The sequence below is a fragment of the Narcine bancroftii genome, chromosome 7 (genome assembly GCF_036971445.1).
Source record: "Narcine bancroftii isolate sNarBan1 chromosome 7, sNarBan1.hap1, whole genome shotgun sequence".
Lineage (NCBI taxonomy): Eukaryota > Metazoa > Chordata > Chondrichthyes > Torpediniformes > Narcinidae > Narcine > Narcine bancroftii.
The window spans coordinates 168,878,227-169,022,405 of NC_091475.1; the positions used below are offsets into that span (position 1 = coordinate 168,878,227).

Below are 144,179 nucleotides of genomic sequence, written 5' to 3' on the forward strand. Positions count from 1 at the left end.
CCGAGGCGCTGACGCCAACCCTCCTCTGGGAGGGATAATTGGCGGAGCATGGCGCTCCGCTGATGCACCAGAATGTGCAGCCACTATAAGCAGTTACTTGGGGGGAGGGCTGATGACTACATCAGCCGGTGACAACTACCTGCTGCCTGACAGCCTCCAGCCACCCTGCTACCTGACAGACCCCACCTCACTGAGCAGGGGAGGTCAGTGGGGGCCGTTAGGGCAGGGGTGGTTGGCAGGGGATGTTGGGGCAGGAGCAGCCAGTGTCAGGTCAGGGACGGCCACCGGGGCAGCTCTGCGCAGCTCAAAATGCAGCATAGCAATAGTGGTCTTCCCTACCCATAATCTCCCACGCAGCTGGAACTGTTGTGGGAAACAGAGCAGTTTCACCTGCATGGGGGATTATGAGTAGGGAAGATGGCCATTGCTATGCAGCATATTTATGACTGGTGGCTCTGTGACACCAGTCGCCCCACCTCCATCAGGTTCGGAGGCACTATGAGGCACCTCTGGATACGAATAGGCCCTTTCAGGTGGACCAGGCAACGCTACAAGCAGCCTTTTTGGGCTGCCACCTGAAAGGTGAGACTGCAAATTAAGATCTGCTCCTGCCACTGCCCACAAGGCAGAGGGTCCACCTGAAAGGGCCTATTTATTCTGCAATCCAAATCATTGACGTACAGGTGCCTAACCTTTTATCTGGAATTTTCAGGACAAGACACCTGCCAATTCTCAGAATCTTCCAAATTTCGGAATCATTTTGATTTTGGTCCCTTTAAGCAAATGCCTCGCATCTAACCCCCGCCATCTGTTTCTCCTCCCCCCCCCCCCAACTCTGGTTGGCCATCCTCTCCTCAGCCATCCATCCATCCATCAGCGCCCCCACACACCAGGGCAGGTGCCAGACTATTTTGCGCCCTCAGCCAGGCTGAGCGCGAAGACAGGGTTCAATGTGCACCATACAAGAGACTCTAGACCAGTATGTCGGTCAGGTGGAGGTCAGAGGCGATGGGGCAGTCAGTGTCGGCTGCCCAGAGCCAACAGTCAAGCGGAGCAGAAGGCTGGAGATGAGGTGTAGAGCTACAAGAGGAGCAGGAAGTTTGGGCAGTGGTGCTGAGGGCCAGCAGCTTTCAGGCGTTCCACCAGCTTGTCAGGCCAGCCCTCAGGCACACCCCAGCAGCGCAGTGTCATTCGTTGCCTTCCCCCATCTAACTCCCAACACAACAGCAGGGGTGTATGCTGCCAAGCCCAGAGTTTATGGAGTGCCGCACCGGACTGTAGCGACGGCTCCATGCAGGAGCAATGGCCATCTTCCTTACCCATAATCCTCCATGCAGCTGAAACAGCTCTGCCAGCTGCGTGGGGGATTATGGGTAAGAAAGATGGCCATTGCTTTGCATCGAGTCAGCTGCCACCTGCTTCTCTCCAACCAGGTGCTTGAGGCTGAGAGTCAACTTTTCACCAAAGGTAAGAGAGAGTGCCCACTGGGGGCCGTGGGGGGTGGGGACATGGACGACAGGGACGATGGGTGGGGGGTCTTCCTCTGAAAACGGAGAATTTATTTCAGGAAATTAACATTACATGTGTAATGTCATCTACCGAAAAAGTGCTGGTTTTTGGAGGTTGCCTTTTTTTGGAATTCCGGATAAAAGGTTAGGCACCTGTATAACATTAGAAGAAGTAGCTCCAACACTGCGATACACCACTGGTAACCAGTAGCCAATAGGATCTCTTTATTCCTACTCTCTGTTTCCCGCAAATCAGTCAATGCTCAATCCATCTAAATATCTTTCCTGCAATTCCATGGGCTCTCATTGTGTGAAACAGCCTCATGTGTGGCACCTTGTCAAAGGCCTTTTAAAAGTCCAAATATACAACATTCACTGCTTCTCCTTTGTCTAGCCTGCTTGTGGATTCCTCTAAAAATTGCAGTAGGTTTATCAGGCAAGATTTTCTCTGAAGGAAACCATGCTGACTTTGGCCCATCTTTTCATGCACTTCCAGATACTCCATGACCTCATCCTTGGCAATCAACTCTAACAAGTTCCCAACTACCAATGTTAGGCTAGCAAGACTGTAATTACCTTCTTGCTGCCTCCCTCTCTTTTTAAATAGCAGAATGACCTTTGCAATTTTCCAGTCCTCTGGAACCATGCCAGAATCTATTGATTCTTGGAAGATCATTAGTTCCACAATCTCTATTTCTACTTATTTCAGAAGCCAAGGGTTTATTCCATCTGGACTGGAAGACATCAATCCTTAGACCTTTGAGCTTCCCAGCACTTTCTCTCTGGTAATCGTGACTGTACTTACCTCTCTTCCCTGACACCCTGGAAAGTCTGATATACTACAAATGTTTTCCACAGTGAAGACTGATGTAAAATCCTCATCCAGTTCAGCTGCCATCTCTTTGTCTCCTATTATCATTTCCCAATCTACTTGCAAAGAGGATTGAATCTTTGGGATTCTCTACCAAGGAAAGTTTTGAATCTCACTCTTTTTACATTTAGAACAGAGATCAAGAGATATGGGGGTATTAAGGGAATTAGAGAATAAAGAGTTTGTAGAGAAAATTGGCACAGAGGTGCAAGATCAGCCATAATCCAGCTGAAGCAGGCAAAAGGGGCCAAATAAGGGGCCAAATAGCCATCTCCTTCTTGTGCTCTTATATTTCATAAAATGCTTTTTCAACTCATCAGTATCATTTGGTTGAAGGTTCACTGAATTATACCTTGCAAGTGACACATTTCAGAAGGGAAATTGCCCAATGAAATTAGTCAGAAATGCAAATTGGAAAGAAAAAAAATCTAAAAAAGATGCAGATGCTCTCAGTGTCTGACCTGAAACACTAACTCTATTACTCTTTCTGTGAGTGCTACCTGACCTGATTCATAGTTCCAGTATTTATGTTTTTATTTCTTGTTCTTTGGGTTTTCATTGGAAATCTGGGACAATTAGGAACATATTGGAAACAAATAACAGAATTAAATATGAAGGGACATAATTTCTAAGGATCATATAATGAGAAGAACAGTATACTTACTTCTAAAATCAAACTATCTCAGTTGATAATTTTCATTATTCAAGAATAGATAGCAATGAATTAAATTAAATGTTGTTATTTAGTCTGTAGTTTGAATCTATGTGCATTTTTTAAAATATTTTTCTTGTCTTTTTCCTAATATATCCTGAAATGAGTGTGTCCCCAGCAATTCAGTTCACAATTGACAAAACTATGTGTCGTTTCCAAAGCCAGTAATATAGATTGGAATGGTTATTGGACACTGGAAAACCTCCAACCATTCTATGCTTTTCAAGGCAATCCTATATTCTGAAAATAACATGGCTAAAAGCTGTGTTTTAGAACACATCTCTTGTGATTGGATTGTTTCTTTATTCTCCACCTTGATCTTACTCTTGACTCCAATAATTCTATTTTGCTACAATGTGTTCTCCATTAGTTCAGGAGGATAGATGAAGGGACTAAATCTGGCATTGGCCTGAGAAAGGGTACCTCTTTGATGCTTCTTTCAAGGTCATCCTGCCTGAACCAGTTCACTAAATAATGAGGAGAAAACACATGGGTCGAAAAGTGCCCAGAAATCCCTATTCTTCATTCTTATCTCATATGGTGTTTCAGAGAGAAATAACTGAACCCCACTGGTCAAATGAATTAAAGGAAAATCTTCTGGACCTGTGAGCCATGCCAATAGGCAGCTAAAGATCTTCACCTACTCCAAATGTTCACGTTATGTTTCAGCCAACTGGCAATAGGAACTGTTAAAGATATCCATGGAATAGGTATGTTTTGCAAAGAAATGCAGGCATTATAGGGAGAAAAAAAAAAGATCATTCATGGCCAGGCAAATGAGAAAGAGTAAATAACAGAAAATCAATGTAAGTGAAGCAGTATTGAGTTTGGACATTATTTAACACCTTGGTCTTCCAACTAGAGTTGATAGAAAAGGGCATGATGTGCCACTAGGATGTTGATTAAAACAAAGCCAATCTGCCTACATGCATTCAACATCCCTTCAGTTCCTTCCCATTCACATACCTGTCTAAATGCCCTTTAAACCTTGTTATTGTACTCAAGTACTTCCATCACTTGGTCAAGCAACCCATTGTCTATTCCCCAGTCCACTTGGAGCTCACTCTTTCTTTAATGTTTATTATTGGAGTGAAAATAAGGTGGAGGAGGTTAGGCAAAACAATCTTTCTGAAGTGGAGCACAACTAAAGTAAGTTTGGGAATCTTTGATTTAGTTCAATAAATAGGATAGGGAGCATTTTTCCTGACCAAGTAGTTTATTTTGTTCAAAAGCAAATAATTGCCAAATCACAAAATAAACTAACAAATAGGACAAGGTCACAATACAGAACCAAATTTAGCTTTCTTTAAATACTCATCCAGTTTCACTAATTTGTCTTCTAAACTTTTCATTCAAACTTCCAGTACTATACAACAATGAGAACTGCTGCTTCTTCGATCCAGGGACCTTGGATGCTGCTTGCATGATGTTTGCACGTTCTTCCTGCTGTTGCATAGTTCTCTGCCTCGACCTTCAGTTTCTGTCCACATCCTGGTAAGTTCATTGACTACTGTAAATTACCACATAATAAAGGTTAATGGCAAAATGAATCAAAGTGGAGTTAATGGAAAAGATTGCAGGAGGAAAAAGAAATAATCAGACATGGCAATAGGATGATTGCGAATGCTCTCCTCGAAGCTGCCATCGTTCTGAAAAGTTCAAAGTTCAGATTTGTCGTTAAGAGTACATACATGACATCACATACAATGGTGAGATTCTTTTTCCTGCAGGCCATGCAGACTTTCCACTTTAGTGCAAAAATTATACTCAAGAAAATATATAAATATGCAATAATAAATAATGTGCAAAGTAAGACACCTTAAATGAGTTTGATTGTTGTATAGGTGTGCTTTGAACTGGAATTCACTGTGTGTAGATTAGACAGCCAACCCCTTCTCTTGTCTCCGCCCCATCAGTCCTGATATAAACCTGGTTTTCCTGCCTTACCTCAGATTTACCTGAAGACTTCTGTAAATACTGGCCATTAGTTGATAGCTAATAAAAGCGTGTTTTTGCTCCTCTCAAGTCTCCGAGTACTATCGATCACATTACAATTTTATTAGCTTGCTTTTGAAGACGGGGTGGAAGCCCTCTTGAAGCCTGGCCTACTCTAAGTCGACCCTCTGTCCCCAGAGGCCCCAGAGAAATTTGCCTACTGGTTGGAGTGCTTCCAGTCTTGCACAGTGGCCACCCACGAAGTCTTCCACTCTGATGGCCCCCGAAGATCAGCCCTCCTCTCACAAGTCAGCCCCAAGGGATACGCAGTCATTAGAGATGGCGCAACTACGAGACGGCCATCGAAAGCCTGAAGGTCCACTGCACAAGGCCCCAGAACTACATGCTGGTAAGACACTGACTCTCACATAGTCAGCAATGACTATGTCCTGAAACTATGGACACTGACAGGAAAGTGCCACTACAAGGTGGTCTCAGCCGGGGTGAGGGAAGAAGAACAAGTCCAGGATACTCTCGTGGATGGAGTGAGTTCGAGGTACATGAAGCAGCGATTAGAGGAGTTGGGGAAGAAGCACTTTGCCAGTACCCTCAATCTAGTGAAATCCCTCAAACAGGCCCAACTGGGAGCAGTGCCTTCTTAGAAAGCCAGTCCTGTAGTGCACAGCTGCCCCAGATACTGACTACCAAGGCCACACTTGACCGGGAGTGGTACTTCTGTGGAGGACAGGCCAAAAACCCCCACGCCAAATGCACAAGAGACTCTTTGTGTGCAGGATGCGGTAAGAAGGGACACTGGGCAAAAGTCTGTCAGCCAAAGAGGAACCCTGGAAGGCTTCCGTGTGAGCTTTATAAACTCTACGACTGCTCGTTGGTACAAATTAAAGGTTTACCCCATGGACTACCATATCTATCGTAGTCAGGGGTATTGTACTGTGCACTTAACTGTAAAAGTGGGGGGGGGGGGGGGGGAATTTTGCAAGTTCCAACTGTATATATTGAAATGTTTGGGTGCTTCTATGTTGTTTGGCCTAGACTTCCCGTGTCACCTTAAAGTGTAACCATAGAGTATTCAGGCCCACTTCCCCTAATCACGGTACAGAACGGAAGGTCCCAAAACCCAGAGACTACATGCGGTCTCTCCACTCTGAGTATCAAACCCTCTCCCCCGTTTCAGAACATAACCCCCGAGTGTAAGCCAATAGCCAAAAAGAGCAGACAATACAATGCAGGGGACCAAGAATTTATTAGAGCCGAAACACAGTGGCTGCTTAAGGAAAAAAAATCATTGAATCCAGCAACAGCCCATGAAGAGCCATGCAAGGGAGAGTCATACAAGGGGGAGAAAAGCCCAGGCTAGTGATTGACAATAGCCAAACTATTAATCACTTCACACTCCTGGATGCGTACCCCCTTCCCGAATCTCAGACATGGTGAATGAAATTGTGTAGTACTGGGTCTATTTGACCATCGACCTGAAAGCTGCATATCACCAAGAACCAATCTGTTCTGAGGATCGCTCCTACACCGCACTCGAGGACGATGGGCAGCTTTATCAGTCCCTTATGGTCCCTTTCAGCATTATGAATGGGGTCTTGATCTTCCAGAGGCAGATGAATGAAATGGTAGACAAGTAAGGGCTACCTTCCCCTATCTCGACAACATCACCATTTGTGGAAATAACCTGGAGGACCATGATGCCAATCTTCAGAATTTTCTCCACACAGCCAAATCCCTGAACCTCACATACAATGCCAGTAAGTGTGTGTTCAGGACCAAATGTCTACCTATCCTGGGCTACGAGGTGGAGAACGGCATCATTGGCTCAGACCCCGAGCATATGCTCTGCCTCTTACAGCTCCCTAACCCATGGATCATGAAGGCACTAAGGAGGTGCCTGGGCTTCTTCTCATACTATGCCCAGTGGCTACCTTGTTACACTGACAAGGTCTGCTCGCTCTTAAAATCCACCTCCTTCCCATTGTCGTCCAAAGCCCAGGCAGCTTTTAACTACATCAGGAGCTACATCACAAAAGCCATCATGCATATGGTGGACGAAAACACACTATTCCATGTGGAGATTGATGCTTCCAACATAGCTCTGCCCACGACCCTTAACCAGGTAGGCAGGCCGTAAGCTTTCTTTTCCCGAACTCTGCAAGGCCACGAGCTCGGAAACCCATCTGTGGAGAAGGAGGCCATTGTGGAGGCCATCAGGCACTGGAGGCACCACCTGGCTGGCAGGAAATTCACTCTACTCACTGATCAGCAATCTGTAGCATTCATGTACAATAATATGAACAGGAGCAAAATAAAAAATGACAAGATCGTGAGGTGGAGGATTGAACTCTCCACCCATAACTATAAGATAGTGTATAGGCCTGGTCCACTCAACGAGCCGCCAGATGCCCTATCCTGAGGAAACTGTGCTGCTGCACACACCAGCCCATTGTGGTCACTTCACGACGAGCTCTGCCATCTGGGCATCACCCACATGGCCCACTTAGTCAAGGCACACACCTGCCCTTCTCTATCGAGGATATCATGACTGGGTCATGCCAGATCTAGGCAAAGTGCAAACTGCATTTCTACCACCCCGACAAAGTGCACTTGATAAAAGCTTCCCACCCCTTCAAATGACTCAGTGGAAACATGTACCTTCTTAATGTTATCAATGAGTACTCGTGTTTTCCATTCGCTATCCCCTGCCCAGTCACCTCCACCGCCATCAGAGTTTTGCACTCCATTTTCACCATGTTCGGGTATCCCAGCTATATTCATAGCAACTGGGGCTCATTGTTTATGAGCGAAGAGCTACACCAGTACCTGCTCACAAATGACATTGCCTCAAGCAGGACAACTAGCTACAACCCCCAGGGGAACAGAAAAGTTGAAAAGGAGAAGGCTATAAACTGGCCCTCCTGTCTACGGCCTTCCAGACTTGTGCTGGCAAGAGTTTCTGCCCACTGCGCTCCACTCTGTAAGATCGCTTTTCTGCTCCGCGACCAATGCAACTCCTCATGAACTAATGCTTGCATTCCCAAGGAAATCCACTTGGGGATCACTCTTCCAGCACGGCTAACAACGCCAGGACAGGTCCTGCTGAAAAAGCATGTGAGGAGATGCAAAAAGAACCCACTGGTTGAGAAACTGTATCTACTGCACACAAATCCGATGTATGCCTATGTGGCATACCCAGATGGGAGGGTCAAGGTATTGGGAAATGTCTCGATCAGACATCTAGGCACCTTCGGGAACTGAGATCCCGACACCCACAATAGGCCTACGCAGGGTTCTGGATGACGTGGTTCTAATGCAGCTACCATTGGATCCAGCTCCCAGAGTCCCCCTTCGAGTCCCATTACCCAAGAACTGCAGGAGGCACAGAAAGTTCTGGATGTGGTCTCTGTTTTCGCCCACAAGTTATTTTCTGAAGGAATGGGTGAATGCAGTGAACTGGAATTCACTGTCTGTGTGTAGATTATTCAGCCAACCCATCCTCTTGGCCCCACCCCCATCGATCCCAATATAAACCCTGTTTTCCTGCCTTCCCTCAGATTTATCTGAAGACCTCTGGTAATACTGGCCGTTAGTTGCAAGCTAATAAAAGCTTGTTTGTACTCCTCACAAGTCTCTGAGTACTATCAATCACTTCACAAGATGTCTGATGGTGGAGAGGTAGCAACTGTACCTCAAACTGGTGATTCAGGTCTTGTGGGCATCAAGACTTCTTTCATGACGGCAGCAGCAAGGATGTAGCATATCCTGGGAAGTATGGATCCCTGATAAAGCCTGCTGCTCTCTGACAACAGTGTTCCATGAAGATTTCCTAAAGGTGGGGAGTTTTGCTTGTGATGCCCAGGGCTTTCTGCTCAGAGATATTGGTGCCCCCATACCAGACCATTATTCAGCCAGTCAGCACATTTTCCACTCCACATCTGTAGAAGTTTGCCAAGATTTTCAATGTCGTATATCAAACCTCTGCAATGTGCTTGGTTTATAATGATATTCATGTTTCAGGTCTAGGAAAGTTCCTCTGAGATAATGACACACGGGAATTTAAATTTGCTCATGTTCTCCACCTCTGATCCCCCAATACTCTCTGAATCGTACACCTCAGGTTATTCTTAAAGTCCACAATCAGCTCCTTGGTTTTGGTGACATCGAGTTCAATGTTGTTGTTAGTACACCATTCAGCCAAGTTTTCAATCTCCTGCCTTTATGTACACACCAGCCTGTGACAAGACTCATCATCCCCTTTTATACAACCCTCTACTGTGGTGTCATCAGCTAATTTGTAGATGGTGTTATTGTCATACTGAGCCACAGGTGTAAAGCGAGTAGAGAATGAAGCTAAGAATGAAGCCATGTGGGGCTCCGGTACTGATGGAGATTGTGGAGGAGGCATTCTTACCAATCCTCACTGATTGTGGTTTGGAGATGAGGAAATCAAGGATCCAATTACACAGTGATACATGACTTTCTTATTGTTCATCATTCTATAGCTGTTGTTGTATCTTTTAATATTAATTGTGAAGTTTCCTTTCTCTTGTTTAAAATATTTTGATCATGTTAATGCTACTAATCTTCCTTTTTTAGTTTGCATAATGCTGTCACTTTCAATTGAGAAATGGCCCATTTCACATCTTGCTTATCTTTTGTGTTGGTAATGTGTACAGATGGCATCATAAAACAGAAGTCAAACGGGTTATAAAATAATGAAAGACCTGTATAATATTTCATTTTCTAGAATACAGCTAAAAAGACAGCCATCACAAATAGACAATTGAGAAAACATGCAAATAAATAATGATGCTTCTGAACATATCTAATCATCTATTATTAAATCACAGTGATAGATCTTTGTCCTTATAGACTCTACAGATCCCTTACTGATGACACCATAAATTAAGCATACAAGCTTCCTTGCATATATAATGAATGATGGATATTATCGATTGTGAGGGTTTAGTGTAGGTCACAAACAGACACAAACACTTCACAAAACAGATCTCATTTAAAATGCCAGAGCTTTGCTCAAGCCAGACAGCCCAGGCTCGAAGAGCCTTTGCAAAAAACTTTGAAAAATGCCTATAAAGACTCCACAAGTAGGTGTTAATTGGACATGTTATTGAGTAATGGATTATTGTTTTGAAGGCAACTGATGAATGGACTCAGAAGTTTGGGGCCGGTGCCGCAATCTGTCTGGCTGCTGTTTGCTGTTTTAAGGTCATGTGGTTTTTCAAGCAGAGAGAGAGAGGAGACCAAACAGGCTTTCTCTAAGAGAGAGAGAGAGAAAGAGAGAGAGAGAGAGAGAGAACTGGTTTCTGTAGTCATGGCAAGCTGGCAGCTTGTGGAAACCCGATTTTGAGTTCTGAGTTCAGCCTGTTGAAAACTCTTGTGGTCCATACAAGAGGAAATGGCTGGCTCGAGTGTTGCACCTGAAAAAAGTGAAACAAAGGAAACTCTGTGGTGATCTGCAGAAGGAGAGGTTATCATTTGTAAAAACTCGATGGGCCAAGTTTCTTCGGCAAGACACTGAAGTGGCTGATCGGAGGGAATCAGTTTGTGTGTGTCCAATGAGCAACAAATCTCTCTCTGAAACTGACAAGAACCTTCCTGAGCGGTAACCATTTAAGCACCAGAGCTTGGTGAAAATTCATAAATGTTAAATTCTGTGCATAGTATAAGAATTGCCTGATACTGATGAACTTGGAGGAGTGAGAAGTGAGATTGGACTGTGAATCAAAGAACTTTTCTGAACTTACGCACACATTACATACACGGGCACTTAGAATTAGAAGGGGGTAAAGTTAGGTTAAGTTAATAATAAGAAGTTGAAATTTGATCCTGATTTTATGTTTAAAGAAAATTAAAACTGACTTTCATTTAAGTAACCATTCGTCTTGGTGAATTTCTATTGCTGCTGGGTTTTGGGGTCCTCTGGGCCCATAACGAAAGCTAAATACTTTGAATGCCTGGCGTCAGCAGTTCAACATTAATACGTATTTAATAGCAGTGAAATTTTCAAAAGCTCGGCCACATTGTGATATGATACTACCAGTTTATTTAATGTTGTTGCGAGAATGTTAATATTTAAATTACTTCTTACATTTTGAGGAAAATTTCACAATTGGTTGGACTTTTTTGCCTGTGTCCTTTTGGAGACAAAACTTTTCTGTGTTGTAGAAATAGAAATTCTATGTGATATTATCCACTCAGAAGCATAAGATTGGGAGAATGTTTTTTAAAATAACCATCTGAAATCAACATTCTTCTCAACTAACAAACTGTAGCACAAAGTAACTTTTCAGAAAAGCTTCAAATCCCTCTGCAACTCATTTAGACAACAGGAATTCTGATGGAGTATGTCTCAAGGAAAAGTAAATAAGAGCATTTTAATGACTCATCATATTCCGTTGCTCGGTAAAAATGTATGAAACTGTGCTTGGAATAGATTTTTTAATCTTAGTTTCTTGTTTCCAGTACCGTTGTCCAGGAATTATTTAGACTCTGATCATTTCAGTATCCTAACCAAATATCTAGGATTTATTTATAGCATAAACAATGAGAGACTGGCACAGCTGAACCCCATTGTGTTGTCCCACATTTATCCATGCACAGTGATCCCCATTCTCCAACAGATTTTCTGAAAATGCTGCCTCTCAAATCTGGAATTTCTGATTGAGCAGACAAGACTAGAATTGTGCACACCTTGTATTATGAAACCAATTTCAGAATCTCTTACTAAATACTTTATTGATCTAACAAACCAAATTCAAAAGTTTCTGACACAAGTTAAATAGCACCAAATGTACATACCACTAATGAAAATGTACTATCCTGTTTTGCACCAACTGCTCAGGGATCTAAACAGAGTTTTATAGAAAGGATGTGTTGCTCATTGTGCCCAATTTAGCCCTTTGAAAGAGTTTTCTAGTAGATTGTAATGCACTGCCCTTTCCCAATACCTTGACTGAGGTGCTTATTCAATTACAATTGAATGCAAGTCTATCACTGTTTCAGTTGAGTTTAAGTTTATTTGTGAGCAGTCTAACCAGTTAACACTAACATTCATATAGCCATATAAAGTAGAAATGCAAGAGCACAATTTCAGAGAGTGGAGCTACATTGAAAATAATCAATTTGTATCAAGCAAGGGGAGCAAGAGAATACTGTTGTGGGAATCATTCAGGAGCTGCAGGGAAGAAACTCTTTAAGCCTGTTGGTGCACAATTTCACACTCTTGAACCTTCTCCCTGCTTGATTGATTCTCCTGTCAATGTTAAGAATACCACATGTCCCTTCAAGCTTCCTCTGCTGTTCAATTAAACCATGACTAATCTTTTACCTCCCAGCTTCTTATTGCCTCCCCCATCAAGCATTATCATTCACCTAAACTCCAGGGATTACATTCTCATTTTGATACAGATTTCTTCATGTGCCCTGGTCAACTGTAATCCTTTACCTAGCAGCCCAAATCTTGTTATCTGACCATCACCAAATTGTTGTTGTGTGATCTTGCTGTCCACAACTACTGCATTATAGTAATGGCTATATTTTTTAAAGCATCTCATCAGTATAAACTACTTTGGCTCATCCTATGATCAAAACAAGTTATTTATTAATACAAACTATTTTCTTTTTCAAACATTAAGACTTTTACCCCAGAACAAAACCTTCTTTTCACCTCCTCGAAGGCAAGATGACCAATGCCACATAGACTGAATGGAATTTTTTTTACAAGTTCAGCAAACATTGTTTTTATATTTTTTTCAATAAAAAACATAACATTCATCTTACAATTTGCTTGTTAACTTTGTGATTCCAAATCACAGATTTTTTTTTAATTCTGAAATTCTATTCTTCCTAGAGTTCTTCATTAATCAGCTTCCAGTCTATACAAAAATCTATTTCAGTTTACCATCTATTTACATCTTGACTGCTACTTACTTAGCACCCAGCATTGTATCTTCAGCAAACTTGGGATTAATTATACACATTCTCTTCACCCAAGCCATTAATACCAATTATGAATAGTGCAATAAATGTAGCTTTGAGAGACTTATTTCCCACTCTGATTAATCTGTTGTCTTACAAAAACATCTAATCATCTGAACGGACTGAAGCAAATCACCTTGCATACATTTTTTCTTGAGGCTCATTGTATTGAGGTCAACACATTGGTACCATAGGTTCAACTGCAAGAAGGCTAACCCTGTTGGTTATTTTAGATTTTATCAGGGGTCTGTTTACTTTTGTGCTAATTACCCCTGAAGTAAGAAGTTTGCAAAACTTTAATTTATTTATCTTTGCTGTTTCAATTATAAGCCTTCTCATTACTTTTATGGTTGAGGAGTGTGCACATATATTGTAACATCCTTGGAAGGATTAGGAAAGAATGGAAATAAAGTTCTTAGCACCCTATTTTCCAACAGGAATTGATATTGGGTTAGATCTGGTTCAGGATCACTTGGATAGAGAGTAATGGAAGCAAGGGAGAAAAGTAAGTGACTCATTCAAATTAATAAATCAATTATGTTCATTTTAATTAAATAAAAGTGCTTCAATTTGTAATTATTTGTATTTTATTTAATTTTTTTTTAATTTTTAAATTTAAATTTTAAATGTAGACATTTCGGCCCACGTGTCCATGCTGCCCAAATTACACCCAATTAACCTACACCCCCAGTACATTTTGAATGGTGAGAGGAATCCAGAGCCCCGGGGGAAAACCCACGTAGACATGGGGAGAAGGTACAAACTCTTTACAGATAGCACGGGATTCACATCACTGGTGCTGTAAAGGTGTTGCGCTAACTGTTATGTTAATCATGTCGCCCATTTTTATGGCTAAATTGATTTTTAATTGTTTTTGTTTCTTTCCGAATACTTGAAGTGGGTATTCTATAGCACGGAAAGTCCGTGAGAGCAAAATGAAATTAGGCCATCCAAAATAGTGGAATGTGAGTTCCTCCTATTTCAATGATAAACTGGCCCATCAGAATTTATTGTCACGAACAAGTCATGAAATTCAGTGTTTTGTGGCAGCGTCATAGTGAAAACATTCATATATAACTTTTTTTACAACATTATATAAATAAAAAAATTAAAATAATAGTGCACGAAAAGTAAGACAGTGACTTTGATTCATTGATTATTCAGAAATCTGATAGCAGTGGGGAAGAAGTTGTCCTTGTGCCACTGAGTGCTCACCTTTAGGCTCCTGTACCTTTTTTTGATGGGTAGCAGACTGAAGAGGGCATAGCCTGGGTGGTAGGGGTCTTTGAGGATAGAGGCTGCTTTTTTAAGACACCACCTCATGTAAATATCCTTGATGGAGTGATGTCTGGTGCCAGTGATGTCGCAGGGCAAGTTAACAACCCTCTGGAGTTTATTCTTGTCCTGAGAGTGGCACCTCCATACCAGTCAGTGATTCAACCAGCCAGAATGCTCTCCATGGTACACCTGTAGAAGTTTGAGAGTTTTCAGTGATATACTGAATCTCCTCAGATACCTTACAAAGTATAGCAGCCGATGAGCCTTCTCTGTGATTGCATCAATGTGGAGGCTCCAGGACAGATCCTCGGAGATGTTGACACTCAGGAATTTGAAGTTCTTGACCCTCTCTACTACAGAGCGCTTGATGAGAACTGGGTTGTATTCCTCCATCTTGGTTTGGCTAACATTAAGCGTAAGGTTGTTATCATTACACCATTCAATGAGCGGATCCATCTCCCTCCTGTGCATTTCCTCATTGCCATTTGTGATTTTGCCGACAACTTTAAGTGCTACCAGATCCCTCTTGAAAGACCCCAGATTTTTTCTTACTTCTGCTGCAAGACAAACCAAGGCCATGACATTCCTCTTAAAAACAGCATCCAGAAATGGATATAATTCTCTAACTGAGGCTTAAGCTGATTTTTAACTGATTTAGATTGAGTCAGCAGGCTAAAATATTTATATTATTTTTATGGATTTCTTTTGTCTATAACAACTGATGGCATAACGTCCGAGGTTCTAGTAGTCAGAAGGGTTGTTCCTCGCAGTTGGAAGCTCGCATGCTTATACATTCACCTGGCCTGATTTGTTTTCCTTTGAAATCAGAAAAGATTACAAAAAGAATCCTACTAACACTGAAGATTATTCTGCCACTAACACAAGGGTTTTTTATATATATTTTGCTCAATAGCTTTGTCACTTGTAAAAATTGATTATCTTTCCTATTGTTCTTATGATCTTTTCCTCAATTTCTACCTCTAGTTTTTGCAAATATTGATACAATGAGGATGTATGTGGTTCCTGCTAGATGTGTAAAATGGGTGTAGTCCAATAAAATTTTCAACCAAAGTGTTTTGGAAATATTCCCTCATGTATTACCTGACTTGTTGAGTATTTCCATCATTTCGTCTTGCTCTAACCTACCGATATAATCCTATAATTGAAAATTACAGTTAAAGTACAACAGCAGTTATTGCTGCAATGTTAGTACAGTGTAGTTTTATCATAGAAAAGAGAAAACATATCAATCCCTAAATGCTCTCAGATATTCATTGCAGAATATCAAGACACTTCACATGTTGTAAATGTTCAGAACTTCACATTCCACGCTTAGATATGCTGATATTCTCAGCCTTTTTGTAACATTTTAAAAGTATCTTTCATTTACCTATCAAATTATATCCATCAATAATTTTGCCATAAACATCAGCTGGTTTGTTAAATTATAAACTGGAATAAAGAACTCTATAAACTTTCCTCCACAAAAAGGTTCCATTACCTGACTAAATCCAGACTTGGTGAAATTATCTAGGAACCTTACCCCTTTAGTATTACAGAATGCCAATAGCATGAGAAAATGTTAGAATAATATAAAATCTGAGACCCTGCTGTTGAAATACTAATCTGAGTTAGTATTTCAACAGCAGGGAAAACCATTCAGTGTGTGGTGACATTCTTGATCAGCATGATAAACTTGAAAAGGTGTAATATAGTAACTTTTGTTTTTCATGCAATAATTAAGCATCTTTTTAAATGATGCCATTTCTCTGCTATTACCTCCTATCTTTCTTGGCAAATTCAGAGTCCACCTCATTCTGGCAAAATAAACCATCCTGGTAATACACTGACTGCTCTCCATGTAGATACAAGTGTTTAGGAAACACTTCATTCTATTACATTCCAAAATACAGGTTAATTTTGGGAGGTAATTTATTGGTATTAGTTACATTTTGCCTAATTTCAATGGAAACAAATTGCACAAAGAGTAAAATATGCATAAGTATTTACATTGAACTAGTGTGTGTGACACTGAAAGCAGTACAAGCCAGGAAGACCCAGTTGAAGAAGAAAAGCTCCAGAGCAGTGGATGGCTAAAAGTGCTATCTGTCTGATGTTTCTCTTGGAATAAGTGGAACAGAAAGGAACTCTGTTATAGCCTGAAAGAAAGAGGTTGCCATCTGGAGAATCCTGATGGGGCAAGTTTCATCAGCGAGACATTGAGGTGACTAATGGTAGTACCTCATTTGTGGAAATTGAAGTGCCAGTTGATGAAGTAGACAAAGACGATGTGGTCAAACAATAATCATGGCTTTTATTAGCAGAAACTCATGGTACAATAATGAAACACAATAGATGCATATACAGTTATACCCAAGGGGAGTGTCCATAACAGTAGAGATAATGCACAGCCAATGTTAGTTCAGCAAGGCTCGCCAGAGGGGAGACAGGCAGCTTGGCAGACATCCTGCCAAGTAATCCTGGAACAACAAATCTCTCTCTGCAAACCCTACAAGAACCTTCCTGAACAGTAAACATTTACCTTTCGAGCACCAAAGCCTGGTGAACTTTATACCTGTTAAATTCTGTGCACAGTATAAGAATTGCCTGCATCCAGAGAACTTGGAAGAATGAGAAGTGAGATTGAACTGTGAACCAAAGAACTTTTTTTAAATTTACACACATCGTCCACGTGTGCTTAGAATTAGAAGGGAGTTAACTTAAGTTAGTTAAGTATAGAGGTAAGTTAAAGTTTGATTCTATTTTCATGTTTAAAATTGATTAAAAACAACTTTTGTTTAAATAATTACTTATCTTGGTGAATGTCTATTGCTGCTGGGTTTTGGGGTCCTTTGGGCTCATAAGAAAGGAGATAACTTTTCACTTAACAAACTATTGGGTTTTGACCCATTAATCTTGAAGAGATATAGGTTTGTTTCTAAGTTAGGATGGTGTTTTAGAGAACTTGCTGGTGGTGGCTTTCTGCCTGCTTTCCATATCCTTCTTGGTGAGCAGATATAAAAGCTTTTGTAATATCCTAGTAGATATAAAAGGTATTGTATATCCTTAAAAAAACACACAAATGCTGGAGAAAATCAGCAGGTCAAACAGTGCCTTTATGTAGCAAAAGTAAAGATACATCACTAATGTTTTGGGATTGAGCTCTTCATCAAGGTGTGGGGGAACATGAGAGATGGTACATCTTGCAGACATTTTATGCTGGTAGTAGAATCAATTAATATTTTCAATGGTAGTTTTGTCCTGGATGGGGTTAACGTTATTGAGTGTAGTTGGAGCTATACATATCCAGGCATTCTATCATTCTCCTGACTTTTGCTTATAAAAGGTGTAAAGCCTTTTGGGAGGCAGGAGCTGAGTCATAATAGAGAATACCCATCCTATGACAGTCCAGTAGCCAAAGTTGTTATACAGTGAATCCAGTTAGTATTCTGGTCGGTGGTTGACCAAGGAAAGTAGAGGGATATGGCAATGATAATGCCATTGATTGACAAAGAGAGGAAGTTAAATCCTTTCTTGTTGGAGGTTGTTATTCCCTCATGTGACACAAGATCAGATGTTGTTTTAATCCTGTTGCATTAACGAAGGTAAACATGAAACTGAACACTGTGGAGTCATTTACATACATTCCCAGTTCTATTTTCAGTATGTCATTGCCTTGCTGTTAATAGGTAGGTGAAATTATGCTACTTCGTGCTGCATAAAATGAGAACATAACCATGTGGTACTTAATTCTACATTATTTACAGCCTGTAGATCCTGAGGCAGTTTACCTTGGTCCCAACAAAGCTTGAAAAACTCATGCAGTTTGGCATGCAGAGTTTTGCCGCCAGCCTTCCAGACTTCTGGGGGGATTCCATCCATACCTGCTGCTTTGCCACTTTTCAGTTGTTCGATTGCCTTATATGTCTCATCCAGGGTGGGAACCTCATCCAGCTCTAGCCTTAGGGGCTGTTGAGGGAGCTGGAGCAGGGCGGAATCTTGGACTGAGCGGTTGGTACTGAAAAGAGATTGGAAGTGTTCTGACCATCGGTTGAGGATAGAGATCTTGTCGCTGAGGAGGACTTTGCCGTCTGAGCTGCGCAGCGGGCTTTGGACTTGGGGTGAGGGGTAAACTGCCTCAGGATCTTCGTGATGCCACCATCATCACCCTGTACAAAAACAAAGGCGAGAAATCAGACTGCTCAAACTACAGGGGAATCACGTTGCTCTCCATTGCAGGCAAAATCTTCGCTAGGATTCTACTAAATAGAATAATACCTAGTGTCGCTGAGAATATTCTCCCAGAATCACAGTGCGGCTTTCGCGCAAACAGAGGAACCACTGACATGGTCTTTGCCCTCAGACAGCTCCAAGAAAAGTGCAGAGAACAAAACAAAGGACTCTACATCACCTTTGTTGACCTCACCAAAGCCTTCGACACCGTGAGCAGGAAAGGGCTTTGGCAAATACTAGAGCGCATCGGATGTCCCCCAAAGTTCCTCAACATGATTATCCAACTGCACGAAAACCAACAAGGTCGGGTCAGATACAGCAATGAGCTCTCTGAACCCTTCTCCATTAACAATGGCGTGAAGCAAGGCTGTGTTCTCGCACCAACCCTCTTTTCAATCTTCTTCAGCATGATGCTGAACCAAGCCATGAAAGACCCCAACAATGAAGACGCTGTTTACATCCGGTACCGCACGGATGGCAGTCTCTTCAATCTGAGGCGCCTGCAAGCTCACACCAAGACACAAGAGAAACTTGTCCGTGAACTACTCTTTGCAGATGATGCCGCTTTAGTTGCCCATTCAGAGCCAGCTCTTCAGCGCTTGACGTCCTGCTTTGCGGAAACTGCCAAAATGTTTGGCCTGGAAGTCAGCCTGAAGAAAACTGAGGTCCTCCATCAGCCAGCTCCCCACCATGACTACCAGCCCCCCCACATCTCCATCGGGCACACAAAACTCAAAACGATCAACCAGTTTACCTATCTCGGCTGCACCATTTCATCAGATGCAAGGATCGACAATGAGATAGACAACAGACTCGCCAAGGCAAATAGCGCCTTTGGAAGACTACACAAAAGAGTCTGGAAAAACAGCCAACTGAAAAACCTCACAAAGATAAGCGTATACAGAGCCGTTGTCATACCCACACTCCTGTTCGGCTCCGAATCATGGGTCCTCTACCGGCACCACCTACAGCTCCTAGAACGCTTCCACCAGCGTTGTCTCCGCTCCATCCTCAACATCCATTGGAGCGCTCACACCCCTAACGTCGAGGTACTCGAGATGGCAGAGGTCGACAGCATCGAGTCCACGCTGCTGAAGATCCAGCTGCGCTGGATGGGTCACGTCTCCAGAATGGAGGACCATCGCCTTCCCAAGATCGTATTATATGGCGAGCTCTCCACTGGCCACCGTGACAGAGGTGCACCAAAGAAAAGGTACAAGGACTGCCTAAAGAAATCTCTTGGTGCCTGCCACATTGACCACCGCCAGTGGGCTGATAACGCCTCAAACCGTGCATCTTGGCGCCTCACAGTTTGGCGGGCAGCAGCCTCCTTTGAAGAAGACCGCAGAGCCCACCTCACTGACAAAAGGCAAAGGAGGAAAAACCCAACACCCAACCCCAACCAACCAATTTTCCCTTGCAACCGCTGCAATCGTGTCTGCCTGTCCCGCATCGGACTGGTCAGCCACAAACGAGCCTGCAGCTGACGTGGACTTTTTACCCCCTCCATAAATCTTCGTCCGCGAAGCCAAGCCAAAGAAATTTACAGCCTGTTTAATTGAATAAAAAAGATACATACATTTTGGATTTACCACACTTTGAAAAATACACATTATTATGATTTAAAATTCATGTATGATCACTGAACATGTTCCTAATATATTCCATTTTGCACTATTTTCACATTTACATGTAAATGGGTAGCTTTGAGGCCATTTGCAATTGCAGTAAATTCAGACATTTTTCTTCTTATCCCTTTCATTATTTTGAGTTATCTATCAATCACAAAGTTAACGTTTTATAATGCCAAGATCCCTAGAATTGATCAGGCCATAATCACCTGAGTAAATTCTATAGTAATAGTGGGGCCAAAGTAATATACCAATCAACCAGAGTTGTAAATACATGCTGATAAATCAAGTTATCAAGTTTCTGATTGCAGTTATTCTCCCCATGTGCTCTGAGAAGGCAGTTACAATAGAAGAACTGCATCCTGGCAATTTTAACTTCCTCTTGTTTCCAGGATGTGGGCAAACTTAAAGTTGCACCCATTTCCCATCCTCATCAAGGGATCAGTAGTGGAGAGGGTCAAGAACTTCAAATTCCTGGGTGTCATCATCTCTGAGGATCTATCCTTGAACTTCCATGTCAATAGAATCATGAAGAAGGCTCACCAGCAGCTGGACTTTCTGAGGAGTTTAAGAAGTTTCAGAATGTCACCAAAAAAATTCGAAAACTTCTACAGGCTACCATGGAGAGCATTCTGGCTGGTGCATCACTATCTGCTAAGGAGTTGCCAATGCTCAGAACAGGAAAAATCTCCAGCGGGTTGGTAATTCAGCCTGCAACATTATGGGCACCAGTTTTCACTCCATCGAGGACATCTACAAAAGATGGTGTCTTAATCTTTAAAACACCACCCAGGCCATGACCTCTTCCCTGCTACCATCTGATAAAAGGTACGGGAGCCTGAAAATAAGGACTCAGAAGCACAAGGATAGCTTTTCCCCCTGGTTCCAACAGATTTCTGAATGAATCAATGTGGTTAATAGAAATGCTTGCCCTGCCACAAAAACAATGAATTTTGTAACATGTCAATAACAATAAATTCTTGATTTTTATTTTGATATTCCATTAGATTAAAGGACAGCTTCCTTCTCAATGTTATCAAACTTTTGAATGGTCTGCCAAAGTTTGGGGATGATTTAAGGGAGATTAATGAAGCAAGCCTAGAGAGGTAACTAGAACAAGCTGCCAAAAGTGCTGGTGGAAAGATATACAAAAGTTATGTTTAAGAGGTTTGAGAAAGACATGAATATGTAATTAAAAGAGGGATAAGTATCATGAAATTAGCAGAGTTTTACTTTCACTTGGGCATTATGTTCAGTGCAGACATGTAGATAAATGGGCCAATTCCTGCTCTCTACTGTTCTGTATTATTTTGAAATCAGAACAAAGATAGGTTCCCAAGAGGATGTCAATTAACAAAAATTCAAATTCAACAACCTATACCTTCTGGTAAGCAGAGCTGGATCTAATAAACAGGTTTGCAAGTGTTTATATTGGGGTTCTTTTTAATGAAACCAAGTCAAACTGCTATAGACATAAATATGGAGCAAAATGTTTTTGTGGCTTTTTGGCAGCATATGTAATTGCAGTGGCGAACTTGTCATGCGCAATCAGTGGAGCAGCCACAGAAAAGATGGCATCGTAGGTCCTTCTGACACAGACCGGAAGTACATGTAAGCACTTACATCAGCGTGTGGTGAGTCTCCACATTCTGAAGACAGCATAATGGACCCTGCAGCTGTAGGCACCATTGCATTAAAGCTGCCCGCTTTCTGGACCAACAGGCCCCAAACTTGGTTGGGCCAAGAAGTGATCCAATTCTAGATCAAGCAATTTACCTCAGATTTGACTAAATACTTCTACATCATCAGCTCGCTAGGCCAGCAAGCCGCTACGAGTCACTTATGGGCTATCATGGCGCCTTCACTTGGATGGCCAGCTCCTTCACTTGGATGGCCTAGGGGACAGGATGCTGTCTGCCCTTATGGATGAGATGTTCACCTTGGCAGAGGTACACAAGCCCTGCCTTATGTTGGAGCAGGGGTTCCTCGAGCAAATGCCCAAGACATTAGGCTGCTACTGGCCGATGTGAATTTCAGTGACTCACATAAAGTAATAGCATGGGCAGACATCCTCTACCTCTCCAAACATGAGTCTGCAGTCATAGTCAACCGCATTACAATGCTGCCATCCAACCCAATGCCCAAGGTCAGTCCAAACATGAGCAGGAAACTCCTCACCTATGAAATGAAAGGCCTGACCCAAAATGGTGCTTCTACCATCAACAACGGGGGGCAGAAGCACGCAGGTTCCGCCAGCCATGCTTGTTTCAGGAAAATAACAGGGTCTGCCACCGTTAGTGGTCACAGTGGCTGGCCATCCGAAAAGCCTACTCCACGTCTGGGTAAGGATCTCAGGGTGAAGATTCCTCACAGACACAGGTGCAAAGATAAACGTCATTCCCTCTATGTCGCTCGAGACATGCACGAGACCTCACAGCCCCACCCTTCACACAGCAAATAACACCGCCATTAAAACTTTGCAAGAGGCACATCCCTCTACATTTCGGGAAGACCACTTTTGATTGGTCATTCACACTGGCATCTGTGGACAAGACTCTTCTAGGCACAGATTTCCTGCACGCACACTGTCTATTGGTAGACCTTCAGGGCAAATGACTGGTCTACTCATAGACCTTCCAGACAGTACCCCTCAGCACATCCAATGAGCCAGCCACCCAACTCGCCTCTTTGGATACTTTGCACAGCCAATACAGCCACCTCTTTGCCAGCTATCCCTCCATCCTGCACCCACAGCTCATTGTCACCATGCTGAAGGACAGCATGCAGCACCACACAGTGACCACAGGCCCATCAGGTCATTCCCGAGCTCAACGTCTGGCCCCTGACAAATTCAACCTCACCAAGGAAGTGTTTAAGGGCAATGGAAGAACTCTGTATTGTCCATCAGTCCACAGTCCATGGGCCTCTTCCCTCCACTAGGTGCCCAAGTCCAACAACAGCTGGAAACCCTGCAGATTTTACAGGCGCCTCAATGATGTGACGACGCCAGACCTCTACCCAATTCTCCACATCCAAGACTTCACAGCAAACCTCCATGGTGCATACTTCTTCTCTATGGTCAACCTGATCCAGGGATACCATCAAATCCACGTTCACCTGGACAATGTCCAAAAGACCACTATCATTACCTCTTTTGGAATTTTTGAATTTCTTTGCATGTCATTCAACCTAAAAAACACAACCTAGACCTTCTAGCACCTCAAAGACTTGCCTTTCCTCTTTATCAACCTAGACGATATCCTGGTAGTGAGCAAGACTCTTGAGGAGCACATCTCACACCTTCACCAGCTTTTCGACCGACTGGCTGATTTCAGAATCACCATCAACCTAGCGAAGTGCCAGTTCGGCCTCAAGGTAATCTTGGACCACAGGATCACCAAGGATGGCACCACTCCTTTACCTGACAAGGTGAAGGCCATCTGACAGTTTACCAGACCAATAACTCTGAAGGGACTGCAAGAATTCATAGACATGGTGAACTTCTACAACAGGTTAATCTCTGCAGCTGCCAACATCATGCGCCCACTATTCGCATTAATGTCGAACTCAAGAGAGACCTCAAGTGGATCGATGAGGTGCAGGCTGCTTTTCAGAGGACCAAAGAGGCACTGGTTACCCATGCATGGACGTGTCCATATCCCTCATGGTTGATGCATCCAACACATCAGTGAGCGGTGTCCTGGGACAGTTCGTGGACAACACTTGGAGGCCCCCTTGCCTTTTTCAGCCGTCACCTACAAGCACTTGAACTGCAGTACAGCATGTTCGACAGAGAGCTGCTAGCCCTCTACCTCGCTGTCTGCCATTTCTGCTACTTCCTGTAGGGGCGGCCTTTCACAGTCCACACTAACCACAAGCCATTGATGTTTGCATTCTTCAAATCCTCTGACCTGTGGTCCGCCCACCTGTAGCACCACTTATTTTACTTCTCAGAATTCACTACCTCCATCTGCCACCTCTCAGGCAAAGAGAACATTGTCACCGGTGCACTCTCCAGGCCGACTGTTCACGCCCTGTAAAAAGGCATCAACTATGACCTGGCTCGAGCCCAACAGCTCAATTCAGAGACCCAGTTTCAGGACAGCAATCATGAGTCTGCAGCTCCAAGAACTCCCACTGGACACCAATGACGTGACTTTACTCTGCGACATCTCCACTGGCCAACTCTGACCGCTTGTCCTCGCCCAATGGAGACAAACGGTTTTCAACATGCTACGTGGCCTTTGCTGTCCCTCCATTTGAATGAGAATACGGATGATATCCTCTCGCTTTGTCTGGCATGGGTTGCAAAAGCAAGAAGCGAATAGGTGAAAACCTGCATGCACTGCCAAACTGCGAAGGCTCAGCAACACACCAAACCCCACCTCCAACAATTTGACACACCAACTCGCAGGTTCCAGCATATCCACCCCTTGCCAGTCTCCAGAGGGTCGCGCTACCTGTTCACAATAGTGGATAGATTCACCCGATGGCCAGAGGCCGTCCCCATCCTGGACGCCACCACTGATATTTGCACCAGAGCTTTCCTCTCCTCCTGCATCTCCCACTTTGGGTTCCCAGTACACTTAACCACCGACCAGTGGGCCCAATTCACTTCCACCCTTTGGAACTCTCCAAACTCATGGGCACCCAGCTACACCGCACCACTGCCTACCATCTCCAGTCCAACGGACTAGTCAAGCCAAACTGGGTAGACAAACTGCCGTGGTCCTTCTTCGTACCCGCACAGCACCTAAGGATGACCTTAAAACCTCCTCAGCAGAGTTAGCCCCTTGCAGTCCCAGGCCAATTACTCCCTTCACTGTCAAGCCAGGCCTCTGACACCACCATCGTACAGGAAAGGCTGAGAGACAAATTGGGATCACTCACACCACCACCATCACGATACTATCACCCACCCTCCAATTACCCTGTGAGCTTAAACTCCTGTGACTATGTGTTTGTTCACAGGGGCAGACACAGGCCACCCCTCTAGTGTCCCTGTAAGGGACCCTACAAGGTGCTCGAGAAAAATGTATCTACTTTCACCCTTGCCGTCGGGGGCAAAGAGGAACTTTTCACGCTGGACCACCTCAAACAAGTACACTTGGACTTGTCAGAGCCGGTAATAGTCCTGCCGCCAGTACGTAGGGGTCGGTTGGCCACTGAAGCAGCATATCTCATCCATGATGCAACATGAGACCACCAGTGTCGGTTCTGGGGTCGGGGGGGGGGGAAGATGCGTGGGGCACGCATAAGTGTAGCGGCGAACCGGCCCCATTTGTCATACATGGTCAGCAGAGCAGCCGCAGCAAAGATGGCGTCGCGGGTCCTTCTCTTCTGGCAGAGACCGGAAGTTCGTGTATGCGCTTATGTCAGTGTAATGCAAGTTCTGGGATGCAAGGGCAGTGCTCAGTTCAGCCTTAAAGGGGTGAACTTCAAAGTAAATCAGTTGTACTAAACGAGCTCACAGCCTGCTGTCTCAGTTCTTCTTGCTGTGCTCATGCACAACCCCCTATAGCCTCATTTTTTTCCTTTTTCCTATCACGTCCAATTTAATATTTTCATCAATGTGTTATTGTGCTAAGGTTAAGTTTCAATGAAATCAGAATTTATTTCATGAACACATCACGAAGTTTGTGGTTTTGTGGTAATGTCACAATGAAAACATTTCTATAAACCACATTTAAAAAAAAAGACAAAATGAGGTAGTCCTTGTGGTTCATTGTTCATTCAAAAATCCATTGGCAGTGGGGAAGAAGCTGTACTTGTGCTTCTAGCCATTTTCACACCACAGACGAGCAGTGAACTTCTGGGACCTTTCACACCATGGTCTATATTCCCAGAAATTTGACCTCCTTGGCAATTTAGGGATCAACTGATGATGCGTTATGCACTCACAGGAGTGAGAATAAGTTCACCCCCACTTCTCACCCGCTCGCTAGCTCCTCCCCTCCACTGGTCGCTGGCCCACACCTCCCACCACACTTCGGCACAATGCTGGGTGAATGGACAACTTCATTTCCCATAATCCCTCAGGCAGCTGGAATTGCTATGGGAAATCCAGCTGTGTAAGGGATTATGGTTTACGAGGGCAGCCATTCATCCCGCATCGTGCTGCTTAATTTTAATCGCCCACGTAATGTAGCACGCAGGCGCTGACATCACGAGGCTTCCCCTGCGTGGCCATTAGCCTTTTCATTTCGCAAGGAGAGGGTGGTCGCCTATGTAATGCAGCACGCAAGTGCTTTCGTCATGAGGCTTCCTCTGCATGACCATTTGCCTTTTCATTTCGCAAGGAGAGGATGGTCTGGGAACCCATTTAAAGTTCCCGGGTTGACTCCGCAGGTTCACGGGAGGGTTCCCGGTGAAATTTGCTGAGAATTTTCATTTTACACTGCAGTGTGAAAAGGCCTACTAAGTGCTCATCATCAGGCTCCTGTACCTTTTTCCTGATGATAGCAGAGTGAAGAGGGTTCCAAGGAGCTGGGAGTCCTTGAGGATAGAAGCTGCTTTCTTAAGACACCGCCTCTTGGAGATGTCCTCGATGGAGTGGAGTCAGGTGCTAGTAATATCGCATGTGGAATTAACAACCCTCTAGGATTTTTTCCTGCCCTGACCATTGGTCCCTCTGTACCAGACCCCAGGCTGAGAAACTGTTTCTTCCCACAGGCAGTGAGGATGCAGAATAACCAAAGGAACTGCTCACACCAACCATCTGAGACTCTCACATTCATGAAACAATATTTATTTATTTTTTTTGTATAGATGAATACTTGTCCTTCATATGCATTATTTTGTAGCTACCTGCTACGAGCTATGACTCTGCAGAGTCTAAAGCGCAGGAGAGGTTATAGCTATATGCAGGCTAGCTCAGAAAGAACACGCAGTTCTCGGAAAGAACGATACGAATCCTAGTTGAGTGTAGTTAATGTTGAGCATTATTGGGCTCACAGCTGTTTTTATTCTCAAGCTGAGGAGCCCCCTCAACACTGATTGGTGCATTTGCAATCCACACTCCTTGATAGACCAGTTAGGCTCCTTTAGTTGTGACCAATTGGAGGGCAATGCTGCAGGCCTCGTGCAGCCTACTGGATCATAACGTTCATCCTTTATTTGGTGAGGCGCCCCAAGACCTTCCCTCCCCTAAAGAACCAGCGATCAGAATGCTGTTATTCTTAGGAGGCTAGCCTCTTTTGCAGGGGGGAATAGTGCCAGTACCATGTTCCTATGTCTGAATTGTTGGCGGCCTTTAGTTGCTGGGCTGTTGAGATGACAGCCGGCTTTTGGCATTTGCTGGGAATGTGCAGGAGGAGAGACATCGATGGACCTCTGCACCCCACCACGGAGGATAATGACAGGATATCTCACCGGGGATGTCCGCTGTCATCGTGGCTGGTCGTTCAGTTGGTTGGCAGTTGGGTCTTTGCTGCCATTGCCTGCCCACAAGCTGCATTGTTGGGGCAGCGTCTTGTGTGATGGGCGTGGATGTCTCATAGAGTGTGAAGGCTGTTTCCTTCTCGACGAGCAGGGAGTCCACTTTCTCCGCTACCTTTCGTGGGTCGGCAGCTTCAATGACAGCATATAGATTGAAGTGTCTGCCTCCATTGCTGGGTCCAAAGTGCTGTCTGGACGGTCGGGGTCACCACTGTTGCTAGCTGCTACAAGCTATGGCTCTGCGGAGCCTAAGGCACAGGAGAGGTTATAGTTGTCTGCAGGTTAGCTCAACAAGAACACGCTGTTCCCAGAAAGGACACAAACCCCAGTTGAGTGTAGTTAACAGAGCTTTATTTGGCTTACAGCCCTGCTTTTATTCTCAAGCTGAGGGGCATGGTCAAAACCTCTTCATCACTGATTGATGCATTTGTGATCTACTTTCCTTGATAGGCCAGTTAGGCTCCTTTCGTTGTGGCCAATTGGAGGGAAGCGTTGTGGGCTTCATGGAGCCTGCTAGATCGTCACGTTCATCCTTAATTATGTGAGACGCCCTGAAGGGATGCGAGGGGCCTCCCCAGATTATCTGTACATGTGTTATGTCTGGTTGTGTATCTGCGTGTTTTGCATCAAGGACCGTAGAATGTTGTGTCATGTTGTAATTGTACACTCAGATGACAATAAACTTGATTTTACTTTGATGTTACTATGGGCTGTCTGAGGTTCCAGGATGCAGTTTGTTTTGGGGACATTTGCATTCTCAAGGCCTTAAATCTTCCAATAACTATAAATTAATTGAATAATACATGTTAAACCTTCCAATTACAGCATCCTATTATAAATATTTAATCATTATTTTAATTTCTCAGAGAAGTTAGAGGAATATCTGTTACACAGTGATTTTGACAGACTATTGATAAAACTGAAGAGTAGAACAGAAGTAGGAGTACACTCAAGAAGGAAATTAGGAATCAGATATCTCTGGCAGATGATAAAGAATTCTAAAGGATTCTCTGAATAAAAGATAGGTGGGGAGAAAAATTTCCTTCAGGATCAAAGTGATAAATTGAAGTGAAATGGTAATACTTGTCTGTATTTACTGTGGAAAAGGACATGGAAGCTTGTGAGTTCAGGGGAGAGAACAGTGGTATTCTGGGGCATATCAACATTACAAAGGAGCTGGTGTTGGAGGTCCTGACAACCATCATTGCAGATAAGTCCTTGGGGCCTGAACAAAGTGTGATGAGATGCAGTAGAGGAGATAGCTGAGGCCCTGAGAGAGGTACTGAGAGGCCATAAAAACTAAAGGAAGGCTAATGTACTTTTCTTTCAGGTGAGCAACAGGATAAGCCAGAGAAATCCAGCAGTGATAGGAAAGTTATTCAAAGGATTTATAAATAAACAATTTATTTGCAAGGGCTGATTAGGGATAGACAGCATGTGTGGGAAATCATGTTTCACAAATTGGATTATGTTTTTTTAAAAAGGTGACCAAAAGAGGATTGATAAAGACAGAGCAGTAGACATAATTGACAGTGATGAGGTCCCACATGGTAGGCTTCAATGGAATGCCTTTATATATATACACACACACACACATATACACACATATACACACATACATACATATACATACATATACATACATACACACACACACATATATATATATATATCACTGCCAAAAGGCAAAGGAGGAAAAACCCAACACCCAACCCCAACCAACCAATTTTCCCCTGCAACCGTGTCTGCCTGTCCCGCATCGGACTTGTCAGCCACAAACGAGCCTGCAGCTGACGTGGACATTTACCCCCTCCATAAATCTTCGTCCGCGAAGCCAAGCCAAAGATATATATAATATATACATTATACATATATTAATTATACACACACATATATATATATGTGGAAACACAGGCAGATGAGGTGGTGAAGAAAGTGCATCAGCCAAGACACCAAGTACAGGAGTAAAAACACAAAATGCTGGAGAAGCTCAGCTGGTCAAACCGTGTCCTTTATGTAGCAAAGAGAAAGATACATCACTGACGTTTCAGGCTTGAACCCTTCATCAAGGTATGAGAGAATGCCAGCAGGCATCTGAACAAAAAAAAATAGGGAGGGAGCAGGGGTGGCAAAGGCAGGAGATGATAGGTGGAGAGAGGAAGGAGTGGGACAGCAGCAATGAGGGGGAGGAGAACTGGAGAGAAAAGGCAAGCAGGTTTAGCAGAAAACAGAGAAGTCAATGTTAGGCCCATCTGGCTGGAGAGTGCCCAGTCGGAAAATAAGGTGTTGTTCCTCCAATCTGCGGGTGGGGTAGTACACAAGGCCATGGACACACACGCAAGTGCTGGAGTGTGACTCAGAATTGAAATGGTTGGCTACTAGGAGGTCGCTGTTGTTGCAGACGGAGAAGAAATGCTCAGCAAAGCAAACTCCCAATCTGTAACTGGTCTCTCCGATGTAAAGAAGGCCACAAAGGGAGAACTGGATGCAGAAAACAAGTCTTATGGATATACAAGAGAAGTGTTACTTCTTTTGAAAGGCCTGTTCGGGGGCCCCTCACTGTGGTGAAGGAGGAGGTATGGGCGCAAGTCTTGCAGCTCCTGCAGCCACAGGGGAAGGTGCTGGAGGGTTGGGGGGAGGTGGGGAGGGATGAGTACATGAGGGAATCACAGAGGTAGTGGTTCTTGCGTAAGGCAGAGAGGGGAGAAGGAAAAATATGTCTGATGGTGGGATCCTGTAGTAAGTGTCGGATAACGTGTTGGATGAAGAGGATAGTAGGGTGATATGTGAAGATGAGTGGGATTCTATGTTTGTTGTATCTGGGGCAAACCCAACCATTTGGGTTTGCCAACCCACTGTTTCTACCTGCTCTTACCCCATCAAACTAGTTTCATCTTACCTTGACTCTCTTTTTTCCCCCTGGTCCAATCTTTCCCCACCTACATCTCCTTAATAATTTCAGATCCCACAACTGGAACACCTCATCTTCACGATGGATGTCCAATCCCTTTATCCTCTACCCCCCATACAAAATGTTTTAAAGCACCATTTCTTTCTGGACCAGACACCCGACTAGTCACCACCACACTTCTCTGCCTGGCAGAACTTGTCCTCACTCTAAATAATTTCTCTCAACTCATCTCACTTCTTTCAAATTAAAGGAGGATCTATGGGTACCCTCATGAGTACCAGCTAAGCCTGCCTGTTTGTGGCTTTGTGGAGCAATCCATGCTACAAACCTACACAGGCAAGACCCCTCAACTCTTCTTCTGGTATCGACGACTACATCAGGGCTGCCTCATCCACCCACAATGTGCTTCATCCACTTCGCGGTCAACTTCCACTCTGATCTGAAACTCAACTGGTCCATCTCTGAAAACATTCTCCCTTTCCTGGATCTCTCTGTTTCCATCTCTGGAGACAAGCTTTCCACCAACAAATACTACAAACCCACCAACTCCCAAAATTACCTGGGTTATACTTCCTCACATCCTATCCCCTGCAAGGATGCCATCTCCTTCTCTTAATTTCTCCTTCTCTACCGCATCTGTTCCCAAGATTATGTCTTCCAGTCTAGATCTTCAAAAATGTCTGCCTTTTTCCTCTCCACCATTATTAACTCAGCCCTCACTCGCATCTCCTCTATGTCCCACTCATTTGCCCTGACCCCTTGCACTCAGGCACAACAAACATAGAATCCTGGAGTGAGTTGTCCCTACATGTGATAACTTCTGCTTTGATAAAGGACCACTTGACAACTTCCAGCTCAAAAGAATAGCTTTGGGATATCTGGGACAGCAAAACCATATATATGCAGAGGCTTGTTTTTTTTTTCCCTCTGCAATACACAGCATGGTCTTGGAGCTATAACAAGGCACACTGGGTGTAAAAGAAATCTGGAAGTAAAAGCCCTCCTTTAGAACCAGCCTCACTTTCAAAACAGCTCACATTACAACACTACAGAAAGGATGGAGAGGCCAAGATATGACTGGTGTGGTTGATCATGTGGTAGCTGGTGGAAATGTCAAAGAATGACAGAGGTTGATTATGATGGAAATAGCCTGACGTGATAAGTAACTGAAAGGGTAGATTGAAAGTTTTTTTAAAAAAAACTTTAAAGCAATTACTTATATATCATGAATATAAGAGTGCTAAACCATGATATGTTGCAATTTTGTCTTACTAAGCAATAGTAATGCTAAATTAAAGATACCTTGAATTTCAGAAAAAAGGCCACAACAAGCCTTGAAGTGCAAACAGGGATTGAATCAAGATTCAATTTATTGTCATATAATAGTGTCATATTACATGAAACTGCTTCTGTCTTCTGTAAGGCAGACAGATTCGCCATCAACAGAAATTGCTTGAAGAACTTCATACAGTCAAAGAGAAGCAAAAGAGAGTTCACCCGAGAGTCCCCATGTGACTGTGGATTTACCTCCAGCACTCCCTCAGCCTCCGCAGCCACACAGAGTCCAGTCCAAACCATCTGCAACCCGAGCTCCAGCTTCAAACCGGTCATGCCATTAGGAATCAGTGAACACCCTCAGCACCCTCTCATTACCAGTTTCGGTACCTGGTACCATTTCAGCCAATTTTGAGCCATCCTCCAGCCGTCCGCAGCCTGGTACAAGTCCCTTGACCGCAGTCTCCAGTGGCCCGCAGCCTGTGGGTTCCTCGCCTCAAGTCACCAGCAGCCCGCCACCTGTGTGGGTCCTTTAGCTGCAGAACCCTTCACTGGTCTGCTGCCACGGTCACCAACCTGTGGGACGTCTCTTCTGCTTCTCCTCAGACAGGGGATGGACTCCCATTTTCTTGTGCCCTGCGCCAGTCCTCCGCTTCCCTGGAGTCTAGAACACCTCATGGCTGCCGCCAATGATAGGCCGCATCGTCTTAGGTCCAGATCCCACGGTCACTAAATTTTAAATAAAACTACCGTTGGCTCCTTTAACAGGCCGTTCAAAGCCTGGTCAAAGCTGATTGTAGTCAAACTGGGCAGTTGGACACCAATGGGAGTATTGTGTCTCCGCTCTCTGTGGGTCCGCAGCAGTGCTGCCTTTACAGCAGGCAGCACCATTTTCTTTTAATCAATTATAGGAATTACTGCAAAGTGGGTGATCACAAATTATAGGTTTATTTTACTATTTGCTATTTTTGTATCCTCTCATTTCAATTTCAAAAGCAATTAAATTGAAAGTAAATCGGACTGCCACTGTTGATTGCTTTGTGCTCCTATTGCAGGCCAATTTCACCCTGCATATTCCATAGCAAGGGTTGAAAGAGGGCAAAGATAAAATGGGATGAAGTTTTTTTTAAAATGTACATTCCAGAAATTACATTTTAGGTTGTGAAATTTCTTTCTCTACTCTGTAGCCTCCAGTAAAATACCACAAACAAAAATGCAAGTGGATTTACAGATAAATGTATTAATCATTTGTCTATATTGATTCAAACCGTGAACCCCATATTCTAATATCATCTGTCAAGACTCTGTTCAATAGAATTGTTTAAGAAATGTTCCCTTTTACTTTACACATAATTTTGAAAAAAGTCCACTTTACGAACTCATTTTGTAACTAGCTCATTCTAATAATAAACCATTTATGCTAAATGTATTTCAAATATGCAGAAAATGAAATGTGTTCTTTACAATTTTCCAGAAATAAACTACAATTTCAAGTAGATATGACCTTTATGAGAAACATTCAATCTACTTTTTCAGCTCATCTATTCCTCCACCTTTTCCACTGCCTCTGCCTGATTTCACACCTCTCGCTGAAAATCACATCACTTAAAACACCACAATGTGATGAGCACATCATTACAATTCTTCCTCAGGATGATCTGTCCTTCTTTACCTAACAGCAGAACATAAACATTATTAATATGAGGAAACAACACAGAAAGGAGCCTCTAAAGATTCACCAAATGCCAGAGAGAGGTGGAGTGGGGGTGGAGACCACAGGTTTGTGGAAGTAGGTGAAAATCAGGACTAATGGACCGAGAGAAATGGGAACAGGTGAAGGACAGGTGGAAACAGTCTTCTTCCATCTTTCACCAATTTCCATTTTCCTATCCCATTCAAGTTCTGCTTTTCACTCACCCTCCTGGCATGACTGTGAAAACTAGGGTAGGGTTCTTACAGGAAATGGTGCTGAAACTGCTGTTGGAATTGGCCATGAGATTGACCCCTGCAGCTAGTTCTGAGCCAGTCTTGAGTTGGAGATTGATCTGCTGATTCTACTGCTGGGATTAGTTTTTGTATTGCTTCTGTGCTGGTGGGAAAACTGTGCAATCTGAGGCTCCTTTCTTCTTCTTGAGATTCAGAAAAGTTCCAAAATGTACAAAGCTCTCAATAAAAGTAGCACAAACAAAGAAGAACCCATTAACAAGTAGTCAGAGCCGAACAATCATTGCCAACAAGTTTGAGTCTGTCGAGTTTCAGAATCCTCCAGAGTCATTGGAATTTAAAGGTAATTTGAAATACAGTTCAACTTGACTAATTATCTCATGTTAATAAACAACCCCTCCCCTCTCATGAGAAGGAGTCTAATGAGCTTGAATTAAACATGGTTTGTGCCCACCTCCCAAAACACCCATATTTTAAAATTTAAACCCCAATTTGGACCTAATCCTGTGTATTTCAGCTTATTAAAATTTCCCATTTAATGTCCTAGTTATTCAAGAATTCCCTCTTAAACCATAAACAACTCAGTTAAGCCATTCCTAAGACAATATTGCATTAGGCCTGGATTTCCTGCTTTTAATTCTTCTCATCCTGGATTTGTAATGAGTGCTTGGCTGCCAGGGAAGTGATGAATAGATTCAATCAATGGGAAGGATTGATAATCAGACAGCTAGTTCTGCTGGAATGCTCTTGCATGTCACCACAGATGGTCATTACAAAGAATTGCCAGAAATTAATGTGCACGTCAACTGTATTCCCTCTTGAAGAATAATGCAAGGTGCATGAATAATCCAGTGTTAAATGCACACATATAGTTACTGCTTGTGGGAATTCAATTTTTAAACAATCCATATTATAACTAAAATAGATCTTAAATACTATATATCCTTATACTATGCAGGGAAATTAGCACTTAAATATGCAGGTTGGCATATGATAGCTGATTACTTAGTTCTAAACAACCAATCATCCTATTTTATTAAAAAATTATGAGCATCTTCCAGCCAAATGATACAAGGATTAACATCCAAGAAATGTTGGGCAATGTACAGTTAATTTTAATCCTGGAAGACATCCATAAAACATAAAAACTGGTGAAAAGATTGGCACCCGTCAACAACTCCAAGGAACTGATAGGAGGCCCAGACAGTCCACACAAGTCTCAGATTATTTCAGATTTCAGAATTATTGTCAGAGTGAATACATATTACATTCAACCCTGAGATTCTTTTACCTGCAGGTGTAGCAGAATTACATCTTACTGGTAGTGCAAAATAAACAAACTGACAGTACAATAGAGATAGAAAATAATCAATAAGACTCCTAAAATTAGTCCCTGATTGAGTTTGTTGTTGAGGAATCGGATGGTGGAGGGGTAGCAACCGTTCCTGAACCTGGTGGTGTGAGTCTTGTGGCACCTAGACCTTTTTCCTGATGGTAGCAGCGAGAACAAAAGTGTGCGCTGGGTGGTGTGGATCCTTGAGGATTGCTGCTGAATGCCAATGTTCTCTGTAGATGTTCTCCTTAGTGGGGAGGATTTTACCACCACTACCTTTTGGAGGGTTTTATCATCAGGAGTATTAATATTTGCAATAGCAGACCATGATGCAGCTGGTCACACACTTTCCAGCACACAGTTATAGAAATTTGCTAGTTTCCAAAGTCATACCAAATCTCCACAAACTTCTGAGGAACTAGTGGTGCTGATGTGTTTTCTTCACAATGCCATTGGTGTGTTGGGTCCAAGAAAGATCCTCCAGGATAGTGATTCCCAAGAACTTAAATTTGCCCCTCTCTCCACCGCCAATCCCCAATGATCACTGGATTGTATATCTCTGGTTTTCCCTTCATGAAGACAACAATCAGCTCCTTGGTTTTGGTGACATTGAGTATGAGATTGTTGTTGGTGCACCATTCAGCCAAGTTTTCAATCTCCTTCCTGTATGCTGACTCATCGCCCCTTTTTATACGACCGACTACTGTGGTATCGTCAGCAAATTTGTAGATGGTGTTGTCATACCAAGCTAATGAGGGAATCAATGATCCAATTGCAAAGGGGGATCAGAGGCCCAGGGTTTGGAGCTTCTAGACCACTATTATAATGTATCACTGTTCAATACTTTATCCCTAAGCTCCAGTTGTTCCACTAATAGATTTTCTCATGGGAATTCCTACATAGAGTCATTGTTATACTGCAAGTTAACAGCTCCTTTGCCCTAAAGGTGCATGCTGACCATAATGTCTATCTGAACTGATCCCATACACTTAGCCACTCTAAACCTTTCCTATCCATTGACCTTTTCAAAATGTTTTCAATGTGTAATGACTGTACCCATTTCTACAACTTACTCTGGCTGCTTGTTTCATATACCAACTACCCTCTCTGTAGACAAAGATGCTCCTCAGGTTGATTTTAAATCCTTTCCTTCTTGCTTTAAACCTATTCTCTGATTTTAGAGTCCTGAGCTCGGGAAAAAGATTTTAGCTCATTCATCTAATCTATGCCCCTCAATTTTATACACCTCTGTAAGGTCACCCACAAGCTCCTCTGCTCCAGGTAAAAAGTTCCAACCTAAAAACTCTCTCCAGTCCCAGTAACATCCATATGAATTATTTCCAGAAATCTTTCCAGTTTCATGGCATCCTTCCGATAGCTGGGCGAGTAGAACTGCACACAATGCCTCAAGAATTGTCAACCACCTAAAATGACAGAAGGAGAAGATGACGAAATGAACTGACCCAGTATGTAAAAGTAGAAGACACAAATTTCTTGTTTATCTTCATTGTGAGATGACATTAAACCCATTAAACAATGTATCATATATGTTGAACGTTGAGTGGGTGGGGAGGGGGTGAAGGAGGGACGAAAGGGAGGGGGAGAAAAGGGGAGAAAATGACACTGTATATTCAAGAGGGAAATGTTTGTGTGTATTTTGGTCAGTACGAGGTCCCAACTTATGTGAGGTCAATCCACAGGACCATAAGAGTGGCAGAGATTATCACTGGAGTCACCCTCCCCACCATTGATGTTATCTACCCAGAATGAAGAGAGCATGCAAAATCTTTGAGGACTCCTTCCACCCTACCCCATCTTTCAGCTGCTACCATCAGGAAGAGATACAGGAGTATCAAAACCAGCACCACCAGGCTGAGGAACAGCATCTTCTCATAGGCAGTAATAATGCTGAATGACCAAAGGAACCACTCGCACTAACCACCTGAGACTCTCACATGCACAAAGCAATATTTCTTTATTAGTATAGATAAAATACTCGTCCTGCATTTGTATGGTTTGTCTGTATGTGTGTTATATCTGGTTGTGTAGCTGTGTTTTACATCGAGGACAAGAGTACACTGTTCATCGGGTTGTACTTGTACAATCAGATGATAATAAATTTGACTTGATGTATTCAATAACTTGACCAATGTACATGACATGGTCAATATCGAGAACAATGAAGCCAAGCAAACTATAATATGAGCAATTTCAAGGAGTAGGTTCAGAGATGGATGTTGTGCAGGTCAAGATCTACAAGCAATGTTCTATGTGAATCCACTAGTGCTTCCACACCTATGAATACACCTTAGTTTGGAAAAAATAATTTCATGTCCAGGCTTCAATTCTCAAAACAGAAGTTCAATCCTGTATTGATTTTTGATAAAAATACATATTTAAATTTCTCACATATTTAAATCTTTTCATGATCTCCTTCTCTCAGTCACCTCCTCCATCCAAATAACCATCTAAAACTGGATTTTTCCAATCCTTGTGCACCCTTGGTCCTTTCACCTTACCATAACCAGCCATCCCTTCAAGCACATTTCCCAGGTACTGAAACTTCCTACCTAAACTCTGCTTCTCCACTACACATTCCTAATTAAGGCCATTCTTATCATCTTAAGCCAAACTGATTATTTCCCTTAATATTTAATTACCACAGTAGGACATCAATATTATCTAATTAAGAAAAGCTAATTTGTCAAGGTTTTTGACATTAATGGTATTATATGAATTCAAATTAATGTTGTTATTTTTATTGGCAATTAAGTAGGAAAGGTTAAAGGCAACAGCCAAAAATAATGAGTTAAAAAAAACAAGTGCATGCACTGATCAGCAGGGAGGATGCAGAACAACGTCACACTGGTTTAATGGTAAATAGAAAAAAATAACATTACGTGAGACATTGCACTGTTTGGTACTCCTATATATTCCCATATAAACAAAAGGAAGTGAAGTGGCATTGGCACCATAGTTGGTCATTACTGCCAATGCATACTCCATCTAGGACATATTCCAGAATCTGATCATAGGATTCCTTAAGATCATCGAACTCCAAATGCAACCATGGTTAATGGTATCTTGATAGGTGAAAGTAAATGGGCCACTTTTCTTTAAAAAAAAATCTGTGGTGTGCCTACTCACATGCAGTAAGTTGTGGAATTAATAAAAAAGGCAATTTTATCTTCATGTGTGTCAAATGAGATTCACATCCAAATAATAAATTTTGAACTGCAATTGAGTATAGCCAAATATGTTAAAATATTTAGCAAATAACCAGCAAATCTTGCTTTGGTAATATTGGTTAAGAGATGAATATTTCTTCACTGAACAGTATCTCTGAATATATGAGAAAAACTTGGTCTGGATTCAATGTCTCAATCAAAAGATAACTCATTGGACAATGCACCCTCTTGCCCAGTTCCTTACACTTCTCCTGAAATCTTACATTGTGTGAGTAATGAGTAAAGATTAAGATTTCCCAAACTATTTTGATGCTGTTTCTGTGAGCTGTCATTCATGCTACCAATGGCTACAAGCTTGAGCATTATTCTGTACAAGTTACAAAGCTTGATTGAGTATCCATGCACCAGGATTTTAAGTAGACTGCTTCTGAAACTAATGAATTACTGCAACTCTAGAGATGACCTTCCATGTCAGTTAGAAGGTAGTTAATTAACTACGTCACCACTGGTTCACCTCTTGGTTAGACTGACATACAACAGGAACATTTCAAGATTTAATTTATTGTCATTGTAATAAAACAGTTTCATATTACATGAAGTTGCTTTTGCCTGCTCTAAGGCATACAGATTCACCATCGACAGAAGTTGCCTGAAGCGACCCTTACTGTCAGGGAAAGAAGCAAAGGGGAGCTCCCTCTATAGAAGGTAGAAAAAGCAAGGAAATAGCTAAAATGTTCTTTGTGTAAAATGGCGCATGAAAAAGTAGACAAGGTAACAGAGGAATTTAAGGAGATATAGAAATATGCACGTACACACAAAGCGCTTGTTTAATAGGGGGTGGGGAAAGGAGGTGTGAGTACGGGATAGGAGAAAGTCGGAGTCAGTCAAGAGTCAGGCGAATAGGGAAAAGTGCCAAACCAATCCAAGAAGGATAAATGTATGAAAAATGTAAGGGGAGGTGAATTGAAAAATGTATAAAAACAAAGAAGCTTCTTGCCCTCGGTGTACTTTCCCAAGGTAGGGGGAGAGTACCCAACCTTGCAATGTTGTAAATGTAAATAAATGTTCTTTGTTCTCAACTTTTGTCTCGAGCATATTTTGTGAACGTGAAGGCACTTCTCACACCCCCAGAATCACCGAGTGTTCATAGATTTGCCTCCAGTGCTTCCACTGCTTTGACTGCCACAAAGACCAGTCCAAACCATTGGAAACTTGAGCTCCAAATCCAAACCTACTATACGGTCAGGAACCTCCCAACACCTTTGGCACCCCCTCGCATCCTGGTTCCGATACCAGGTACCCCTTCAGCCGGTCTCCAGCAGTCTGCAGCCTGGCTTGAGTCTCCCGACAATAATCTCCATCAGCCTTCACTACATGGATTCCTCGCCTCGAGTCGCCAGCAGCCTGCCACATGTGTGGGTCTTTCAGCCACAGAGCCCCCTCACTGGTCCGCCACCATGGTCACTGTCCCATGGGTCATCTCCTCAGCTTCTTCTCAGACAGGGGATGGTCTCCCCGTTTTCTGGTACCCTGCACCCCTGGAGTCTGGAACCCCTCATGGCTGCTGCCAATGATAGGTACTGCCATCTTGGCTCCAGATCCCGCTGTGACAGGGTATTTAGTGGTGGTTTGGGAGGAATTGTTAGAGCAGCTTGCACATGCACATTTTAAAACACAGAATATTTGCAGGACTTCTGCAGAGTGCTTTTTGCAGGAGGCAACAAAGTATCGACAGCAGCTTGCCTGGGAGAGCAGGCAGCAGAGAACTGTTTTCTCAGAGAGGGAGGATGTGAAACAGAGAGAGAAGATGTGAAACAGAGAGAGGAGTCACAGAAATTATTTCCAGAAGGACAAAGCAGGCAAACTTTGGAAGGCTGTCTGGTCAAAGGTGAAGACTGGCGATCTGAAAGGTGACCTGAAAGAAAGAGGATCATCTGGAGAACCCTGAAGGGGGCACGTTTTGACAGCAAGACTGATTGAGAAGGAATCAGTTGTGGATGTCCTGGAAAAGGAATCACTCTGAAAAACAGCAAGAACCCTCCTGAGTGGTAACCATTTGCCCGTTAAGCACCAAAGACTGGTGAACTTTGTTAATGCTAACTTCTGTGCACAGTACAAGAATTGCCTGCAACCAGTGAGATTGGACTGTAATCCAAAGAAATTTTCTAATCTTAAATGTACATTACACACACCTGCGCTTAGTGTTGGGGGATTAAGTAGGTTAGGTAGGTTAAGTAATAAGTTAAAGTTTAATTCTGTTTTCTTGTTCAAATATAATTAAAAACTACTTTTATTTAAGTACCCCTGTGTTGTGGTGCATATCTAATGCTGCTGGTGTTTGGGGTCCTTTGGACTCTAACACCGCAGTCTCAGGAATTTAAATAAAACTACTTTTGGCTCCTTTAAGGGGCCATTAGAAGCCTGTACAGAGCTGATGGTAGCCAAACTGGGCGGTTGGACCCCATGGGAGCACTGTGTCTCCACTCCCCACTCTCTGCAGGTCTGCACCAGTGGCAGCGCTGCCATTACAGTGGCTCTGGCAGCACCACCATCTTACGTAAATAAATTTGGCTCCAGTAATGCCTGATATCCCAGCAGAGAATGTCTCATGGAGAGAACAAGGAACAGTTACCACACTATACCAAACATTGTTTCCATCGCACTTTTCATATTGATATTGCATAATACACCGTCTTCAAAGAAGGTTTTGATCCTTAGAGTCTGGGTTTATAAAATATTGCTTCATATTGCTCATGTATGACCACAACTTAATTATTGATGATCCTTCCAAATGTTTGATGGATCATTCAGTTAATGAAATAAATTAAAATTCCATGTTCTGGTTCAGAAAGCACCTGATATAATGAAAAAGATTTGACTTTGTAGAGCACTTTGAATATATTTCAGTCTCCAGACATCATAAAGCACTTTACACAAGAAAGCATAGGAAATATTAATGCCATTCAATTTATCCAAGGACGAATCCTCTTGCTCTATTTCTATTAACAGGCAATTGTTTTTTTTTTAAATTTGTTTCTAACATGTACATTAGGGAAGTTATGTGGTGCTATTCATATGCCTTTTGGCATAAAGGCAATAAAGATTTCAAATACTTCTACATTCAGTTAGATGCTAAAAGCAGTTGCATATTTTTTTCTTCTGGCAAGTGTTTGATTGTTTCTGAAATGACTGAGACAACCCATCAGCTCTCTGTACCATAGCAGTGATCAGCAGACAGTTGGGCTGAGACACAAACTAAAATTTAGATTGATGAGCACTTTTTTTCTATACTCAGACTGCAAAAAATGATTTAATCTAATTGTTCTATTACAATTTCTGAGGGAAATTGTACTCATGGTAAAATTGGTTGATGTTTCTGTGTTCTACCCTTGTCAGTGAGCCTCATTTCTTTCCAACTTCTGATGAACACTTAATGATCCCATTGGCACTAGATCCTACCCTTCTCAATACAAATTGGAGCTCAAAGATCCAACCGATGACTGTTCTGAAACAGGTTCAGTGGAGTTTATCAAGCCAGCTTGCTGCTTTTATCATTATTTACAGAAAATATGCTGTTATCAGAAGACCTGAATGGGTGGCTTCATAATTCACTGCACTCTGCTGAATCAACCTTCAAAGTCCAAAGGCTGTGCTTTGACTAAAAGGGAATGTATTCTCCAACATTTAGTCACTGACAAAGTCATATTCAGTTGGTACCCCAGTGGTTACAGCACTGGTGATGCTCCAACCCTCCTGGGTGAGAATGTACTGAGTGTCCTGCATTGTCAGCAGATGCCAGGTCTTGTGTACTAGAAAGGATATGATTTGGCCAAAGTAAGGTTGCATTTTAATACTGATGGTGCTGTCAGCTTTGTTTCAACATTAGAAAAAGCAAATAATACTGATGTGTAAAATTAGCACATTTGAATCTGAACTGGTGGTCCTATTCACAACCATCCACCTGGGATTTGATGCTTTAGCCCTAAATAACAGGATCACCTCTCTGACTGTTCCCTTCTTCAGCACATGCCTCATGGTTGCAGGATTTGACTGACAAACACCATCAGCTCCTTTCTTTCTTTGGCTTGGCTTCACGGACGAAGATTTATGGAGGGGTAAATGTCCACGTCAGCTGCAGGCTCGTTTGTGGCTGACAAGTCCGATGCGGGACAGGCAGACACGGTTGCAGCGGTTGCAGGGGAAAATTGGTTGGTTGGGGTTGGGTGTTGGGTTTTTCCTCCTTTGCCTTTTGTCAGTGAGGTGGGCTCTGCGGTCTTCTTCAAAGGAGGTTGCTGCCCGCCAAACTGTGAGGCGCCAAGATGCACAGTTTGAGGCGTTATCAGCCCACTGGCGATGGTCAAAGTGGCAGGCACCAAGAGATTTCTTTAGGCAGTCCTTGTACCTTTTCTTTGGTGCACCTCTGTCACGGTGGCCAGTGGAGAGCTCGCCATATAACACGATCTTGGGAAGGCGATGGTCCTCCATTCTGGAGACGTGACCCACCCAGCGCAGCTGGATCTTCAGCAGCGTGGACTCGATGCTGTCGACCTCTGCCATCTCGAGTACTTCGACGTTAGGGATGAAAGCGCTCCAATGGATGTTGAGGATGGAGCGGAGACAACGCTGGTGGAAGCGTTCTAGGAGCCGTAGGTGGTGCCGGTAGAGGACCCATGATTCGGAGCCGAACAGGAGTGTGGGTATGACAACGGCTCTGTATACGCTTATCTTTGTGAGGTTTTTCAGTTGGTTGTTTTTCCAGACTCTTTTGTGTAGTCTTCCAAAGGCGCTATTTGCCTTGGCGAGTCTGTTGTCTATCTCATTGTCGATCCTTGCATCTGATGAAATGGTGCAGCCGAGATAGGTAAACTGGTTGACCGTTTTGAGTTTTGTGTGCCCGATGGAGATGTGGGGGGGCTGGTAGTCATGGTGGGGAGCTGGCTGATGGAGGACCTCAGTTTTCTTCAGGCTGACTTCCAGGCCAAACATTTTGGCAGTTTCCGCAAAGCAGCTCCTTTAACAAGCCATTTAAAGCCTATGCGGAGCCACCAGCATTAGGTCCAGTTTGTTGAACCCTTCAGATTAGCACCATGTCTCCGCTCACCTGGGTCTGCAGCAACTCCATCTGTACCACTGTTTTTTTAGTAATGTGGCAATATGCAGTATTTCTTAGTTCTTGAGGAACAGCGAGATGCTAGCATACAATCGCTTTTGCTTCTGGGCAATCCTGAGCGGTTCTTGGGGTGTAGCTCTGACATAGAAAACAGTACAAGTTTATGATTGTCATCTTGCTGCTGTATTCTATTCATGGGCACCAACAATCTATTTAATATGAGGAAAGCTGCTTACCTGGAGTGTATTACTGTTGTTCTCAAGCTTTATGCTGCTGCAAGGTGGCATTCAGCTGGACCATGCTGAGTTCATGAGAGTTTGTGTGGCCTCCAACTGTGTCCCAAAGCAATAGGTGTTGAATAACAAGATTATTGCCAAGTCTTAGCAAAGAAGGGTGCATCATCTCCTAAATAGGATCATGGTCTCCAAACTTGGTACAAACATCTGCAAGACTACAATGCACCCGTGCACCTCTGTCTCCTGCACACTTCCTGTCTCCTGCATCAGCCCGGCAGCCCTGATAAATGATGATGAACTCCTGCACACCACCTGTCTCCTGCACTCAGCCAGACAGCCCTGAATGTGGCTTTTATATTCATTTAAAGAATGTGGAATTTTCCAGTATTTAAATATCCATCCCCAACTACCTTTAGAAGATGATGGTGAGCTGGTGAAAGTTCCAGGATTGTGACCAGCAACAGAGGAATGGCAATATTTTTACAAGTCGGATGGTGTGTGGCTTTGATGACAACTTCCAGCCGCCAGTGTTGAAGCTGTGTCCATGTGCCACCGATTATGATCTGTATGAAATTTTTAACAACTTTGTTCCATACTCTGAGGATTCTCACCCCTGGCCAACTCCTGCCAGGCTCTTATAACATCTTTGGAGGATCTCCTTTCCTCCCTCTCTTGGAGTCCAGTGCATACACCTTTCTGGCCAGAATCTTCTACTGGATCATATTGTGAGAGTTGGATCTCTTGATCTTCTCTTTTCTCAGTGGCCTCTTCTCCCTGGCAGTATTGTGTCTTGCTACTACCTGGGGAGTGTGCATTCAAGAGCTTCCTGCAATTGGTGAAAACCATGAAGCAGCAGCAGCTGAACTGAATCATGGTCCCTGTGGGAATCCTGTTGGTCATAACTTAATGCTTATTTATGTATAAAAACCATCATACTAATGCTAGAACATTCTTATTCCTATTGTCACTGAAACCAAGTTGCTTACTGTTGATTTTAGAAAGGAAAGGCCAAGGAACCACACACCTGTTCACATTGATGGGAAGGAAGTAGAGAGAGTCAGAACCTTCAAGTTCCTGGGAGTCCATATTTAAGAAGACCTTTTCAGAATCTGTGTATGGGTTCAAAGGATATAAAGGGTAAATAGAAGAGCAGGAAGAGAAATGGGGTCTATGCATGTAGATGTAGTGTACATATGCAGAAATTGTTGCTGACATTATACAGGGCTTTAAAGAAGCACATTTTTTCCAATGGAATACATTTATTCATTTCTATGTACCATTGCTGTATTCTCAGGCTATCTTCTGATTTCGAGGTTGACATTATATATTTTTTTGCTACAGCTAAGGATATCATAATAAATCTTTTTTGTGCTTCATCCAAATCGAGGCCAAGTTCTTTACTTCTTATATTACTTAGAAGAAAGATCTTTGGATTTTTTGAAATGTTGCTCTTTGTGATTTTATTTAATACCTGATTTAGATCTTCCCAAAACTTTTCCACTTTCTCACATGCCCAAATTGCATGTACTGTTGTTCCCATTTCCTTCTTACAGCGAAAACATCTATCTGATACTCTTAGGTCCCATTTAAGAAATAACATCACAGTATTCAAACAAATTTGGGAACCGTACATGGAACACAACAGAGAAGTCCTACTGCAGACCTCCACCATCTAAAATGACAGAATGAGAAGATGACGAAATGAACTGATTCAGTGTGTAAAAGTAAAACAAAAATCTTCTTGTTTATTTTCATTGTGTGATGATATTGTTTAATGGGTTTAATTTATCGTATATGTTGAACATTTAGTGGGTGGGGAGGGGGTTGGGAAGGAGGGAGGGAAGGGAGGGGGGAAAAGGGGAGAAAATGACACTGTATATTCAAGAGGGAAATGTTTATGTGTATTTTGGTCAATATGGTTCATAGTGTGAAAAATAAAAATTAAAAAGCAGCACATTAGGAATTTTGCGTGCAATTTTGGTCTTTGTACTTAAGAATATACTAGGTTTGATGAATACCATAAAAATTCACCAGGTTGATTCCTAAGGGAAGGAAGGAGAAATTGGTGAGTGGGTTTTGAAGAATGAAAAGTGTTCTTTTTGATGCATACAAGATTGTGAGAAGGTAGATGCCCAAAAGGCTACTTTCTCTCACTGGAAATGCAAACACAGGAACACGTTTCTAGATGAGCAATTTGCTACTTATCACTGAGATGAGGTTTTTTTTAAAGAAAATGGAGTTAACTGTAAATCATAGAACCATAGAGCACTACAGCACAGAAACAGGCCCTTCAAGTCCATGCCGAACTATTATTTCAGACTTCAGCACATCAAGGCAACCAAGAAGAAGGCACACTAACACCTCTATTTTACAAGGAGTCTGAGGAGATTTGGCGTGTTGTTGGATACTGTATCAAACTTCTATAGGTGCACTCCAAAAAGTATACTGACGGGATGCGTTACATCATAGTTTGAAATTGCAATTCCTCGGGAAAGCAGAAGGATGCAGAAGTTAGAAAGTGGATTTCCCATCCACTGCAGATATCTATGTGAGGCACTACCTCAAACAGCCAACATCATAAAAGACCCTCATCAACCTGGTCACAACCTCTTCTCACTTACCTTCAGGCAGAAAATAAAGCAGCCTGATAACCAGTGCCTCCAAGTTCAAGAACAGTTTCTTTCCAACAGCTAGTGTTACGATCCCAGAGGACCCCAAAACCAGCAGCAATAGATATTCACCAAGACAAATGGTTACTTTAATTATCTTTAAACATGAAAACAGAATCACACTTTAACTTAATCACTTTTGACTTAACTAACCTAACTTAACTCCCTTCTAATTTTAAGGGCCTAAGTATGTGAAGTGTGTGTAAGTTCAGAAAAGTTCTTTGATTCACAGTCCAATCTTCTCCTCCAAGTTCGCTGGTTGCAGGCAATTTTTATAATGTGCATAGAATTTAACATCTATAAAGTTCACCAGACTTTGGTGCTTGAAAGATAAATGTTCACTGCTCAGGAAGTTTCTTGTCGGTTTTAACCAGCCACTTCAATGTCTTGCCGAAGACTTTCCCCACCCCCCCCCCCCACTACCCCCCTCAGGGTTCTCCAGATGATAACCTCTTTCTTTCAGGTCACCACAGAGTTCCTTTTTGTTTCTCTATTTCAAGTGAAACTTTAGGCAGCCAGTCCTCTCCTCTTGCATGAACCACAAGGGCTTTGACCAGACTGAAATAAGAACTCACAACCCATCTTCCAAATGTGGTTTTCCACAAGCTTGCCAGCTTGTCCTGTTCCAGTCCCAGTTACTGCTGCCTACTGTAAAACTGATCTCTGTGACACACACACACACACACACACACACACACACACACACACACACACACACACACAGAGTGAGAAGGCCTGTTTGACACACTCTGCTTGCAAAACCACATGACCCTCCTAGAACAGCAAGTACCTCTCCAGACAATGCGGCTCCGACAAGTTCTTTCATCTGTTGCCTGTTTGTAAACAACAATCCATTAGTGAAGTCCCTTGGGCACTCTCCAAAGCTTTTGCAAAGGCTGTTGGCCCTGACACGTCTAGCATTAGCAGAGCTCCAGTATTTTAAATAAGATCTGTTTTAAAGTGTTCGTGTGTGACCTACACTAACAACCCTGCCCCAATTTATCTCCCAAAAACATATCTATATTCTGTCACACTTTCAAATTCTTGAACCACTCCTCATTACACTAATCACAAGACTGCTTAAACAACACTGGGATTGCTGTGGGATTACTGTGAATTTGTATTATCTATTTGATCTATTTATTGCCCTTTTAAATCCAATTATACTATTATAGCTTTTTTATTTTTACAAGTACCCTTTCAGCTGTGCAAGCATGAATTTCTCTGTACATGTACATTGGACAATGTATACGACAATAAACTAATTTTCATTAGATCTATTTTTGGTCAGTTTAGTGATTTACCATCAAGGATCTCATTCAACATTCATACAAGTGCTGTGATCATTTTACTTGCCAGCAAAAAATGTGGATGAATGTTAGTAATAAGGCCTTCTAACCTTTGTTGAGTTGCTGCTAACATGGAGTAGACATTCTCTTGGGTGGCCAGTGGCCCCAATATTTATTTCCAGCTATAATAAAGAGGCAAATGTATTGCCACATCAGTATTTAATTTGGAGGGGACCTTGAAGATGGTTTGTTCCCATGAGACAACATAAAGGCAAGCTTCAAGCTAGTAGATGTTGTGGGTTTGGAAGGTACTGCATTAATTCAGTGTACAGTATAGCAATGATTGTGGACCCACATTATGCAGAGTGGATTTTGTCCATTGCCAAAAGGTCACAACTGCACTCACTTATATCACCAGAATGGTTCTGGCAGCAGCAAATAACGGACCAACAAACTTTGTAGCACTAAACTTTTCACTGCTAATTTTCTTGTGCTTCTTGCATATTTCACTAAGGACTTGCAAATTCTGGTATAGCAGCTGCTCATAAGTGGCAACTTGGCAAACACATGGAACAGCTGCAACGGAAGAACCATCAAGTGCTTCAAAATAGTCTGTACTTTATCAAAAAAAACTTTTGGAAATAGACTGTTGGTTTCAGGGAAGTCTTTCAATATTGATTGCAGGAGGTGAGGCAAATGAGGGAATGTATCATAGCACATGTGATTTATTTAATCTTGGGTGTCTTCCCCTTTAAGAATTATATCATATGAACCATGTCACCAACTGCTATATTTTTATCTTGACAATATTGAGCAGGCTGACATTGGTTCCCTGAGAGGAAGCAGGCCCACAGGAAAGAAATGCTTTGAATCCTCTGAAACTACATTTAGTTAATAAGTTATCAGCCATCCTCCGGTATCTTAGAAACGGATATTGCTTTTCTTCATAAAATGAAGTCTACCCACCAATTAAAACAGAGGTTCAATGTACATAGCTGCAGATTCTTCAACTTCAGCTCGCTGTAAGCATCAGAGAATATTCCGAAGGGTATGATCAAACATCACTAAACATGGAGCTACACAAGTTTTTCTGAGCACAGACTGACAAAGCATTGTTCAAAGACATAGGTTTTGATCAGCACTTAAGAGAATTCTAGTATTTACTTAAATACTAGAATACTTAAATTCTAGTATTTCAGGCCTTGATAGATGAAGGAAAATTAAGCTCTTAAAATTGAATTATGCAAAGAAGAAGTGAAGGAAAATAGATGTGTGTAATCAGGAATCACACAACACAACTCCAATCTCCCAGCCTGAATATCAAGCCTCCTCTTTCTGTCACCAAACAATTCAGTCCACTCCAGTTTCACTCACATTTGGATCCCCAATTAAACAATCTTTCTAATAATTAGTTAGAAGGGGTTGGTTAGACAAAACAACAAGAACCAGAGCAAAAACAGGCTATATACATCCATGAGCTTCTTCCAGTATTCATTCAACATAGGAAATCCTCAGTCTCAAGTACACTTTCCATTCCAGTTTCAAAATCATCTGATTTCCTTCAGACTCCATTGATTTTAGCTTTGAATATACAGCATTGGAGATGACCCTGTTAGCTCATAACACTGAGGAAGAAAATACCAAAGATTTCCAAGGATTGAGATACAAACAAGAGGATATGGGTTAAGGGTGAAAGGCAAAAGATTTAGGGGGAACTTTAGGAGGCACTTCTTCACACTGAGAGTGGTGGCAGTGTGGAACTAGCTGCCAGCTGAAGTGGTGAATGTTGGCTCAGTTATAACATTTAAGAGTTTGGACAGGTACATGGGTGGGAGAGGTATGAAGGACTATGGTTGAGGGTGCAGATCAGTGGGTCTAGATTCCCCACACACCAAAATTTATTCTTTTCTCACAGTTTTAGTAGTATTATTTTTCCTTTCTTCTTACTAAAGTATAAATCCTCTTGTTTCCCCACATTGTCCTCCATTGCACCCTCCTGCTCACTTACTCAACACATCTTTGTCTTTGCAAACTACTTTTATTCTCCACACAGTTGAGTTTTTTTTACCCAGCCATAGAGGCTGTTCGACATCATCCTACTCAAGTGTTCCAAGGAACTGACCTGTAACTATAGCATCTTAAACAGTAATTCAGTTTGTGAGATGGATCTCATCAATTAACTATTGCACAGGGGTTCTAAATGGGATTACTAGGCACCTCTGCCAAAACAGTTCTACTATCCTACAGGCATCAGGTCAATTTCTCAGGACCTTTCAGTAATATTCCTGCCGCAAGCAGTAGCACAATAAATATATCGTGTGAGCTTCCCATAAACCTATTTTGTGGAATGCAATTATCATGATTGAATAATGTAAGATTGTGATGTTTTGTTAAAATAATAGAGCTTTTGCTTAATGATCTCAGGGGCAAAGGGCAGGTTTCACAGAATACTTATTATAACTATTCACTTCTGTTAGTTATTAAATAAAAGTTGGAAGTAACCCATGCATCCTTCGTTATGGCCCATGCAAATAACTGTGCTCAGCAGCTGAATATTCTTTGCCTTAAACCTTTTTATTCTAAAACTAATTTGCCATTCTTTCATTTTCTCAAGGCTACAATGTCAACTACCTAATCAATAGGAGAAAGTAATATGTAGTTGGTTCACTTATACATGGCGAGTATACTATTAAAATAAAGAAGCCATCTGACTAATAAAAATAGCTAGTTTATTTCATAAGCACCAACTTCCAGTCTTCATTTATGTTATCAATCCAAATTGAATAGCTTGATGTCATTTATATCTGCATACATTTCATTAGTCCAAGGATTTGAACTGCTAAAGAGGTCAATGGAGTTGTGGATGGAGAGAGTAAACATTTCAAACAAATCCGTCCTGGACCAACCATGTCAATGTGATGCCTAGGAAAGTGAACTAGAGCCACTTTTCCCTCAGAAGCATGAAGAAATTTGACGTCACCTGTGTCTCCCAAAAACTTCCACAAATGTACCATGCTTATCACTGTGGTTGGGGACTGCAAGAAAATGCAAGGAGTTAATAAAGCAGCTCAGACCATCACACAAATCCCCTTCCCTTCCACTGACTCCATCTTCATGTCCTGCTCCCTCAGAAAAGCAGCCATCATATGAACAGATTGGTCATTGGAAAGAAGATTCACACCTGTAAGATCATAGCACCAGATTCAAGGACAGTTTCTTCCATGTCATCATTAGACTCCTGAACAATCCACACACTCATAAAATAATGTTGCTTTTATCTCTATAACTCAGTGCTCGGTGTTGTGTTCTTATTGCTGTTTGGGTTTATCAACTGGATTGCTTGCAAACCGTGGGAGAGAGCGAATAGAATGCAATTCAGATTTCTTTTATTCTTTGTATGAAGAAGTGATTTTTAATATCTTCTTAACGGCCAGCCTCTAATTTAAAGGAGATGCTTGCTACCATGCCTTGGATTCCACCACAGGTGAAATAGCAAATACTTTAAGCACCTTAAACACCTAATGACATCACTAATTTATATCCAAGGAAAACTAATCTAAACTGTGCAATTTATCCTCCAAATTTAATGCTCTTAGCTCCATATCATTTCAGTTTATTTACATTGTTCCTGCTTAGAGGTAGGTGAGTGGCGTGCTTCAGATGGAGATCTAACCAGACTTCCATGCAGCTGAAGTTCAAATTCCACTAAGTGTATTAGCCCATGGAGATGAAGGCCAATGTAACAGTGATTTTTCAAATTACCTGTCTGTAAACTTAGCAATTTACCATACTAAGACACCCAGTTTTTTTTCTCCTTAATCATAATTCACAACGGCTCACCATTTAGAAAATCCTCTTCCCTAACTTTCTTAGTTCATTTGGGTGTCCTCCTATTTTCCAGATTCAGCCCACATATTTTATTTATTTGGTGAGATAATATGATCACTGTCTCTTTTGTTGCACGTTAAACATTGAAGTTGGACATACAGGTCATAAATAAAGATTGCAGATGATGCAAGACTGAGCAAGGAATGGGGATTGTAGTAGCTTTCAAGAAGATATGTTCTGGGAAGAAACATGGCTGAAAATATTTAAGTGGAAAAATGTAAAGTCATGCATTTCAAAGAGAAAATGAAAGTATGATTTAACCAATGCAGAAACAAAGGGACCTTGAGGGTTTACAAAAAGCCATGCAATATGGCTATCACTGGCAAGGGCAATAATTAGAGGATGCTTTAAGTTTCTAGGTGGTGTTGGTCCAGAGACCTGGACTGAAAAAAAAACAGAAGTCTGAGCTCAAATCAGACCAGCAACAATGGAATTTCAATTTAGATAATCAGGATTATTTTCAAATAACTCATTTTAGTAATGATCACCACCACATAACTGGATCGTCATTAAAACCCATCTGGCTGACTAATGACTTTGAAAGGCGGAAATCTACCAGAGTGTACTAGATCTTACTCCAGACAGACAGGAGTGTAGTTGAATAGCAAACAAGCTACTCAATCACTCTACAACTATTATGACTGCCATGCTAAAGCAGAAAAGGAATAAAATTAGATGCATCTCAGCACTTCATTAATTCATGACAAAAAATTGCTCTAAATTGTGTTAATCTTTCCTCAACTGGGGACTGGTGTCTAAATTGGAAAAACTGCCCCACTGCCTAGTCAAGCATCATCCTGAGATAGTCAAACACACAGAACCATATCTTCTTGGCAATGTGCTGCATTCCTCCATCAGAATTCTTTGACTATATCCTTTCTACTGGCAGGACAGACCTACCAGAGGAGGTACAACATATAGGTTCAAAGAACTAGACCTTAAGATTGACTCTTGATTACCACATACTCATCCCTTACCTGATGAATCAACACTCCTCTGTGTTAATACAGTATTTGAAAGAAGTGCCAAAATTAGCAAATGAAAGGACTCTGCGTGGAAGTCTTCATAGCCCAGATAGAACATAGAACTTGTGATTTTTTCCATTCTTAAGTGGCCATTCACACAGGAGTGACCAAAACTCCAAATATCCATATCACACCACAGGTTTAAACAGGATACCTGAAGTGCAATATTTAAGGAGGCTGGACATCCTATTCATTAGCCTGTTGTTCATGGATCGCCTGCAGTTCAGTTTAGACTGCAGGGAATCTGTGAAGTTAACTAGGGGTTGAGGTAAAATGTTGGAACAGGAACAATCTCATGTTTGGCCATAAAACTCCAATTGCATGAGCCTGAACAAATTATTTCCTTCCTTTCTATAATCACAAAATATATTTAATGGATAGGTTTCCATATTTTCTACCCTAGTCTTTGCTTGGATTGCTGGCCTGCAGTAGGCACTTGCTGACACAGCCTTCATGATAAATGTGTCAGCTGTCTTTGATTTCTCTTTCTCCATCAGAAACTCCCAGATCGCTCACGTCTCCGTGGTGCAAAGAAGTCAGTCTGTGTTCCAGGACTCTTCAAACTGCAGGAGCAGCAGCTCTCTTCCATTGTCTCAATGAACTTCTCATTTTCTGTCTGCTGTTCAGTTGGTTTCTCCTGGTCTCTGGTTATCCATTGAGGAAGAAAGAGGGCATAACAATGAGCATGTTTTATCTACCTATCTGTTCTGAATAGATTTGCAATTAGGTCTCCCTGGAAAGGGAATACATAGGGTCCATGAAATGCTTGAAACCATCCACTGGAGGAATAGGTGCACATGATTAATACTCAGGGGAATATCTGTCCATCTTCTGATGAGATTATGAAGAAGTACAGTTTTAATGGAAGGATCAAGATTAAACTTTTCAGCAAATAATCTGTTCTTTGTTGGAAAGTATCAATGAGGATTTTGCAGTTTCCTAACAAATTTCTGTCCTGCTTTAAAATTATCTCTTTCATGTAGATCAGTGGTTTTCAAACTGCCCTCCTAAATTCACGTACCATCTTAAGCAATCCCTTACTAATCACAGAGCTCTTATGACATAGGGATTGCACAAGGTGGAGTGTGAGCCTAGCGGGCAGTTTGAAAACAACTGATGTGAATGATCTGCGAATATACACTATCCCCAGGCTACAAAGTGTTAGTTAATAATCTATTGTGTTCATATTGTTTACTAACTAATGTAAAATGCATTCAGCATTCTTGTTCATGATTACCAAATCTAACTGGAATACATTGAGTGTGCATTATCCAGCCAGAATTTATTCAGTCTTGTTTTTGATTCTTTAAATGTTTTGAAATGCAATACGATTTGTATTTCTAAACAGAGCTGCCTGGATACAGAGCTCAAAGGAATTGCTAATTATAGAATCAGGAAAAAATAGGTGCAGGAGTAATGCATTCAGCCCTTCAAGCCTGCACCATCACTCAATACGATCAGGGTTGACCATACAACTCTAGTAGCCCTTTCTTGATTTCTCTCCATACCCCTTGATCTTTTAACCATAAGGGCCACATCCAAGTCCTTTTTGAATACATCTAAAAAGCTGGCCTCAACAACTTTCTGTTGTAGAAAATTCTACAAGTTCACAACTCTGAGTGAAGTAGTTTCTCCTCATCTCATTTATAAAGACCTTACCCCTTATCCTTGGTCCCTTGTTCTGGGCTTTCCCAATATCAGAAACGTTTGACCAACTGTCTCATCCTTTCAGAATTTTATATATCTCAGTGAGATTCTTCCCCCCCATTCTAATTTGCAATGGGTACTGTTATATATGGATTATGGAGAAATGCATGGACTCCCTCCCTGTCTAGAATATTGTGGATTGTGTGTGGTTATGTGACCTCCATGTCTGAAACTTAATTGGAAGTCACATCACCTGTCAATCAAAGTTGGATTCTGGCCACCCATTAGTGCACACCTTACCTTTGGCCAATTTAAATCACCTAGGGTCGTTATTGGCTAGATAGCCAGATCAGAACTGTATAAAACATTGATGCATGGCACATTTCTTGCTCTCTGCCTCGTGGTGCAAGTTCCGGACATTGTTCCATGCCAGGTCGCTACTGTCCACATGATTGAAAGTGTCGTGGGGAAGATGTGCACTATACTGAAGCTGAGCCATAGTTCTGTGATAGATAAATACTTGCAGAGAGAAGTGTGTGTGTGTGTATAGCTGTGGTTAGCAAGAGATTACTTAAGGTGGTATGGGAGTAGAAAAAAGATGGAGAACCACGGTGTAGAGCATAGGTGGCCACTGTTTTCAGATTCCATGATCTGAATATCTATATCATTGTTTAATATAGTAATTGAGTACCATTTGACCTTCTCCCTTTTTTTTCCCTGTGTTAATTAAAGTTAAGTGTGATTGAAAAACGTGTCTAGACATGTCTCTCAGTGAACCCACGGAACTTGATATTCTTCCCAACACAGCAACTGGTGCTGCGAGCAGGGTTTAAAGAGTTTCTGCTGGACACGTGGAGTATTAACCATGAGAGATGGTACTAAAAAGAATGTGTGGCGAAGTCCTGTCGGGTACATGTGTGATGGTGTACCCTGCTCACCAATGAGGGCAGCTGGAGGCAACCCACAGATCTCTGGGGTTGTAATACAAAATCCCCAGTTGGTTGATGACCATCAAGGGTTCAGCCATTCAGCAACATGGCTGGAAAGTCACGCAATGCCGGCCAATTGGATTGACAGGCTGGATCCGCAAGGAGAGAAAATAGGGCACCACATTTTCTCCCTCCTGGAGGAGCCAGGGTTTACTGAGGATAGAGGGAGTCATGGGGGAGCCCTTTGGTTACTGATATCTATATTTAGGTGCCAGTGGGGTATCGCATCTGATTTAAGTAATTAAGGCACCCAGAAAGATTGGATGATAGATTCCTTGCAGCAGCACTGTTATGCACAGGAGGCAGTGCAGTCAGCCCAAGTGGGAGTGACCAACCTAGAAATGAAAATTATGGAGGCAGCTTCCAAGCTGATTGAAATATAGCAGATGGAAGCAGCTTACTGGTCTGGCTAGCAGCTTGACCCAGGCAAAGTACAAGCCATTGTTCAGCAATGGGTGGGGGGGGGGGGGAAGAAGTTCAGCACATAGTTGGGGGTTAGGTAGGTGTGGATGGATGGTGATGACCATGAGGAAACTGAATCTATGACGCACATATTTTCCCCCATGTTCCTCAACCTATGCAAGCCCTACCATTGACCACATGGTCCCAAGACTGCCATGAGGGCACCCCACCAAGCCCCCCCCCAAAAAAAACTGGGAGGTATCTGAAAATGGGGGGGTGGGGATCTCAGGTGGGCATGTTTGTGATCACTGAGAAATTACAGAGTCCTGGGACTACTCTGCTAAGGAACTAACTGGGTGAGGGGACTGGGGGACTGATACCAGCAGTGGCCACAGCTGTGGGACAAGGTGGCCCCCAATGTCCACTTATTTCATCAGGATTGGCAATGCCTTGCAGGCACCACCAGAAGGGGTCAATGACATCACCACCCTATACAAATGGGAGGTGATAGCTGTCCAGGCCAGGTTCCCTGCCCTCCTAGAGTGGAACCTACACAGCTAGCCACAGAGGCACACTGTTGGCGAGGGGAGTGGCCATCGATAGTCATCACAAGGCCCAGGATAGAGCATCTGATCAATGTAGACTCGAGTGGTGAGGACAAAAGGAATCTTGTCCTTGTGTCTGGAGGCAGAAGGGGCCAGGGTAGATGTGCAGAAAATAGAGGAGATGTGGGCAACAGCTAAGTTGATAGTGGTAGATGAGAAGCCACATTTTTTTTGGATATGATAATACTGTTGTGTGCTTCATTCAGGAGCCTGATTGCTACAGGGAAGAAACTGTCTTTAAGCCTGTCAATTTTTATTTTAAAATCAGCTATTTGGGTCTTGAATCTTCCCTTATTTCTTAAACTATAAACTATTTTGGGACAACAAAATGATCCCTGTCTGCACTTTTGAAAAGCCACTTTTTTCTTTCACTAACTCATTATTTATTTATTATTCTTTATTTTCCCTTTCCATGCTAGAGTATTTTAATGTAATTATACTATTGTGATTGGTGTCTTATTTACCTGTTCGGCTGCAGTGAGTAAGAATTTTGTCACATACATATATGTGCATGACAATTAACTCATTATCGTAAATTTCACAATTATTGACCTTTTCTGAGATAGGAGGAGAGAAAACAGAGTGCAACTGGCAGAGTAGACCAGAATGTTTGGAGAATTCTTCACCAAACACATCATGTTGGCCCAACCAGCTTTCACACACATTTCCTACTAATAATGAGGTGTTCTAGATCCATGTCACGGCAAGATTTTTGTTCTGCTTCGACAGAAACTGTAGAATAATGTTGTTAATTCTAAATGTAATAATCTGGGGATGTAAAGAAATCTAAAAAGGAAGCTGATAGAAACTATTCTTTAACCTAAGGGTCAAATCCACTCTAGCCTGAAGAGCCTTCTGGCTTTTAATCTGTTACATGATTTAGTTACGTCTGAGCACAGACCTACAGAGGTCATGTGTGTGTGTGTGTGTGTGTGTGTGTGTGTGTGTGTGTGTGTGTGTGTGTGTGTGTGTGTGTGTGTGTGTGTGTGTGTGTACACGCACACACACAGCTACCACTCTGAGTTAAGAAGTTCCCCCTCATGTTACCTCTAAACCTCTGCCCCTTAATTCTTAACTCATATCCTCTTGTTTTAATCTTTCCTCCTCTTAACAGAAATAGTCTATCCACATCCACTCTGTCTATCCCTTTCTAATCTTAAATACTTCTATCAAATCCCCTCTCAACCTTCTACGCTCCAAAGAATAAAGACCTAATCTGTCCAATCTCTCCCTATACTCTAGATGCTTAAACCCAGGTAACATTCTGGTAAACCTTCTCTGCACTCTCTCCACTCTGTTTATATCCTTCCTATAATTAGGCGACCAGAACTGCACACAGAACTCCAAATTAGGCCGCACCAACGTCTTATACAATCTCAACATCACCTCCCAACTCCTATATTCCATGCAATGATTGAGAAGGGCCGGCATACTAAAAGCCTTCTTCACCACCCTATTCACGTGAGTTTCTACCTTCAGGGAACGATGTACCGTTACTCCTAAATCTTTCTGCTCTTCTGTATTCCTCAATGCTCTCCCATTTACCACATATGTCCTATTCTGATTCTTCTTACCAAAATGAAGCACCTCACACTTATCAGCATTAAATTCCATCTGCCATTTTTCAGCCCACTTTTCTAAGCAGCCCAAATCCCTCTGCAATCCTTGAAAACCTTCATTATCCACTATTCCACCTATCTTAGTATCGTCTGCATATTTACTAATCCAATTCACCACCCCATCATCTAGATCATTAATGTATATAACGAACAACAATGGGCCCAATACAGATCCTTGAGGCACACCACTGGTCACCGGCCTCCAACCTGACAGACAATTATCCACTACCACTCTCTGGCCTCTCCCATTCAGCCAATGTTCAATCCATTTGACTATCTCAAGCTGCTCCTGATCAGACCCTGTCTATCCAGATGTTTATAAGTACTATCTCTAAGAATTTTCTCCATTAATTTACCTACCACAGACGTCAAACTTACAGGCCGATAGTTGCCAGGCTTCCTCCTTGAACACTTTTTAAATAACGGAACCACATGCGCAATGCGTCTCTCTCTCTCTCTCTCTCTCTCTCTCTCTCTCTCTCTCTCTCTCTCTCTCTCTCTCTCTCTCTCTCTCTCTCTCTCTCTCTCTCTCTCTCTCTCTCTCTCTCTCTCTCTCTCTCGATATAGATATCTCGATATATCTATATAGAGATATATATATCTCTATATCGATATATCTATATAGATATATCTCTCTATATATATCTCTATATCGATATATCTATATAGATATATCGATATAGAGATATATATATCTATATATATCTCTATATCGATATATCTATATAGATATATCGATATATCTATATATATAGAGAGATATATATAGATATATATATCTATATAGATTATATATATATATCTATATAGATTATATATATATATAGATTATATATATATATAGATTATATATATAGATTATATATTGTTTTTGTACAGGGTGATGATGGTGGCATCACGAAGATCCTGAGGCAGTTTACCTTGGTCCCAACAAAGCTTGAAAAACTCATGCAGTTTGGCATGCAGAGTTTTGCCGCCAGCCTTCCAGACTTCTGGGGGGATTCCATCCATACCTGCTGCTTTGCCACTTTTCAGTTGTTCGATTGCCTTATATGTCTCATCCAGGGTGGGAACCTCATCCAGCTCTAGCCTTAGGGGCTGTTGAGGGAGCTGGAGCAGGGCGGAATCTTGGACTGAGCGGTTGGTACTGAAAAGAGATTGGAAGTGTTCTGACCATCGGTTGAGGATGGAGATCTTGTCGCTGAGGAGGACTTTGCCGTCTGAGCTGCGCAGCGGGCTTTGGACTTGGGGTGAGGGGCCGTACACAGCCTTTAGAGCCTCGTAGAAACCCCTGAAGTCGCCAATGTCCGCGCTGAGCTGTGTTCGTTTGGCGAGGCTAGTCCACCACTCATTTTGGATCTCCCGGAGGTTGCGCTGAAGATGGCTGCATGCGCGACGGAAGGCTTGTTTCTTCTCTGGACAGGACGGCTTTGTAAGGTGAGCCTGGTGGGCAGCTCGCTTCTTTGCCAGCAGCTCCTGGATTTCCTGGCTGTTTTCGTCAAACCAGTCCTTGTTTTTCCTGGAGGAGAAGCCCAGTACCTCTTCAGTGGATTGCAGTATGGTAGTCTTCAGAAAACTGAGGTCCTCCATCAGCCAGCTCCCCACCATGACTACCAGCCCCCCCACATCTCCATCGGGCACACAAAACTCAAAACGGTCAACCTGTTTACCTATCTCGGCTGCACCATTTCATCAGATGCAAGGATCGACAATGAGATAGAAAACAGACTCGCCAAGGCAAATAGCGCCTTTGGAAGACTACACAAAAGAGTCTGGAAAAACAACCAACTGAAAAACCTCACAAAGATAAGCGTATACAGAGCCGTTGTCATACCCACACTCCTGTTCGGCTCCGAATCATGGGTCCTCTACCGGCACCACCTACGGCTCCTAGAACGCTTCCACCAGCGTTGTCTCCGCTCCATCCTCAACATCCATTGGAGCGCTCACACCCCTAACGTCGAGGTACTCGAGATGGCAGAGGTCGACAGCATCGAGTCCACGCTGCTGAAGATCCAGCTGCGCTGGATGGGTCACGTCTCCAGAATGGAGGACCATCGCCTTCCCAAGATCGTATTATATGGCGAGCTCTCCACTGGCCACCGTGACAGAGGTGCACCAAAGAAAAGGTACAAGGACTGCCTAAAGAAATCTCTTGGTGCCTGCCACATTGACCACCGCCAGTGGGCTGATAACGCCTCAAACCGTGCATCTTGGCGCCTCACAGTTTGGCGGGCAGCAGCCTCCTTTGAAGAAGACCGCAGAGCCCACCTCACTGACAAAAGGCAAAGGAGGAAAAACCCAACACCCAACCCCAACCAACCAATTTTCCCTTGCAACCGCTGCAATCGTGTCTGCCTGTCCCGCATCGGACTGGTCAGCCACAAACGAGCCTGCAGCTGATGTGGACTTTTTACCCCCTCCATAAATCTTCGTCCGCGAAGCCAAGCCAAAGAAGATAGATTATATATCTATATCGATTATATATCTATATCGATTATATATCTATATCGATTATATATCTATATCGATTATATATCTATATCGATTATATATCTATATCGATTATATATCTATATCGATTATATATCTATATCGATTATATATCTATATCGATTATATATCTATATCGATTATATATCTATATCGATTATATATCTATATCGATTATATATCTATATCGATTATATATCTATATCGATTATATATCTATATCGATTATATATCTATATCGATTATATATCTATATCGATTATATATCTATATCGATTATATATCTATATCGATTATATATCTATATCGATTATATATCTATATCGATTATATATCTATATCGATTATATATCTATATCGATTATATATCTATATCGATTATATATCTATATCGATTATATATCTATATCGATTATATATCTATATCGATTATATATCTATATCGATTATATATCTATATCGATTATATATCTATATCGATTATATATCTATATAGATTATATATCTATATAGATTATATATCTATATAGATTATATATCTATATAGATTATATATCTATATAGATTATATATCTATATAGATTATATATCTATATAGATTATATATCTATATAGATTATATATCTATATAGATTATATATCTATATAGATTATATATCTATATAGATTATATATCTATATAGATTATATATCTATATAGATTATATATCTATATATCTATATAGATTATATATCTATATCTATATAGATTATATATCTATATCTATATAGATTATATATATATCTATATCTATATAGATTATATATATATATATCTATATCTATATAGATTATATATATATATCTATATCTATATAGATTATATATCTATATCTATATAGATTATATATCTATATCTATATAGATTATATATCTATATCTATATCTATATAGATTATATATCTATATCTATATCTATATAGATTATATATCTATATCTATATCTATATAGATTATATATCTATATCTATATAGATTATATATCTATATCTATATAGATTATATATCTATATCTATATCTATATAGATTATATATCTATATCTATATCTATATAGATTATATATATCTATATCTATATAGATTATATATATCTATATCTATATAGATTATATATATCTATATCTATATAGATTATATATATCTATATCTATATAGATTATATATATCTATATCTATATAGATTATATATATCTATATCTATATAGATTATATATATCTATATCTATATAGATTATATATATCTATATCTATATCTATATAGATTATATATATCTATATATATAGATTATATATATATCTATATATAGATTATATATATATCTATATATAGATTATATATATATATATATAGATTATATATATATATATAGATTATATATATATATATATAGATTATATATATATATATAGATTATATATATAGATTATATATCTATATATATATAGATTATATATATATATCTATATATATATAGATTATATATATATATCTATATATATATATAGATTATATATATATCTATATAGATATAGATATATATATCAATATATCTATATATATATCAATATATATATCTATATAGATATAGATATATATATCAATATATCTATATATATATCAATATATATATATCTATATCTATATATATATATATATCAAAAATTGCTGATGAATGAATGAGACTAAAATTTGAAAATATTAATTGTGCAAGCATATCCATCTTGTAAAGATAGTACCTGTATATTCTTCTCCATACAGCTCAATTGAATGTTGGTAATATCAATTGCAAGTTATCAATTACAAGCTGGAAAGTGACAGTAAGGCCAAACCGGTTTAAAGCAACATTTCCTTCCCTGAAGAACATGAATGAACTGATAGCAATAATTTCAAAAATTTTTGGGATTACATTAACCATTAATGGATTTTATTTTCAATGTTCTAAGCAAAAGCATTTAAACTCAGATGGCCATTCTGTCAACTAAACTGACATTTAATGGAACATCAGTGCAGCAACATAATCCAACTACCAAATGCAATAAGTAATCCCTGATGTAGGATTGCTCAAAATTTTCACTAATTTTCATAGTTGACAGAGCAGTTTGCACAACACTATTACAGCACCATCAACCCTAAATATCGATAAGGAGTTTGCACATTCTCATGGGCACGAGGCTTTTCTCTGGGTGCTTTGGTTTCCTCCCATCCTCCAAATACATATGGGGTTTGTAGGTTAATTGGTATATTTGTAATCACAGGCTCAAGTAACAGACGGCCCTGTTACTATGCTGCATCTCTAGGTTGTTAAAAAAAATTAAAAATTCAAGGTAATGTCATCAGATAGATTTTCTGTAGGTCTCCACATCTGGATGTTATTTTGTAATGGAGAAAGGTGCAGCAAAAGAAAATATCATAAGAACAGTTTTTAATAAAACACTTAAAAATCAGAAGAATTTCCAATGAATTTTTGCTATTTTTTCCCCCAAAAAATGATCACAAATACTTTATAGAATCTAATGCACAAAAGAGATTTTCCAAATTATTCTTGGAAGGGGAGGGGGAAAGGAGGAGAGGGGGAAAGATGCCAGAAATATCCTTCAGAACCACTAAAGCCACACCCAACACCATACAGACCTTACCAGAAGGTTCGCTCTGACCTATTCAAAAGTCAAGGGTAGACTATCTTGTAGTCACAGACTATTACTCCCTGTATCCAGAGGTGTGAAAACTGAACACCACCACTGCAGATGCTGTAATAACAAGTATGAAACCCATATTCTCCAGACATGGCATGGCAAGCAAGGTCTTCACAGACAATGGACCCCAGTTTTGCAAATTAAAGTTCCAACATTTGCCAAAAAAGTGGGACTTTGTACACATCACATCCTCATTTTCCGCAGTCCAATGGTCTAGTGGTTAAATAAATTGATACAGACAGTGAAAAGACTGATGTACAAGGCAAAAGATATTGGAACAGACTTCTACCAGAGCATGCTAGTATACCACCCAATGCCGCTCGAGTGTGGTAATGTCACCAGCACAACTCCTTATGGGACATAGGCTAAGATCAAACCTACCCATTCAGGAGAACCTCCTAAAAACAAAAGAGGGGGAGAAAATGAGGAAATTCAAAGAACAGAAAGAAAAGTAAAAGTATTACAAAAAACCTACTGGAACTCTACACTGATGACCAAGTAAGTCTAAAAGACAAAACAAACTTATGGACTAAGAAGGGAACTGTCCTTAGTGAAGTCCAACCAAGATCATACACCATTCAGACGGATGAAGTTGCTGTCCTGCAAAGAAATCGTCGAGATCTTCAAATGGGACAAAACACAGTAGATGGAAAGACATACTGTTGAACAAACTGAATACACATCTGAGAAGACATCATCTGAGGCAACAACTCAAATTCAAGGACAATCAATTAGGAGATCATCAAGACACCCGAATCCTCCTAAGAGGCTCATTGAGCAAATGTAAAGACTTTTGTTATAGAATGAAGTAGTGTTATTTTATTTGCTCTTCAAGTTTTAGTGAATGTAAATGAAATGTGAACACAAAACAAGTTTAAAAAATGTTAACAACGTTGATAATAATGAAAATGCAAGTTCTTAGTGTTAAAGTTAAAATCGCAGAGTTATAGAAAGAAAACATGTTAGTTAAAAGTAAGCTACTTTTGTTTTAAGAACAGGAGATGTAATGTTAGTGATCATGAATGCAATACAACTAGCAATGCCTTACTGTTTGATTAGACTGGCTGCCAACAGGAGACTGACACACAGTATGTTAGGTTTGTAATGGAGGCTTGCAGCCTCATGTGCTGTTTACATCAACTTTAAATAACTTTTCTTTCATCCTTGTGTTGTCCAAGAACTCACACATACAAATACAAGATGAAACAGTTGATTTGTCTAACTGGTGCATGGATTAATTTAACTTTCCTCTTAAAAATTATCTGCTGCATTTATATTTGTACAATTAATATTAAAACACATTTTAAAATATGACATTAAACAGAAAATGCTGTAAAATGTCAGCATTCAGGCAATATCTGAGGAAAGAGAAGCATTTCATATTGACAACCATTTATCAGAACTTCATTTACTTACCTACAACCTTCCAGTAACCTACCCACAACCAAAGTTCACCAGCCTATAATTCCCTTGTAACTTTCCTTTAAGTAGAAGCACATTAGCCACATTTTAGTCATCCATCATCTCACCCATGAAAAACAACTATGCAAATATCTCTGCCAGGGCCCTACAATTTCTTCCTTCACTTTCCACAATGTCCCAGGATACACGTCGTCAGGCCCCAGGAATCCTCCTTCTATCATTATGTTTGTTTTTTTTTAATTTTATTTTAAAAAGATCGACAACAACTTCCCCTCTATAATATGAACTCTCAAGATATTATTACTTACTTCCCCGAGGTGTGGGGAGAAGCTATAGCGCAATCCCAACAATACGATTACTCCTTTCGTATTCCTCAGTTCCATCAACAAAGCCTCATTAGACGATCCTAGGGCCATTCTCTCCAGGTACTACTGTGATATACCCACTAATTAAACTAATCTCCTACTTATTATGGAAAATTTTTAAAAATTTAAAAACATTCTAATCCTATCCCTCCCACTAATCACAGTCACCAGCAAATAATTCATGAAGTATCGAGTCTCAGTTCCCAGACATCAGACAGGAAACCCCCAGACCATCCCCACCTATGTATTCAAATTGTGATAATAGTCCATGAATGGGTCCCATATCCAGTAAAATTCAATCTTTATCTCTAATGTTATATCTAATTTTCTCCAAACTCAAGCAAGACGTAATGTACTGTACCCATTGCATACGAGTTGGTGCTAAGCTCTCTTTCCATTTCACCAAAATAGCCAAAATTGTCTATCAATGAAGTAAAAGATTCTTTTATTTTAAATTAAATTCAAGGAAATATTTTCCTCTGGAGAATAAGCAAAAAAAGTAATAAAAGGGCATAGTTCCTATTTAATCCTAAGAATCACTGATAAAGTTTGGAAAAAATGTTCGTTTTGGACATTCCCAAAACATACGAATCAGAGAGTCCTCAAAGATTTTACACTTATCACAATGGATCAGCATCAAAATAAAAAGTAGATGGAATACACATGTCTAAAGTTAAACTACGCATCACTTTAAATTGTATTAATGTTGTGCACAGAATAATTAAGCATGATATCCCAGTCTTGGTCTGGAAATGATAATATTCAAATCTCACTCACATTCATTCTTAATTCCCCTCCTTGAACATGTTCTTAGATCAATCAAATTATATAAATAATTGTTCTTAGATCAATCACATTATATAAATTATTGCTATCAATCCACCATGAGAACATTTAAATGAAAGTAAATCAAGGATATTGGTTTTGGGAATCTGAGGAAAATTAGAAAGTTGAGACTGAGCAAAATGCCTAATTTGTAGACATCGTCAAACGTAAGGTACTTATTGAATCTACAATGTCAGGTTCACTGTCAAGACCAGAGGTTAACAAAAGTGTTGATTTTGCACTTTGACAATCAATGGTGAAAGTAGTTTCCTTGCTGTACTATTTGTCAGTTCTGTTTCTGCAAGTTTCTATTCCAGTGACTGACCAAGTGTTGTACTACTTATCATAAAGCTGGTGACTGGAATGAATAAATGGACTGTCATTTTACAGTGGTGATTTCAAAAAGTTTGCAGATTACTTGAGTGTTACACATTGCAATACACTGCTGGCTATGAGCAATGCAGAAGTGGAGAGATTTATTCAAACACCAAAGAAGGCATCCTACTGGTCATACTGAAGAAAAACCATGAAAGCAAGGGTCAGAGGCTCCAAGAGAATTACAGAGAGACACAACATTCAATGGCATGAAAACTACTCACTTTACTTGTTTTGCATGGCATTTATGCACAGATATTCCAGAGTTGCTCTGAGTGATGATCAACATATTGAAATGTGTGACAAACAAAATAGTGCAAGTCAAGAGAAAAGAAACAAATTCTAATCAACAATTCTTGTGAAATACAATTACAAAAAATATAGGCCACTGACTCCTTTTAACACACTGCCATTTGTGAATACAGCATCATATGGTTAATAAAGCATTATGCAAAATGTATCATGTTTCTCGTTACTCAGAACACCATCTAGTACAGAGAATCGAAATAAACAATTTCAAAAATCAAGGATCAACACAATGTCAGTGGATGGAACAGACAATGCCCTGAAATCTAGAAATCACTTGATAGTGGCCATTCTGTAAGTAGAATTATTCCTCATATCTAAAAGAGTTTGGAATAACATGATTTAGCAATCCAATTGATTTGCTAGGAGAGTTACACACAGGTTGGGCAGGAGAGATTAAAAAGGTGGATTTTTGGGGCCTGGCATTTTAATGGACCAATCAAATTGCCATTTATTAGGAGGAACAAATAAAAATAAAGCAGGCACAAGTAGAGCACCTATTATTGGAGCAACCAGTGTGAGTGGCCCAGTGTAGGAGTGGAGAGTTAGAGGTTTTGGCTTGAGAGGCTTCAGTGAATAGAGGCCGAGGACATGCAACAGGTACAGGCAAGGTCAGATAAGATAGTTTGTAATAACCCAGAGTAGGTAGTAAAGATGGCAATTATCGATGTTGCAGATTATACTTTTGAATTTACAGCATTTGACCTATTATTGATAGAAATGCAGATTATTTTGGTATGTACTTGTCACCTCAATTCATTACATATTTTACATTGCTCTATATATTTCCCTTACATTTATTGCTCATAGAATAAATGCACACTGAAACTAATTAACATTCATAATTTTAAAACAATGGTATCAAATAAACAAGAATATGGATCCCAGTTTTCATTTCTTACCCTGATAAAGTATAAAAGAACTCAATTTTTATAACCAGCAATGTGAAAAATAAGGTGAGCTGAAACAAAATGATGAAATAGGTTAAACTTGGATATTGGTGTATTTATATTATTTGTTAAATCTTCTTTCTTTTTAAAATATCTTTATTGAGTTTAATAAAAAATGCACACATATAGATCCAAACACAAGCTGGAATATAAAAGGCAGATAACTTGTTGTTTTCAATTTTTTTGTTAAATCTTAAAATAGTAATTCAAAGAAAATTGTCAACAAGCAGCAATTTTCAGAAATAGTGCCAAAGAATATTTTTAACATCTATACTTTCATGTCTTTTTATATTCAAAATAATATTATTTAAATGTTAGCGAAATGCACTAACTGGGTGACTTTAGAATTAAGGTCAGAGGAAAGGGAAATTACTGCACAAAGATGATGTTGCTAGTATGATGCTTGATTTGTAGTTGTAAAGTAGGCCCCCAGGGAGGTCATCATGAAGATTTGATTGCTCTTTTACATTGACCAAAAGAATAAAACTCATCTCAGCAGTATTATTTTAAGCTACAAGGTTCTAAAATAGCAACTCAATATCACCAAAATTTAAAAAATATAGCCAAGAAATATGAAAACTCATCTTCAATGTATTAATGAGAACCAAAGTTGAAATGTTCTTTACACATTCAGTAGATGTATTGAAAAAAAAAGTTGGAATTAAAATAATTTTTTTTAAAAATTGGAAATACCATTGTGATGGTTCACATTTTCTCCCTAATTTTATTTCACTTCCTGCAAAATTGCACGTTTAAAAGCAATCTACCTTTATATGCAATTTTATTGACAGCTGCCCTTTATATTTTCTGTGGTTCTGCTCTTGTGAAGTAGGTCAATAACATTTGCCTTAAGCAATATTTAAATTTGGTTCTGTAATTTCAAAACTGGTTTTGGTTCTTTTCAAAAGGTTTTGATATAATCTCAAGAAAAATCCAAAGGCGACTGGTGACCTTCTACTGTAAAGCTGGATGCTTTTGTTATCTGCTTGTTGTTGATGGCTGTTGGTCTTTAAAGCTTCCATTCCATGTTTCAATGCTTTCGAACAATGAACAAAATACAACACAAATTCCTCTATGAACAAATCTGTCTGGATGGTTATGCCTTTTAAAATGTAATAGGCTGCAATTTCAAATAATTATTTGGCTCTCTTAATCCCAATGGTATTCTTGCTGAAACTAAACCTATGTCTCTGTTCAAATCACAAATCCCAATGATATTTGGCCTTATTATAACTGACATTACAACTGACAAATAATATTTGCAATAACTAGTATAAAAGGTCAAAATCTCCAACATGCCCACAGGATAAGAAATGTGTGAAGTTAGTCATATTTAGGATCAAATCAGTTTCTTTATCACTATTTCTTTACCACTAAATATTAAAATACAACAAAAGTAATTTCTTATTTTGTTTTCAATATCACACTCAGCAATACAAAACTATTTGTTCACAGTCAAATGCATATATGAATAGATAATATTTCAGAACCTCACTGTCAGCATCAATTAAGGAGTACACAGTAATACAGAACAGTACAGCTCAGGTCCAGACCTTTCCACCCATGGGGTTTGCATAAAACATGATGCCCAAATTAAACCAAAACTCTGCTGTTTGCATGATACATATCCCTTTCTATTTGTTGCCTATTATCATCTTAAACACTACCATCATATCTGCTTCCCCACTCCCCATGCCAGGCCATTCCAGAAAGCCACTGCACTCTGGGGGAAAAAACCTGCCCCACACAGCTCCTTTAAATTTCCTCCCCCCACTCCTCCCAACCTTCAATGCATGTCCTCTGGAATGTAACAATTTTATAATGAGGAAAAAGATTCTGGGTCTTTCATAATTTTACAAATTTTTAATCAATTCACCTTTCTGCCTCCAAAGTTTCAGAGAAAAAAAATTGTCCAACCCATTCCCATAGCAAAGCAGCATGCTTGTAAACCTCTATACCCTTTCCAAAGCCTTCACATCCTACCTGTAATGCAGAATCCAGAAGCGTACACACTCTCAAGTGCTGTCTAATCAAAGTTTTATGTAGCTGCAAAGTAACATTTTTATACTCAATGTCTTGACCAATGAGAGTAGGCATGCCATGTGCCTTCTTTACCAACCTCTGTACTTATATAGTCATCTTCAACAAATGATATATGATGAACCATAATTCTAGATTCAAAGCAGCTTGAATTTGAAATTGTTCTGCCAGATTATCTTCAGTTACCCTCATTAATAATCACCAGCCTTTCACCATCTGGACGGCAGCAACTTCAAGAGCACTTCTTCACAAAGACGAGGTATCTAGAAGACAAGCTTGAAGGCGATCAATTGACGTTTGTCATTCGTGATGGTGGTGAAACAAATGCTACGGTTGTTAGCAACAGAGATATAAAGCATAGAAACGATCATTTGGGGAAATTCTTATCAGTGATGAGTGACCTTATTGATCAACATAACAACCCAAAGATTATAAAAGTAACTAAAAAGGGTCCCCACAGGGTTTGAAAATTTATATTCAAATCAGAAATTGTGCATCTAATCTTCTATAAATTTAAACATGATACGACACCACGTAGCCATCGAGAGTGATTAGGCAGGGTAACCTCCCTCCATCTGAGCAACACCGCCCACCTGGCCATGAGAAATAAAAGCTAATACATGGAGCTCAGATGTTGTTAACATTACGTCACTCTCTCCAACAATACCAAATAAAGCAGTTAAGGAATTAGGTTTAAAATTATCTTTAAATGTGCAGAGAAACCTTGAATTAACTCTCCCTCTCATCTCCATAGGCTTGTTCTGTTTTGACCTCACCTTGATCAAGGTACTTTTCTCTGGTGAATAGTGAAGCAAAGTTCATTTAGAACTGCGTCCACATCAAGACATGTTGCTTGATCTTTAAAAGGACCTAGCTTCACTCTCATCATCCTTCTGTTCTACATGCAAGTATAGAACACCTTAGGGATTTTCTGTAATCCTATTTGCAAGGCCTTCTCATGCTCCCTTCTCACTCCCAAATCGTTTCTCAAGTTTCTTCCAGGCTACCATACATTTCTCATGAGCCCTTCCTGTTTTTTGCTTCCTACATCTAATGTAGACTTCCTTCTTCCTCTTAACTTGCTGCCTCACCAATTTTGTCAACCACGGTTACCTTTTCCTCTCATCTTTCCTGTCTCAGTGGGACAAATCTATCCATGACACCATGCAAGTGGTCCCTAAACATCCTCCAAATTACTTCTGTACTTTCCCCCAAGAGCATCTGTTACTAATTTACTCTCCCTATTTCCTGCCTTGTCCCATTATAATGAGCCCTTCCCCAATTAAACACCACCATTTTGTCTGCTTTTATCCTTGTCCATAGCCAAGCTAAAGCTCACGGAGCTGTGGTCACTATCCCTGAAATGCTCCCTCATCAAGAGGTCTGTCGTCTGACCAGGTTCATTACCCAGTACAAGATCCAGTATGGCCTCTCCTCAAGTCAGTTGGACCACATACTGTTTCAAGAATCTGCCTTGGGCACTCCTGACAAATTCAGCCCTATCTATCCCTCTTGCAAGAGATGTCAGTCAATGTGAGTAGTTGAAGTCTCCCAAAACAACCACCCTGTTATTTCTACACCATTCCAAAATCTGCCTACTTATCTGTTCTTCTATATCCCAGGAGCTACCTGTATTTGAAGGCTTCTGAATTACTCAGGATACAGTAATTTCTCCCTTCCCATTTCTGACTACCTCCCAAACCTCCACAATGTCCTCCCTTTCTGCAGCTGTGATACTTTCCCCACGCAGTGATGCTACTCCTTCCTCCCTCTTTTATCCCTATCCTTTTAAAACATCTAAACCTTGGTACCTTGGTGTAGCCTCAGCTACACCACAATATTGTAATTTCTCATACTGATCTCGTTTATTCCCAATACTCCTTACATTTAATAACCAAACCCTCCAACTGAATACATTAATGCTTTCTCCCCTTCCTGTCCTTCCTCACAAACCCACAACACATTGCATCATCCTTTCCACGTTCTGCTCTATTCTCTACCCTCACATTCTGGTACCCTTCCCCCCTGCCAATCTAGCTTAAACTCTTCCCAACAGTTCTAGCAAACCTGCCTCACAGGATATTAGTCAATCTCCAATTGCACTCCTTTTTGTACAGTCATACCTTCCCAAGAATAGATCCCAATGATCCACAAGTATGAACCCCTACCCCTTGCACCAACTCTTCAGCTATGCATTCATCTGCTACAATTTCCTATTCCTACCCTCACTGGCATGTAGTACAAGCAGCAATCCCAAGATTACCAACCTTGAGAACCAGCTTTTCAGCATCCTTCCTAATTCTTTATATTCCCTCTTCAGAACCTCATCCCTACTCCTAGCTAGTCATTGGTACCAATGTTGGCCATGACATCTGGCAGCTCACCCTCCCACTTAATGCTGTGAACTCTATCTCAGATGTTCTTGACACTGGCACCTGGGAGGCAACATACCATCTGGGAATTTCGATCTTGATTTCAGAACTTCCTATCTGTTCGCCTATAGAATTACCAATGACTATATGTCTCCTCCTCCCCTTCTTAGTTGAAAGGGCAGACTCTTTGCCAGGGGCCTTTCCACTGCAACGTCCCAGGTCGATCATTTCCTTCCCACCTCAACCCCCCCCCCCCTTCCTAGCAGTCCAAAATAGTATACTTATTGTTGAGGGGAACAGCCACAGGCTGCTCTGCACTGACCGCCTATTCCCCTTCCCTCTCCTAGCAGTCACCCAGCTACCTGCCTCTCGTCTTCTGAGTGTGACTGTCTCTCTAAAAACAGTAGCTTCTGTCGGACTCCCTCTGCCTCCTGAAAGATCCAGAAGTCAAGCTCCAGTTCCCTAACACAATCTGTAAGGAATTGCAGTTGGATTTCTACTGCCCTAGTTGCCATCCCTCTATCAACTCTGTTACTATGCAAAGATCTTACCTGACCTGTTGTAGGTGTATGACAACAAATTCATTATTATCATAGTTATTTTGAATCTCACAATCATTAGATGCATGCATTACCTGAGGAAAAAGTTTTACAAAGCCATATTTTATGACAAATGATTTTCCATCATGCATTTCATTTTGTACTCAAATTCCAATTCATTCTCAAGTCTTATAAATAAACATTTGCTGATCACACTTAACATTTTAGTTTTATTTATCCTTCTCACTCTTGATTGTTCAAGCTTCTGTTTCACATTCAAGTATAGAACAGGTATACTCCTCTTCAGATCAATGTCATGGCTGGGCCCTGCCAATTCACTTCATTCTGATTGCTTTTTACCTTCTTTACTTAGCCCTTTTCCCCCACAAGACGTTTTCCTTACCCCTTCCCAGGATCAAAGTATCATTATTGGCAAAACAGAACCCCAAGTTTACACTACTCACATTATTTAGTCATTAGCTATAGTTACATGGTAGAACCATCAGATACTTAGAGTTAATGCCCAGCATTGGACTGATTGCCAGCACAGTATGATGCACTTGGCTGCCCAAGTACTTCACAAGAATCTTGGAAATGTGCCATCATTAGAAATTATGCATCAAATAACCAGTTAAATGTAGGTGGTCATGAAAGTCTGAAAATGATGATGATAGTTCCTTTCAGTCAGTTTGTGGGGTTTGATACAAGGATATCTCACTCCTCAGAAAGGAACAGCATGTGTTTGAATGGATTGAGGTGAATAGGGGTTTCACAGTCCACACCCACCCTCACGACATCCCCTCCCAGATCCAGTGGCATGGTGAGGTCAAAGACAGCTGGGGGGTGGGAGTTCCATTGCAGTGAATGGCCAGACTAAGCTTCGATGCAAGGGATTCTCTTTCCGCGTTTCATGGCATGTGTTTGCTAGATGGCCGTTGACCCTACAAAAAGGTTCACCTGCCTTTTGACAGGTCTTGTTTCTTTTTTATTCTGCAGGGTGTCTAGCCACACTCCTCAACAGGCAAGCCTGGTGGCAAGCTAGTTTAGTCACCAATCACCCAACCATGCGACAAGTAGTACTGGATTACATGATACCAGTAGCACTCAGGCAAGTGGCCTGACCAGCAAAATTATACCAATAGAATGCAATGAAAAACAAAAATTTCCAATATCATGTCTACTTCAGAAATGAGAGTGAAATGCATATTCAGTTGATCATTCTCCTTTCCAAATATATTGTTTTGCCTCTGAGAAAAATAGCCATCTCATTCAATGCAGAGGTTTTATTTGCAAAATCTGTCATTCATTATACTTGCCTTTGCATTTTCAGATCCCTTAAAGTTAATTGTCAGCCAATACTCCATGGATGACCAAACAAATCTCACCAGCAAGTCCAGAAAAAAAGATGGGGATAATGTAGTTAATGTATTTTTTGTTGCAATGGAACAATAAAAAAAATTACAATATCAATGGTATAAATGTTTCTCTACAATTCACTTAACTGTACAAATGCAAAATAAAATTCAGCATTTGCTGTAATATGTGTGATCAATTTAACAAGGAATTGCTAAAGCCTGCACACTGTGCCTGGAGTCAGAAGGGGGAATATTACTTGCCGAACAGAAAGAGAAGTTACTAATTTAAGATGTATGAATGTTCTCAACAAACAAGATTTTAAAAAAACAACCAAAAATCAGTGTGGGCACCAAGTCAGTCACAAGAAGCAAAAGAAAATTTGAGCTAAACTAGTGATGTCAGATCTAATATTGCAGCAAAATGCTTCTTTGCCTGAAGAAAAGATCACTGGAGAAAACATTGGGGCTGCTCTTGGAGTGTGCCAGGTCTTACAAATGAATTGAAAATTAGACAAGTAAATACAACGATTTATCACCTGAATGAGAAAGAACAAGATATTCCTGTATCATTCATCCTGCCAGATGATGGAAGTAAAAACTATTAAGGAGCATAGAGGAAAAAAAAATTGTGGTCAGTTCACCATTGGTGCAAGTTTGATTGATGAAAGAACTAAATTAAAGCAGCAAATACTATTGCTCAAAGGAGCTAATCTAGCACAAGATACAGAGTCCATTCATGCAATCAAGCTCAAAAATGAGAAAGTCCTCAAGTTCAAGCACTAGAAAAATAGTGGTAATCCAGCAGACATAATGGAGGGTGTGATTTCAGAATTGTCCAACTATAAATTCACCAGGGTCAGAGAGACGAGCAGTTTGAAGTTCTGTAATTTAACTGAAGAAAACTGAAAGGAATCTGGAACATTACAAATGAGCTGTAAATTTGCCCTCCTTTGGAATTGGGATAATGGTCATAGTTGGCAATAGCTGCACACAAACTTAATGACTCATTGCAAAAAAAAATAACTTAGGAATGTAATTGAAACTATAGCCTATCCAGTTGGTATCATATGCCAAACATAAAATATCAAATACCCAGTATTGCACATGGAATTTTCTTGTCATTTGTAGGTTTTAGCTATTGAGAAAGGGAATTTCAAATGGACAAATGAGTATTGCGATCGTTACGTAAAAATTGATCTTTTATGTGGATTTTTCATTGAAATTCCAACATTCAGAAAGTGTAAACTTACGACTCAGGAAATTCAGTGGAGTCATGGGAAAGCTCAAAAGTCATCAAGTGCTTCATAAATGAATCAGCTAATGTTAAAGATCAATCCAACCCGGTCTACCTTGAAAACTATTCTTTACCAAAATCAGAGGTCTGGAGCCAAATCCAGAAGATAAAATCCCTAACATTGTCATTGACACAGAATGATAACAATTAGTCAATATCCTAGACTCCTGCTGTTGCCATGTGGAAATTTGCCTGCATATAAGAATAACAGAAAATTAGAGCAGGACTAAGCATTCAGCCTTTCAAGCCAGCTCCACTATTCAATACCATGAAAGTTGATCCTCTATTTAAACACCACATTTCCCACTTTAAACCTACTCTCCCACCCACCCCCCCCGCCCCACAAAACCATGGTCACGCATTAGCTCGACTATGAGACGGATTGACAACATCTGATACTCCATGATAAGAATGAAATGTTAAGAGCTCTTTGAATAGCGTGTCCCTGAGCTCTGTCAGACAACAATGAGTGGTATGTGCAAAACATTGCACATCGCCAGCCCCAGACTGGAAGCAACATAAAGCAAAAGTTCATGGTCCTGATGACATTTGCAACCAATAACACAGCCATCTTCAACTGCTCGGAGGTTGTTGTTGGGGCCAGTGCAGGTGAACTATTGATGTAAGCACGTCCCAATTCATGTCTGCATGCTGAACACACTCTTTTGCACAGAAATTCAGTTAAAGATACTTCCCAAGTTTATTGTCATGTGATCATACATGTTTTTCTTTGGCTTGGCTTCGCGGACGAAGATTTATGGAGGGGGTAAAAAAGGGGTAAAAAAGTCCACGTCAGCTGCAGGCTCGTTTGTGGCTGACCAGTCCGATGCGGGACAGGCAGACACGATTGCAGCGGTTGCAAGGGAAAATTGGTTGGTTGGGGTTGGGTGTTGGGTTTTTCCTCCTTTGCCTTTTGTCAGTGAGGTGGGCTCTGCGGTCTTCTTCAAAGGAGGCTGCTGCCCGCCAAACTGTGAGGCGCCAAGATGCACGGTTTGAGGCGTTATCAGCCCACTGGCGGTGGTCAATGTGGCAGGCACCAAGAGATTTCTTTAGGCAGTCCTTGTACCTTTTCTTTGGTGCACCTCTGTCACGGTGGCCAGTGGAGAGCTCGCCATATAATACGATCTTGGGAAGGCGATGGTCCTCCATTCTGGAGACATGACCCATCCAGCGCAGCTGGATCTTCAGCAGCGTGGACTCGATGCTGTCGACCTCTGCCATCTCGAGTACCTCGACGTTAGGGGTGTGAGCGCTCCAATGGATGTTGAGGATGGAGCGGAGACAACGCTGGTGGAAGCGTTCTAGGAGCCGTAGGTGGTGCCGGTAGAGGACCCATGATTCGGAGCCGAACAGGAGTGTGGGTATGACAACGGCTCTGTATACGCTTATCTTTGTGAGGTATTTCAGTTGGTTGTTTTTCCAGACTCTTTTGTGTAGTCTTCCAAAGGCGCTATTTGCCTTGGCGAGTCTGTTGTCTATCTCATTGTCGATCCTTGCATCTGATGAAATGGTGCAGCCGAGATAGGTAAACTGGTTGACCGTTTTGAGTTTTGTGTGCCCGATGGAGATGTGGGGGGGCTGGTAGTCATGGTGGGGAGCTGGCTGATGGAGGACCTCAGTTTTCTTCAGGCTGACTTCCAGGCCAAACATTTTGGCAGTTTCCGCAAAGCAGGATGTCAAGCGCTGAAGAGCTGGCTCTGAATGGGCAACTAAAGCGGCATCATCTGCAAAGAGTAGTTCACGGACAAGTTTCTCTTGTGTCTTGGTGTGAGCTTGCAGGCGCCTCAGATTGAAGAGACTGCCATCTGTGCGGTACCGGATGTAAACAGCGTCTTCATTGTTGGGGTCTTTCATGGCTTGGTTCAGCATCATGCTGAAGAAGATTGAAAAGAGGGTTGGTGCGAGAACACAGCCTTGCTTCACGCCATTGTTAATGGAGAAGGGTTCAGAGAGCTCATTGCTGTATCTGACCCGACCTTGTTGGTTTTCGTGCAGTTGGATAATCATGTTGAGGAACTTTGGGGGACATCCGATGCGCTCTAGTATTTGCCAAAGCCCTTTCCTGCTCACGGTGTCGAAGGCTTTGGTGAGGTCAACAAAGGTGATGTAGAGTCCTTTGTTTTGTTCTCTGCACTTTTCTTGGAGCTGTCTGAGGGCAAAGACCATGTCAGTGGTTCCTCTGTTTGTACAACCCGACAAAACAGCATTCTTCGGTCCTTGGTGCGTAACATGCAGGCAAAACCAGACTTAACACACATACAAATACATATGCAGGACAAGTATTTCATCTACATAAATAAATAAATATTGCTTTGTGCATGGAAAAGTCTCCAAAGATGAGTGAGAGCAGTTCCTTCGGTTGTTCAGCATTCTCACAGCCTGGTCGTGCTGGCTCTAATACACCTACATCTCTTCTCTGATGGGAGCAGATGAAAGACACTGTGCAGGTCGGAAGAGGTCTGCAGTGATTTTGTGTGCCAACTTCAGACAATGATTCTGGAAGATCACGGGGGAGGGAGAAGAAGAGGGAGACTCCAGCAATCCTCTCTGCCCCACTTGTGGTCCTGTGGATTAACCTCTGATCCATTTCTCTGCAGCAACTGTACCACACTGTGATGCTCTTTATAGAACTCCTATTGAAGGTTGACAATGGTGGCTGGTAGCCTTGCCCACTTCAATCTTCTCAGGAAGTACAGATGCTATTGCACTTTCCTGACAAGTGAGGAGATGTTGAGTGTCCATAATAGGTCACTAGTTAAGTGAACTCCAAGGAACTTCGTGCTCTCCTCTCTGTCTGTACACCAGAGTTATTGATGTGTAGGGTAGTCATTCCTGGTCCTCCTGAAGTGCACAATCATCTCCTTTGTCTTGTCTACATTGAGACTCAGGTTGTTACTCTTCCACCATTTCACAAAATGTTCCAACTCTTTTCTGTAGTGTGACAGATTATGTTGTGTTTGTATTGTATATAGATATGTTTTTTGGGAGATAAATTGGGCCAGGGTTGTTAGTGTAGATCACATACAAACACTTTAAAACAGATCTTTAAAATACTGCAGCTCTTCTCATGCTCGACAGGCCAGAGCCAAGAGCCTTTGCAAAATCTTTGGAGAGTGCCCAAGAGACTTCACCAATGGATTGTTGTTTACTAAAAGGCAACAGGTGAAAGAACCCGTCGGAGCCGCAGGCTGTCTGAAATGGAACTTGCTGTTCTAAGAGGGTCATGCGGTTTGGCAAGCAGAGAGAGTAAAACAGGCTGAGAGAGAGAAAAAAAATTCAGTTCTGCAGTTTTACAGTCAGCAGCAGCAGCTGGGACTGGAACAGGATAAGCTGGCAAGCTTGTGAAAATCCCATTTGGAAGACAGGTTGTGAGTGCTTATTCAGTCTGGTCAAATCCCTTGTGGTCCATACAAGGACTGGCTGCCTAATGTTTCACTGTGGTGACCTGAAAGAAAGTGGTAGTGACCTGGAGAACCTTGATGGGGCCAGTTTCTTCGGCAAGACTCTGAAGTGGCTGGTTACAAGGAATCAATTGTGGGTGTCCAGCAAACAAGAAATCTCTCTGAAAACAGACAAGAAACTTCCTGAGCAATAACCATTTACCTTTCAAGCACCAAAGCCTGGTGAACTTTATAAATGTTAAATTGTGTACACAGTACAAGAATTGCCTGCAATCAGTAAACTTGGAGGAATGAGAAGTGAGATTGGACTGTGAATCAAGAACTTTTCTAAACTTATACACTCATTACATACATGTGTGCTTAGAATTAAAACGGGACTAAGTTAGATTAGTTAATAGTGATAAGTTAAACTGTGATCCTGTTTTCATGTTTAAAGACAATTAAAAGCAACTTTTGTTTAAGTAACCATTTGTCTTGGTGAATATCTATTGCTGCTGGGTTTTGGGGTCCTCTGGGCTCGTAACAATAGTGTGACTCATCATTATTGCTGATTAGGCTAACTATTGTTGGGTCAACTGGAAACCATGATACCATTGGAGCTGGATCTGGCATTGCAGTCACAGGAGCAGGCTAAGTACACAGTCCAGAGGTGTACCAGTGCTCAGCCTGAAGATGCTCGACATTCTGCTACTGACCAGACAGACTGTGGTCTTTCCATTAGAAGTCCAGGATTCAGTAACAAAGAGGAGTGTTCAATCCCAGCAAAGTCAACTTGTACACCAGCTTCTGAGGAATGTCCATATTAAATACCCAAGGGCATTTCATCCATTCTCTCTTTCCCCTTTCTGCTCTGTGTCCTTTGTCCTTTAAGCTCATCCTGCACTACAACGGATTACCTATTAATGCATTTACATCTAGTGGACTTTCCAGAAGCTTACTTCAACAAAGGTTTTTAACATCCAACAAACCATTCCCATGTTGACTTTAGCAATTATTAGACACTAGAAAGCAACAAATGAGTACTTGTAGAATCCTTGGGATAGCTATAGAAACCATTCCTATACTAATCTGCATGTGAGTGATGATATTCTACAATTGCACTGATGCTGCTTCTTCCTACATCTGAAAGCATGTTAAGAGGAGCTGTTATCTGAAACATGGACCGCTAATTTGGTAATAATGACCTCAAGGGAACATTGAACACTGATTGACCATGAGCTGCCTATACAGCATAATTAAAGTTGTATTAGTGTCAAATGAGCACACATTTTCACAAATATTTGTAGGGTTCTTTTGTATTGTTGATTACAAAGATAAACTACAGTTAGAGCTATTGACATCTCCATTTAAGACAGCACATTCTTCATTCAGCATCAGTGACTGGAACAACAATGTGGAAAACTGATCTGTCATAGTGCACTCAATTCTTTAAACTATATCCACTGCACTTACAAATATGCAGCCATCAGTACAGGTTCCACAGATGGATTGCTGCCATTTATTACAATTCAAAAATTGTATCACCCAAATGATGGCCAGTTTGGAGAGAAAATTTCCAGCCAATATCTCCAATAAATTAAGAATGTAAGAATCAGGAGATAAAAGCATTTTGCTGGAAGGATCATTTCTGCCAGTTGACATGGACAATAAAAATGTTAAGTAGTAGTGATTAGAAATCTACTGAGAAATCCATAGAGTAGAAATTATCATCATTATCTGATCAAATTGACATTCCATTTTTTGAGGCATATATATTAAAATATAGATTTAAAACATTTACCATGTCATCAAATCTCTATTGAATGTCTACAGGTTTACTGTGGAAGGTATACTAACTGGTTAGAATCTTGAATGCAGAAGGCTGTCAAAAAATGGCAGACAGCCAAGCATATCAGTCTCCCATCCATTCAAGACATCAATACGAGGTGCTGACTGAAGAAGGGAGCCAACATCATAAAAGACGCCATTCACCCAGGTCATGCTCTCTTCTCACTGTTACCTTCAGGCAGAAGATTTGAGAAACCTGAAGTCCTGCACCTCGAAGTTCAAGAGCAGATTTTGCCGCCCCCTTCCCCAATCAATTATCAGGCTCTTGAATCTCCCAGTTCTCCATCAAACATAACCTTCTTTAACAGCCACAAAGATTTGGCACAGCACAATTTTTGAACAAATGGAAAATTTTGAATATTCGTTTTTTTCTTCTCTTTGTATTTATTACTTTTTTTCTCTTTTTATATGTTAATTATGCTTAAATTGCTTATGTGCTATACATAACTGGGACATTGCAGCAAGTAAGACTTTCTTTGCATTACATTACACTTGCATTTGTGACAATAAGCTTCAATCATTTCTTGTAGTGGTAGCGTGAAAATTATCAGTCAATCAGATTCAGATTTAAGGAAGAAAAATTAGCTATTAATTCCCTAATATTTAACACACACAAGTTAACTGACTCACAAACCAACAATCCTAAAACCATGCAATGAAAACCTCTGAACATAAAAAGCAGGAAATTGCTGTAAAGCTTTTGTAACAATTGAAAATTATAGCATCATGTATACTGAATAATATGTTGTTTGTTTTCAGTTCAATAACTGGTGAACAGTTAGATTCAACACTCTGAAAATAAGACTGAGATTCAATGCTTAATGGAAAATAACTCACATGCAATAACTGTTTGACTGACAGACCTTCCAGAGGAGGTAGAGCTTTATATGCACGTCATCCAACCTGATCTACTGCATTCAAAGTACCTGGTGTGGCCTCCTCTACATTGGTGAGACCAAACGCACATTGGGCAACAGCTTCAGTAAATACCTACACTCTGTACGTGGGTCTAAACTGGAGGTTCCTAAAGTCCTTAACGCCCCCAACCATTCCTTCAGTGACTTGGCCTCATCCATTGTCAGGGTGAGGCACAGCATAAACTTTGTTTTCTATTCTCTTTTGCATTTCCACTTTTAGATTTCTATCCTTGCTCTGTTTAATAAAGCACTGCAAAAGTTTTGAGAAGCAAAATTGTTTCAATAAGAGACCTTATGCATACAAATTTTACAGAGGTATTCAGTCAAACATTCACCTAATATGCATTTGGCTCCCTCGGTGAAGAGAACACCATAATTTGAGCAGTGAATACATGGCATTAAATTAGAAAAAAAAAACAAGCAAATTGCTATGCTCAGGTAATCAACACTGTAAATGCTCTGATCATAACTGTTTTTGCTATTTTTCTCAGTCAGAGAATGATTTACTTTTAACAGTCTTTCTTGGATTCCTGTCATAAACCTTTTTTCTTACCCATTTTTCCTTGCTTCAATGCTTAAAACCATCTCTAACATTCAACTCTGGCAATAGATTATGACCTAGAAATATTGCCTAAGGTCCTGTCTCTGTAGATGGAGCATGGACTGCTGGACACCAAACTCTGATTTTAGATCAGTGCTCACCACCAGGTGAGTAGAACTGTTCAGCTAAAAAGGAGGTAGAACCTGAATCCCCAGAGTTATAGTCAAAATACAAATTCTCACCAGCTGCAAGTCCTCAGTGCACATAATGATTAACTTTAATTTCTGGACAAGCAATAATTCCATAGTACAGTCATTGGCTGTTTCAATAACAAATTAGTTAAGGGACAATTGGCTGATTCCCTATTGAAATAGAGTTTATGATTGGATGAGTAACCATTGGAATGCTGGGAAATAAGATGGCTGTTCATTTTTGAGCTCTTAAATGTAAATATAAAAACTTGTAAAGCCATATTGTTGAGCTTTTCATTTTTCCTGCTGCTTTAGACTGGCTGCAACTTGTACAAAGTGATTGAAGCCTTTTTTTCCTTGCTGGTTAAGTACATCTTTGGGACAAGCTTCAACATCAGTATTAAAGTGTCCAATCACAGCCATGTGGTCTGCATCAATTTGTTGTTCTGTATGTGAAGAAGTGCAAGGGACCCCTTTCAATGGAGAGAAAAACAGGCAAGTTGGATTTTTGAACCTTGTGCTTCTGGCAGTCACTGATGGGTGGTCCAGGAAGTCTACTATCTGGCATAGAATCGTAGAATCAATCAGTGCAGAACAGTGCCTTCGGTCTAACTAGTCTATGCTGACTGATATGGTATTCTGGACTAATCCCATTTGCCTGCTGTTGTATCCTTCCAAGCCTGAATTTATCTATAACTGTCTAAATGTCATAATTATGTCCACTTCTATGGTGTCCTCTGGCAGCTCATTCCAAATCCAGACTACCCTCTGAGTGGGGAAAAAAAATCCTCTCTGGGTCCCTGATAAAGTTTTTCCCTTTCACCTTAAACCTATACCCTCTAGTTCTAGAATTGTCTATGCTAGGAAAACTATTGTGAGCATTCACTTTATCTGTGCTCCACACAAGCCAGCTATGGTAGTCGTATGGCATATGATCTGTCAAAGCTCTTCTGGAGTCTGCATGCACTCCACACAAGCACAGCTCTCATTGCCTTCGAAGTCACTAATGTATTGAATGTTTATTGCACTAGATTATTTGTAAGCACCATGGTGATATTTGCTTGAGCAGTTCTTTCATTATTGTATCAAAACACTGGCTGATTATTTGCTTTTCCTCTGGGAGAGCAGAAAACACTATTGGACACAGTACATCCAGTTATAGGCTGGCTTCCCTGAAGTATGGAGTCATATTGATTTCAAACATTACCCCATTAACATTGCCAACAATAAAATGTGTGAATTATTTAATTCCATCTGCAAGATATGCTCCATTACTCCTTCCCCCTCCCACATAGCAGTTACTGTTTTCCCTTCCAATCATTCACATTTCCACAACCCTACACTGAAAGAATCAATGTAGGGAACCTTCATGAAGGAACATCCCTTTGTGACCCATTGAGCAATATTCTCATTGAAACAGAAGAAGAGTGATAATATATCGCAACGCTGTTACAGCACCAGTGACCGTGGTTTGAATCTGGCATTGTCTGTAAGAAGTTGGTCTGTCCTCCCCGTGTCTGCCTAGGTTTTCTCCAGCTTCCTCTCGCCTTTCAAAAATGTACAGGGGTTGTAGATTAATTAGAGTATTTGGAAGTCACTGGCTTGTGGGCTGGAAGGGTCAGTTTGTTACCATGCTGTGTCTGTATGTATGTAGAGTGAAGTGCATGCCTTTAGTGGTGTTCTGACAGAGCAATGTATCACGTTCACTGCCAGAGGGTAACTGTGCAGATAGATGAATGGAAGTTGAATCTGCAGCATTAGGAAGGAGTGGATGAAATGCAAAGATGGTGCATGGTCAGGCAGAATGTGTGATTAGCAGGACTTCAATTAAAACCATAAATTCCAACATAATGGCCTTGTAACATTGGTCACCATGAATAAGTGTCTCGCTGCCCTCTCAGTTGATCAATATTAATATTCCCAATCTAAAGCACTTTAAGTGCAGTTAATTTATTCATTTGCTCATGTGTAACTTGTTCTCAACAATATTTGTTTCCCGGATTGGTGATAATATAAGGAATCAATTGTCAATTTACTTGCCAGAGAGGTTGCTCTGTATTAGTCTGTTGCTGCACCTCAAGGGATCTTAAACTAAAGACTTTTGTCACAAAATACTTCTTACAGTAAAGACACTTTGTGAACAGACTAACAGGTTTTCTCTAACATTCATGTCTGTGTGAAGAACTGTGGTGCACTGTCAGTCAGAAGCAAACACACAAAACCAAAAGACTACAACAGACTTTATTCGACATAAACTTCCACAGAGCCAACTGTGAGGAGAGCTGCTGTAAACTCTGAGAGTGTCTTCAAAGGGCCAGCTCAGGCTTGTATCCCGGAGGGTGATTGACACCCCACCAGGTGGCGCATGGCCTATTCAGGTCAGCTGATTGACAGCCGGCCAGGTGTTGTCTTGTCCACATGCTCTTCTGCAGATACAGAGGCTGCCCCCTGCAGTAGGCCAGTGGTGTACCACCACAAGAACACAATTACAGTATGCAGGATTGCAACAAAACAAAAAAAAAATCATTCAGTACCAAGCAAGGACGTTAGCATTAGCATGGGGTTCATTCTGGAACCTGATGGCTGTGGGGAAGAAGCTGTCCTTAAACCCACTCTTGTGTATTTTCACATTCTTAAGCCTTCTCCTTGATGGGAGGAAGAAAGTATATCTGGAGTGTGATGGGTCCTTCAGTATGTTGGTTGCCTTTCCTAGGTAGCAGGAGTCCATGGAGGGGAGGGAAGTTTGTATTGAGTTGCATTCACAACCTTCTGTAGCTTTCATCAACATGTATAATCCTGGGTTTATGTGACCTTCTTCAACTTGTAGGTTTTTCTTTCAGCCCTTCCCTAGCTCCAGCTGCCCTCCAAGACATCTTCCTACTATTAAAGTTCTATCCTCTCCAACAAAAGAGCATAGAAGGATTGCAAATTTTTCCACATTCTCAGCCCATGGGTTCACCTATCTGCACTGCTTGGATTCTCATCACAATTAACTAATTCAATGCTGATCAGCAATTCAGTTTAGAACACTGCAGACTAATAGGTGCAGTACCACAACACAACTAGCTATTTGTAGCAAAGCCAATGAGGGAGCTAATACTAAAAGTGATCTTCTTCCACTTGGACAGAACTGAGCTGGATTCAGCAATGCTAAGGTTGCACACTGGTTATGATTCCTCAACTGTAGCAGCATTGAAGTGGCTTTTTTCAGATATCTGAATCCCACAGTATCAAATAGCTTATCTGATGGCATATAAGACCCACTTTTTCCCCAAAAAAATGCCTCAAAAATATCCCTGGGTCCTGTATGTGAAGTTGAAATTAGGGTGATAATGGTGAATAACACTGACAGTGGTCATCATCACTGCGTGGCTCACCAACACATCACCGTCATCTAACGTTGGGGACTGAAGGGGGAGGCGTGGGAGCGGACTGGTGGGATCTGTGAGGTGGCTGGTGGTGGGCTATTGGGAGACTCTCCCGGTGGCCCGCTGTCTGTCACCGCACTGATCCAACTCCCTGCTGTCTCCCAACAGCCTGCCACCAGTCCGTTTCTCTTCCCCCCCCCCTCCCCCCCCACAACGGGAGAGAGTGAGGCAGTGGGACTTGGGTGGAGACTGGCAGCAGCATCTTGTTTTTATAAAATGTTTTCTGCTATAGCGAAGCTGCTTTTGTTTTCTCTTGTAAATTAGAGCAGTATTATTATTAAAAAGATTTTTCCTATTGTCATAGTTGCAGATTTTGTCCAATTTTTTTCTGTTATACTGTAGCTAAATATTTCAATAATATTAAATGCTTACCTGTAAATACACTGACAAAAAAGGTTCTTAATATTCCCTGCTGAGTTGTGGGGGAGGGGGTCTTATAAACCTTGGGCTTGTGAGTCTTCTAGGCCGTCAAATACAGTAGTTAATTCCAGATTGCCACATATTTTTAGTCTTATCCACAATTTACAAGCATGTAATTTGATTTTTTTTTATAAGCAATAACTATCCAGCTGAATTTGTTACAGATAGTTACTGCATGTTTACAACTATTTATCAACCATTCCAGCATTGGAACTTAATGAAATAATGAGGAACCATGAAGAACAGGTGCACTAGATTCAATCTTTCTCCAAGCATGCCACCATAGACGAGAAGCATAATGAATCAAATACCAATACATTTTTAAATTAATCCTTGCTGCAGCATATCATTCTGAATCATTAGTTACTTTTCCAGGTGTTTGATGATTCCGATACTGGCTTTTTAGGACACATGTCCTTTCTAATTCCATATAAAGGAAAAGCACCACTGAAATGGATAAGGAAAACTGAAAATACTCTGCAGGTCAGGCCTTTGCCAAGTTCCATATCTTCTGATCAGAATTGTAAAATGTTAGATTTACAGCACAAAAACTTGTCAGCACCTGTTTGGGTGCTTAATTTGGTCATAGCATCAACTGCCAATAACTGTTTGGGTTGTTGTACCACTGCTTGAAAAACCAATAGCACAAGGTGCCAGTGCACAGAAGGAGAAGAAAACTGGTAATCCTGCAGAAGGATGAGGGGAAAGAGGCCAAGGGCTGGGAGAGAGGATCATGGATCGGAAAGGGTATTGGGCCAAGATTTAAATAACCTGTTCAGTAGTCTTATCCACAATTTACAAGCATGTAATTTGATTTTTTTTATAAGCAATAACTATCCAGCTGAATTTGTTACAGATAGTTACTGCATGTTTACAACTATTTATCAACCATTCCAGCATGTGGCTCTTTCTCTGCCACCTGCACCTCATTCACTTTGCTATGGGTTCCATCACTCCCTCCCATCACTTGCTTTCTCCCACAGTGCTTTGAGTGGAGCGCTGGACCTCAATGATCAGGCTCGTTGAACAAGGCCCAGCGCTGTTGGAGAGAGTGAGCAATGGGAGGGAGGGAGCAAGTGACTGTAGGAAGGGAGTGAGTGATGGGATCCCCTGAGCAAATTGAATGAGGTCAATACACTAAAACAAATTTTTCCTGAAATCTCATGTTAAAAATGGGGGTGGGGGGGGCATCCTATATACCGTCAAATATAGTAATTGAAGAACTGAACAGGGTATTGTTAGAGCAGACACAGGAATCCTGCTGTAAAGGAAAGAGGGATGATGATCTGATTGATGGTGATATCCTACATTTGAATCACCTTTCATCAGCAAGCTCTCATTCCATATCAGTGGTGAAGACAGCACAGTAGCTCAAGTGTTTTCACTTGTTCCACATTTTTAATCATAGTAGATATTGAGGCAAGCTTTCTCTGTCAGTGGTGATATAAACTTTCTCTTTATTTGACAGCTTTTTACCACTGAAGGCAATGATACATTCATATTCAAATTTCTTTCTTTAAATGTCTTTGTTTATTAACATGATTCAATTGCTATTGAAAAATGTACATGCTGAGGATAATTTTCTGAAGCAGTCTCCTAGTATAGAGTCTCTTGGGCTGTCTCCTGAATTCTGGCACCAATCTTTTCTGTTTATTTGTTGAACAGACTCCAACACTGGGGAAGTACAAGTTCAACCTCGTGCAATATGTTGCAAAATGTTAGATTCTGTGGCGGAACTGTGATTTTTTTTTTATTATTATTTCACAATTATATGTTGTATTTTGTGTCTTAAAGTTGAAATTTCTGCAACTGTCCATGGCCAGAGAAGTGGTTGAAGTGCTCGCATTTGTTCTTTCTCTTAAGCCTCTGCTATTCCTTTCCCGAAATGATGATGGTGATCCTCTTTAACTTGCATCTCCAAATATTTTTGTCCACAATGCTGGTTGTAAGCAATAGTGAAAAACTTTTGCCAGTAAAATCTTTATTTACTTATATTTCCTAATTTTGCTGTTCAGTTAATGATTGGATGGATATAACAGACTGGATTTTGCACTGAGTGTTGGTGTTTTTTTCGTAAAGATAAAAGATCTTCACTTACCAGGTTATACTGGCCATTTCCCAGCTCTACGCTGCGGCAGAACACCAATCTGCCCTTGGATCTTGCATAAATTAGATCTGTTTATTTGAATCAGTGGGGAACAGAGGAAGCACTGCATTTTGCAAAATTTGTTTAATATTTTTATTTTTAAAGTTATCACACAGAAATTTCATTAAAAAAAAAATATATCTTTACAACTTTTAGTTCTTTCAAATTATTTATTTATTCATAAACAGTGGGGAAAATCTTGCATTGAGATCCAGGCTGGATTTGCCAGTGGATATGTCCATAACTGAGCAATTCCCAGAGGAAGCTGGAGCACCACCTCCCTCACAACAGAGGGCCAGACTTGGGATACATGGACTGCCAGGATAAATGGCTCATGGATTCCCCAACCAATTTCCAGATTGCTGTTTTTCATTCTGGTAAGTCTGCCCACTGAATCTTTGCCAGGTTAGTCTGGCATAAGTACACGTGGCACATTCAGTGTATGGGTGAATTCAGCTGCTCAAAAATAGGTAAGTTGCAGGTTTTGACTTAATTAGTTTAAAATTATTCCCTGAACATAGATTAACAATTCAGTGAATTGTTGTAGGGGAGTTCAATCAGGCCAACCTGAAGAAGATGCATGTGAAACCAGAGGAGCCAACACATTCAACCACTGATATACCACCATGAAGAATGCCTACCGAGCAATACCACAACTGCACTTTGGCAGGTCTGATCACCTTCTACTCCCGGCGCACAAGCAGAGACTGAAGACCACAGCATCAGTAATGAAGATGGCAAAAGTATGGTCGAGAGAAGTAGAGGAAGAGTCTGCAAGACTGCTTTGAACCAATGACCTGGACCATATTCAAGAACTCATACTTAGAATTAAATGAATATGTAACGTGTCACTGACTTCATCAAAACCTGAGTGGATGAGTGTGTGCCCACGCGCACATACCAGGTGCTCCCCACACAGAAGCCTTGGATGAATCAGAGGAATTCATAACCTGCTGAGGGTGGGATCAAGGGTGTTTAAGGCCAGGGATCCAGATTTCTACAAGAAGAACAGAGACACCTCGCAGAAGACTATTCTGCAACGAAGTGGCAATTGCGGAGAAAGCTAGAGACATACGCAAAATAATAGAATCAGCATTTACTATCATGAATAAGTCACGAGATTCATTGTTTTGTGGCAGCATCACATCGAAAAAGTTCATATAAACCATCTTACAAAAATAAATAAAAATAGTACACAAAAAGTCAAAGTGAGGCAGGAATCTGATGGCAGCAGGGAAGAAGCTGTCCTTGTGCCGTTGAGTGCTCATCTTCAGGCTCATGTTCCTTTTTCCTGATGGTAGCAGAGGGAAGAGGGCATGGCCTGGTGGTGGGGGTCTTTGAGGATAGAGGCTGCTTTCTTAAGACAATGTCTCTTGTAGATGTCCTAAATAGAGTGAAGGGTGGTGCCTGTGATGTTGCAGGCTGAGTTAACAATCCCCTGGAGTTTTTTCTCATCCTGAGCATTGGCACCTCCATACATGATGGTGATGAAACCAGCCAGAATGCTCTCCAATGTACTCCTGTTGAAGTTTTTGAGAGTCTTGGGTGATACCAAATATCCTCAAACAAAGTATACCGCTAGGAAGACTTCTTGATTTCATCAACATAAGGCTTGTTAGGTAAAAACATCATGAGCTGGGAATGTAGAAGGAGTCACCCAGTGCTGGGCCGTAACAAGATGCAGTTGTGACCTTGTACTCTCAAGATAAGAGTGGGGATGACAAATTGATGTGCAGGAAACTAGCAGAGAAGGATAGCAACAGTTTATTCATTGGACAATGTCATGGTATGATAATTTACTAAGTACGTATCCTAAGGTATATAAAAAACACCACTTGCTGATAACGGCAGAATGCGCCTTCTCCAACTAACACTGTTAGTTGCAAGTGTTACAATCCGGCAATAAAGAACAAAGAACCTTGATTTCGACTCAGCCTGGTGTTTGACTCACTCATTCATGAACAAAGCAGACCTAACAGGCTCCAGTACAGATCGTTGAATATGTAGACAAGCAAGAATTTGAAGTTCTTAACCCTCTCCACTACTGAGCCCTTGATGAGGACTGGGTCATATTCTCCTGACTCCTGCCTGAAGTCCACAATCATTTAGTTGGTTTTGATAACATTGAGTGCAAGGTTATTGGTGTGACAACACTCCACAACTGATCTATCTCCCTCCTGTACACTCCCTCATTGCTATTTGTGATTCTGCCAACAACCGTTGTGACAGATTGTGTTGCATAAAGAAGTATTTTAAATTAGATAAATTGTGGCAGGTTTTTAGTGTAGGTCACATGCAAACACTTCAGAACACATCTCATTTAAAATACTAGAGCTCTGTTCAAACCAGACAGGCCTGGCTCCTGGGAGCCTTTGCAAACACTTTGTAGAGTGCCCAAGGACTTCACTAATGGATTGTTGATTTGAAAAGCAACAGATGATGAAAGAACTCAGAGGATTAGGTTTGGAGCCACAGGCTGTCTGAGTGCAGTTTACTGTTCTAAGAGGGTCAGGTGGTTTTGCAAGCAGAGAGAGTAAAACAGGTTTTTTCTCTGAGTGTGAGAAAGAGAGAATTCAGTGCTACAGTTCAGCAGCACTAGCTGGGACTGGAAAATGATAAGCTGGCAAGCTTGTGGAAAAACCCCATTTTGAAAATAGGTTGTGAGTGCTTAGTTCTCCCTGTTCAAAGCCCTTGTGGTCCATACAAGAGGAGAGGACTGGCTACCTAATGTTTCACTTGAAATAAGTGAAACGAAAAGAAACTCTGTGGTAACCTGAAAGAAAGAGGTTATCATCTGGAAAACCCTGATGGGGCAAGTTTCTTTGGCAAGACACTGACGTGGCTGATTAGAAGAATTCAATTTGTGTCCAGCAAAGAACTAATCTCTCTCTGAAAACCGACAGGAACCTTCCTGAGCGGTAACCATTTACCTTTCAAGCAGCAAAGCCTGGTGAAATTCATAAATGTTAAATTCTGTGCACAGTATAAGAATTGCCTGCAACCAGTGAACTTGGAGGAATGAGAAGTGAGATTGGTCTGTGAATCAAAGAACTTTTCTAAACTTAAATACACATTACATTTATGTGCGCTTAGAATTAGAAGGGGGTTAAGTTAATAGTAATGTTACAGTCTGATCCTCTTATGTTGAAAGGTAATTAAAAGCAACTTTTGTTTAAATAACCATTTATCTTGGTGCTGGGGTTATGGGTCCTCTAAGCTCATAACACCATGGTGTCATCGGCAAATTTGTAGATAGCACTGAAATTATGCCTGGCAACACTAAACTTTGAATATCTGAACTAAATCTGTGTTACAACTTTCAATTATTTCATTTCAGCCATTGTCCTCTAACAACTCCTAATTGTAGCACACCTTCTCCAAACTATTAACCTGCAATTTCAGAAATTATCAGTACACCCACTCATTCATTACAACACCATGATGAATGAGTCGAAGCCTGATCACAGAGATTCTCCGACATCCCACCAAAGGAACATGAAAGGAATCTTTGGACAATTTGTTTAAACAGTGTCATGACCTATGTAAGTTTTATCCTGATGAGTCCTGCCTCAGATTTCCATAGGCAGCCCTCTGAAAATATTAGCCAATGTTCACTCATCTCTGTGAAACAGTGGCAGCCTTGTGGGGAATCCACAATAATCTAATTGAGACAAATCTTTGTATATAACTTTCCCTCTTCTGTGATGGGCACTAGGGAAAAGCTTTGACTTTGTATGAGCAAATGATGCAGGTACTGGTTAAGTGCTCTCTTGCTAAAATAATCAGTCACTTTTGGAATTCAAATTGGGGCACATCTACATTAATCACCTTAAGCTATTGCAATACAGTGAAAAATTACTAATGCTGACAGAGGACTGGTGGAAGAATTAATGCTCTTCCTGAAATACTGACATGGATTCAACACTTCAATACACAAGAAAAGCTAAGAAAAATACAAGTAAGCATTTATTTTTAAAACACTTTCACTATTATCAGATAGAAATACAAAATGTAACAAATCCAGATTCACTGTGGTTTTGAAAGTGGTGCTCACCTGCACTTTGAACATTTGATGAAATTATATCAAAATGAAAGGGCAAAATTTAATGTTATTCCTTCTACTTTTTGAAAGCACTGCAGTCACTAACAAGTGAGCTCATGCTGTCAAAAATAAATTCCACATGCAGCATTATGGTCTATTAAATAAATATTAAGTAGCTTAGAGGTTTTTTTTTAAAAGTAGACCTTCACACCTTCCCATCAGGGAGTAAACATTTCTTACTAACCACTGTCATTTCATATTTACCTGTGAATCCAGAGGGATTCACAAATAAATGTAAGAGAAAAATGTTAGGGAGCTTGTTGCAGTGATCATAATTCAAAAAATCTTTAAGCTATTTGCCTGCAATAGATGATTAAATTAACTATTATTACATCCCGGTGATGTGCCTCTAGCACATTGTACCTCAGCAACGGACCCTGATCCATCGGCACTTGACATAATGTTATGCAATGAAAGAAATACATCAACCTTTACCTTATCCCAGTATTGTACAATGAGACATTCAACTACCTATAATGTATCCTAATGTTAAAACAGTAACACTGTGTTATTGCCAGTACCTGTACTGCACTCTATTTTAATGCATTGGCCATCCTATAACTGCAATAGCTTACGTTTGTAAGTGTCAGACTAGTGTCTGCTGGTATGGTATCCAGGGATCACAACTGTTGATAGTTTCCTAGATAACCAAAACTAAGGTCAGGAACGTGCCTCGATAACAGGGAGGAGGAGCCTACAAGCAATAAGTCATTAATAGCTCCACTTTGATGGGAGAACTTCCAAAGGACCTAATGCTGAGCACTGGGACACCTCAGGGCTGTGGGCTCAGCCCACTACTGTTCATGCTGCTGACTGCACTGTATTTCAAACAGATCCAAGAAGTTTGGGGATGACACCACAGTAGTTGGATTCATTCGCATCCGCAATGTCTGCTTTCAGAGAGGAGGTTGGGTTGTTCGTAAAATGGTGCAAGAACAACAATCTGTCTCAATGTGGTGAAGACAAAGGAGATGATTGTGGATTTCAGGAGGATGATGGTTGACTCTTTTTCAATTTTTTTTTGGTTTTTATAGGAAATACAATGAAGAAAAGGGAACAAAACTGAAAAATCAGTATCACATATGTATATAAATATAAAACTTCAAACAGTATGAACTCAATCCCCCTCCACTGCAATGGGTGAAAATTTAAAATAAAATCAAAAATATTGTATATTTTAAAAAAAACAACTAACCTACTCTAATTTTTTTTTTAAAACTAACAAAAAACAGCAAGCAGCTTATCCTGAGGGTTACATATATTTTGTGATTTTTGGTTCCTACCATAAATCAAAAACAAAGGTAAGAATAATGTCTCACATGGAAGAGTAAGCACATCTAATCATATTGGAAACATTTATGAAAATAAGACACTAAAGGTGGTCATATATAGGTTGACCACCATCCCTTGCACATTCATGGTTCCCTCGTGGAGAGCACAAAATCCCTTTGTGTGCATATAAAGGATGACCCATCCTGGACCCACAACATCTCATTCATCAGGAAGACACAGTAGTGCCTACACCTTCGTAGGAAGTGAGGAAGGCAAGGCTACTGGCCCCCATCTTGACAAAACTTTACAGGTTAACTATATAATATCCCGACTATATAATATCCCGACTATATAATATCCCGACTATATAATATCCCGACTATATAATATCCCGACTATATAATATCCCGACTATATAATATCCCGACTATATAATATCCCGACTATATAATATCCCGACTATATAATATCCCGACTATATAATATCCCGACTATATAATATCCCGACTATATAATATCCCGACTATATAATATCCCGACTATATAATATCCCGACTATATAATATCCCGACTATATAATATCCCGACTATATAATATCCCGACTATATAATATCCCGACTATATAACATCCCTCCTTCTCAAGATGAAGAAAGATTTAATGTTTTTACTTTCCTTTCAGTGCAACTTGTAATTGAAGTTATTACAATAACTTATTTAAGAACTATTTAAAAATAGTTGTGTATTGATATTGCACTGGAGGTGGTATATTACTTTGCCATCTTGTGGATTTGGCTGTGCCCGTTGGGCTCCGTGTTGCTGGTACACGAGTAGGTGATATAGCTTGTTGTGCTTCACCTGACAACTGCTGTGTTGATGTTTCGATATTAGTGGTTGTGGTCTCTTCACTTGATACCTCAATTGATACTGGTGTTGCAGACTTTTCTGGTATTAAAGCTTTCTGCTTTATCACATTTTTTGTCAGCCAGATGTGAATTCTGTTCCTCCTCAGCTGATTGCCAGAGTCTGTCTTGACAATGTGTGATCTTGATGTCTCAGCCTCTCTGATGACCTGCTAGGGTCCATGTTTTCAACATCAGCTCTTAAACATGCACATGCTGCCCGCTGAAGAGTTCTGGCAATGCTTGTCCATGTTTGCTATAATGCTGGCGTCCTTGTGTGTCATTCAGTCTTCTTCTGGTTTCCTCATGGTCTTCTGGAGGGTTTAATTTGCTTGGCAGAGTTGTTTTATTTTTCCTGCCATTTAGAAGTTCTGCCAGGTACTTCATGTCCGCCCTTAAAGGTGTTGCTCGTAAGAGTAGAAGAGCCAGGGATGGGTCTTTTGTTTTGCGACACTTAACTGTGTGCTTCACAGTTTGCACTCATCTTTCAATGAACCCATGATCTTTGGGGGAGTATGCGGATGATGTAGTGATAACAACCCAAATGCTGCAGCCAGCTTTCTGAATTCTTGGGACGTGAACTGTGTTCCATTGTCACAAATTGTTTGCTCAGGTGTTCCTTGTTCAGCAAAGAGTGCTCTCATTTCTTAGGTGATGGTTGATGCTCTCAGGTCTTTCACCTTTTTGACAGGTGGAAACTTAAGAGTAGTAACAGGCTACTATTAAATACCATTCTTGATTCACGGTGAACAAGTCCGCTCCCACTGTGTGACATGGCCAAACGGGTACTTCTGCGTAAATCATTTCCTCTTTTTGTTGTATGTTTCTGTTGAGCCTTTTGGCATATCTTCTTCATCTGGATCATATGACAGAGATCAGTTGCAGCTATCCAGAGCTAGAATTGCTAGTCTGTCTCCATCTATCACTAAGAGGTACAGAGGATGTTCTTTCCTTTATGGCAGCCATTGATCTTAGCTCTCCCTAGCTGCTTGATCATGGGTTCGCCATAGGCCGTTAATGTGACATTTGCCGTTTCCAATGCACTGTCTTTTGGATACCCTTTTATTATGTCCTCTGGGAGCATCTGGTGGTAGAGTCTAAGTGGAAGGCTGTTTCGTGATCCAGATTCCAGCTTCATTTTTAGGTTAAATATCATAGGCTTGTTCTGGATTGTCCTCTGCATTTGGATCCTTGTGTGTGACTCGCTTCCTTCTTTCATCTCATCTGGTAGCTCATGAAAGTGTATAGATTCTATGTCCAGTATCTGGGTGTTGGAGTCCTCATTGTTGTTTCCTTTTATGTGGTGGATCATCTTGTCTTTTTTCTTCACTGGTATCACTGCTTTCTTCTTACCACATCTTCCCCCAGTGGTTTGATTTATCACAGGTTCTACGTTCAGAACCATATGCCACACTTCCTGCAGCTCTTGGGGATTTGCACTTTTCTGATTGTGTTCTTTATAACATCAACCCTTCCTTCTCTTTACTGTGGGTGTGTCTGTATACATAGGGATTTCATTTGCATCCTCGTGGCTTCAAAGACTCTAGCTGTGTCTATAGTTTCAGCCAGCTTCATGCTATCCTTCCCTATAAGAGACTTTTGCACTTTGGGATGGGCACTCCAACATATTAGTTGATCAACTAATCTTTGCTCTATATCCTTAAATCTGCAGACTAGTGAGGAAGTTATCAACAGTTTAATCAGTCTCTTGCTTTAAGTCTTGAAATTCATAGTGTTTAATTCTCTGATTAGACCTGGGTTCAAGGTGAGAATCAAACTTTGCAAATATCAGTTCTGGATATTTTTTCTTCACCTCTGTAAGCTCCAAGCCATTAAATAAGTCAAGGCTCACTCCCCCACCTCTGTGAAGTCCCAGTTGATGAAGTAGACAAAAACAATGTGGTCAAACAATAATCATGGCTTTTATTACCAGAAACTCATAGCACAATAATGAAAGACAATAGGTACATACACAGTTATACCCAAGGGGAGTGTCCTTAACAGTAGAGATAATACACAGCCAATGTTAGTACAGCAAGATGGGAGACAGGCAGCTTGGCAGACATTCACCACACTCTGCTGTTGCATTTTTAAAATACTTTTGAGAGCTAAATTGCACTTCTGCTGAAACTTTTTAAATGATTCAACAATGTCTTCAGCCTCCCCGTCCATCACTGGGTGAACTCCTGTTGCTCCAGCCTTTTTTTTCCAGCAAATTTTGTCTCTTTTTCCTCTTCCTATTGCAATGCGAGATTTCATTAACAGAAAAGACTTTACTTATTAATGCCTTCCATAATCTAAGGAACATTTCACATACCCTCTTGTACATATACATACACCACACAGTGGTGCACTACAGTGGGAAGGGTGTATTCTTACACAGTTACAAAATATTTCACATTATCCTGACTATATAACATCACCTACTCAAAGTTCATTGTCAGTAATTCAGGAGATGTTTCTTCACCTAGAGGGTAGTGAGTCTTTAGAATCTCAACTTGAGGGTTTGGATTATAGCAAACATGCCCAAATAAGTCAGTCATTGGATTTTGTATATTAAGGGAATCAAGGGAAATGGGATTAGATCCAGAAAATGATTGAGGGAGTGCAACCTTGAATTTACTGAATGGCGAATCAGGTGCAAAGGACGCTAATGGCTTTCTCCTGCTTTTCTTTCAGTTGTTCATAATTTATGTTGTTATTTAGACCATGCACTCCATCCTAATTACACACACAATCTGGTTCACCAACAATCGGCAATAATTTCAGAATGCCTCCATAGGACAAGTTTCAACAGGGGAAAAGTAATCTAATTGTGCCATCTGGTGCAATTTCAATCACAGGGACTAGGGCAGCACCAGAAGGAATGGAAATTTCTTTAAAACAAATTGATTTCCCAAAAATCCATGATTGATGAGGTCATGCTGGATTCTGTACATGTTGCCATGGTGATTAACACCACAGGGGTGCCTCTCTTTCAGTGTCCAAGCAGACAGCACCTAGCATCAAAGGATAACGCACATTTATTTCTGCTTTTCCAGAAGGTTGTCCAGATCTTGTTATTCTGTCCCAAAGTGAATAAAAAGAAAAAGTGAAGGACAGCTCCTTAAAAGCATTGTTACCATCTGTGGCTAACAACGTCCTTAAGGCAACTACAAACAGAAAGAAATGGAGGATATATTGAGGTTCCCCCCCCCCCCCGAAATGAACAGACCAATGACCTTACATGCTGCATGGTTTTCAAACTTCTTGCCAACTTTCAACTTGACAGCTGATAAGAGTTAAATTTGAAAATCACATGCAGACAACAAATCATCTCCTAGCAGTTTCCCACCTGAAACTTTGCTGACTGGTATTAACGAGATCAATGTACACATTCAAGATGGGAGTAAATTAATGAAGGAAGAGAGCAGGATAGAAGAGATTATAGCGCAGGGTATGTATAATTCACACTATTTAGACACATGAAGGATAAAGCATAACCTGAACAGATTGGGCTGCGTGACCTTTGACATGCGCTTTTATTTAACTACATTTCTTATGCAGCTTCAAGAGCGTTAGCTAGTTGGCATTTTCCATCTCCTGCTGACAATGAGCTCCCACTGGCATATCCACTCCTGCTGAGACCTTACCATGCATAAGTAATGAGGACAGCAATGTCAAATCTAGCTGATTTGGCCCGCTTGAGTTCAGTGTGCATAAAAAACCATTGCACCTTGTCCCTGTATTTCCCAATTGTTTAAGTACATTTTTCTAGTACTACACTCTGTTAATTTTCTCACGCCATTAGGTTTAACTCTGTCCATTCCATTGTTGTCATGCCTTCTAAATGAAAAGTTACTGAAATGAATTGTTGAATGATGAAAGTTTATTGCAACAATTATTTTTTTTTTTTACTGACATGTTCTTGAGATGTGGTTATAATTGATAAAGGTCACATTTGATCCCTAATCTGAAGATCTCCCAGGGATGGCCACAGAAAGCAGTTTTACCCTTTGGCCAAAGACAAAATTTTTTAAAATGTCAATTAACAAGTTTAAAGGAATCTGCAAGATATGTATGTGCTTGAAATTTAAACTATGACTAAAACCAAATGATTGTGTAGAGGGATTAGAGAAAGACTTTGCAACTGGAGTGTGATCCATGAAGTTGTGTTTTACCAAAATTATAAATCACAAGTGAGAACAAGATGAAAATTGGAACATACGTCTTTACTGCACATCAAAAACAATAAGCCAGCTCCTTGAATGAAAGTTCTATGCCCTTGGATGAAAGGTCATTGACTTTGAACATTCTCTTCATACAGATGTTGCCCGACCTATTAAATGTGTACAGGATTCTCAGATTCTATACGATTTCTACCTTCTGCTCAATGCTGCTTTTCATCCAATATTCTTTCATCCTTAAATAGACAGAAGGAAAAAAAAAGCTGTACTTTCAGGAGTGTGCTTCAAAATGTCTTTCACCTTTGATGAATGCAGTGCTGGCCTCTATAAATGATCAGAAAAGGTTTGACAAAAGCAACAGAACCTACCATTTTTTACTGATGATCTTGTTAACTAACGATCCCTTATGGAGCATTCCATCATTCCAGAGTTAAATGAAAAACAAGTTTTAATTAATTTTGACCAAAAAGGGAATTTTGGCTGAATTAATTTAGTCTGAAAGGGGAATTTTGAAGTATCCTCACCTAATGAAACGAGGGAAGACTGAGAAAGTTCTGGAGTGTTGAGACCATTAACGAGCACGTCACAGTGAAAACATTCAGGCAGCCAACAGTCAGAAAGACCTGATGGCCAAGCTATGGATACACCTCTAGATTCACCTACCTGGGTGACTGATCATTATTAGTGTTTGCTTTCTCATCTGAGACTCTGCAGATTCAACTACTCATCTCCAATGCACCACAAACCACAGCCTTGTATTATGTGCCATTTTAAGTTTCCAGCTAGGAAACAATTGGCAATTTGCTATCTGAAACTAGTTTCCTCACATTTCTATTCACCAAACTTAGATCTTTCCATTATTAAGTACCATTGATTATGTGATTATGGTTTTATTATCGTAATATGATGAATGGTGAAAGAAAACATAGGTGAACAGAAACCTACTCACTGAATCAATGACAGACTCCAAATGTATTAAAAATGAATCAATCCTATTATTTTCTGTAGCACAATTGCCCAGAGTTTCCTACCAGTGAAAAAAGTTAGCCATTACCTTCTGCAAACCTACATGATGAGAGAAATTTTGAGGATTCCCAAGTATCATCTTCTGCTTTCAACCCAGATGATCTTCAGTGACAAGGCCCTGTAGGATGATCAGGCCTTGGATGACATTGGGGGAGCATAGTGAAGTAAGAATAAGCCCCAGAAAGAAGAACACTAAAAAATATTTTGATTGCCAAGAAAGCTGGCTCACAAGTCTGAGAAATACTCAGTATACTGTATGTCTCTGAATGCCTTCAATTCAAAGATGTTGAGAAAAAAATCATATTTGAAAAATACCTGATTCTTAAGACATATTTAAATATTTTAAAACATTTAACTTCATTAGTTCAAATGACAAGAAAATACATCATACTTTCCTTGTTCACTTGCAGCCAACCTTCTCCATTCAAACAAATGTACAGTCCATGTCTGTGCCAAGATGAACCTTGTAAACATTTACCTGACAGAATTACCAATGAAAGTGATGGAGAATTGTACCAAATTCCAGTTATTACAGCATTAAAGCACAGACAAGCCAAACACAAGACAGCAATTCTGGGACTTGCCTTTTCTGCAGAAATCCCAAACTTAGTGGCTCATTTGCAAAGACATGCTGGGAATACTATTTGGAACAATTGGTTTTGTCACAGAAGCTCTAACCATTATATTCCTGTTTAATTATTGAGATTTTCAACATCTTGACATTGAGCAAAATGACACATGCACTAGCTTATCCCTTGTCCTGGGCCTTGTGAACTCATGCCCTGCATCTGACTAAGCAGACTCATGCCCTGTATCCCTTTGTCCAAGGCTGCATATATTTACTGTATCATTCTATGAGCTTGTGTCTTTGAATGTAAAATTTATTAAGATATCTTTTTTTATTTTCACCATCTTCATTTCATTCCTTCTTAACTGGACACGTTCATCTCCCCGGAATCTGAACTTAACACAGGACCTGGCTAGGTGAGGGGAAAAAAAAGTATGTGTTTCTGTTTTTGTTTTCACCTTGTCAGTCAAGAGAAGCAAAGGAATGCTGGATTTGGTTTGGAAGAAAATTATTTATTTTGTGTTTTTTTTTTTGTTTTTTTTTCCCCCTTAACATAAATCTTCTAAATCCACTAATTGGCATTCCATCAGGTATGCTCCTTCCCAGGAATGGCCACTCTCCTCCATGGGAACCTGTTTGCAGGCACACTTCTCCTTCCAGGCTTTGTCCCTGATGCATAAATCCCTATCACTTCTCAGCTTTTTCTTCTACTTTCCACCTGTATCAACTGGTGATCTCTTACCTGCTGATACTCCATCAATAACTCCAAAAGGTTGAAGATAAATGAACTGATGGGCTTTTATTAGCTTCAGAACAAAAGCACATCCATGCTGCTGGACTGTTCTGCACTGGGCAGGGACTGTGGAACATTCTGGAGCCAGTGGGAGGAGCCACAGACACAGTCAGCCAATGGGTGTGCCCAAACATACAAACATATACATTCAGTGGTTTACCACATTCACCCATTTTTTTTTATATAAAGAGTCTGGCAGGGTGAAGTGCCGATGATATAGTCACAAATTAAGTCTATCAGGTGATCTGGTTTTTTGCTGTGACCATTGTAATTTGGGCTGCAGTTGCGGCGTAGTGATGGAGACCTGGGCAGTCTGGGGCGCCCATGTGCAATCGTCGGTGTTGGGCTGGTGGGTATAAGGCGACGAGACTGGCGTCTTCTCTGTTGGGGGTGAAGTAATGTGTTATGACCCTGGTGCATTGTGGGTAGATAGGGGGGGAAGGGGCATGGAGTGATCCAGGGCCCCTGAGGGCATAAAATCCCTAACAGAGACAGTGTCCTCATGCCCATCAGGGTACACTACATAGGCATATTAGGGGTTGGCGTGGAGGAGATGGACCCTTTCAACCAGAGGGTCAGACTTATGGCAGCTCATGTTTCTGGAGTAGGACTGGCCCTGGAGATGTTAGCCACACTGACATCATGGTCCCAGTCTTAGATTTCCTGGGAAAGGTAAATGTATGTTCATGTAGTATGGCATTCGTGGCAGTACATAGGAAAGACCTGATGGAGTGGAGCACCTCTGGGAGATCTTCTTGCTAGGGTTGTAGCTGGTGGTCCTGCTTGTGGCAATGCCTCTGGCCAGCGGGTACTGGCGTAGCTTGTGCTTATGAAAGAGGACCCACCCCCCCCCATTTGCCATGAATCTAGCTGGGGAAGCCAAATAGAGTGAAGAGACTGCATAGGGCCTTGATGACAGTGGCAGCTGTTACATTAGAGCAGGGGATGGCAAACAAAAATGGGAGTACTCATCTGTAACACTGAGGAAGTAGATATTGCGGACCATGGAGGGCAGGGGTCCTTTGAGGTCCATGCTTAGGTGTTCAAAGTGGCAGTGGCCTTTATCAATTGCTCTTTGGCCAGTAGGAGTGTGGTTTGCACTTCACGCAGACCTGGCAGCTTTTGGACATTGATCTGATCTCTTCAATGGAGAAAGGCAGGTTGAGAGCTTTGATAAAGTGGAAAAACCTGGTAACTCCAGGGTGGCAGAGATCATTGTGAACAGCTTGTAAGCGGTCAATCCTGTGCTGGCACAGGTCCCGCGAGATAGGGCATCAGAAAGGTCATTAAGCTTCCGGACTGGTACAGAATATCATAATTGTAGTTGGACAGTTTGATTCTCCACCTCAATTTGCCAGTTTAGAGTAATTTTAAGACTTCTTCCTTTGCCCTTCTCTTCATGCAGCAACATTTCCTGCATTGCAATCATTGAATAAATGAGAATCTTTTTATCCCAAGTTATTTCACTGTTTTAACTTTCCAAAACTCAATAACAAAAGTAAATGTGAATCAAAACATAAAAATTTACAGCACAAAAATTATACCAAGCAGCATAACCAACCAATTGTGAGAAAGGCAGAGCATAACTCCAAAAGCATTTCTGTGGTTGTGTGTCCATCCCTCTATTTATGAGTACATATCCAATGGGTGACCACATTATAGGCACTTTCCACATGCCCATTCCATTATAAATCATTCAGCTGGAAATATAGACTGGCTGACCTAACAATGGGTTCAGATGTACTTTACTGGATTTATTCAATTATAGAATCTTAATAGCACAGAAGGAGACAATCTGGCTCATCAAGCCCATGGCAGCTCTGAGCAGAACAATTCATTCCCTTCTTTCCATTAGCCCTTCAAGACCTATTAGTTGATTGTGGACTTTAGGAATGGGAAGTCAAGGGACCATGCAGCTGTATTCATTGTCAGGACAACACTGAATACCCTTTCACTATCAATCAGGGACCCATTTAAGGCTCTTACTTTTGCCCTTGATTGAATTGTTTTTCACTCTCTGTATTGCACAGACAGTTAGTTTACATTTCCTGTTTGCTTACAAACAATTGTATGTTGAGTACAATTTTTTGCTCTACCAATCACTGGAAATTCTGCATTGCCCGCAGTAAAAAGTATCTCAGGCTTGTATATGATGTCATCTATATAACTCTGACAATAAATATGAAATTTGAATCTGAAGAGGGATGGTAGTTTTACATTCTTGAGCATCCACATATCTGAGGATGTCTCCTGGAGCCAGCACATCGAGATAATTATGAAGAAAGCTCACCAATGTCTCAACTTTCTTTGTGGAGAATTGGTTGTGTTTTTGAATATCAATATCTGTAGAAGCTGGTTCTGGCCATTTAAACCCATGCTGCCTAATTACACCCAAATTAACCTATGACCCCATGTATTTGGAGGGTGGGAGGAAACGGGAGCAACTGGAGAAAACCCACAAAGTCACAGGGAGAATGTTCAAACTCCTTACAGACAGAACTGGATTTAAAACCAGGACACTGGTGCCGAAATAGTTTACATTTGTCAGCTGGGTGACAAATGTACTAACCATGCTACCCACCCAGGTTTCTCTGTTCCTGCAAAACCCTTTAGAACCATACCATATAGTCAATTTTGCCTTTCCTTATTCTTTCTGCCCCAACTTTTCACATTGCACTTGTGTTATTCCAACTTGCGGCATTCATTGAAATTAATGGGTTTTTTTTTCAGATTTAGAACTGAAAATTAACATTTTGATCATTGCCGTGAACTAGAGATATTGGTACAGCAGGAGAACTAATTCCTATGTGGCCAGCTCTGAACCTTCTATTTGTTTTGCTGAGGCAGAAACTTAATTCAGTACTCATTTATCTTATTTAGGTGGATTTCAGAATACACAATAATTGGTACCTAATAGATTTCAGTGCAGAGAGCTGACATAGAACAATTGGTATTTAAATTGCTTGAAAGTCTAAATTTAAAATTTTTTTAAAAATTTTCTAAGCACATTTCAGATACATGAGATGATTTTATAAATCTTGTATAAATATACAGTAAAACCTCGTTAGAATGCAGTAGTTGGGGTCCAAGATTTCATACTGCGTTACAGCCAAGTCGTGGAACAGAAGCAGAGGCGGTCGATGCGGGACATTGGGGCAGGGGCATCCCATGCCGGCAGCCCCTGCCCCTAAGTCCCGCACCGGCAGCCCCTGGCCTGATGTCTCACGGCAAGGGGGAGGGGGGCTGTCAGGCACGGGGAGTTGGGTTGCCGGCTGATTATCATCAGCCCGCCCCTTAGTAGTTTGGGGTCCACAGACACCCACACTATAAGCGATTCTGCAAATTAACGAATTGAGTTCTACCAGGTTTCACTGTATTTAACTGTAGATCACTATCACTGTAGAACAAATTCTCAGTTGCTGCTACGCTCTTTGGCCTGACCATCAACTTGAACAAGTCTGAAGTACTCCACCAGTCTGTGTCAAACACCAACACAGAACCAAAAATAACTGTTGATGACACCCAGCTGACAAATGTAAACTGTTTCAAATACTTGGGGGACATTATCTCGAGTCATGGGTCTTTGGACAAAGAAATTGAATCCAGGATCAACAAGGCCAGTCAGGCTCTGGGGAGGCTGCATAGCAGAGTGCTCAATCAACACAAAGTCTGCACCTTTACAAAGCTGAGATTCCCTTCTCTCCTATATGGATGTGAGACCTGGACTGTGTACCCATGTCACATAAAACAACTGGAGAAATTCCACAAGCGCATCTTCCGTTCTATCCTTGGCATCAGTTGGCAAGACGTGTCTCCAACCTGGAGGTCTTCAGTTGCGCAAAGTCCACCAGCATTGAGTCCCTGATCATCAGAGCCCAAATGCAGTGCATGGAACATGTCATCAGAATGGATAACCACTATATGCCTCACCAGCTGCTCTATGGTGAACTGAAGACCAGAAGGAAACTTCAAGGTCAAGAGAACTAGAAGCTGCAGCTGCTGACAGATCCCATTGACGAGCCCTGTGCTATGAAGCCTACACCAGTTTTGAAGACAGGTGCTGCCAAACAACTGATGGAAAACCATGAACAGCATCACAAAGCAGCAGCCACAGATATTACAAAAACAAACTTTCAGTACCACCATTGTGGTAGACTCTGAGCTTCCAGACTGGGACTGCAAAGTCACCTTCGTGTCCACAGATGAACTGCACAACAATGTGTCATCTTCAAACTGAAGGACTACCAATATATAAATATAAAATTAATTAGTATAATATGTATTTTATTTATGATGCATACACCCACCATATATACCACTTATTTTTTTCTTAAGTTAGTGCAGTAAAGCATTTACTGCCAATCCGTGTCGTAAATCTGTTCCAAGAAGCAAAGATCAGAGATCATTGCTGGTTAATTGACCTGACGTTGATAAGTAGGTCACTATAAATGAATAATACAGTACCATTTGTGAGTCATGCCTTTAGAAACACAGGAAGTACTGCAGGTATCACTTGTCCAAAACTGGACAAGTTTTGAGTGTCCAGTATGATGCTACTTTACATAATAAAATATGCATGCAACAGGCTATTGTCATAATTCTGTTTCAGAGTCAGATAAGATTTGTCTATAAACAATGCTTTATTATTATGGAAATTAAAGAGTAAAATGAAGATCATTTAATTCATATCTAAATGAGTAAACTATGACTCCAAATGGTTTTATTTTTTTTCAATCTGTTGTAATGAACAGGTATCAAGTTCAAGTTTATTGTCACTTCATCCATAATGCAGAGATACAGGTTGTTTTGCAAGCAAACCAGTTGACACCTCATACATAGTACAACAAGAAGACAACGTACAAAACTGTATAACTACAGAGTTTCAGAGAGAGATCAGTTGGAGCAGAGTAGACAATATAATTTTACCATTTTGATTTTCATTCAGAAATCTGATAGCTTTCCTTAATCTGCTGGTATATGAATTCGTACTTGTGAATCTTCTTGACGTGAGGGGGTGAAAAGGGTGTGGAATGAGCCTTATATATTGGATGCTTTTCGAAAGGCTGCAGGAAAATAAATGGAATCGATAGAGGGGAAGGCATGTGTGCGATGAACTGAGCCTCGTTAACAAACCTCTGCTGTTTCTTCGTTTTAGGCCATGCAGTGAAACACCCTAATAAGATTGTCCTCCATCCGCTAAGTCTGTGTTTGCACACAAGACCTGATCAATAGTGTCACCCCTCAGGGTGACACTTGAACAGAGTGACCCATGATTTCCATAATCTTGAATTGGATCTTAAATGTTGGGGAGGGAAGGAGGAGGAGTAGTGTTGTGAAAAGGGATTGGTGGTTGATTTTGCCAGTGGGAGCAGATTGGTTGAGTATCTTTGTTTTCCTAAGAGGCAATGTAAAGTCCATCCTGAGTATGAATCAGTGTTATCTGGGACCACTGCTGTCAGAGATGCACATACACAAAGATTTTCTGCATACTGTTAAATTGATGACTGAGTCTGAGACATTCTGAGATGATGAAAGTCCTTTAGGTTATTGCCACTCCAGTAGGAAGCTTGTTGAAAGTGAGGTGCAATATTGCAGCAAGGAAAATTAACTTGACTTTAACTTGACAGTGGACTGCACTGGAATTGGATCTTTGGTGGAACCATTGGCTGAGACCGTGCCTTGCATGCCATTGTGCAACATATGTAGAATGTGTGAAACCCAGAGTTTCAGGGCTGAGCTTCTTAAATAGGCTGTAGTGAAATACTGGAGTTGTATACATCATGGATTTTTTTTTTTCTGGACCAAGGCCACTTTTATTTTAGATTCCATTTTTTCCAACCTTTTCTAGACCCCTGCTTTCTTACTGTCACCAAAACTTACAATCATTCATAAGTTTCAAGTTGGCTCCAATGCATCCAGTTCTTATACTGCTAGTCTTTAGAAAGTGACAAATATTATAGTTATCACTTAGCTGAAAAGCAACTTTTAAAGTGCTGGTAAACTCAAGCTTTCTCCCATCAAACATCTTTATTGTGCTAATTATGGGCATCAAACATTTCTTCTCCTGAAGCAGAAAAATAGAGTGGAAGTGGTACAATCAAAGGGAGTGCTTGTATTATCATAAATGCGATTTTTGTACTGCAAAGTAAGAGTTCAGGACAACCTTCAATAATTAATAGGAGACAATGGATAAAATGGTTTAATTAGTAGGTAAAGCTAAACGATGCAACTTACAAAGAAAGTTTAGAGAAGGTTGGATCATTATGCGGGGACAGAGAGAGATAAATGAACAGATATCATGGATTACAGTTAAGGGTTGGGATTATGTTTAATAGAGTAGTCTTAATACAGTACAACAGTTTGCAGTATTTTACATTATATCTTTGGTAAGGTTATATAACATGGCATTTCACTTGTAATACTTGGAATTATATTATTTTGCTTGTGTCATTTGCTTAACTTTAATACATATTTATCAAAGTTTTAGTTTTTGGTACCCTGTGAACTTTGCCATTTTGGTTTTTAACCAATTCAGATGGATTCGGGCTGAATAGAGGGGGAAAAAACCACATTGAAGTGCATTGTGAGTGAGCACAGCGCAGAGACTGAAGCGGCAGGCTGTGTGTTCAGCTATCACAACTAACTGATTTTATTTGAATCTTGCACGCAGCCTTTAAGCTCGACTCCGTTCCACCCCTTACGCACTGGTGCTCGCATCACGAAGATGCAAGCACATACATGCCTTTCCAGTTTGTCCTGGAAGAGATGGTGCCACGATGCCATCTTTGCCGCAGCTGCCGCACTGCCTGCGTGTAACAAGCGGGACTGGTTCACCGCTGCAATTGTGTGTGTCCCAGAAATGGCACCGATGATCTTGCGATGCGTTGCGGGTGAGGTGTGCTGCTTCAGCGGCCATCCTCTGCACATTGGCGGTGGGACCTGTACCGGCTGGGACAAGTCCATGTGGGCCGGTTTCAATCGGTCCATTGTGAACAGCTCCTCTTTGCCCCCAATATTGAGAGCAAATGTGGACGCGTTCCTGTTCAGGACTTTGTACAGTTCCTCATAAGGCCGCTGAGGGGGAGTCCATTGCGGGCCTCTACACAGGAATACATAATCACAAGAGGCCAAATCTGGGGGGTAGAGGCAGGGTGGCTGACCATACCGTGATGGTAGTAGTGGTGTAAGTGAACCCAGCTAATGCTACAACCTCTCGAGGAGGGCTGCAGTGTCCATGTCTTGTTTAGTCGAAGGTGGGAGGAACTGGCTAGGGACTGAAATGGTCTCGCCATAGATCAGTTCAGCAGAGGAGGCACTGAGGTAGTCCATGGGTACCATGCATATCCCCAGTAGCACCCAGGGTAGTTCGTCTACCAAGTTGGGCCTTTTGAGGCATGTCATCAAAGCTACCTTGAGGTGGCGATAGAGCCTCTTGACTAGGTCATTTGTTTGTGGGTGGTAGGCCATGGTTCGATGAAGTTGGGTACCCAGGGGTTTTGAGAGCTGTCCACAGGGCAGAGGTAAATTGGGCAACCCAGTCTGTCATAATGTCAGCTAGTACATCAAAGCTGAAAACCCATGCGGAGAGAAAAGCCCTTGCGCACGTCTCAGTAGTAGCGCCTAGGACTGGTATGGCCTCTGGGCAATGAGTGTATCTGTCCACTGTTGTGAGCAGGTAGCATGATCCTTGGGAGACTGGCAAGGGCCCGAAAATGTTGACGTGTACATGCTGGAACCTGTGGGAATAATTGTCGAAGTCTGGTAGCTAGTGTGCTGCTGGACCTTGAACACTTGACAGTCTGTGCAGGTCTTTTCCCATTCCGTGACCTGCTTACACAGGCCATGCCAAACAAATTTCACTGACACCAGTCGCACCATTGTGTGGATGGAGGGGTGTGACAACCTGTGGATCATGTCAAAAACCATCCTCCATGGGGCAGGGATGAGAGGGCAGAGATGATCAGTGGAAATGTCACAGAGGAGCATTGCACTGTCAGCATCCAGCAGGAGGTCTTGGAGCTGCAAACCTGTGATTGTCCTTCTGTAGCTGCATATCTGGGTCATCCAGCTGTGCGCAGGCTAGACCATGTTAGTCTATTCCCTGTGACAGAGCATTGACCATGGGACTGGAGAGTGCATCTGCAGCCACATTTTTTAAAATCTTGATTGTTTTCCAGACAAGTGTCAGATAGCAGTGAATTCAGAGGTGTAAGGATAAATGCCTTTTCTGTCGAGCAGACCATGGATTGGAGGACTTTGAGAAGGTAAAAGTTAGTGGCTTGTAATCAGTGAATGGTCACCCTTCCAGGAAGTAACAGAAGTGGCAGACAGCCAGGTAGAGGGCGAGCGGCTCCCTGTCAAATGCGCTGTACTTTAACTCGGGCAGCTGCAGGTGTCTACTGAAGAAAGCAAGAGGCTGCCACAAGCCATTCACGAACTGTTCCAGGACAGCGCCCACAGCGGTGTTGGAAGCATCCTCTGTGAGGGCCGTTGGTACATCCATACGTGGGTGAACCAGCATTGTCATTTGGCCAGGGGCTCCTTTGTCTGCTCAAACTGCTGTGAGCCTCCTCTCTCGATTCAAACTCCCTTGATGAACCTGTCATCAACGTGAAAAGTGGGAGCATGATCTTGGCAGCTGCAGGGAAGAATCTGTTGTAGAAATTCACCATACCCATGAATTCCTGAAGGCCCTTCAGTGTGGTCGGTCTGGCGAACTGCCAGATGGCCTTGACTTTGGCTGGTAATGGGGTCGCTCTCGCTGAGGTAATTCTGTGTCCTCGAAAGTCTATCTCTGTGAGGCCGAACTGGCACTTCTCTGGGTAGACAATGAGCCAAACAGCTGGTGGAGATGCTTCGTGTGCTCTTTGGGTGTGCTGCTGGCTACCAGGATATCGTCGAGGTGTATGAAGAGGTAAGGCAAGTCCTTTCTGACTGCGTCCATGAAGCGCTGAAAGGTCTGTGCTGCGTTTTTCAAAATAAACTGCATGTGTACGAACTCGAAGAGGCTGAAAGGGGTGATGATCACGGTCTTATGGACATCATATGAGTGCACAGGAATCTGATGGTTTCCCCAGATCAGGTCAATTTTGGAGAAGAATTTTGCATCGTGGAGATTTGCTGTGAAATCTTGGATATTGGGAATTGGATAGTGGTCTGGTGTGGTTGTGTCATTGAGACATCTGTAAACACTGCAAGGCCTCCAGCTGCCATTGGACTTGGGCACCAAGTGGAGGGGTGAGGCCCGTGGGCTATCGGAACGACAAATGATGCCCAGCTCCTCCATATGCTGAAACTCTGCCTTTGTAAGGGTGAGTTTGTTTGATGCCAGACATTTGGGACTTGAATGTAGTGGTAGCAATGTGGTGTTGCATGCCATATTTGGGCATAGCCACCATGAACTCTGGGCGCAGAATGGAGGGATAGTCTGCCAGGAGGTGGCTGTACTGGCCGTACTTGGTCTCTACGGAAGCGAGCTGGGTGGACGGTTCATTAACTGGCCAAGGGGCACCATGTGGAAAGCCTCTGCATGGACGAGCTATCTGCCCTGGAGGTCAACAAGCAGAGAGTGTGCCTGGAGGAAATCTGTGCTGACCAGGGGTTTGTCCACTGAAGTGAGCGTGAAGGACCATTTGAAAGTGTTGTTGCCGAAACGTACAGGAATCCACCTTTTGTCAAAGGTTCGAATGGCAGTGTTGTTGGCGGCTCAAAGGGCAGAACCCTAGGGCTTTGTTCATGTTATGAGCATCGTAGGGGGAATGATGCTTATCTCCAACCAGTGTCCATGAGGAACCTGCACCTGAAATGCTGTCCCAGACATGGAGTAGGCTATTTTGTCAGCCAGTCGCTAATGGTAGCTGTCCACGTCATTTCCTGGGAACAAACATGGCTGTCAGCGCTTGCGGGCAGACGCACCCCCAATGTTGGTGATAGAAACACCATTTAGGACTGGATCTTTGTTTTCTGACGGGGAGCAGCCTGCTCGCATGGCGGGCTGGACTTTGGCATTGTCCTCGGTGGTGGCCATGAGACAAAGTTGACAGAATCAACTGCCTCATGTTTTGAGCATTAGAGGACATCTGCACAAACCACAACCTTGCGCGGGGTCGCTGAAATCCACATCAGCCAACAGGAGTCTGATGTTCTCTGGCATCTGTTCAAGAAACACTTACTCAAACATAAGGCAGGGCTTGTGCCCTTCTGCCAGCGGGAGCATTTCATCCATGAGGGCCGAGTGTGTCCTGTCACCCATGCCATCCAAGTGCAGGAGCTTGGCTGCTAATGAGGAGGTTTTTCAGAGCCATGCATTTACCTTCCTCTGGCGGCACTTCAATAAAGTCATCTACTCGTGAGGCGGCTTCCTGGATGAACGAGCTGATGACATAGAAGTATCTTGTCGAATCAGTGGTTATCTGTTTGATCTGGAACTGGGCCTCCGCTTGGCCGAATCAATTGCAGGGCCTGCTCGTCAGGAAAGTCGGCAGCTTCAATGAAACAGCGCCTACAGATGATTGTTCCATTGTGTCAAATCTTCAAGACGGGGAAACTTGTCAGGGTCACCAATGTAGCAAATAGTGAGTGAGTGCAGCATAGAGACTGAAGCGGCAGGCTGTGTGCTCAGGTATCACAACTAACAGGTTTTATTTGAATCTCATGCGTGGCCTTTAAGCCCAACTCCATTCCTCCCCTTGCACACTGGTGTACACATCATGTAGACAAGTGCCCTTCCGGTTTGTCCTGGAAGAGACTGTCCCGCGATGCCATCTTTGCTGTGGCTGCCCCACCGCCCACACGTAACCAGTAGGTCCAGTTTATAGCTGCAATTATGTGTGTCCCCACAACTTGATTTTTTTCTCTCCCTCCCTATTAACTTGCTCTTCCATCCCTTCTCTCACTGCCAGATCCTCCCATTCCCTTTCCCTTCTCTCCCTCTCCCCAACAGCTCCTCCTCCCTCCTCAACTTTCCAATCCCTAATCATCTTGAGACATGCCCAACATTTACCCCATACTCCCAGCACCAGTCATTGCCTCTTCCAAATTCTGTTGTTCAAGTCCATTTCTGAGTCACTCCAAAGGCTACCCTGGCTAGTTGCCATGAGTCCACCCTCAGTTTCCCACCATCATGGGCACAGGTGTAGTAGTGCTCCACAGCCACAATGCTGAAACCCAAAGACTTCCTCTCCTCCACTGTTTTCTGTATTTCGGCAATGATGACCATTGCTGAATATGACCTAAGCAGTTGGTCTTCCTGGAGTGACCAGTAATGGTCTGATGTTGATTAGTATTGACTCCCTGTAAACTGCGGGCTCTTCAACTGTCATTACCCTATTGCCACCTACCAATGAAAGACATCATTTGTAAATTTGTAGTATGTTTAAAAGACTGATTAGGTATAATGATTCACATTAAGGTGGAAACCCAGGATCATCCATGACACAAACAAGTCATGATGTCATCCACAAGGCCATCAGAGGAGTCAACAAATACACTTTCCCACCTTCCAACCATTTCTACGCTCGGTCTCTTAGAAAGTTACATTTTACCACATAACCTTACTTCTGTGAATCTTCTCTATCCATTTAGACCTAACTTACTCGGTTTATTTTTTAAAAATAAACCATAAGACAATTATGTGGTCCTAGAAGTCCAAAGAAGGACAGACACTGTGGGGGAAAAATGGTGTAGGTAAGTTTTATGGTGAAAAATGTGAGAGAGCAACAGGTAACCTACAACAGGTAACCTACAACAGACAGCCAGCATCTTTTTCCCAGGGCAGGAGTAGCAAAAACAAGAGGACATTTGGACAAAGTCAAGGGAGGAAAGTTTAGGGGAGCCATCAGGGTAAGTTTTTTTTACACCTCGAGTTGTGGGTTCCTGGAAAGTCTTTCCAGGGTTGGTGAACATTCCAAAGGAGGGCATGATCATAAGTTACTATAGACACACAATGTGTTTGCATTTGTTGTTTTGTAATATTGTTTAATTTAGCCTGAAACTTGCCCTCTTTTCAATACTGCTCTTGTTAAGTTTTATAATTCTCTCCAGAACACAGACATTATTCCTTATTTTGAAACTGCCAAGTAAATGCAAAATGCACATACCTAATATATTTTGGTTATTATAGAACAAGCTCTCACCCATGTAGTGTTCAAGAGTGCTTTCAATTCTAATGTCTTTGTAATCAGTATGAAAGCATCACTGTATTTCCATACTGGATATCTCTGTAATCATTTATCAGTGTTTCATAGGACAGTTTAACTTTCTATTAATTTATCATGAACCCAGGTTGAAAGCACCATGTAATGTTTCAAAGGAAATGCTATATAACATTTCTACCATGATTGTTGTCATGTTCTCTTTCAGATTTCCTTTCAGTTTAATTCATCAATGGGGATAATCACATAAGTTCTAGATCTGGTGTATCTAGATATTTACTTTAAAAGGCTCTAAAAGGAGTTCGGAATTGCAACATCCTCATATTTTCCCCCAAAATAATGCTTACCTCTGTGTGAGTTAAAAAAAATAATGGTTTGGATTTTCCACTCAGCAACGAATTGACAATGCTTGCTGTTGTCCTAACAGATAGCAAACCAGAAAATAAAATTAATCATAACTTCCTTATAATTTATTAATCTTTTGCATAAATCAAAATGAATTAAAGCAGAAGGTGGAATGTCACAAACTTCTTTGCTAGCATCCATGACATTTTGAAATAATGATTCTGAAGATGTACAATTGGATAATAGAGTCCTGAATGTAGGAACTTTCCAAAATTGCCTGGGTTCTCTGACTTGCGGTTTATTCTTTGGCATTTCTCCCTCAAATGGACCTATTCGTGTAATTAATTGCAATCTCTCAGAAAATTCTATTCAGCAGCCGTTACTTTACTATAATTTTGATATTCTCTAATATTTTACAGATATCTCTTCAATTTACCCATTTTGTTTTCCAAAGAATATATTAGATAAAGCAAGATGCGGCACAATCAATAGCTTATTAGTACCGGCTTTCTGCCAGGTCTTAATAGGGTTAATCAAAACATATGAATGTGATTTTTCATTCCAACTGATTCCATAATTCTTCACTGGTGTTCATTGCTCTTGATCCCAAGTTGAATTATTGGGTAGATTTTTCATTTTGCTGCTGAGGTTTAATGCTATCTAGTATAATGCAATGGAAACAATTAATTATTTAGCCATACAGTTACTCAACACAGAATCAGGCCCCTCAGCACAGCACATCCACAACTAGCAATTGTCATTTACACACTAATGTAGAAGAATAATTTATATCTCACTTATATTTTAATGCTTTTTAGTTCTATCATGGTAAGGCTTTTGCTTTTAACACAAGATGGCTGACAAACCTTTAGGGTGACATAATATGGCTGAAAACAGTTAGACATCTGCAAATATGATCTTGTAAGCCTGCTTTGAAAATAGGCACCGATTGTGCAGACTCTGCAAGGACCATGCAAAGAAAAGCAAGATAAGTAAGCATAACATCATCTTATTTTGCTTTATGAAAAATAAACACCAAAATGCCAGATGTCCAGGGCTGGGAAACCACTTTTTCATATATAGAATGATGTAACATTAAGAGTGAGTGTCATTCTGCCCTTTACTCATTTGAACGTATAAATATAGAAGCAACCATCTGTATCTTTGAAGTGAGAGCTGAGACTTCTGGGAGATGTCTGCTTGAGACATCTCCTGACTAGTCAACCTCACTTCCCATATACAAATTGAACATTTATAATAAAATCTGCATGCTTTGAAGAGATATCTTTGCTGTGTGTTCTTGTGCAGTCTGATTTAATTTCACAGGCGCAGGCTGACTTGCACGTTTTTGTAGTTAGCAAGGATCTTGCAAAAGCGATTGATACGGATGGATGTTGGACAGAGTTGACAGTGCACCTCTGGGACCCTTGAGCCTGGACTCCATCACCCACACCCGGGAACACTGTGATCCCTCCTCTATGGTTGATCTTGTTCCCTGTCGAGATCCACAAAAGAACCAAGAGAAATAAAGCATACAGGTCAGTGGAGAAATAAGGTTTAAGGTTATGTGACTGCAGTGATAAGATTATATTGTTGCCTAAGGTTACATTTATTTTGAACATTTGGCCAGAGATGCCTGGTAAGAAGGTTTTAATTTGTGAAACAGGCAGGCGATAAGATGAGCTTTAGCATTGAGATATAATTCAAAAGCTTTAAAATATGTGAGATATAAATCATTCTTCTACACATATTCACCCCATATTATTTTCCCCTCATTTACTAATTTCCCCCAGATTCTACACATTCGAGGCAATTTACAGGGGCCATTTAACCTACTAATCCACATGTTTTTGGTATGTGGGAAGAAATCAGAACACCTAGAAGAAACCCACAGTCACAGGGAGTTTGTACAAAACCAAAAACTAGTTAATCTTACAAACTTTGAAAGTAATTAAGAAAATCACCCCATAAAGTAACTAAGTTAAAATTCATTTCAGTAGTGGAACATCTAATTTTTTTCCAGTCAGACATTTCATCACATTGAACAGCCATTGATTATGAGAGAGAGGGATTAATTTACATTTAACGTCAATGACATTTCATCAGAACTAAGCAAGTTATAGCGAAGGTTAGCGCAACGTCTTTACAGCGCCAACAGTCAGGACTAGCGTTCGAATTCCACACTGTAAGGTGTTTGTATGTTCTCCCCACGTCAGCATGGGTTTCCTCCCACTGTTTGAAATGTAGCAGGGGTGTAGGTTAATTGGGTATAAATTGGGCGGCATGGACTTATGGGCAGAAATGCCCTGTTACTGTTCTGTATGCCTGTAGCGAGTGGAGAGAGAACAAAAGCATTTTAGATCTCAACAATGGGTAGAGTCACTAGTAGGCTTCAGAGGGGTTCTGGATTTAGGCAGGAAACCAGGGTTATATATGGGTAAATGGACGTGGAGCCGGGAGGCAGGGCCAGTCATCAATATAGCACTCTCCCAGTGAATCCCAGTTCACTGCATTCATCCCTTCCTGCAGAATTAATGGTCTGTGGATGAAGAGAATATGGGATCTTAAGCCGACAGAAGACAGAAAAAAAAATGTAAAGTGCATACACTATTTACAAATTTAGGCGGTCCGATAGTCTGGAGATCCTGGTGGAGCGCCTTAGCGACAGGGGTCCTTGGGCTCCTTGGGTCTCCTGGTCCCCCTGTGATGGAGGAGTAGTGGACTGGGGCTCCGATTCGACGATGAAGGGGGGGTTAACTCTCCTCCTGAACTGGATCCCCTGAGGCCAAAAGTGGGGATGGAGAGAAAGAGTTCAGTAGCTTGTGGAGCACCTGAGGTAATGGGCCCTCTGTTCTGGTGGGTGCCAGGTCCCTGATGGAGATGGTGTCCTCCCTGCCATCTGGGTACTCCATGTAGGCGTACATGGGATTGGCATGAAGCAGTTTCACCCTCTCCACCAGGGGATAGATCTTGCTTCTCCTCACATGCTTCTTAAGAAAGACTAGACCAGGACTAGTGAGCCAGGCTGGGAGTGTAGTCCCTGATGTAGATCTTCTGTCGAACGTGAACATTAGCTCGCAAGGAGTAGCATTGGTCGTAGTACAGAGTAGCGACAAAATGGAGTGGAACGTGATGGGGAAGACATCCTGCCAGCATGAATCTGGAAGGACATTTTGCAAGTTTGATATCCTTCCAGATTGTGGTGTTCTCCTTTTCAACCTGCTGCCCATTTCCCCCCAGGGGTTTTAGCTAGTAGTCCTGCTGGACGCAATGCCCCTCACCAGCTCGTCGCTCATGAAGGATGAGACCCAATTGCTATTAATATAGCTGGGATACCCAAACAGGGTGAAAATTGAGTCAAGGGCCTTCATAACCGACAAGGCAGATATGTCTGAGCATGGGATGATGAACGGGAAGCGAGAGTATCCATCGATGACCAAGAGAAAGATGTTCCTGTTCGTGGAGGGGAGAAGTCCCTTAACATCAATGCTGAGTCATTCAAATGGCCTGATGACTTGATCAGGTGCGCTTTTGCGGGCGATAAAAGTGGGGCTTGCACTCCATGCAGACCTAGCATGACCTGGTTATTTCCCTGACATCTTCTACCAAGCAGGGCAAATTGCAGGGTTTGACAAAATGAGCCATGCGGGTGACCCCTGGATGGCAGAACTCATTATGTATGGTCTGCAGTTGGCCAGTATGTGTAGAGGCACAGCATCCCATGGATAAGGCATCTGAAGGGTCATTAAGGGTTCCTGGCCAATAAGCGATGTCAAGATTGTAGGTGGAGAGTTTGATCCTCCACCTAGCAATTTTGTAATTCTTGATTTTTCCCCTCTTGACATTGCCGAACATGAATGTGACAGAGCACTGGTCAATGAGGAGCATAAATTTTCTACCAGCTAGGTAGAGTCTCTAGTGCCTATGATGGCCTGAGCCGCCTTCTCCACTGACGGGTTCCGGAGTTCATGGCCTCGTTGGGAAAAAAAGACAACTGGCCTGCCTGCCTGATTGAGGGTAGCGGCCAGGGCTACGTCCAAAGCGTCACTTTCCACTTGGAAAGGTACATTCTTGTCCACCGCCTGCATGGCAGCTTTCACAATGTGGCTTCAGAGGTAATTGAAAGCTGTTTGGGTTTCAGCCAAGAGGGTGAATTTAGTAGCCTTTAAGGATGGGCAAACCTTGTCGGTGATTTACAATGGGTGTAATATGTGAAAAACCCCAGGCATCTCCTCAAAGCATTTGTGGACCAGGGAGGGAAAGCTCTAACAGGGGGCACATCCTATCGGGATCAGGGCCAGTGATGACATTCTCCACCATGTAGCCAAGGATAGCCAGTCCTGTAGTCCTGAATATACACTTGTCAGAATTATAAATGAAATTCAGGGCTCTCGCCGCATGGAGAAAGCTCTGGAAATTGGCATCGTGGTCTTCCACGGTGTGGCCACAGATGATGACATTATCAAGGTAGGGGAAGGTAGCCTTCAACCCACACTCATCCACATTCTGTCCATCTGCTGCTGGAAAATAGACACCCTGTTGGTGATGCTGAAAGGGATCCTCTGGAACTGATAGTTGGCCATTATCCTCAAATGCCATGTACCGGCGTTCCTCGGAACGGATTGGCAGCTGATGATAGGTAGTTTTCAGGTTAATGGTCGAATAGACCCGATACTGCATGATATCGTTCACTGTATCCAAAATGCAAAGGAAGTGGTATGCATCCAAGAGTGTGTATTAGTTAATAGTTTGGCTATAGTCAATTACTAGCCTAGATTTGTTTAATCCCTTTACAACCACCACTTGCTCTCTCCACGGGTTGGAGGTGGACTCGATGATCCCCTCCTCCAGCAGGTGCTGAGTCTCCGCCTTTATGATTTCCTTGTCTGCTATGCCGTGTCTCCTGCTCTTGGTGGCAAAGGACTAACAGTCAGCACACAGGTTTGGGAATAGAAGGGAGGGTCCATGCTCAGCGTGGAGAGGCTGCAAGTGGGTCTGTTCTAAACAGTTACCAGGGGAGGAGACCAGAAAACTCCAAGGTCACACTTTTAAGATGACACAGGAAGTCCAGACCCAATAGTACCAGAGCACACAACTTATCCAAAATATATAGATGAAATTTACAAAATTCCCTCCCCTTCAAATGATAAATGAACTATACGATGTTTTTGTACACGTGCCGAATGGGACTAAGATGCAAGGAAGATTCAATAATTAGAAGGATACATTTTTAAGTTATACTTTTGTACAATCCATTAATTAGTAATTTGGTAGAACGTCTGTTTACCTTCACCATTACCATAGAGTTACTGAGCTGGTGAGGTCTGTTCTGGTCGAGGACCAGCAATGCCAGTTCACTGCAGACGTCTTGTTTCTCGCTCCAGTGGCGCCCTCTGTCATGAGATGACGTGTTATGGTAAGATGGCACCAACCTTGTGGCGCAGCAAGATGTCCACCCTCCTTCCTTCCTCTAATGATAGCGCCAAATTTTAATTTGGGCCGCTGCAAGATGGCCGTCGAGCCTTTTCACACTGGAAGGCGGCGGGTTTCTCAGCAGGTGATCTCGGATGAGTTCAGGGAAGATGGCCTCGAGCTGGAATCCGATCCAGGAGTGGTGCAGGCTGTGGACTTCCTTGGACCTCCCTTTGCGTGGCAGACCCTTGCCCAATGTCCCTTCTTTCTGCAGCTGGAGCACACTGAGTATTTAGTGGGATAACGGGCTTGGGGGTGCAGATCTTTTCCACAGAAAAGCACTCCCTGATGTGTGAAACGGCAGCCATTAGAGCAAGGGCAGACATAACAGGAGCAGTCGGTCCTTGGAGGTGCTCACCTGAGAGCCCGAGTTCACTGGCTTCGAGATCATCATTTTCGAGCCTGGCCTGTTCCAGTGATTTGGCCAGCTCGACATGACTAGCGAGGACCTTCTTTCCCGACTCGAGTAGTCACTGCCTCACTTTCCTCGAGCGGACTTCTACAACCAGAGTGTCCCAGACCTGCTCATCTTCTCTGACGTGGCCTGAAGCCGCTTCATACCTACACTTCTTAACAAATGTCTGCAGATCCAGCAGGTAGTCATCGATCGACTCTCTGGGCTGTTGACGACGTAGAGGTAGCTGGTGCCTCGCTTGGACCTCGTTCAGGGCCTTCATGTAGCGAGTCTTCAGCACCTCGGTGGCAGCCTCGTATGTCTGGCAGTTTCTGATGACTGCGTACCCCTTCGTTCCTACCCTGGAGATGAGCGCTGAACTCTGGAGTTTGTCTGTGTGGAAGACGTCCCTGGTTGTGTTCAGGTAGGCCTGGAAGCAGTCTAGCCAATATGCGAACTCCTCAGCCGCATTGGGGGACTGGGAGTCTATTAGCAGCATAATGGGCTTGAGTAACACCTCCATCCTTGTCTTGAAAGTGAATAAAATTGTGATGTAGATAAAAGCTCACACATGACTGGAGGGAGAACAAACCCTTTAATTGGCTTTTAACGGGTAAGGTTCACAGGGGTTCTGGGTTTAGGTGGGAAACCAGGGTTATATATGGGTAAGTGGGGGTGGAGCCAGGAGGCGGGGCCAGTCATCAATACAGCACTCTCCCAGAGAATCTCAGTTCTCTGCAATTACTTAATTTAAATTTAAAGAAAACAAATTAAGTTGAAGAGAAGGAGAACTAACAGGAAGTTTGTGAATCAGAGGATGTCCTGGCTGCTGTATCACAGTGTGGTACAGTTGCTGTAGAGCAGTGGTTTTCAAACTGTCCCCATTAACTCACATTCTCCCTTAAGTAATCCCTATGCCATAGGTATTCTGTGATTATTTAAGGATTACTTCAGGTGGCATGTGAGTGGGAAGGGAAGGTTGATAACCACTGCTCTGGACCCAATTGTTACTGAAATATATTGCTTGAAAAAAATTGTCATTGCACCATTTCCTTTAGAGATATAAAACTGTACACATAATGAGTCAGTTAGGTACAATTAAAACAATGGGTTTCAAACTTTTTTCCTTTCCAGTCACACCACCTTAGTAATCCCTTACACAGAGCATTATGGTATAGAGATTGATTAAAATGGAATGTGAGTTTAGGAGGGCAGTTTAAAACCCACTGCTGTAGAGCGTTGGATCAGAGGTCATTTCACAGGACATTAAGAGCAGCAGAGAGGATCACTGAAGTCTCCCTCTCTTCCCACCTCCCCACCCCCCTCCCCACCCCATCGATGTGATGTACTGGAATTGTTGTCTCAAGATGGCTTGCAAAATCATTAAGGACCCATACCCCTCAGCTCATAGTATCTTCCAGCTACTGCCGTCAGAGTATCAGAGACAGATACACCAGGCTGAAAAGCAATTTCTTCCCATGGGCATTGAAACTGCTGAATGATTGATGTACTGCTCATACAATCTCTCCAGGAATCTTATTATTTAACAATATTTAGTTATTTTTATATATCACTTGTAAATATGTGTGCTGTGTTTTCATGCTTTTGCATTTTTTTTACACCAAGATCCAAAGAATGCTGTTTCATCCGGTTGTACTTTACAATGGTACGATAATAATAAATGCATAATTCTGAATAACTCAAATAATTCTGATAAGACATAAGCAGCTAACAAAATTAATTAATGGTGTAAGATGACAGAAAATTTCAACTGAGAGCTAAAAGCCTTTTTGGACGATGTGCAAATAGAAACATCAAAAACCTGAAATCTAGAGAAATGAAGAATAAGTACTAAAATTTAGAAGGACCATAAAAGAATAAAATGTGAAGGAGAAAAGACGAGACTACTGTTGCAGAGGAGGTGGAACTTAAAATCTGGATGGTGAGCTTCTGAAGAGTAGTGAATGGTATGCTTCAAATATAGGAAGTTCAGAATCAGAATTTATTGTCATGAACATGTCAAAACATGTTGTTTTGCAGCAGTAATACAGGTGCAAATATTATGGTAAATTACATTTTAAAAATAAATAAATTAGTGCAAAAAGAAGAGAAAGTAAGATAGCATCTGTGGTTCCTTGTCCATTTAGAAATTTGATGGCCATGGAGAAGAAACTGTTTTGGTACCACTGGGTGTTCATCTTCAAGCTCCTGTACCTCCTTCCAGGTGGTAGCCGTATGGAGAGACCACGACCCTTGTTCTCCTGCTTTTCCCCCTCCTGAAGACCACAATCAGCTCCTTTGTTTTGCGAACGTTGAGTGCAAGGTTGTTGTGGTGACACCATTCAAATAGCTCATCTATTTACCTCCAGTATACTTCCTCATTGTCATGTGTCATTCTGCTAATGACCTGATGTCATCAGCAAATTTGTAGATGGCATTTGAATTATGCCTAGCCACACAGTCATGGGTGTAGAGCGGGTAGAGCACTGGGAGAAGCATGCATCCAACGTATCTACTGAAATCTATTGCAGAGGAAGTAAAGGATTCAGTTGCGGAAGGAGTTTCAGAGACCCAGGATTTGGAGCTTGTTGATCAGCACTGAGGGTATGATGGTGTTGAAAGCTAAACCTTAGTCAATGAAAAGCAGCCTGATATATGTGTTGCTGTTATCTAGGTCATCCAAAGCAGAGTGGAGAGCAAGTTATATTGCATGTGCTGTGAGCAATTGTGACAGTGGGTGAATTGAAGTGGTCCAAATCTTAGGTTCGAGTTAAGTCTGGCCCTGAGCAACCTCTCAAACTATTTCTTCACAGTAGATGTGAGTGCTAATGGGTGATAGTCATTGAGGTAACTCACTCTGGTTTTCTTGGGCACCAGGATGATTGATGCCCTTTTGAAGCAGGTGGGAACCTCCAATGGCTGTAATGAGAGATTGAAAATGTCCATGAACACTCTGGCTAGTTGGTTAGTACTGATTTTCAGTACCCTGCCAGAGGGTTCAGCCTCTTTAAGGATGTTTTGCTGTTATTGAAGTGCCAGTTGATAAAGTAGACAAAGACGATGTGGTCAAAAAGTAATCATGGCTTTTATTCATAATACAATAAAGAGACAATAGGTGCATACACAGTTATACCCAAGGGGATTGTCCTTAACAGTACAGATAATGCACAGCCAATGTTAGTACACTAGAGGGGAGCTAACGGGATTGACTCCAGTTACATCTGACAGAGACGGAGCCCTTAACCTACGACTGGGCAGTCACTCTAGCCAAAACACTGAGAAGTGCCATGCGGTCCAGTGAAATGCTTTATAGCTCAATTGACTGTAAAGCTTGGGGGATGTTACAGACTGGAACGGTCGACTATGAAGGGGGAGGTGAATGGTGAGACTCTTGATTGCCTAATAGACTTGGGGAGTACTGACAGCTACATTCATGAGAGAGTTGCCAGAGCCTTAAATTTGTGGAGATATCCAACGACCAAAAGATATCGCTGGTTTGTCGTAAACTTACAAAAACTGTATGGGACAAGTGTAAAGTTACTTTAAATTTGCAGGGACATTGCCTTGCTGATGTGTGGCTCTTTATTCGGAGCTCTGCGCCCCTGTGTTACTGGGGTTAGATATTCAATCTCCGATGAACAGTGTAGTGTTAAATTTTGGTGGGCCACTACCCACACTTACCATCCCCTGTGCTTGTTACTGTGGTCTGTCTGCATTAAAGATCAAAGCTCCATCCCTTTTCAGTGATTTATCCCTTGAGTGTCAGGTGAACCGTTTTTACAGCAAAGAGGATCGTGAGTTTATCAAAGCGGAGACCCAGAGACTGCTTAAAGAGAGAGTAATTGAACCTAGTAAGAGTCCATGGGGGGCTCAAGTGGTAGTCGTGAAAAATCACACTAAGAGACGACTGGCTATTGACTTCAGCCAGACAATCAACCTTTACACTAACCTGGATGCCTACCCCCTGCCACGCATCAATGAAATAATTAATCAGATAGCGCAATACAAAGTGTACTCCACTATTGACCTCAAAGCAGCTTATCACCAAATCCCCATTAAGAAAAGGGAACGGCCCTATACAGCTTTTGAGGCTGATAGGGGGTTATACCAGTTTAAAAGGGTACCTTTTGGGGTTACTAATGGTGTGTCCGTGTTTCAGAGGGAAATGGATAAGATTATTAGAACGTGAGTTACAGGGTACGTTTCCCTATCTGGATAATGTCACTATCTGTGGGGAAAACACAGGCTGAGCACGACAACAACTTAAAGAAATTTTTAGCAACAGCTAAAGAACTCAACCTTACATTTAACGAGGGCAAATGTGTGTTCAACGCGACAGAGCTACCCATTCTGGGCTACATTGTCCGCAAGAGCGAAATCTGCACCGACCCAGAAAGAATGACCCCCCTTAAGAAGTTACCATCCCCAGACTCAGCAAAACCCCTTAAAAGGTGAATGGGATTCTTTTCCTATTACTGCAAATGGGTTCGGGACTACTCCACAAAGGCATGCCCTCTGTTTGACACTAAATCTTTTCCTCTCTCTCCAATGGCCTTGAAGGGTTTCAAGAGAATTAAAACTGATATTACCAAAGCTGCACTCTCGTCCATTGATGAAGATGTCCCATTCCAAGTGGAAACTGATGCCACAGGTTGTGCCTTGGCAGGAACCCTTAATCAAAAGGGCAGATCTGTGGCATTCTTCTCTCACACGTTACGCGGTCCTGAACTTGAACATCCTGCCATTGAAGAAGAAACCCAGGCTATTATTGAAGCTGTTCGCGATTGGAGACATTTTCTAGCCAGCAGAAAATTTATTCTTGTCACTGATCAGAAATCTGTAGCCTACATGTTCAGTACTAAACACAAAAGTAAAATAAGATGGCACGCTGATCAATAGAACTCTCAACTTATAATTATGAGATCCAGTACAGACTGGGCAGGTTAAATGATCCCTCTGACGCATTGTCACGATCTGCTGCTGGTGCTCAGCTGGAGGGGCTAAAAGAGATCCATAGCAGTCTGTGCTACCCAGGAGTCATGAGGTTCTTCCACTTCATAAGGGCTAACAACCTTCCTTACTCTCTGGAAGCAGTCAGGAAACTGATTAAAAGCTGTCCCGTTTGCGCAGAATGCAAACCGCAATACTTCAAAGCTCTGGAGACCACTCTCATCAAGGCAACCCAAACTTTTGAGAGGATTAGCTTAGATTTTAAAGGACCGTTACCTTCCAACAACAAAAATGTATATTTCCTTACTGTAATTAACAAATATTCCAGGTTTCCCATTGCGATGCCCTGACGTCTCATCAGCGTCTGTCATTAAGTCACTTGACAGAATTTTCAGGATTTTTGGTTTTCCCAATTACATTCACACTGATAGAGGCTCAGCATTCATGAGCGCTGAACTGCGGCGAGCCCTGCTATGAAAGGGATTGCCACTAGCCGTACCACGAGCTACGACCTGCAGGGCAATGGGCAGGTCGAAAGGGCTAATGGAAGACTGTTAATCTTGCTTTTAAAAACACATGGTTACCCTGTTACCTGGTGGCAGGAGGTGCTGCCTGAGGCGCTACATTCTATTCTATCTTTATTGTGTACTGCAACAAATCAAACTCCTCATGAACGTATGTTTGCCTTTCCTAGGAAATCAGGAACTGTGATGGACTGGCCAGCCTGTTTATCTGAGCCTGGATCCGTGCTGCTGAAGAGCCACGCTCGGACGCATAAAACAGACACCCTAGTCCAACCAGTTCAGCTACTGTATACCAAACCCAACTATGCTTGTGTTAAATTCCCAGACGGGAGCATGGACACTGTACCTCTAAGAGATCTGGCCTCGCCTGGTTCACCCCTTCCTCACATCCCTACTCAGGGTGAGCTTGAGAGTGGACTCACCCCCCCCCCCACCAGCCTGTGACCCCTAGTCAGCTTTCAAATGGCCATGTTGAGGCTCCACTGCCTCACGCTGGTGATTCTGGAGCGGGTCCAGAAGCCAGTTCTTCCCATACTACAGACCCAGGACCTGTACCAGTTCCCAAGGTTGCAAATGAGCCACCTGTTTTGAGACGAAGCACCAGTTCGTAAACGACCTGATAGACTGAGATATTCATAAAATATCTGATTATATTTTGATTGCTGTTAGAGTATTCTCAATGCCAAACATGGTATCCATATATCATTTGCTTCAGACTTTCCTAGCAGCTGTCCTTTTAATTTTAACCCTTCTTCTGCAAGCTGCCTGTCTCTCCTCTGGCGAGCCTTGCTGTACTAACATTGGCTGTGCATTATCTGTACTGTTAAGAACAATCCCCTTGGGTATAACTGTGTATGCACCTATTGTCTCTCATTATTGTACCATGAGTTTCTGCTAATAAAATTGAAGTGCCAGTTGATGAAGTAGACAAAGATGATGTGGTCAAACAATAATCATGGCTTTTATTAGGAGAAACTCTTGGTACAATAATGAGAGACAATTGAGTTCTCCTTTTGCCCTAAGATTCTATGCTACAATCTTCTTGGTTTCTCCACAATTAGCTAGCAGCTATTGAGGTATCCTATCCTTTACAAAGTGTAAATGAACAAAAGAGGTATAGTTGGCCATCAAAAGTCCTTGATTTCCTGTTATGAGAAGAAGGAATGACCAGAACCTCTTCTACCAAACCTTTGGTGATCCAATGAATCACCAAGCAGCAGCTCAAATCAGGATAATATATTTTTTAATACTTGTGTTTTTCTTTCTTAGTGATCAGGGGAAGGGTGATCCAGACTTGTTGGATCTGTATCTGTTGGAGAGGTGCAAATGTATCCTTAAGCAAATAAATTCCTTCTTCGCATACTAATGATAACTATGACCCTGGATTCCTTGGTATAACTGTTTCTTGATTTGCCCCAGCCTCCACCCTTCTAGGCTATCAGATATACTTGAGTTTTTGACATAGATTCCTTCCATTCCCTGTAAACTGAAATGCATCTTTACCCAAGAAATATCGAAGTGTGCACAAAAGCAAGAGTTTACAAAAGAATTTTTATCTCAATATTTTAGTTCAAGACAAAGGATTTTGCCAGAAGTTTCCTTTGCGATCTTTCCAGTTCTATGGATGAATAAGGGGAATCCCATTTATGTGTGAATTCAGGATTTCCATCAATTTTTTTTTTGCCAGGGTTACTGCGTTGAGAGAACCTTTAAAGTCCTTTAGACTCTAGACAAATATATGAAATCTTGCCAGGTCAACAAATATTGCTTGGTGTAGACTGTCTGGGATGTGGGTCAGTGATCTGACAATTATGCCAGGGTTATACCACAAAAATTTAAATCCTAAATTGATGGGTTTAAGTGAAGTGTCATTCATTGCAAATCCATAAACAAATTAGAACTTTGCTCTTCAGGGACCAACCAAGTCCTCTCCCTCCATGAATCACACCTCACCAGCTATGAATAAAATAAATAATTCATTGGCATTCAGGTTTCTACCTTAGTCTAGACACTCAGATGGCTTTTTAGGTCAAGCAAGCATATTTCCAGCAATGGAACATTGCAGTCTGACTAAGGATCTAAAACTGAAATCTTTCCAAAGGCCTCACTTTAGTCCAACATTTACTTTTGTCCATTGATTGTCAATGGAAGCTGTAATCACTGAAATCTCTGATTCCTAGCTAGTTTCCATTGCCCTATTATGCATATTAGAAAAGTGTGAGTGCCCACCTGATCTGCCACACTCTATTCTCAAAATTTCAATGCAACAAAAACATTTTTCCTCTGTTAACCTTGTGTGAAAGGCTGGATTTCCCATGATAGATTTGTATCTATGCTGCTATTCTATGCGATCAAACTTCATGTTTTACCTCTTTTTTCTTTGGCTTGGCTTCGCGGACGAAGATTTATGGAGGAGGTAAAAGTCCACGTCAGCTGCAGGCTCGTTTGTGGCTGACAAGTCCGATGCGGGACAGGCATACACGGTTGCAGCGGCTGCAGGGGAAAATTGGTTGGTTGGGGTTGGGTGTTGGGTTTTTCCTCCTTTGCCTTTTGTCAGTGAGGTGGGCTCTGCGGTCTTCTTCAAAGGAGGTTGCTGCCCGCCAAACTGTGAGGCGCCAAGATGCACGGTTTGAGGTGATATCAGCCCACTGGCAGTGGTCAATGTGGCAGGCACCAAGAGATTTCTTTAGGCAGTCCTTGTACCTTTTCTTTGGTGCACCTCTGTCACGGTGGCCAGTGGAGAGCTCGCCATAGAACACGATCTTGGGAAGGCGATGGTCCTCCATTCTGGAGACGTGACCCACCCAGCGCAGCTGGATCTTCAGCAGCGTGGACTCAATGCTGTCGACCTCTGCCATCTCGAGTACTTTGATGTTAGGGATGAAGTCGCTCCAATGGATGTTGAGGATGGAGCGGAGACAACGCTGGTGGAAGCGTTCTAGGAGCCGTAGGTGATGCCGGTAGAGGACCCATGATTCGGAGCCGAACAGGAGTGTGGGTATGACAACGGCTCTGTATACGCTTATCTTTGTGAGGTTTTTCAGTTGGTTGTTTTTCCAGACTCTTTTGTGTAGTCTTCCAAAGGCGCTATTTGCCTTGGCGAGTCTGTTGTCTATCTCATTGTCGATCCTTGCATCTGATGAAATGGTGCAGCCGAGATAGGTAAACTGGTTGACCGTTTTGAGTTTTGTGTGCCCGATGGAGATGTGGGGGGGCTGGTAGTCATGGTGGGGAGCTGGCTGATGGAGGACCTCAGTTTTCTTCAGGCTGACTTCCAGGCCAAACATTTTGGCAGTTTCCGCAAAGCAGGACGTCAAGCGCTGAAGAGCTGGCTCTGAATGGGCAACTAAAGCGGCATCATCTGCAAAGAGTAGTTCACGGACAAGTTTCTCTTGTGTCTTGGTGTGAGCTTGCAGGCGCCTCAGATTGAAGAGACTGCCATCCATGCGGTACCGGATGTAAACAGCGTCTTCATTGTTGGGGTCTTTCATGGTTTTACTGAAATGTACTACTCTTCATTTTTTCTTACATTTAAATTTCTTAAAACTAGCAGCATCCCAAAGTGTATCTTTGTCCCTTAGTACTATGTGGACGACGATACTGCTCTATTCTATTTGAGGATTTTTTTTTACATGAGCTGATCTTTTGCTTTTCTCATATTTATTCAAGACCTGGTAAAGTAATGAATAGTATTCCACAGGAGATCAGGAGATTTTACCTTTGATGTTCTCTGAACTCTGAAATTCTTTCACTTTTTCACACATTGACATCCTACTTCTATTCAAAGTATAATTACTTTTTTAAGCTATTAAAAAAAATCACGTTGAATTCTTTTGACAAATTTTTTAGCTTTCAACACCAATTTTTATGGTTTATCTAGATTTCTAAAGTATTAAGCAGATAAAATCAAATCAAGCTACAACTTGCAATGAAGTTCTGAGTTGGCTTCAAATTTCTGGAGCAATGGGAATTTTAAAATGTACATCATAGAAATAGAGAGTTGTACTTTATATAGTAAATGACAAGAGATGGAAAACAAGACATGAACAAATGAAACTCATGAAACTGGCTGATGAAATAAAGAATGTCTCTTTCTTCAAGAGACCTTGCACAGACAAAGAAGAACTAACATCCAATAGGTCGATTGGCTCTATGGATGTTGTCTGAGCTGCTGTGTTGCTCCAGTTGTTACAGCTTGTACAGTTCACACGAACAAAAGCTCTGGCAAAAGTTCTTGGTGTGGAAATTTATCTTGTGGAGTAGTGCAACATAAGTGACACTGATTGGCAATTATTTATACCCAGTACCTTATCCATTCAAATGAATCTCTTTACATTCAATGAACCACACAGAAGAAGAATGTCTATCCCCTTGAGTGAATTCAAACATTTCAACATGTTTGAGGCTTTCAAATTGACAAGATCAGTATTGGAGGTGCACTCTGCACGTTAATATTATTCAGAAGAGAATGACCACTAACACCATGCATGCAATGCGGTTAGTGCAACACTATTACAACACCAGTGATCCAGGTTCCAATCTGGCACTGTCTGTACAATGCCATTATACCACCACTGACCTAGATTCGAATATGACGCTGTCTGTACAATACTATTACAGTGCCAGCAATCCAGGTTTGAATCCGGAGTGTATACATTCATCCCATGTCTGTATGGGCTTCCTCCATGTTACATCATGGACCAGCAGCAATGGAAACTCACCAAGACAACGGTATCTTAAAACAATAATTTTTATCAATAACTATTAATAATATAATATCTTACTTAACTCCAACTATGCACAAATGTATGTATGGATTATCCAAACCATTATAGCTTAGGCACAATTCTGAAAAGTCAAATACAAAGTCCATTCTTGCTGAAACTCAGAACTTTAAAAACTGTTGCTTGGAAGTAATTATGTAGTTGAGATAACAATTCATCAGACTTCTCAAAACTCAGTAATTCCTGTCGAGTTGCTTTCAGAGAAATGTTTCTTCATATGAATAGTGTGATACAACTCCTTTCTTGCATAAAAGTTGTAAGGCTTGTGACCTCCTTGATGCTTTCTCGGACCCAGACAAGGGTTTTAGATGAAATAACATCAAATGGTCGCTATCCAAATGCAAGAATGATCTTGATTCTTTACCCAGATATGGGTAGGTCACAAGTGACCATTACAATAGCCACAGTAAATCAACAGCAGTGTCCATCTCATAGAATATCACTGAATTTCTGTCTTCAGATCAATCTGGTTGATGATACTCAAGCTCTTTATTAAAGTGCCTTCATTCACATGACTTCTTAGAGCTCATGTGTTGAAACTCAGAACTTTTAAATCTGTTGTTCAGAAGTAATACTGTTGAGCGATACTTTTTTTATTTTCATTTTTTCCCAAAAGCATGAATCATTATGGAAAATGACCTCCTGTTTGACCAGATGTCTTTCTGTTTAAACAGATGTCCTTCTTAGCAAACATTAATTGTTTCAGGCTTTCAATGGAAAGCAATAACACAGGTGTTATGACTCTGAACGTAGATGCTTTTGCATCTGGGTTTCAAAATATGTGTGCTTTCCCTGTCCAGCCCACAAACTAACCCATTAAAATATAGAATATAAAAATACAAATACAGAAATAACAGAAACCTGTAGCACTCCAGTTGCACGAATTTCATCCCATCCTTCAAAAACGTATGGGTATTTTGTGTTCGGCGGGCAGCAACCTCCTTTGAAGAAGACCGCAGAGCCCACCTCTCTGACAAAAGACAAAGGAGGAAAAACCCAACCCCAACCAACCAATTTTCCGCTGCAACCGTGTCTGCCTGTCCCGCATCGGACTTGTCAGCCACAAACGAGCCTGCAGCAGATGTGGACATTTACCCCTCCATAAATCTTCGTCCGTGAAGCCGAGACAAAGAGAGTCCATATGGAAGGCATGGGCTCATGGATCTGGGGGGCTGTTACCATGCTGTATGTCCGAATTTTTTTTTAATTTAAAAATTAAAGCACAACTATAGGAGAAGGGATGACTTTACAGAACCGTCACATATCACAGAATGAAGAAACATAAGCTCATCGTCTTAGAGTTTGCTGAAAAGCAGTATTGATATTAGCTGGCCAGGTGATTACAAATATCTGCAGTCTTCTAACAGTTGCCAGACATGAGAGCACCCAAAGACCATTTTTAAAAACTAACACCACCAATTATTTTGTCTCTGGTCCTATTCAAGGGGTTCCCAGTCAGGACTGGCAATCCTCTCCACTTGTCCTTTGATGAATGAGAGGGCAGTCAGATTCACATCTCTGGCTGATTTCTCAGCTACTTCAGAATTCTCCTTTCCATTTTCATTTTGTGGGAGCTAAAGATTAATTACTCACTAAAAAGATGCAATGTATATGGAAAGAGTAACTGACAAATGCATCACGTTGCTTTTGGAAAGGGTGTGTGAAAAATCTGAGAAAGTGAGCCAGCATGAAGAAGCTGAAAGGTTCACTGTCAATGAAATGTGGGGAATGCTGGGGTTTTTAACTAAGGATAAGGTGTTGAGATTTAAGTGTCAAGAAGTGGGTGAATCAGCAAATGTGACACTTTTCCTGATCTGGTTAGCACAGAAACTTGGTACTTCCGTTTCAACCTTGTGACAGGAGGTTGATGTGGCTGATGCTCAACCCCCGAGCCACCTCTAAACACCTCCTTGGTGACAGATGCTGGTGGAAATAGCTACTTCCTTCTGCTTCTCCTGCCTCCAGTGGCTTGTAACTCAAAGGCTGCATCCTTAATTCCAGGTGCTCTTTGTGGGTCAGTTTACCTGCCTTCATGATCTCCAAATAACATTTCAACAATGCAGATCTGCAGCACTTCTGCTGCTCAGTTTTAAGGGTGAAGCTCAGATAATCAGGTAATCTAACATTAGTTTTATTGTACTCCTAGAAGGTATGTTCAATTTCTCTTGTGAAGATGAGGATGAACTGCTTCAGTTGTCCAGTGACGGTAATCCTATTGGTGTTGCTGTCTCATGAGATGTGGGATTTTGATCTAGTGATAACAAACGAATATCAGTACAAGTCATCAGAATAGTTTCCTTGTAATGGGTGCATAACAACGAGAGGAAACTTCATATCTTACTTGGAGTTATATAATGAGGACAATTTGGATCCTTATGGGAAGGTTTGCTAGTGCTGCTCTGGAGGGGATTAAATTCATTTTTCAGGGGGATGGGAACCAGAGTGCAAGAGCAGATAGTGGAGTGGAGGAAAAAAAAATTCTGTATAGAGACAGAAATTGAAGAGTTATGCATGCTGGATAAAATGTTCTAAAGTGGAGTAAAGTAGGAAAGGAAGACAAGCTTAGAACATTAATCAGCATATGGAATAATGACATTGTGGCCATTAGTGAAACTTGGATTCAGGAGGGGCAGGACTGGCATCTCAATGTTCTGGGATTCTGTTGTTCCAAATGTGAATGAGCAGGAGGGATGAAAGTGGGAGGAGTGCCATTACTTGTTAGGGAAAACATGATAGCTGTACTCAGGCAAGACAAAGCTGAGGCTTTCTGGGTGGAGCTGATGAATGGGAAAGGTATGATCACATTAGTTGGGTTGTATATTAGACCACCTAATAGCGAGAATTGGAGGAGCAAATCTGCAAGGAGATAGCAGACAGCTACAGGAAACATAAAATTGTAATAGTAGGCAATTTTAACTTTCTACGTGTTGACTAGGACTCATACTGCAAAAGGGCTGAATGGCTAAGAGTTTGTTAAATGTGTTGAGTAAAGTTTTCTAAATTAATTTATTGAGGTGCTAGAGAAAGTGGAATACTGAATGTAACACGACTGATTGCACTCAGAGACAAGTGAGGAGCACAAACACACTTTTAATAGCTTACAGTCAATGGCCAGTAGACACAATAGTCCTCAGGTGAATCTGAGGTAAGGCAGGAAAACCAGGGTTTATATTTGGGCAGGTGAGGGTGGAGCCAGGGGAGGGTGGAGCCAGGGGAGGAGCCAGCTATCTGAACAATACATAGACAGTGAATTCCAGTTCACTTCGTTCATCCAGAATTGAGCCTGTGGGTGAAAAACAGATTTTTTTTTTCAAAAATAAACTAATACTTTAAAAATATTTATGTTAAATCTGTCAGGGGGTCTAGTAATTCTGGTCGAGTACTGCAGTACTGGAGGACTTTGGGCTTCCTGAATTTTTTGGACCCCCTGTGGCACAGGATCAGTGGGTCTTGAGGGCTCCAGCTCAGGTCATGGGGTGGATTGGACCACCTCCTGTGCAGTGTCCTCCAGGACACTGAATGGGGTATCAGTAGTTCCTGGCTTACTTGAGGCATCAGATCCTCAGTTCCAGCAGGTGCCAAGTCTCTGATTGACATGGTGTCCTCTCTGCTATCAGGGTATACCATGTAGGCATATGTTGGGTTGGCGTGCAGCAGGTGCACCCTCTAGATCAGGGGGTCTGGTCTGTCTTGCTCCTCCTCACATGCTTTCTCAGGACTGGCCCTTGTACCATTAATCAAGCCAGGAGAGTAGTCCCAGACATGGATTTCCTCTGAAATGTAAACATAAGCTGATGAGGAGTTGCATTTGTCGCCATGCAGAGGAGTGACCTTATGGAGTGGAGCGCCGTGGGTGTATTCTCATCCACCGCATGCATGGTGGCCTTTGCGATGTAGGACTTCTTGCCAGCGTGAGTGTGGAAGGCCTTTTGACCAGAGAGCCAATTTCACGGCCTTAAATACCGTTGCGTTCTCTTTTTCAACTTGCCCATTCCATCGGGGATTGTAACTAGTCATCCTGCTTTAGGCAATGCCCCTTACGAGCAGGTACTGGCATAGCTCTTTGCTCATAAACGATAAGCCTCAGTCACTATGGATATAGCTGGGATACCAGAACATGGTGAAAATAGAGTGGAAGGCCCTGATGACTGTGGTGGTAATCATGTCTGGGCAGGGAATGCCGAACGGAAAATGTGAATACTTGTCGATAACATTGAGAAAGTACATGTTTCTGTTGGTGGAAGGGAGGGGATCCTTGAAATCGATCCTGAGTTGTTAGAAGGGACAGGAAGCGGCTTGCAATCCACGCAGACCTGCCAGGACCTGGTCATTTCCCTAATGTCCTCGATGGAGTAGGGCAAGGTTGCATACTTTGATGCAAGTGATACCTGGATAGCAAAGCTCATCGTGCAGTGACCACAACTGGCTGGTCACTTGACAGAGCATCTGGAGGTTTATTGAGAATACCTGGCCTGTATGCTATTTCATAATTATAGGTGGAGAGTACGATCCTCCGCCTAGCGATATTATCATACTTTATTTTTCCCCTTTTTGCATTAATAAACATGCCACAGTGTAAATTTTCTGCTAGCCAGGTAATGCCTCCAGTGCCTGATGGCCTCTACAATGGCTTGAGCCTCTACAATGGCTTGAGTCTCTTTCGCCACAGATGGGTTCTTAAGCTCGTGGCCTTGTAGGGTACGGGGAAAAAAAGGCAATCAACCTTCCACATGGTTAAAGGTAGCAGCCAGAGCTACATCAGAGGCATCGCTCTCCACCTGGAGCGGTGCATTCTCGTCCACTGCAAGCATGGTGGCCTTTGTGATATAGCTCCGAATGTAGTCGAAAGCTGCCTGGACTTTGACCGCAAATGGGAAAGAGGTGGACTTTAAGAAGGGGCGGACCTTATCAACATAGTGAGGGGCCCACTGGCCAATGGTCAAGACTAATGCCATTCTCCACCACGTAGCCCAGGATCATCAGACGTTTAGACCAGAACACGCACTTACTGGAGTTGTACGTGAGGTTCAGGGCTTTGGCCGTGTGGAGAAACCTCTGGAGGTTGGTGTCATAGTCTTCCAGGGAGTGTCCACAAATGGTGATGTAGTTGAGATAAGGGAAGGTGGCCTTCAACCCGTACTCGTCGACCATTTTTTCCATCTATTTCTGGAAGACTGAGACCCCATTAGTAATGCCAAATGGGACCCATTGGAATTGATAGAGCCATCCGACTGCCTCAAATGCTGTGAAGGGGAGGTCCTCAGAATGGATCAGTATCTGATGTATGCAGCTTTCAGGTCGAAGGTTGAATACTGTACAATTTTGTTTACATTATCTGAAATTCGAGGGAGGAGTATGGAGGAAGGGTCAAGGCATTCAGGAGTATGAAATGATTGATTGTTTGGCTGTAGTCAATCACTTTTCTTCCCCTTTGATGTCTACCACTTGGGCTGTTACTAGGCTCAATGATGTGTTCTTTAAGCAGCCGTGTGTCTTGGCTCTGATAAATTCCCAATCCCCTGCACTGTATCGCCTGCTCTTTGTAGCTTTTGGTTTGCAATCGGGAATAATATTTAGGGTTGAGGGACCTCATGTGGTGTCCACACCATGACTGGAGGAATTGGGCCAGAGTATTCAATGGTCACACTTTTAAAGTAACACAGGAGCACATAAATTGTTCAGTGCATACAATCGGAACTTATAAAATTCCCCCCTCCCTTTACAGTTAGATGTACTGTACAATACCCCTGGTTTATCGCAGAGTGCGAGTGTGAAGCTGGGAAAATACGATAGTCCATCGGGTACACTCTTAAGTTGTACTGCAGAACTGTTGCAGAGTTTATAAAGCTCTCACTGGGATCCAGTGTCTACTAAGCAATCAGTCAAATGTCCATTTGCCCTCACCTCCATTTTTGAGTTATTCAATTGGTGAGGTATTGCCTGATCCAGGACGAATGATGCCAGAGCACCAGAAGCCCCATTGCTCCCCATGCTGATGTCGACTTTCTCCTCTTGGTCCATGGGCAGACAAGGTGGTGTCAAAATAGAGGCATAGCAGTTCCCACCACTAGGCGCAGCAAGACACTGGCGGCAAGCAGCATGGAGAGGCCAAGGCCAGCATGTTGGGTCTCAGGGACTGGTCAAGTGATGATTTGGGGTTGTACATGCGGTTGCCCTTTTTGGGTTTCCTTCAGCCCAGCAGACCTTCGGCCAGTGCCCTTGCTTACCACATCCTGAGCACACTGAGTCCTTCGCGGGGCATTGAGTGCAGAGGTACTGTGCCTGTCCACAGAAGTAGTATCTCTGGTTGCATGTGGCTGCAGTGGTCGGCAGTGGGACTGCAGGGGTCACCAGCACCCCAATGACCTGGTCATCTGAAAAAGCGCAGTTGTTGCCTGTGAGGTCGTCAGCTCCCAGTTGGGCCTGCTTGAGCACTTTCGCCAACTCCAGGGAGCTGGCAAAGTCTTTATTCCCCACTGCCTCATATACCTTGACTTCACTCCTGCCATGAAGGTGTCCCATATTTGTTCCTCCTCTCACCCGGGCCATGGCCACTTCATTGTGGGATTTCCTGCTCAGGGCCCACAGTTCAAAAATATAGTCATCCAGCAACTCACCTGGACGCTGCCAACGTTGAGAGAGTTGGTGTCTTGCCAGCATGTTATTCTGGGGCCTCATGTAGCAGCATTCAAGCCTTCTATGGTTGACTCGTAGGCAGCACAGTCTGATGACAGCGTACCCTTTGGGGCCAACTCAAGAGAGAAGTGCTGATCTCCAGAGACTATCTGAGTTGAAGATGTCTTATGTGGCTGTTGGGTTAGACTGGAAGCACTACAGCCAGTAGGCAAATTCCTCAGGGAACAGAGGGTTGATCTGGAGCATGTCTGGCTTCAACAGGGCTTCTATCCTATTTCAAAGTTAAGCTAATAAAATTGTTACATGACTGATTGCACTCAGAGACAAGTGAGGAGTACAAACACGCTTTTAATAGCTTATAATTAATGGCCGGTAGACGCAATAGTCCTCAGGTGAATCTGAGGTAAGATAGGAAAACCAGGGTGGAGCCAAGGGAGGAGCCAGCTATCTGAACTGCATAGACAGTGAATTCCAGTTCACTGCACCGAATCTCCTTTTTGGGGAACAAGACAGGAAAGATGACAGAAGTATGTGTAGGGGAACATTGGGTCCAGTGATCATAATTCTATTAGTTTCAAGTTAATTATGGAAAGGATAGGACTGGGCTTTGGGTTGAGATTCTAAATTGGAGAAATGCCAATTTTTAGGAAATGAGAATGAATCTAGTAAGTGTGGATTGGGATAAGATGTTTTCTGGCACAGATGTGTTTGGTAAATAGGAAGCCTTTCAAGGTGAAATTTTGAGAGTTCAGAATTTAAATGTTCCTGTAAGGATTGAAGGCCATGTTAACAGGCATAAAGAACCTTGGCTTTTGAGAAATATTAGGTTAAGAGGAAGAGGAAGAGAAAGCAGATACATGCAACAATGGGAAAATGGGGTACTTGATGAATATAAAAATTGCAGGAAGAAATCTTAAGAGGAAAATAAGAAGAGTAAAAGAAGACATGAGGTTGCTTTAGCAGACAAGGTGAAGGAAAATCCTATTGGTATATTAAGAGAAAAAGGATAGTATGGGACAAAATTGGTCCTCTTGAAGATCCGAGTGGTTGGCTATGTATTGGAAACTGTCACAGTCTAGAGAAGTGAGGCAAATGAGCAGTAAGGTCATGGAACTTATACAGATTAAAGAGGAGGAGGTGTTTCATCCTTAGAATGATTAAAGGTGGATAAATCCCCATGGTCTGACAAGGTATTACCTCAGAGCTCGAAGGGGACTAATGCAGAAATTACAAAGACCTTGGCAGATACACCATACATTTTGGTGTTGTGGAACCCAAAAACATTTTGTTATAAATAAATAAATAAATAAATAGATAGCAGTCGACTTATACACCAGATATACTTTTGAGACCTTAAATTCAGCTCAAAATCTGATCTGGCCTATAAGTTAAGCCTTGAAAAAAAACCAAAAACACCCCGACTGCAACAGATTTTCATTGAGATTCTTATTGAAAACAACACAATAAACACCCTTCAAAATCACTCTCACTATCATTGTATGAGGCAAAGATGGTAGCAACTACATCCATACTCTCGCTGTTTAAACAGTTATCATATGGGTCCCAATTTCAGCTTCATCATCAGTGTCCCACAATAAATAATCTTCCATGTCATCAATTGCACAAGAGATACTGCACTTTTTAAATGATTTTATCACAGCCTCTACTTTAACTTTGTCCCATGCCTTGAACACGAAGTTACACAGCACATCAAGTGATGCAGGGCACATTACCCCGCCTTTTATAAATGACTTTTCTGCACTCAATATCCATGTATTCCATTCCTCAGACACATGGTCTTTGAATGGCTTGTTCAAACAACATCGAGGTTGCAATATAGGGGTCAAACCACCCAGGATAACCATCATGTAAGTGTTATTTGGTGCTAATCTATTTTTAATCTTCTCAGTTAAGTGGCTACAAAACATATCCCAGACCACTAAACTCTATTCTTTGCGTGAACCGCCTGGCCACCTATTCCACACATTGTCTATTCATAATTTTACACCATTTTTATTCATCCATTTATCATTTTTCATAAAAATGTACAAAAATATCTCCATGGAATTTCATTTTCAGTTTAATTTTGCTTTTGAAGATTACCATGGGTCTTAGCTTTGACCCGTTGGCCATGCACGATAACATACACGGTTATCCTGCTCCTTTCATGGCAGGTACTTCTGGTTTGCACAGTTTTAACGCCTTGCCATTCCATTGCCTATCATGTCAAAATTCATGGGGGTTTCATCCATGTTTCTGATATTTGCCAATGCAAACTGGTGTTTCAGCCAGTTCCGTATAATAAACTTAGAACTTTATGATCGATCTTTTGGTAGTTTCTGTGCAATTTTTTTTGGCATAATATCAGATTTTTTTCTGTTAATGAAATGATTGCAACAGCCGACTGTAGCCTCAAAATCATCACTGAGGTCTGGCTGCAAATTGACCCACTGCATTGCAAATGTTCTTATTTTATTTCAGGTGAGTATGTAGCAATCTTGCCATTGCAACGTGATTTTCCAACTCTGGCCAACGAGTGATTCCTTTTCTCAAAGAACATTGCCTTTTTGGTATTTTTCTTAGTCTCTTCTTTCTTCCTCCAATCTCTTACCAACTTCTCATGGACATTAAATGTTCTTCCAGCAGCTCAGATGTTGGTTTTCTTGGCCATTTCTATCACTTTCAACTTCAAGCTTGCTTCATATTTTTGTCATGTGCCGCATTGTATTAATGGACCTCCATGATAGCAATCGCCTCCAGCCAACGCCCAGTAGATCATTCTGCGTGATCTATGGATGTTGACGTATATGCTGGTCAATGGCCCATTTCAGGCATTGTGAGCTTTGGGGTCAATTTATATGCCGGATATACCATAAAACCTTTATAATGAGACTGAAAAAATGGGTAAACTTATATGCCGGTCGACTTGTACACCAAAATGTATGGTATTTACAATATCATGAACCACAGTGTGGTGCTGGAAGATTGGATGGGGAGCTCATGTTGTTCTGTTCATTGAGAAAGGCTCCAAAATAATTCTGGAAATTATAGGCCAGTGAGCCTGGCATCAGTAGTAGGTAAGTTATTGGAAGGTGTTCTAAGTGTTTGGATAGACAAGGGCTGATGTCACTTGGTATTCATGGTGAGATAGTAAACTGTATTTGACATTAGCTTTTTGAGAGGCCACAGAGTGGTAATGGATGACTGCCTCTTTTACTAGAGACTTGTGACTAATGGTGTGCCTCAAGGATTGGTGCTGCGACCATTGTTGTTTTTCATGTATATCAATGATCTGGATGATAATATGGTAAATTAGATCAGCAAGTTTCCAGATGATACAAACATTGGAGACGTAATAGACATTGAGGAGAGGTTTCAAAGTTTGCAAATGGATCTGGACCAGCTGGAAAAATAAGTTGCCATATGGCAGATAGGATTTAATGCAGACAAGTGTGATATGTTGCATTTTGGAAGGACAAACCAAGATGGGACATACAAGGTATACAGTAGGGTGTTGAAGAGTGCAGTAGAACTGAGGGATCCAGGAATACAGATACAAAATTCTCTGAAAGTATTGCTACAGATAGCTAGGGTTATAAAGAGAGCTATTGGCATATTGGCCTTTGTAGTGGCGCTTTAGATGGACTACAACTCCCTGAAGTCTAGCAAAACAGCATGGGACTGCGCATGTGATTCAAGTAAATGAGTTCTGATTTACCTTCAACTGTGTGTGTCGTTACTTTGCATTCATCACCCATCATTGCAATTTTAATGACTACAATTGGTGACCCCAACAGGTCCAAAACAAGCTTTTAAACCATTTGGATACTGCAGCTGTTGCTGTTAAGCTACCACCCTTCTGGATGGTGGTACCAGAGCTGTGGTTTTGATTGACTGAGGCACATTTTCACCTTGGGAAGATTGAGGTGGATGCGACTTGCTATTATCACCTCAAGAGTGCCTTGGACCAAGCCACTGTCAAGTGAGTCGGTGACATCCTGGGTGATCCACCGGAGCCGGGAGAGCATAAATATGATATTCTAAAAGTGCTTCTGCTGCAAATTTACGGCATGTCCCGCAGAGAGAGAGGAGTTACGTGGAGGAGTTGAAATATTGGCGCTCTGCTAATGCTAGACATATCAGCTCCAAAGCCTTTGCAAGATCTTTGGAGAGTGCCCAAGAGACTTCACTAATGGATTGTTGTTTACAAAAAGGCAACAAATGAAAGATCTTGTCAGAGCTGCAGATTGTCTGGAGCTGTTCTAAGAAAGTCATGTGGTTTTGCAAGCAGAGAGAGTAAAACAGGCTTTGTGTTTGCATGTGAGAGACAGTCCGATCATTTCTAAAGTGTTACACCCAGCAACAGCAGCTGGGACTGGAACAGGACAAGCTGGCAAGCTTGAGGAAAGCCCCATTTTGAAGACGGGTTGTGAGTTCTTGGTTCGGCCTGGTCAAAGCCCATTGTGGTTCATGCAAGTGAATAGGACTGGGTGTCTAAGGTTTCACTTGGAACTCTGTGGTGACCTGAAAGAAAGAGGTTATCATCTGGAGAACCCTGAATGGGCAAGTTTCATCAGCAAGACACTGAAGTGGCTGATGGAAGTACATCAGCTGTGGATGTCCTGGAACAACAAACTTCTCTCTTAAACTGACAAGAACTTTCCTGAGTGGTAAACATTTACCTTTCAAGTACCAAAGTCTGGTGAACTTTATAAATGTTAAATTCTGTGCACAGTAGAAGGATTGCCTGCAACCAGTGAACTTGGAGGAGAAGTGAGATTGGACTGTGAATCAACGAACTTTTCTGAACTTACACACACATTGCATACACGTGCGCTTTGAATTAGAAGGGGGTTAAGTTGGGTTAGTTAAGTCGATAGTGATAAGTTAAAGTGTGATTCTGTTTTCATGTTTAAAGATAATTAAAAGCAACTTCTATTTAAGTAACCATTTGCCTTGGTGAATATCTATTGCTGCTGGGTTTTGGGGTCCTCTGGACTCATAAGAATAGTACCAACTTTCAAACTCTTCACCTGGCAGAATCACATGTTCCTGCGCTATGCCTTCAAGCTCTGTGTAAGACTATTGATAAGTTCTCCAGACTTGTAGATGAGTTGCCCGAAATTACAACTCTGCAGTTTATGACCCCCACCATGAAACGTGGAGTAATTCATCATATTTCTACCAAGGGTCCTCCCATTCATGTCAACGAAAGTCGCTCGCCTCCGGAGAAACTACATTTAGCTAAACAAGAATCCACAAAATGGAAGAGCTGGGGATAAATCTCAGGTCCGACACCCCATGGCCATCTCCATTACATTTAGTCCAATAACGGACTAATGGGTGGAGACCTTGTGGAGATTACAGACGGCTCAATGACACCACTATGTCAGATTGCTCCCTATTCCCCATATTCATTATTTTTAGTGTATCTGCATGGGCAGAAATCTTTTCAAAAGGGAACTTGGTGCGTGGATATCACCAGGTGCCAGTGGAACTAGATGACATCCTTAAAAATGCAATAATCACCCCTTTCAGATTGTTTGAATTTTTATGGATACCCTTTGGGTTATAAAATGCAGCTCCGACCTTTCAAAGAGTTATGGTCGCAGTAGGGTGTGGCATGGCCAAGATCTTCATTTATCTAGATGACATCAGTCACCAGCAAAACTAAAGAAGAGCACTTGAAGCATCTGCGTACACTCTTTAGATGTCTACGGGAATTTGGACTGACCATCGATTCAGATAAATGCATTTTCGGACAACAGTCGATAGAATTTCTGAGACATACAATCTCTGTCAAAGGTGTGGCTCCACTGCCTTCCAAGATCGATGCCATTAGTGTATATCCCAGATCAATCACTGTCAAAGGTCTGCAAGAGTTCTTAGGCATGGTTAATTTTTATCATTGATTCTTTCCACCAGCAGCTCATGTTATGAAGCCTCTGTTCAATCTGCTTTCTGGTAATGCCAAATCTATTCAGTGGATAGGAGAAAGTTGAAATGCTTTCATAAAGACAAAGGAACTATTAGCTCAAGCAATCATGCTCAGTTATCCAATCCTCAACACAGCCACCACATTTTAAACGTGCATCCGATGTGGCCATAGGAGGCGTTCTGCAGCAGTATGTCGATGGACAATTTAAGCTATTGGTATTCTTTAGCCACCACTCCATGAGGCCAAGACAAAATACAGCACCTTTGATAAAGAGCTCCTAGCCATATACTTGTCCATCCATCACTTCCATTCCTTTTTGGAAGGCTGACACTTCACCATGTTCATAGACCATAAACCCTTGACCTTTGCATTTTTGAAGGTGTTGAAACCCTGGTCAGCTTGACAACAGTGGCAGTGATCCTTCATTTTGGAATTATCTACCAGAATAATGCACATTTCTTGAAAAGACAATGTAGTGGCTGATGCACTTTCCCACTCAGTTGGCTCGAGGTATCAGACTTGGACTGTGGTATTGACTACATGCTCTCACCATTGCCCAAGCACAAAACAATGAGATGAAGTCATATTCCACTTCGATAACTAACCTACAATGGGAGGATGTACAAATCTATGCTGACGGCAATCTGCTGTTTTGCGAATTGTCAGTAGTTCATCCACGGCCAGTGGTTCCAGCTTTATGGAGACATTGCATTTTAAATTCTGTCCATGGTCTTTCTCATCCTTCCATCAGATCAACTGTTCTTCTGATTTCAGACAGATTTGTTGGGCACAGTCTGAAAATCTTGTGTATTCTTGTTAAAAAGTCAAAATCCGTCGGCATACGAAAGCAACGCTACAGCCTTTCCCACTGGTAACTCGCCACTTCTACCATGACCATGTGGACATTGAGGGACCAATTCCAGTTTCATGAGGCTACCACGACCTCTTCACGATGATCGATAGGTTTACGAGATGCCTGAGGCAGTCCCCATGGCAGATGCTTCTACCGACTCTTGTGCATGAACATTCCTTAATTCCTAGGTGGCTCACTTCAGCCTACCGGCACACATCACTTCTGACAGAGGACCTCAATTTACATCTTTGTTATGGACGGCCTTATCTCGGCTGCTCAGCTTCATCATACAAGCGCCTATCATCTGCAGTCCAACGGGATGGTTAAGCAGTTCCACTGTCACCTTAAATCAGTCTTAATGGCCCATTTGGATGGTCTCAACTGGGCAGATGAATTACCGTGGGGGTTGCTTAACATTAGGACAACTCCAAAAGAGGATCTTCACACTTTTTCGGTAGAGCTTATATACGGCACACCTTTGGTGACACCAGAGGAATTCATTCCACACTGATCCAGTAAAGATGAAGATTCCAAAGAGGTGCTGAGCAGACTAAGGAATACCGTAGGCAAATTATCCCCTGTACCACATGGCAAACATGTGTCTTTTGTACCACACGAACTGAAGGACTGTAAATGTGTGTTCGTACATACATAGAGGAACACATTGACAGCCCTTGCAGGGATCATATAAGGGACTATACAGGGTGATAAGACGAACAAGGTCAACCTGCATCTTGGACATTGCTGAGGAGCCTCTGTCATTCACAATTGATAGGCCACTTCCAATGTTCTAGGTGAGGTTTGTGGCAATGCTATTTTTTGCAATCGGAGACCCAGATCTGGATGAACTGTGGACAGCCTGGTCCACAGGTTGCAGTCAAACATTAGTTCTGCTGGGTTGTGTTTTGTGGTAGAATGTTTCTGTAGCATGTTTCTGTATTCTAATAGGAAATCTGTGATTTTGTGTGTCCAGGAGGCATTTAGAAGTTTCATGGTTTTCATTGCTTTTTTTGAATGTTTGTACAAAATGTTCTGCCCCCCCGTTAGAATTTGGGTGATAGGGTGCAAACAAAATATGTCTGATATCGTTGTCATGCATAAATTTTTTTAAATATTCTGATATTAATTGAGGCCCATTGTTCGTAACTAATTCATGAGGCAATCCGTAAGTGGCAAAGATAATTCGTAGACAATCGTGGGATCTGCTTTGGTGTTTTTCAGCTGTGAAACTACTGGCCATTTGGACTGTGCATCCACAGCTATTAGGAAATCTCACCCATGAATGGTCCAGCCAAGTCTACATGAATCCAATGCCAAGGTTTGGATGCCCATTTCCATGGGTAAGCTTCGTTTTGCAGCATTTTTGGCTGCATTGACTGACATACTTTGCATTCTCTTACTGTTGTTTCAATATCTCTCTCTTTGGAGGGTCACCAGACATGAATCTGGGCTTTCATTCATACCATTCCCGGATGGTTGTTGTGTAGTTCTGATAATATGGTAGTTTGCCATTTGGCTGGAATAACTGTACGGGTATCCCACAGTAAACATCCTTCTTCGACTGATAGTTCATGGCGGCGTGTGTGGAAAGGTTTTAGATCTTCTGGAA

The 144,179-nt window shown here is 41.6% G+C and overlaps 1 long non-coding RNA gene across 1 annotated transcript; it reads left to right on the forward strand.

Moving 5' to 3' along the window:
- The first annotated feature begins 10,081 nt into the window (after positions 1–10,081).
- On the forward strand, positions 10,082–73,616 carry LOC138740104 (uncharacterized). Its single transcript, XR_011342668.1, has 3 exons — positions 10,082–10,152; positions 66,449–66,568; positions 73,506–73,616. It is a non-coding gene; the product is annotated as an uncharacterized lncRNA (long non-coding RNA).
- The last annotated feature ends 70,563 nt before the right edge of the window (positions 73,617–144,179 follow it).